General features: G+C 40.2%; 1 protein-coding gene across 2 annotated transcripts; it reads right to left on the minus strand.

The window, feature by feature from the left end:
- Positions 1-3905: 3905 nt before the first annotated feature.
- Positions 3906-79283, minus strand: IGF1 (insulin like growth factor 1). Of its 2 annotated transcripts, none has more exons than XM_081311226.1 (4): positions 78992-79270; positions 73586-73742; positions 25390-25571; positions 3906-10132 (listed from the first exon to the last, which is right to left on the minus strand). In XM_081311226.1, exons 1-4 carry the CDS (start codon positions 79052-79054, stop codon positions 10073-10075), a joined length of 462 nt encoding a protein of 153 aa, XP_081167352.1. In that variant the 5' UTR covers positions 79055-79270; the 3' UTR covers positions 3906-10072. The 2 variants fall into 2 exon arrangements, with proteins under 2 accessions (XP_081167352.1, XP_081167351.1); XM_081311225.1 differs by lacking the exon at positions 3906-10132 and adding an exon at positions 23730-23897 and having other exon boundaries at positions 78992-79283.
- Between the last annotated feature and the right edge of the window lie 64896 nt (positions 79284-144179).

The following is a 144179-nucleotide window of genomic DNA, read 5'->3' on the forward strand; positions in this document are numbered from 1 at the left end:
TATAGCTGCAGGGTCTAGTGATACCAAAAGAGACTTTTCTATATTAACAATCTAGAAGAGTCAATTTGGCCTATTGGAGAGGGTTGGGGTTGTTTGTATTTCCAAATGACTCTTAAAGTAGAGAGATCCAGAATAAATACAAAGAGAACTTTGGTACTTTGGTGCATTTTACATTATATAAGGGTGGCTGAAGTAGAAGTTCTGGGCCAAATAAGATAGGAAACAAATCCTGGCAAATATTTTTACCTTGTTTAAACTATTGTCTCTTTCAATTTCTCAGGGAACAACCCCTCCCACTTTTACCTTTTAGATATTTGGGTTGGGAAGAACAGTGTGGGGTAGAATGTTAGGTTCAGCCACAGCACTTAAATAGAGAAGTCGACATAACTAAGGTCTATGACCCCCTCCTCATTTCCATTTGAATGAGCTGGGGGCTAGGCAGGAGCCACTGAGTGAAATAAGTAGAGTTAGGAAATTATAGGACAATTACTCCATCTTTAATTCTCTTCCTCTCTAACTAAAAAGAGAAACCTTCTTGCCAGGCCACATTTCCTACCTTACTTAAAATCCAAGGTCAAATGTTACTTCTGATGTACGGCTGCAATTGTCTCAAGTGTAATTTACATCTGTTTCTGTTTTTAGTGATTGCTTTATTCTTTTCAAAGTCATCTAATCCCATCATAGGGTAAAGGAAAGAACATTTAGAAACCAGATGTTGTATTAACCATAACCATTATCCTTTATTGGATCCCAAAGAGGCTTAATCTCTATCCATAAACAGTTGAGGAAGAGGCCAGTTTTTAGTTCAGTTCTGTACTTAGGATTCCTCATGACTAAGGGAGCAAAAGCTCGGCCATCTATCTGTCATTGTGACCCAGGGAGCGTCAAAATTGATATCCTAGTGATTCAGCCCTGTCAGATCCAAAGCTCCACTTTTTATAATGAACATTTTGTGACAGACATTTTAATTTCCAAAGTGAGATTCATAGATTACATTGAAATACACAATTTTAACAACCCTGACAAATCAGAGCCGTGCTTGGATTGTAATATAAAGGAGAAATTAAAGGAAAAGAGTTTGTAATAAAAAAGCATGCATCACAAGATAGAAATGCTCAGACACAACTCTACTAGAAAACATAATGAAGTTGTCAGATGTTTACACCCTTGTGGGGAATCGCGAATGTGAAAACTGCCTGTGCAGACTGCTAGGTACAGACTGAAGAGTTTCAGATAGCACAATCAACATTGCCACTGTTGGTTCGGATTTTCTAAAATGGCGACAACATTTGGTAAAGTTCCAAACAAAAGACCTAAAACCTTCCCTCGGTCTATGTGGCAATCCAGTTTGTGTTAAAATCTTAGAAAAATACTTTGAGTTTTAAAATAAATTGGAGTTATATTCTACACTTAATGATTATAAATAGGGTTATCACCTACATGAAAATTCTAAAGGCCTGGCCTCTGCCTAATAAATGCCAGTAACACTTTCCCCAATCATTGTGACAACCCCAGGTATCCCTATGTGTTTTCAAAATGCCATCTAGGACCAGCACTGTTCCTACTGGGACCCTGTAATGTGGTCTAACAGGCTGTTTTGGAGGACAAGTTCATTGGAGCGTGGTCTCGTGAAGTTCCAAGCTTCAAGGGCACTTTTTTTTTCCTTTTCTTCCAGCAGCTCTGATTCAACCTTTCCCCTTGAGACTACACTGACTGTGATAAGTTGTCAAGGGAAAAAAGTAGATGGATTATTGCCGGAGCCCTTGATAAGATTCTTTATGATCGGCTTCAGTTTGACTCATGTGAAAAATGTTTATTTCTGAATTGTGTAAGAGCACAAGACATAACCTTCCTCCCCAAGGAGTCTGGAGATTGGTTTACCCTTGGATGTTACATACTCTGTGTGAAGCATTGTCAGGACTGATATTATAGTGTGGTTGAGTGGAGGAATGATAGCCAGCAATGTTTAAAGCCAGGGTAGATAACACTGGTCATGTACAGAAATGCTTATTTATCTTGATAATGCCATACTCAAATGTGATTTATCACTCAAAGATATAACTAGCTGTATTTCTGCCTGTAACATGTAAAACAAAATTTGAATGAGAATGTATTGATCTGTGCACTGAGCTGTTTTCAAGTCAGGATTGGGACGTGGATGGTGAAGAATAAAAACACAGGTTTTGTTGTCTTCAAGCTGGTTCTGACTGCCTGTTGCCTTCAGAAAGTAAATAATGTCTTTGGGCATTCATTACTAGTCTTTAAAATAGGGTTCATAGTCGTGTCTGATGCATAGAAATTTTTCTTTAAGGATGAATGAGACAATGTGGGTAGGTCACTAGGCACAGCAACTGACCCACAGTAAGTGCTCAGTGAATATTAACCATCATTGTATTTAGAATAGTGATAGACATTTAATGTAGATGTTCTGGCCCAAATAAGATGGGAGGCAAATCCTGGAAAATATTTTTACCTTGTTTAAACTATTGTCTCTTTCAATTTCTGATAATTATTCCTGATGCAGATCTGACAGGAAGAAAATAATATTTTTAACGGTGGCAGTCATTTGACCTAAATGACTTTGGAGGAAGATAACATTCTTTCTAAGAATGGAATTGTTCCTTTGTTTTGGAAAAAAACACTTTTTGGACATTCAGTAATAAAATGTGGGTCAGCTCTGCCTCCACCCCACCATGGGCAAAGCTGTCATAGAGGAAGTTTGCTCTGCAGAAGAACATAATAGAATTTTCTCGCAAGTTCTTTCTAAGGGAGGTGGTGAAATGTTGGATAGGAAATACTGTTGTTCTTGAGAGGGTTTGCAAAGCAGGGGAGAGTTCTTACTAAGGCAACAGGAGGGCCTGTGAGCAGCCAGAAATTCCTTGAAAAATGTGTAGTAATGGATGTTTGACATTGAATTAGATGCCTTTTCTGCTGTGTTGAGTTGCCTCCCACTTCCTTATCTACAAAACCTTTAGCAGGGGTGGAACTAGATTAACCTAGTGTGAATGCTGGGAGAAAGATACTCTCCTGAGCAGAGGGTGGAGAAGAGCTGGTAGAAGACTGTGGCCATGGGAGATAAAATGACAAAGCATGAGTTAGACATTTGGAGGAAAGAACCTGAGGAATATTGGTCCAGGGCAGATCCACAGAAATTTTGAGGAAGTGAGGGTGGGAATCATGGGGAGTGAAGTTATCAGGGTCATGTGGGAAATAGTAAAGAAAACTTCAGTATTATTTCTTTAAAACCAAGTACCAAGTTCATGAGCTATTTTCACATTGGAGTTATTTTCCAAATAGTTTATGGTGAGTTTATTAAAAGAAAAATTGATCAATCATGTGCTTTTAAACAAGAGGGAAATTTTAAACATTTACACTTCGTATCACTACGAATACTGTTGTGAGTTTGATATCCACAGTGTCTATTCAGTAAAGAGTTAGAAAGATCTATTGAAATAAAAGCTCAATACTGAGCAAGATCACATTCTTATATAGTCTCTTGGTTTGGGCATGTATTAAATGCCATCTCTTTATTGTGTACTCTATAAGATATGTTTAGGTATTTTGGCAAGAAAATTATTTGCCAAAAACTTTCTATCCTGGGTTATTACTCAATGCTGAGTCTTAGTGAGTAGGGCCAGTTTCTTCAACCTACTTTATTATTGATGCACATATTATATAATTCATCTTATCTTTCTCTTACTTTGTATACATCCTTTAAAGTATACTTTTTTTAAAAAAAATATAAGTTCTATAAGATATTTCCATTTTGTTGTATGATTGATTTTATTTTTCTGGGTAAGTTTTCATGTTTACTTGTTGTGATGATGTTAATTAATAAGAATGCTATATAATGGTAGACCTCTTAAGGAATGACACATTACACCAACATTATCCAAAAGAACAAATTAATCAAACATGATTAATTTTAATGTAATTACTAAAGAAAGATATACCATTTTATTATGACACTCTAGCCATACATTTTCAAAATATGCTTATTAAACAGTAAATGTAAGATAATGATTCAGTTAGTACATTTTTAGAAGTCATTAGGACTGATATTCTTCTGCCATAAATGAATTGAATAATAATTTCAAATGCAATCAGAATTAATTTAATAAAAGTATGCTTTTCACTAAAACAGATACAATGAATGACCAATCATTATTTTCTGGTTTCAAAGAAAACAGGGGAAAATTAATTCAGTGTCCGTAAGTTTATTTATCACATTTGGCCTATAAGTGTGATAAAAATACATGAAGCAAAATACATTATGTAATCCCAATTCTCATAGTTCATTAACTCTTTTAGCAAAAAGAGATCTGACATCTATTTGGGGCTTCTATGTGAACTGAATATAAGCTACATGATGTTTAAAGTTTTTGATATTTTGAATAGACATTTTAATGATACATAGACACAGAGAAGAGATGCGAGCAGACAGCTGGAGGTTTCAGAGTCCCTCTTGCACTGTGTTTAGCAGCAGGTACAAGATAAACATCTAAATAAAATCAGAGTAAGGGATCAACAGAGTGACTTTGCTATGAATCTGTGAGTGGGGTCGGTGGGTGGCTTGGAAGGGATTTTTAGAATTCTAATTTCATTTTTTCTACTTTACATTTTTAGTGCATTGTGGGCAAAAGAAAATGAGTAATGTTTGCTTGTAGGCCTGGGCAATTTGAACAAAGGAGTATTCTAAGGATTGTAAAAGGTCATTTTGAAGGTGAATCAGCATTGGATTTTTAAGTAGGAGAAACTCTATTTCCATCTTAGATCATATTTCAATTGGGCAGGAACACTCTGACTCTTGTGTTCTCTCTCTTTTTAATTTTTTTTAAGTTTCCCTTGAAAGTTTATATCAGTGACATTTGGAAAATAGGGAGAGAAGGACTGTGTTTAAGATCAATGTAATCATACATTAAGTGGGACCATGTGAAGTGTATGTTTTTTTTTAAAAGAGGTTCCTTTAATTCTAGGACTTCAGCTTGATCAGCTCTCTAAAAAATTCTGAGGCAGATTTAAAAAAAAAAAGGACGGAGAAGAATAAAGACAGTTTCAAAATCTCCTGGGCCTGTTTTATCTGTGAGAGTTTTCCTTAAAAAAAATTGTTCCACATAGGGCTTATTTATCTAAATCATTAACTTTATCCTGTACCATATGCACTTAAAGCTTTAGACAGTCTTTGTGTCTTCTTTTCTTTTTAAATAGAAATTACACACAAAAAGATATCTATGTATCAATTTCTAATACCTAACAGGAAAGTCTTATAGAATATTAAAATAGCAATAAGCAAATATGTACTATAAGATTAAGCACTAGCCTTGAAAACAAAACATAACAAAAACAAAAATAAAGAATCCAAAAAATTTTTTTTGTTTTCGCCCCCTCAGATCCTGGACTTTATGATCATTTCAGGGAAGGGGCTTCATGAAGACTGCTAATTCTTCTACTGTATTTTAAAGTACATGAGGCCCTATCATAGATCAGATTTACCTTTTGAAAACATCGATGGGAAATCCATGTGATTTGAATGGAAATGCTCTTTCTTATGAGGACAGCCAAACAGACTCAATTTAGGACCAGCTTTCAAGGTTAAAAATAGCAAAACATTTTAAATAGTTGGATTCGATAAGTCAAGCATATGTTTCTATCTAGCCTATGGTTTAAAGAGTATATGTGGTTTAATCTTATCATCCCCTCATTCCAATATGAAAAAAGAAGAAAAGGACCAAGTCATTTGGAACATTCGGGTATTCATAAGACAGTTTAAAGTTAAAAAAAAAAATCAGAAACTGAGAACAAAAACATCTTCACAGATTGTAACATCTCTTTCAACAATTTCTCATAAAGGCTTCTCTTTCTTAATCAGCAGATGACCTCCATCTCATAAGGAAGTCCTTTCCCACATTTCCCAATGAGATCAGTGATTGTGTTTTAGGAGAGCTCCTGCCTATTTGAGATCTTTGAAGAAGGGAGAGGATCTTCTACAGACCATACCCAAGAACACCCAAGGAAGATGTGGCAGAAGCTGTTTTTAGTAGTTGGCGAATCTATGCATTTTTTTTTCTCTTTGTTTTTATTTTCTCCACTTGCTGAATATCTGTTTTAGAGCAGAGCACACACACACACACACACACACAAAAAAAAAAAAAATCAAAAAGCAACTGAATACTCTTTCTAGTTCTGCCATTTACCTAGAAGATCTTTCTTTTTCTTTCCCTTTATACTCCATGCGCTTGATCAAAGTGTTTGGATTAGATGAAATATTGCTGATTTTGCTGAGTTTGAGAGCCAACGAAATGATGGAGCCTTGTAACTTTTAAAAATTTCCATCTTCTACCCCAGTACCCCCAAACTCACAATTTGGTGAACAACACTTTACTTGTGAGTGATACAAAGTTGAAAGGTGGTGTGACTAGATCTAATGCAATTTTATTAAGCCATCTATCTATAGAATTGTTGGTTTCATACTTTAAAAAAATATGTCTATGCTTTCTTTTTTTTTCTTTTTTTTCATTTTTTTAAGTCAAGTACTTTCTTAAAGAAACAATAGCACCACATTGGCATAGCTGGCCAAACAATAAATGGGAAAGCAAAATATGCTACATCTTCATTCTAAGCATTCTTGCAAGCCATAAACTAGTAACAGAAACCCTGGAGCCACAGAGCAGGAGATGTTTTCATCTATACAAACATCCATGTTCTAAGGGAGGGGAAAGGAAGGATTCATAGGGAGGCTTTGTTGGTTTTCATTATTTTTAAGTAAGATTTTCAAGGAAGTGATTTTTTTTCCACTCAGTATTCCATTGGTCTCTTAGGGTGAGCATGTGTACATGTGTGTGTGCAGTCTGGGTGATGAGATTTTCTTTTAAAATAGAAGAGTGAGTTTTGATGGAGAGATGCATTAGCCTGTCCAGTGAAATTGCCTCATCTTCAAATAGTCAAATAATTCTTTACACTATTTGGGGAAGAGAAACCAAAAATTGACAGAGGTGTGGAATACTGTCAATTACATTGGAAATAAACCTAACCATTGAAAGCTCATCCTACCAATTTTTGTCATTCTTTTTATAAACAACTGAAAATTGCCCCATTTCTAAGTACTAAAGCAATGTAACTCCATAGCAAAGTGGGTAAAATTTTGAGCTGTGAAGTTCTAGGTGCTTCTTTCCTGTCAATCCTGAGCCATTCTGTGGCAGTAATCAATTGAATTGCAGCAATAACATCTATTTGTCTTCAAGTGTTAATTAATTCATTTGAAAGTAATATGGTGGGCTAGCCTAATTAATTAATTTTTATTTGTTGATTTAGGATCCAGCTGGAGGGGATTATGTATTGGAAAATGTTTTTAAAAATGACGTGGTATCACATATTGAAGCTTTCCTTATTGGGATATTTTTGACTGCATGTAGAATTAAATGAATAAAATATGTCGTAGTCACCCTTAGAATTATCATATCCAACTATGTCAAGAAACCCATAAATCTGAGGAAGACTGCCTGTGAAGTTTTTCTGGGAGTCAGCAATTTTAAAAGGTATACAACTGGGAACAAGAAATAAAAATCAGAAGAGCCATCTTGGAGAGATGCTTAGGTCTAGCATCTCATTCCATAGAATCCATGTCTAGAAAAACAGGCAGAGAGCAAAACCAATTTATAGGTTTTTTTTTTTTTTTTTTTGACATCTCTCCATAGAGATCAGAGCCTTATTCAACATCCCCAAGGCGCTTGATTCAAATGACTCTGAGGACTGAGTGTTAAGATGCTAGTTGACTGAACAGGAACACTCCACTGAATAAGGCCTTCTTTTTGCATATTATCAGAGATTCAGGAAGTCTTTCTTTTTTTTTCCTGGCCTCTTAAACTTGAGGAGACCCAGTAAGAAATGTAGAAAGAAAGAAAGAAAAACCTAAAACCTAAAGATGTCATTTTTGTTTTTCATATATACTTTCCAAGAACATAAAAGATAAAAATTTACATGACATACTCAAACTGTGTGCTTTTCACCAAAAAATCTAAGGCAGATAAAAACATATGAATGCTGGATAGTTCATTGTTCTAAAAGGAAAATCCTGATCTATAGACAGGGAGCATTTTGGGGAGCTGTCCTCATTTTTGGATTTTCTTAATATCAATGTTCAGTTGAATGTGTAAGACATTCACAGAAAGTTCGGAATCACTCTTCTAAGCAGATAGGTTGAGGAGGAATTTTTTGTCTCTTAATTACCAACTCTAGTCAGCATATTTTCACAAAAATAAAATACGTGTGTATATATACAACTAAGGATAAGAATAAAGTCCATTAAAGAAAGTAACTATGTGATATTTTAGTGGATATTATTTCAATATTTAAAATCTCGGGCCATTTTTCTTATATTTTCTAAGAAGCAAGAAAAGTGTGTTTTTCCAAATGAGTAAAATATTATTTGTCACATTTAAAGAGGTGCTACTAGATAGAAGGCAACCACTTGGAAAAATTAGTTAAGAACTTAACAAACGGAGTGATTGATTGATTACCCTTTCATTGGTAGAAATCTTTTTGTTTTTCCACTGTTCTCTTTTCCTTTCTCTCTTTTCACTTGTATTCATAAAAACATTTGGTTAATAACCCTCTAGCCATGTTGTGAATGGGTTGTTTGTAGAATTCCATATATCCCAGCAATTCAAGGGCTCTGGTGTTGCGCCCTCCTACCAACCCAGGATAAAAATCTGAAGCTTCATCTTTTTGACCCTCATACCACCCCTTTGAGGTAGGTAGATGACATATTGCCCCCATTTTGCAGATGAGGAAACTGAGGCACAGAGAGGTGAAGCGACTTGCCCAAGGTCACACAGTGGTGAGTCTGTGGCAGAGCTGGATGTTTGTTTCTTTGGCAAGAAACAGAAACCAGGACTGTTAAAATTCCTAGCCTTTGCTTTTTCCATTCCAGGGCTTCCTCTCTGGACGTGCCAGTCGAATTTGCATTGGTGTTTTGTATGTTAAATTCCTCTGGAGGCATAATTGGGGGACTTTGCCCTCTTTCCTAAATGGATGGAATTTCCAGTTTCCCTCCCCTTGGTACCATCCTTGGCTCCAGGCTTTCCCTCCTGCTTTGCTTTCGCCTTTTACCGTTTTGACCAGACTCTTTCATATAACAAACTACAAAATAGCACCATTGTACTAAAAAACAAAGTTTTACATACTGTTTGATATATCCTGTATTATTGATATGCTAAATTTACATAGTGCTCTACATGGAAAAAATAAAAAGAGAGAATTTACTAATCAGGTTGCACACTAACTCATCATTCGAAGGAACCATTGAGAGTTTAAGAGACTTTCTGTTTCAAACATACACCTAAAAATGATTGGCCTCAAAGTTGCAACTGTTTGCGTTCTTATATATATATATATATATATATTTTTTTTTTGGTGGCATGAGGTGGAAAAATAAAGCTATTTGTTTAAAATAAATGCACCCAATTCATATTTGGTACAAATGCCACAGATTGAATCTTGTAGGTTAAACATCGGTGGGCTCTTTGACTTCTTGCTACTGCTTTTGAGGAGGCCAAATTAGACAAACGTAAATGACATGAAGGGGTGAGTGATGGGGATAGACAAAGAAGATTATTAGACATTGTAAAATAAACATTTTGTGTTGTGTAGAAAGAAGTGCAAATAAGAAAACAATTCATAAACCACTTAGACCAGGTTGCTGAATGGATGCTGCAGCAGCCAAGATTCAGAAAGGAACTGAGGGCAGCTGGGTCTGAACAACATCCATGCATCTGTGGCTCTTAAGAGGCAGGGACTAAGATATATATATTTTTCTCTATAGAACATGATTGATATAGGATCAACAGCAATCTATCAACCCCAGGACTGTTTTTGCAAGGTGCAAATCTTTTAACAATCACTGCAAAAGACAATGTTGGAATGTTTACTTGTATATTTCCTTGGGGGAAATGCCCATCTTTGAAATGCTATCAACCTTATTTTTTGGTAGGTGTTCCAATGTTTAACAGGTAACTCATGCAGAGCAAGGAATCCTGTGGTGACATGTCATTCTTGGCTCCTCAGGAGGCTCTTCCTACATTCTGTAGTTCTTGTTTCCTGCGCTCCCTCTACTTGCGTTCTTCAAATGAACTTCCTATGAATAAAGGAGAGACAGTGATGTTAGCTTAGTGAGGTTTTGTAGACTCATCTAATTTAATTGTTTTAAGTGCATCTATTTTAAAATTGTACATATTTATGGGGAACCTTGTGATAGATAATTCAATACATGGGTATCAGCAGTGATAATCAAAACAGGGTAATTAGTATTTCTAGCCCCTTAAAATTCTATCCTTTCTTCATGCTGGGAAACTGACACTCTCTTCTCATTCTTTACAAAATATATAATCAATTATTCTAAACTATACACAGGCTGCTCTGCTGCAATACACTAGTACTTATTTTTCCTATCTAACTGTACCCATCTGTTTTTAACACGAGGTCTCATTCTTTTGTACTTTGTATGCCATGAATCAAGCTACAGCAGAGCTTTAGGCATTGGTTTTTCTGAGAGAGGCATATAGATGGACAGGTCTTTAGTTAATTCCTTGGTTAAACCGCATTTAGGTTACTTCCATGTCTGGTGATGTGAAAATATATGTGTGTGTAATATATATATATATATATATATATATTACACACACATATATACATATATACACATACATATATTTTTATATATGTATATATAATCATATTATACATATATGATTATATATAATCATATAAAGTGTATTTCTACCCACCTGCCTATCTCACACATTAATAGGAAAGGGATCCTGAAAATCCCTGTGTCTGACCTGTAGCATCTTTTCTTAGAAAAAAACAAAATAAAACAAACACATCAATCAGATGGTGAGATCATCCTCTGCTGTTTTTATCACAGTTCTGTTTTAATTTTTGTGAAAAAGATGATATTTCTCTTTTTTTGTTCTTTTCCCTGCCCTCTAGAAAGAGGCAGAGTTTGGGAAGTAGAAATTCACAAGTTTGTCATTGATGTCATCTATAAAATCACAGACTTCCTGAGCTGAGCTCAATTCCTAATTAGTGTATTTTCTAGCCATGGGAACTTGTGCAAATGAGGTCTCTTTTGTCTCTGTTGCTTCATGAAACAGAATAATAACATTATCTACCTTATAGGATTAAAGATGAAAGGATTCATATATAATAAAACCACTTAATACTAGTCTGGCACATGATAAGCACTACATAAGTATTAGCTGTTACTATTTTCAGTTACTCTTTGTTTGCTCTTATTATTATGTCATCTGTATTGCAAAGTAACCATTCCAAGACCAAATATCCCGAGTTCTGTGCTTTGGAGATACCATTCACTTACTGACAAACAAGGCTATTGGCTAAGGAATTTGGAGTTTCATTTAGAATCGAAGCTCTATGAGGGCAAGGACACTGTGACAGCTGCAGAGTCTAAAACAGGGCCCAGGATATTGCAGGTGCTCAAAAAATATCTATAGGATGAATCACATGAGTACGAGGGATTCCTTCACAGTATGCATTTTCCTATAGTTCTTATTTTAGCCTTGAATCAATTTAAATATCACTGTATTTAGTCATATAAGGAGATGTGAACTAAAATGTTATTCACATGTACACACTTAAAGCACTTCTTTGCTTGGTTTTGCTTCTAGCCAGAGAATCTTCTATGGGGGGACATAATGGACAATTACAAAATGGAGTTCAAGAATTCTTATCCTCATCCCTAAAACATGTTTTCACCAAGACCCAAAACCAGTGGTTCTTATAACGATGGCCAGAATCTCCAAACTTTTTCTCTGGCTTAAGTTACGATCACCCACCCAAACACAACACTGTTAGGAACTAAGAGTCCTTAGTGCTGCTCAGAACTGAGACCTAGAGCAACGAGAGAAGTTTTAATGCTGAAATGGGAGAAAACCCACCTACCATTCCTTAGAAATAATGCCTGTTGGCCAAGACCCACAGGGATTTGGCAATTTTTCTTATATGTGTTCAGTTCTGTCTGGAACATTATAGAGTTTTACCACCAAGTCCTTCATGAAAGGCAGCTAGCATTTCGAGTTGAAGGTTGATATCCCTGAACTGACTGAATGAAAGGCAGATGGCATCACTGTATGAAAACATTTATTAAGGAGTCTAGCTTAGTGGCCACTGCAAAAGAAGCTGATTCGAACAAACTAGGCACTTGAATAGAATCCTCAAAATGCTTTCTATTTAAAATCCTGGCACTTTTTTTCTCAAATAGCACACACCTTTTACCAAATCTATTTAACATGCATTTATTGCTATGTATTGCAGCTATGAATATTGCTTTTTTAAAAATAGTAGTTAAGAAAATGAAAGAAAGACATATAGGCCCACAGAGTAAAAACACAAATGTTCCCAAACTCCTTGAAAAATTTCTGTGTTGACCCTGCTGATGGGATGTATCTCATGTAAGTCCCTAAATAACTATTTTTGAAGGCTACCACTTTTCCACCAAACTGTAAACCAAATTAACAGGAAGAGATATATTCTAATTTGAGTTTTACCTTTTTTTTCCTATTTAAGATGCATACCAGCTTAAAACAAATATTTTTAGGAATCTGACATGTCCAAACTAAAAAAATACTGAAGAATGATATGTTAACAATGCTCTGCAAGATGTTTCTCAGTTTTCCTTGCAAACTGAATTAATTACAGATTTATAGAAGACAACAGGTATATTCTGTATTCTGCTCTTCAAATTCATGAGCGCTATAGCAAAAACATTGAGGTTAGCTAGACACATCATATAGATCTTATCTTTTGTTTCCAACAGAGATTCTTTTCTTTGCTCCTAAAGCAGAAGGCTGAAAGTGTGAGGTTTGAGCAGAGGTATCCTCTGGACTTTTTCTTCTGGGCCTGTCTCAGCGTCACAAGCAGAGCTATGGGCTGAAACTTACCCAGCACTGCTCCAAGTAGCATGGTTCTCATGCACACACACGTACGGGGAAGGCCATTCAAACCAGCTGGGATGTTGTCTGGTTTGCATCTGGCTCTCTTCCCAGGCTCTCACATGTGACTTTTTTGTTGCAGACAATGACAGTGACTAAACAAAAGCACTCAGGGACTTGGTCTCAGATGCATCTGTTGCTTTGCTCATTGTCTTAATTTAATTATGCCGCCACCCTTGACAATGGGTGGCAAGTGTAGGCACGCAAGGAGCGGCCGTCCTTGTCCTGAGCTGGCACCACCTTCAATGCACTTCTCAAAGGGTTATGAAACTGTCCCACATTCAGCCAAGCAAAAACTTTTCACTTCAGCAGCCTGTCCAAGACAAACAAACCAGCTGAAGCTGTTTCTAGTATGCAACTAGACAGATTTTTGAAAGGAAAACAGTAGTGAGTAAATACTGTTTCCTATTGACACCAGGGAAGGTAAGATTGTTTTTAAAAATATCGGTCTTCCAGTTTACTGGGGTTAGCTAACCCTTTTGAAGGGAGGGTTAACCAACTCATCAGGGAATAAGCTGGGAAAGAAACTGATTTGCAATATACATTATTGCACATGGGTACCTCCACCCTGAGGTGACCATTCACTGTCTCCCATTACATTCTGGTTCTTATCCTAGCTCCAAGCTTTCCTCTGGAAAGTTATCCATTAACTATCATTGAAGGCTAATAACAATGAAAATAATAATCATCTTCACATTTGCAGAAGCTTTATAGTTTGCAGATAATCTCACTCAATCTTCTCAAACTACATGGTGAAGTCACGTTATTCACATCAGCCCCATTAATAAGCTGAGGATTTAGTGATGTGCTTGAAATCACATAGGAACAAGTTGATAAGCCCAGAACTTATACTAACAGTACCCATCACACGAGCATTTATTATGTGCTGGGGATTGTACTATGCAGGCTCATTGAAAATATTTTCTGTATCTAGATAGGGAATAGGGGTGGGAGGGAAAGGGAGGGAGAAGGGGAATAGCATGGATGGTGAAAGGAGACCCTCATCACTATACAAAATACATGTATGAAGATATGAATTTGTATAATGTGAATTTGTATAATCAGAGATATGATAAATTATGATATAATGGTGTATTAAGAATTTTAATACAAAAATAAATACATAATTTTTAAAAAAAGAAAATATTTTCTGATGTAATTCTTATAGTCCTTTAGGGGTGGGTATGAGTATTTTGACCATTTGACCTTTAAGGAGTCTGAAGCTTTGAAAGGATAAACATATAGAGAAGATGGGGCAGAGATTTGGATTTGTGCTGGTTCCTACTGATTCTGGAGCTTACCATGTTAGCCATTCTGCTGTACTATCTCCCCAAGACCGAAAACTGTACTTGGTGTCTCAAAGTCCAAAAGTCTTCCCAATAGCAATGGCCAATAATGCCCTGAGCTGCCCATGATCACAGCTTCTGTTAGGGGCTTTTTTAGAGAAGAAGTTACTGGCTGGTGGGTAGAAGACTAATCTAGGTGGCTGGGTGCCCTCTCTTTCTACTGATGTGAGATGGGCTTCTTTGTGTGATTATTTATAGAAATCTAGTAGCACAGTATTCAGTTAGTGAAAGTGAACTCTTGGATAGCATAACCATTTCTCTTCTCCCTAATCTGAAGGAGATTTGGCCTGAAAGACAGATTCTGAAAGAAGAATTATAATAGACTCTTTAGATTTCAAGGAGGAAGCAGTGTTCTTTTCAATGACTGTGTTTCCTTCCCCACCCACTCCAAACAAGTTAACTATTATATGAGAGAAAGTCTGGAAAAACCTGGCATCCTATAAAAAATACTGGGTAAATACTGTCCAGCATGGAACATTTATTGCCTGTTGCATATCATAAAGTATTAACTTAGCATTGACCTTTTCCCCAAAAGGGTAAAATAGAGGAAAAAGAGCAGTGGGTGATGGAGAGATGGCCCAGATCTTAGCTTGTCACTTGTTGGAAGGATGTGCTTTTTTCCTGGTTTGGCCTGGGAACGTGTGACATTGTGAAGGATGATTTAGATGTCTCAATGTCAAGTGTGATAGCTTTTTAACTTCACAAGTTCAAATTCCAGGAGAGCTAGGTCAGCCTTTCATCTCTGGGAGCCAACCTGAGTGAGTGTCATGAGATTTACTCAGGGCATCTGGATGTGACTTTAAAACTAAAGGACAAGGTGCAGAATTCAAGAGATCTGTATGTCTCAGGTAAGTGGCTGTTTCTTTAGCAAAAAGTGAGAGGTGTGTACTTACTGGACACAGTGTTAATTCTGCCTCACTTTATGCTGTTGCCTGGAAACTACTTCATTGCCTTTTATGTAATTATGCTAGAAATGGCCTAAAGCATAACTTTTTTCTCCACTATGACCTTCTTTGATCATAGTAGATTGACCCAGGGAGGAGCCTCCCATAAGCCAATGACTAGGTGTGGTGGGGATACCAAGGCACACCCATTCCTGGGAAACACATTCTTTTGCAGGCCAACTTTGGTTTATTATTTATTTATTTATTTGAGAGAGAGAGAGAGAGAGAGAGAGAGAGAGAGAGAGAGAGAGAATTTTTTTAATATTTATTTTTTAGTTTTTTCAGCGGACACAACATCTTTGTTTGTATGTGGTGCTGAGGATCGAACCCGGGCCGCACGCATGCCAGGCGAGCGTGCTACCGCTTGAGCCACATCCCCAGCCCAAAGACTAATATGGATTTATGTTTCTTCCTTTCAACCACATAATAGTATAGATATTTCTTCCCAAGTTCTTCTCCCTTTCTCCTTTGCGTGGGCTCAGACTTGCATTGCCGTTGATGGTTTGCCCAGTCTTCCAAAGCCCTTCCTATTTCCTTTCACACAATAAAATAAAATCCTTGCTCCTAATAAAATCCTTGCTCATTTGACCCCCATCTCATTTTCTGCTTCTTAGGGAACCTAGGCTTATATGCCTGATTTGGATCCCAGCTGTTGGACCCCACAGGGGTGCAACCTTTGATAATCACTGCCTTGTTCTTGCCTCATTTTCCTCTTCCATATATTGAAAGAGTGAAGCAAGAGCACCAACCCCATACAGGCATTCTGATTAAATGTAAAACCCTTGAATGTTTAACTGGCCCAGGGAGATAGGCATAGTTGTTTATGAGAGAACCGATACTTCAAGGGCACTTGATTAAGGTGGTTTTTGTGAAGAGTATCAATCTATTTTGACATGTGCACTGTCAGAATCTGCTCTAGGGCTACTTTTGTTAGAACACTGGTGTACTCTAGAGTAAGTTCTGTGTGTCTCGTCTCCCCGGTAGAAGGTAAGCTCCTTGAGGGTAGGAGGCATGTTTCCTTTACTTCTGTATCCTCCCCAGACCCAAGCATGGTGCTTTGAGCAAAGCATAAAGCTGGTTAAATTAATTGAAATGTCCTGTAGGATTTGAGGGAACACAGTTTAGGTCAACAGCAAGCACCGCATGGTGGCCTGTTTCCTGTTGGCTTCTGAGTAAGGGACAAATAGCACAGAGCCCTCTGCTGTCTTGGAGCTTACTAGGGGCAAGAGGGAGTGCAGTGCAGTGGCTGGTGGTCTGGTGTCTGACTTGGTTTTGCATTTAGATTTGGCCACTTTTTAAGAGTAGCTAAGGCCTTGACAAGACATTTACCTTTTCTAGATTTTCTTAGCCTGAGTCTGATCCTTCTCTCCCTTTCTTCCTTTCTTTCTGTAGTTCACATTTTCAAAATAAAATATACTTTTAATTCACTTTAAGGAGGAGTTTTGTATAATGTATTTATTAGTTTTTAATGTCCCAGAAAACTTATCCACATACTACCATTCCTAAAATTTGGGGGATTGTTAGAGAAAATTTCTATTATAGATCTTTTATTTGTTTTATAGAACTATAATCATACGATGATTCTTTAGCTTGAGTTTTCTTTTCTGAAAAGTAGGGATAATTTTAGTATTTAACCTGTAGGCTATAGTGATTAAATGAAGTGATTCCCTGTGGCTTTCACCACAGAATATATTCCTAATAAATATCAGCTCTTACTATCACCTCTTTTTTCTTTTAATAGTCAAAGCACTTTCCATGCTATAGCACTTTTCTGGCTGAGTACAGTGAAATATCAGGTACCTCCAGATTTCCAGAGCTCCCTGGAGGGCTGGGAGAGCAGACTTATAATTGTTCCCTCACTGACCCCAGTGACTGGTATGCACCCCCAGCAATTCCAGGAATTGGGGAGCTTATATTCATCTGATCATTATTCCAAGATTGTCTTGATTTATCAATTTTCTTAGTCTTCAAAGGATACCACCTGACTCTATCTCAAATAGTTCTTCCTGTGATGTGAAAAAGCACTACCAAAATGGCTTAAAAGTCTGGAAGAGAAAAGAAAAAGAAGAAAAAAAAAATGCTGAAGGGTACTTTTTCTCCCTGGCAAGAGGTATTTATGTTGTTTTTAATAGTCTTTTTTTTTATTATTATTTTTTAGTTTTTGGCGGACACAACATCTTTGTTGGTATGTGGTGCTGAGGATTGAACCCGGGCCGCACGCATGCCAGGCGAGCTCGCTACCGCTTGAGCCACATCCCCAGCTCCTGTTTTTAATAGTCTTGAAGGATGTTGTAAAATACTTCAGGATTCAGGGCTGCTTAGATTGCTGATTTTCTGGGCAGCTTGTTGAGTTAGCTGTTTGTGTTTGTGTTAAATTTTTAAATTAAAAAAAAAAGTTTAAGCATACTATCTTTCCCAGAGGGAGTTGATTTTGGAATTGCTAAAGGTTCAAGTGTTACGGCATTTAAAAAAGTGAAACGCCAGATTCTAGCAATTGTACTGATAATGCATTAAAGTTTCGGCACATTCTTACCTAAGAGCTGGATTTGATGATTCCTTTTCTTTTACACTTCTAAATGCCATTGTTTCATCTGACAACTGATTTAAGCTAGGGTTACTTCAAGTAGCATGTGTGATAGTTGACACGATGATGTGTGAGGCCCTGGGTTTTCACCTGTGGGGGTCAGTGTAATGCAGTTGTGATGAGTTTGCAGGGTTAGTAGGAAAGGGTGTTGCCTTCTTCCACTCATTCTTTGTATGTGTGACAAATCTGGGCAGAACATTCAAACTCTGTGTTCTGAATTTTCCTCCTCACTGAATTGAGAGAAATTTTGGAAGTTTGGAAGACTCTTCTGAACTTTTAGGATGTACAAAATAACACTATGACAAGTTGAAGTGATTTGCATCTGTTTGAGGTTGATGGTAGACTTCAGCACATAAAAGTAAACATGACGGATGCCAGCCAGTGCTTTTCCAAGACAGAAAATGGCACAAGAAAAGTTCATGTGTGCACAGTCTTAAAAAATCAGACTTGTTGCATTGTGCTAAAAGGTCCTCCTCCTCCACCCTGTTATCCTTTTCAAGAAAGGAGACAAGTATTATTTGTAGAGACAAACCAGAACATTCAAGAATGGCCAGCTCAACTAATGTTGACAAAAGAACAATAATGATGTTGTACATTTACTGGTTCTTTGCTACTTTTCTTCTCGTCTTGCAATGCCTCGTGAACAAGTCGAGCATGCCACACCATGACACAAATTTTGCGCATTCTCAAGTTTACAGTTGTCACAGGATTAGGGATCTTTCTCAGCCCTAGACTTGCCATGGTCTTGCTCCTAATTTTTTGGAATTTTTGTCTTGCCATAATTGTTATCTACAGCTGTGAAAATAGCCCATCATATTTTCACAGATGGCAGGGCTGGTTGGTCTTTGATTACTTAACCTCTTGGTGTTGGCCAGACAGAAAGCCCCATGCAAATGTTTATAGATTTTACACAGAGTTTTATAAAACTTTTGGCATATGAATCCTAGCTTGAAAGCCTGGGCCCATTTGGCCAGTGCAGGGTTGATGTAAAATTTCTTGGTCTCTCACTGGGAACGGTGGAGCAATTTTACCAAAGACAAGAGTTGCTATCATGCTCAGCCAGTCAGAAGTACTGCTCTCAACATCCCATCTTATGTCAATTCTGACCATGCCAGTTAGAGGAGTCAAGGTGGAGATTGTCTCCTTTAAATTTTTTTTTTCCAAAGTGAAAATAATACTTGCCTGAACAAGTCTAAATGTATGTTCCTTTATTGGACCTATTGAAAATGAAAGAATATGCCAGAGTGAATAGAGGAAGTTAGAGATTTATGGTTAAGGAAAGGGGAAATGGTGCAAGAAGCATGTGATGTTTTTTTTTGCCAATAATCCTAGTCTCCAACAAAAGGGAGGAAGGGTGCTCTGAACCTTGGTTCTCATGGTCTAGAAGTAGCTTCTCAACTTGCAAACTGATTCTATGGAAAAAGTAATTACAGATCCTGAATTACTACCAAGGACATTTAGAATTAAAATCATTTGGCTGTGCCTTTAGTATTATCTTTTTAAATAAGTTTCCTAATCAATGGTTCTTAAAACCATAACCATAACAGTTAATAATATAAAGACATGAATTTCCCAAAATGTTTTCTAGTTGTTGTTACTCATCTACCACTAGCCCATGGAAGCTGTAACTGAGCCCTTAAATGGTGAGAACTTTCCTTTGGACTCTGGAAATGTCAGGCACGGACTCATGAGTGTCTCTCATCATTTCCCTGATGTTCTTGATACCCAGTTCTGTCTTCTGTTTATATTTCTAAATTATCTCTTTTGTTTGCTGGGTAATAATGAGTTAGGACTAAAGGCATCCAAAAGTTCCACAAGAGCCCGCCCCCCCCCCCCGCCAAATATGGAGGCATCAGGGAAAAATTCTGATTTCGCTTAGAACATTAAGGATGGACAAACTGATTTTGGCCTTGCAGGTGGGGTGTTTAGTGGTCCCTGAAGAACTTTTGCTAACATGAGCTTCTCCGATTCGTCTTGCCTACATCAAAGAAATCAATAATGGGGCTTTCATCTTTGAGATGAGCATATAATTCTGTAGTGGATACTCCAAACTTAAAAAGGGGGGATTGTGCTTCATCTCAAACTGCTAATCTTTGTATTGCTACCCAAAGCTTCCACTTTAAATTTAGACTGTCAACTTTGTTATCAGATGAAAAATCATCTTCACCCTTTCTATTAAATATTGCAAAAGAGTGCTATTCCCCTTAAGTGGGCAAGAAAAGAGAATAGGCCTCATCTTCTCCCATGGATGCAAACAGACTTGTGAAACTGTAAGATATATGACCTCAGAAAGACTTGCTTCCCCTGTGGATGACAGCGAGGTGGTCAGGAGAGGCTGGAGAGGGTGGGGAGTTATTCTTTGGAAGCCATTTATTTGCCTCCTGTTCCATCCTTACATCCTAACAGTACCCACATTCAAAAAACATTTGAGGAGCTGTATGAGGTTTTGTTTGTTTTCAAGAGACGTTTGAAAGAAAATCAAATGCTTGTGAAAGGCACTGGATTGGCGGTCCTAGAAACGGAAGTGTCCCGGAAGCTGTGTGAGCCCGGAAATATCCCCCCTTTCTATTTAGTTTGGCACTTTCACTTAAAACTAGCAAGAGCTGGAGTTCATGCTACGAATACGTTTTCCCCAGGCACCACGAAAGGAAAACACATATTACACTTGATTTTAACTGGTTGAGAAAAATGGTGGCTTTTGAAAAGTTCATTATGTGGTCCTGAAATAAATGTTAATGGTTCTTCATGTAGGAGAGCCAAGCTACCATTTCAATTGAAATTCTTCAGAGTTTCAGGGGTTCTCCTAGTTGGAAGGGGCCTTAGGTCACTGGGTTCTCTCCATCTGTCACATGCTTGAGATTTCACTACCACATCACCAAAAAGTGTTGGCAAGCTTGGGCTTAAAGTTTTTGGTGATATGAAAATTGTTTCTACTTCAAGAGACTAACTTTTTTTTACATATGGCTCTAATTTTCAGAAGTACAATAATATTAGTTAATACTTTAATAGCACTTGTCATGTGCCATGTGCCATTTTAGTCACCAAAATACACATACACACACACACACACACACACTCACACACACACATACACATTTGTCTGTACCTACACACAAAATCTCAGTCCTCACAACTATATGAGGTAGATGCAATTATTAGCCCCATTTGACAGACTAGGAAACTAAGGCATAGGATTAATTACATGATTTGCCTAAGACTATGTAGCTAGTAAGTGAGCCAGGATTTGAACTCAGGCATCCTGACTGTACATTCTGTGCTCTTAATGAGTATATATATATGTATTCTCCTTCATGCCTAGTATGGAGATATTTTACATTGTAGATGCTCAAGAAAAATGTTTTCCGATACTTTTATTTTAGGATCATGAGTCCATACTTATTTCAATTCATTTTGCACACAATCATCAATTTCCCCTAAGAAAAACATTTAAAGTTGAAAATTGGAAATTTTAAGTGACTATTAATACTCTGTCTACTTTAAGAAAACATTGAGGAAGTTAATAAACATCTAACATTCACTATATTTAGCCTTTTTTAGGTCCTTGAACAATTCACCTTATGTTAGAGAAGAACATTCCAAATATATAGATTTGTGTCCTTTCCTGTTTTACTATGTACTTGCCTCACTATTCTACATAGAAATCATTTCATCTCAACAGTGAACTTGTTTTTATGGTCTGTCTTTCCACCATGATACAGTTATCTATATCACTTATTTGTCCATCTGTCCATCCATCCAGTGGGCTCTTTGGTATTGATAGTACCTATTACATGGCAATCATTATTTGGTAATTCCAAAGGATTGCTTAGGGTTGATAAAACCCATTCCAAAAGAAAGTTTATTTTAATGCATAGTCTAAGACTATGGGAACTTTAACTAGACAGCTCTCTTGCCTTTATAAAATTCTTCTTGAATATAGTTTATGATTATGTGTAGTAATAGTTTACCCAAACCTTTCCACAAGACATGCACTTTGAATTCTTCTGCTGAACTAATGGTTCCTTGAGAAGCTTCTGATTAGAACTTTTCCTTATGGATTGAGCCTTGGAAGTCTCCATACTGAATGAATGTTGGGTTTTCAGGAAGGGTGATCTGGAGTAGAAAGCAGAGCAGGGGCACCAAGAACCATGACTTCGTTAAACTAGGCTACTTGGATGGACTAGGTCATGTGTGGTTTTTAGTCATCTTCTTACCCCCGACTTCATCATTTACTTGGCTAAGTACTTCTCTTTTCTACCCTCTCTGAACGACTATAATTCACAATTTGGATGATCTTAAGACTTTTTGCTTTATCCTCTAGGAAGACTTTGTTCCTACCGATTAAATCCAGAAAAGTGAAGAAGATCTCTAAGACTTAAATTCTGTGAATCTACTTAGTTTTTCTTCACCCACGGGGAAATCCAGCATCTTTTCTGTTATTTACTATTTCCTTCTGGATGAAAAATATTAAATTAGTGGGAGACTTCATGTATTCATTTCTGTTCTCTTTTTCCTTTTGGAATTTTTTCTCAGTTGATTCATTGATTATGTACTTTTGTCGGCTGGCCAGAAGAAAGAAAAGCTTAGAATCTAAGTATGTCTTTACCCATTTCTAAATCTCACTGTCCTTGTATTTAAAATGAAGGGATTGAACAAAACAATTTCTGAAGCTTCTTCCATCTCTAACATAACATGGTCCTAATGTTTTTCATGGAGCAGAAACTCATGGAATTTTAATCTAAAAATCCAAGTCAAATCTAGATATGTGTGTGTAAAGGAGTTCACTATAAGGTAAAGAGAGTGTGTATGTGTTGGGGGTGGTTTTAGGAAAGATAATTAGAAGGTAGTAATTGGACATCAGAAGTTTTCATTATGGGTTGAATTATGTTCCCTTCTCTGAAATTTATATGTTGAAGTCTCAATTCCCAGTACCTCAGAAATGTTTCCTTATTTGGAGATAGGATCTTTACACACGTTATTAAGTTAAAATGAGGTCATTAAGTTGGGTCCTAATCCAATCTGACTATCATCTTTATACAAGGAAGCACTTGGACACAGACATATGTACCTAGGGAAGATGAGAAAGACTCAGGAAGGAGACCATCTACAAGTCAAAGTAGGGGCCTGATGCAGAACCTTTCTGAGAGCCTCTGAAAAACCTGATACCTGAAGTTTGAACTTCCAGTCTCTGAAACTATGAGAACAAAAATTTCTGTTGTTTTTAGCCACTCAGCCTGTGGCACTTTGTTATGGCAGCCTTAGCCAACTGATACATTTTAAAAATCAGATTCCAAAGTTAAAAAAAAAAAAAGTTCAGCGACCTCTCAAAGGTTACCTCATAAGCCTTTAGGTAAATACTGGGTGCCCTTTGGTCTGACCCCTGGACCTGACCAAGAAACACGGCCTCCAATAATATTGCAGGAAAAGAAATCTGGGAACTTCTGTGACACAATTCAGTCTTGCTGAGAATTTGGGGCTAATATTTAACTCTGAACATATATTGACATGGGCAATTCTTCTATTATAGATTAGTAGAAAATTTAAAATAAAAATACATATAAAAGCCTTTTTTATCTGACTTTTTTTTACTCATTTAAATTTTGGAAGGGGAAAGGAAAAGGGTGCATCTTGTTTGCCTCTTATAATTTTTGCTCTTCTTTTTTTTATCCATTCTTGCCACTTTCCTTGTCCTTTCTTGGCTTTCCATTTTTCTTTCCCATTTAACAGGTTATTCTCCTTCCATCGTGAGCATTATCTAGCGCTGTCAGGGCCACTGGTCTTCATATCCTCTACAGCATTTCCTCTCTTATCCTGGCCTCTGTCTGCTTAGTCCTCTCCTCCATTTTCCTTGTTTGATCAGTTTCTACCTCGTCTCCCTCCTCTGCTCTTTCTTCTTTGCTCTGATTTGCTGACTTGCTTCTGCCCCTTCCTTCTGTTCCCCTCCTGGGTGTGGCTTTGACCCACCTTTCCTTCGCCTCTGAGACTTCTTTTTCTTGTTGGTAGATGGGAGCTGATACTGTAAACATCACAAAAATAATTGCATTGAGAACAGGCTGTTCCTAGGGTGACCCTGAAGACAAAGTCTTTGAGTCAGCCCAGAATGCCCAGGCTCCATAGAAAGCAGGAAGCCAGCGTTGGCCCTGGAGAGGAGTCTACAACTGGGTCCCAAGACCCAACATTCCAGAACTTTGAGACTCATCTCTGACACCCACTTCCTCCCTGGCTAGAAATCAAGAGGCACTGAGTCACCTGGGAAGAGAAAGAATGAACATACCTCCCCCCTCTTCCAGCACACCTTCCCACCTCACTTATCTAGAAGTTTCTTCTGTGGCCCTCTCTCTCTGACTCACTGTTGGCTTCTGTGTTCTGTGTGCATCCTGTCTTCAACAGTCCCTATATATCACATGAGATGGCTCCTTGGGGGACATCTCTACTAAGACACCAAGGTCTTCCTTCCGCTTCAGCTGTGGCTTAAGACCAGGAAGCAGCAAAGGTGTCGGGATGAATGGTCTCCTAGCTGAGCTTTCTAAACAGTGTAGTGTTTTGGCTTCAAAAATTAAAACAACATGTAGGATTTTTTTTTTTTCAACAGAGTCCCCAAAGAGTCCTAAAATTTATCTTTTTTTTTTAACTCATCTTCCTCACTTTCTCCTCTTCTTTCATCTTCTCTTTAGTTCTCATGTTTTCTACTTACAGACTAAACCTTTACTTAGCCCTCATATTCATTTGTCACTCATCCATTCAACAAAAATCTGTTAAGTGATTTTATGTACTTCTGATGGCATAGCTGGTACCTCTAATGTTTATAGTTTAACTCTTAGAAAACAAAGATGCCTGCAAATTTTTATCATTAGAAATTTCTAGATGTTCTCACAAGTCAAACAGAAATTTCTATTTGTAATTTTTCCCCTCTAATTTGTATTTCCCACTGAATGTCAATTTCAAATAGATCCCAGTACAGAGCTTTTTTGTTTGTTTGTTTTTGCACCATTGCAGAATTCCAGGATTAACAAGTTCAGTTTTCAGTTATCAATTACGACAGTTTTGTCTGATTCTAAAGCCCATTTTTTTGGGGGGGTACCAAGGATTGAACTCAGGTCACTCAACCACTCCACATCCCCACCCCTATTTTGTATTTTATTTAGAGACAGGGTCTCATGGAGTTGCTTAGCGCCTCACCATTGCTGAGGCTAGCTTTGAACTTGCGATCCTCCTGTCTCAGCCTCCAGAGCCACTGGGATTACAGGTGTGTGCTACCCTGCCTGGCTCCAAAGCCCATATTTTTTTCCAGTGTTTTACACCATATTCCAGATCATCCAGAGCAGGGGAAGGTGAAATTTGCAATGCTGAGTGACTGAGGGATGGACATAGAATCCGTCCTGTTGGTGGGAATGGTTTTTTTTTTCCCCTTTTAACCAGGAGGCTGTAGGCAGAATTTCTGTTAGGCCCACCCGCGCAGAAGACAGAGATCACTTGAGGGTGACGGGATCCCACCCAGGTGGGCTTACCTTCTGAGTCTTGGGCATGTCAGTGTGGCGCTGGGCACGGACGGAGCGGGCCGACTTGGCAGGCTTGAGGGGTGCGCAGTACATCTCTAGTCTCCTTAGATCACAGCTCCGGAAGCAACACTCATCCACGATGCCTGTCTGAGGTGCCCTCCGACTGCTGGAGCCGTACCCCGTGGGCTTGTCTGTACAAATCACATGAAGAGTGGCTGGGGTTAGTGTGGAATCTGCTACTTTTAATCTCCCAACTCTCTATGCTATTTCTCTTCTCTCCACTTGGAGCCAATACTCATCCTCTAATATCTCACCTTCTCCTGGAAGCTTCCCCAGCAATTCCTGACCCCACGGATCCTCCTGGTTTCCTTGTGTCTCCTGGGGTCTACACTATATTTGTTGGCATGAACTCATTCACCACAAAACTTGGAGAGAAGTTGGGGAGAACTTCTTTCCATGTTTTCAGCAACTTGTCAAGAATCTTGTCTAATCTGAACACTTTCAATATATTGGTTTATTTGGGAGGCCACTAAAAATACTAACTAAAAGAAAATCATGCAGTAAGTTTCCTTAACCTCTTTTTAGCTTATTTATTTGTCCTTTTGACAGATAATATTAGTGCATGTTTATGGGATCCAATGTGATATTTCATTACATGAATATACTTTGTAATGATCAACTCAGGATATTTGGGTTATTCATTATCTCACATTTTTGAGCAAGGATACTCTTCAATAAATGGTTCTGGGAAAACTGGGTGTCCTTCATCTTTTTAACAAATCTGTATATTTTTTATATGCAGGACAGCTCCAAGGTTTGCTTTTTCCCTTAACTGCTTCCTTTGTAATATCAAATTGAAGATGAAAGGCGTTTAAAGTATGAAAAGGGCTCCTAATTTTACTGGTGTGAAAACTGAGACTCATTTGGGAACAACTGGCTCAAGGGGACGCATGCAGTAAGTGGTGGAGAAAGGATTCAAACTCCTATGTGCTTTCTGCAAAGCCCAAGTGCCCCATTAAGCCCAGGAGACCTGGCATGTGACTCTAGTCAAGTCATGTAAGCTCTTTAGGCCTCAGTTTCCCCATTTATATAATGAGGTTAATAATATCTTCTTTGTCAAAATAGAGGATCAAATAAAATATTAGAGGAAAGAATGTAAGGGTAGTGCCTAATGCAGCACCTGACACATAGTAGATGCTAAATAAACATTTGTTTGCTTCCTCTGAGCACCCTTTCTGGGTCTTATATGGTCTGTAAAGAAGCAGTGTTACTATTGACTGCACCCAGAAGCTTGGGAACTTAGAACCCATAGTAGCAGTGGGATAGGGCTCCTTCTAGCATCACCTGAGGGATCAGTATAATCATTTCTGTTTTTTTTTTTTTATAGAAATCTACTAGACTGAGACAGACTGAACTAAAAGTCCATCTTCCATGTGATTCTGATTGCTAAGAGGGAGCACTCAAATCAATTAGCCCTCTTTACTTGGCAAGTAGGTCTTGGCTTGGTTTGATTTTGTTTGGGGAACACTTCTTTTGGCTTTGGAATTAAAAGAGAGGGCAAAACAAGCTCACACAGAACTTAACATGCACCTGGAAAAATTATTTGTAAATTTATGTCCTATTAGATCTTTTGTTAAATCAAACCTTGCCTATACACCAGAACATAAAACAGACCCAGGTGAAGCTCCTCTGGCTCAGGTGAGGTTAGGGAGACTGGACTTTGGCCTTTTCTCATCTCCCTTGTCTCCTATGGGAGGTGAGGTGCCTGGGTTTCTCCATGGAGGTCCAGGCTTCATGGAAGACAATTTACAAACCATCAATCTACAAGAATACAATTACAAATATGAAAGAGATTCAAACTTAATCCCCGATCTGGGAAAGCTTGATATTTAAAAAAAAAAAGTCTTATGTTTGCATGATAAATGACACTATACTTAAGGATGGGGTTTTGAAAGTCTAGACCCTCATGTATATTTTGAACTTCCTCATTTGGGGATGTCAGGCCCACAGTAATGGCCAGCTACCAAACTAGTCTGGCTGCCTCTCTGCTGGAAGGGCCAACTGTTCATGGCATCCTCTAAGAACTCAAATGTTTTCCTGATGCTTGGCATGCGAGCCTGGTGGCTGCTTCCTCCCGAAAGGCAGGTTTATTGTCATTCTTAGGGCAGCTGGAGGTAGTCACTTAGTGAGGGTTCATTTGTGGACTCTCTGGGCGGGATCTGCTGCTGTGTCCCAGTGCAAACGCTGTGGGCTTCTCATGGTTGTGGGCTTTGGGAGGGACCAGGCAGCTGGCCCCAATTGGAGCCTTGGCTTTGCCTTCACTTGCCATGGGGGCAAAGGCTAGTATAGAAGTGGACTCTGCTCTGACTTGCCAGCCAGGTCCTGGCAAGCCGAGACTGGCTGATTCCCTGAGCAATGTAAACAATGTTTTCTGTGTGTTTTTTTTTTTTAAATAATCTTTTCCTGGGACAATAAATTAGAAGAAAGACCCAAATTGGCTGACATGGTTCTTTGTAATCCACAAAGCACTTCTACATACTTTTTGCTAAGTGGCTAGCCAGTCAAGAGTAGTGGTTTTTCTCTTGAGGTAGGGAAAAAAAGAAGGTGACATGGTCATTTTTGTGCTAATTGTCACTGTCATCCGCTACAGGTAATGATTGTTCTGTGTTGAGACAATCTATTTCTTAATAGGACCTAATTGGGATTCATTTGTTGATGATGAAATAGAAATTTGATATTTGGGGATGGGTTTGTAGGAATGGTTCCAGAAACTTCCAAATGTGTGGTCAACTCAGAAAAAAAAAACTGATTTGAAAACTCAGGCTTATACATTGAAAATGGAGAGGGATAGGTTTGGGGATGCCAGGACCTACACTGCATTCTCTTTTCATGCACACCTGATTTAATCCTTGCTCTGAAAACCTTACCTACTACAGGAGGAAGTCGCCAACCCTCACCTGGGATAGCAGAGCCACTCTGTGTCCTATAATCCCTTCTTGGCAACTGTCAACAGTCAAAGGTCTCTTTCTTCTTGGGAAACAGACAGTAATCACCACAGCCAAAAATGGCAGACATACCTGACACCAGGTTTGTTGCCTGTCTTAGGTGAGCTCAGGTTTGACATGACTCAGTTTATGAAGTAGCTGTGTTTTTTAGTTCTTAGACTGATGAATTTTAGAATAGAGAATATTAGGAATTTTCTGTAATGTTCCATAAAGAAAGTTGATTTTATGTCCATATCTGTTTTTTAAAATGTTATTGAAGTAGTGCTATACAGACTTGGATTTTCCCATAAAATATAACTACCACTTATCTCCACTACCAGAATCTTAGATGTTTTCCTTTGTCTATTCATAATGTCTACAATGGAATCATTGTACTCTATTCAGAATATATGAATATGACAAGTGTTTACCTATTGCCTTCTAAAGTTTAATTTATCCTTTGAAGTGCCCTATAGGCTTGATTTCTGGTTCTACATTAAGATGTTTAACAAACAATCATCATCTCTCACCAATTGGGAGACCACAACTGTGAGTCAAAGTTTTGTCCTTTATCTTCAAATCCTCATATGCTTTCTTTTTCTGAACCACAATAAAGATATGTGCTTCTCTGGACTAAAACAGGAAACCTGACTCAATGTGATTTATTAGAAAAGGCAATAAAATAATTTTCTCCAGTATAATTTTCGAGAAAAATAGGTACTTTTAATGACCTCAAAATTACAGCTTACTCTATTCATTTTGATGAATTTTTAAATGAAATGGAACAAAACTCTATATTATATACTTCTGCTGTGGTGGGTAGAATCAGAATTGGTATTTCTATAAATAGAAAACAAATTTTGGTTTAATAGAAGAAAAACATTTTTTAACAATTTAAATTCAAAAGAGTTAACAATGAGACAGACATCCCTGAAAGCAGTGAGCTACCCATTGCAGAAAGCAGTTAAATAAAGGCAACATGAACACCGGTCAGCGGTCCTAGGAGCTCACTGCTGAGTTGAGCGTAGTGGATAAGTACTCTGGTCTTTTCTGTTCTAAAGATTCCAAGAAAAGATGGTACAAAAAGCTCATCTAGGCTGAATATTCATTGTGGTTGGAAGCCACTCACATTGTCCTCAAGAGAGAAGTTCAAATATTGTTGAATATTGAAGTTGAAAATTTGTTTTCTATTCATCATTTGGGGTTCTCCAAGATGCTCAAAACATTTTTCATTGTCCTTACCCAATGCAACAAGAGAGATATGACTGGGCTTGTTCCTTCTACATTGAGAGACAATCCCAGAGTTTTCTTGTACCAGCATTATAAAGTGTCTAAATACTCACTCTGTTGTTACAGTGAAGAGGCATGTATAACAACACACAGATTTTTCTCACTGACAGTCTTAACATTGAAAATTCATATATTTATGTATTTATTTTGCCAGTAGTTGTGCTTCATCACTTTCATAGCATGTAGACCAAAGACTGCTTATCAGAGAAGTTGATCACCACCTAACCTAGACTTCGACTGTCTAGGAGTAGACATAATGTTTAGTCATAACACACTACTGTGTCTTGAAAGTTGGCCAACAGACAGAATTCCAATGGTTAAACAGCTGGCTTCTGTAATAACAGCACTTCCCTTTAAATAATGCATGGTCAGTGGAGTAATTCAATAATCTTCAGGGCAAACTTGCTAGTTACAAGGGTTTTGGGCAGAATTGTGGCATCATCAAAACCACATCAATCAGCTGAGTCTCACATTTTGTCATGGATGCAAGCCACTCGCTCTCCTCCATTGCTAAGGAGCAATGTGTGATGCTGAGATCTAAGGGGTTATCACTTCGAGAGCAAAGAATTCTCCACTGATAAAACTACCTCTACTGGGGCTGCACAAGTTTTTGTTTCTTACCAGTTTTGGGACGTGCAGTTGAGACCTTGTACTTGACTGATTTCCTTTGAGACTTCCCCTCTTGCTTACTGAGAAAGCTCTACTCTATTTTAAGTCATTGGAAAGAGGAAACATTGATTTGAAGAATCAGTATTTAAATAATGACAACTGCAAACATTTTCCAAATAGAGATATATCTAGTTTTGAAGACATGTACTTGTTACTCTTTGGGGTCCAAGGAATAAAATTACTCTCTAGAAATTTGCTAACAGGAGAAGTTTCCAAAATGCACCATTTTTTGAAAGCATGATAAAAGAGGTAAGACAATCCAAGTTGGATATTTTGAGGTTTTTTTTTTTAAAGAAAATTCTCAATTATGTGTCTAGTAAAAAATGGAATTATTAGCTAATAAACTTATCCTCATTTAATTTTGATTAACAGAGGATTGACTACACAACTTAAAATCACAGTTAAGTTCTATAGAAGCCAGAAAATTAGGTTTCTTATCCCAATTATTTATTTCAGACCTCCAGATATATTGGCAATTTGGAATAATTTACAAGGATTGGTTTCTTAGGACAATGATGTTCTGTAGGGCATGTTGTCTGATACAAATACATTCCATGGACATAATTTTATGTGGGATACTAGTAGAAAAGTTATGTAATATGGAACTAATTCTACATTTTAGCAGTGTGTGTGTGTGTGTGTGTGTGTGTGTGTGTGTGTGTGTTTCCAAAGATGATTGGACCCAGGGTCTTGTACAAGCTAATCATGTGCTTTACAACTAGCTACACCCCCAGTCCTGCATTTTAGCATTTTAATTTTCATCTGAAGAAAAATAGATCACTTTCCAGTATTTTGTACATTTGGTGGCTTTATATGGAAAACCAGACACCTTTCCTGAATTCCTAGTATAAATAAAATTATGGTATGACTATTATCTAGACCCCAAAAGTGATACCTTGAATGGTTGATATTTCCTAAACTTGTGGTATTCACATTTAATTTAAAACCTTTTGAGTCAATATTTTACCTTTTAAAACATTTCTGTGAAAATATTACTTTATTTGAGGCAAATATCGAGATACTGACAGTCATGTGCTTAGTAAAAATGTAGAAAGAAAGATTTATTACTGGTCATATTGCTATGCATTTAGAATAACATGGATATGTACCTGTATATACTCAAACACATATCAGGGTGAATTATTGTCAATATCAAAGCTTTAGAAACTAGGATTGGTTTTGAAGAATTTATGAATATATATCCTATCTTATACTTTGCTAATGAACCATATATATCTCTGATTTTGTTGTGGAAGGGTCTTTCCACGTAAGACTGACTTTTGGCATCTGTAAAAGTGAACCCTGAGAAAATGTTCTCTTTTCTGTGAACTCTGTGTCATAAACTTTTCTTGAAAACCTATCAAATTTAGGTATCGATTTCACTTTTGGCCTGTGTTAATTTTTAATTGGCCATGTTTGCTGGCCTCACTACCTCATAATGGGACGAGGTCATCTTTTCTAGGAATCGTGGCCTTATATGACCTACCACCCCCCACCACCACCACCCAGCAATTCTTTCTCAGCTACTAAATCCCCATAACCCAAAAGACCAAAGTCTTCCTGTTACCCAATAAAGTCAATGTTTATTTGTGGGTCTAAAAGGAATGAAACAGAGCACTATGGGGTTGCCCCTTTCTTGTGAGCCTCTTTTCTTTTGAAAGCCTGACACAAGGACAGGTGTGAAAGGGTGCTGCTCAGTTCAGCTTGGTTTCCAAGGCCAGGGAGCTAAAGTACAAGGCCTATGGGCAGAACAACTAGAGATTCAAAGCAGAAGCATTACTGTTTTAGGATTCTTTGGAGAAATGGGCCGACAGAGTGGGAAGCAACATGATGTATTACTTTAGCCTGATACAATGCCCTGGAGGATGAGCATCTTGCCAGGACAGCACAATTTACTAGCTTAGGTCTGATTCCAGGGCTTGGAGGAGATAGATGTAGCCAACAAAATTATACTTTGGCAAGAGAAATGCTTTGCTGCACAGAAACCCTGTCCTAAGGGAATGGTTTGGCTTATCAGCGTCTAAGGTGAAAGATAATCAAATGCCACGAGGTCATTTTTAGGTTTGAATTACTTCAATGGGTCCTGCTAAATAAGTTAGCTACCATCTTCTAGTTATGTAGTTTCTACTTTATAACATATTAAGGAATTTGAATAAGATCTGTCATACTGTTGATGGAGTCAAAATATGGAGTCATCAAAAGCACAGGTTTTGGAGTCAGACAGGTCTAGAATCTACCATTATTCACTGTTCACTTTGGTTTAGCAAGACACCAAATCTTCCAAAACCCAAATCCTTGTCTATGAAATGGACATAGCAAAAGTACCTCCTAGAACTGTTATGAAGATGAAGAATGTGTTTTGTACAATGTCTGGCATGCAATAAAACTACATAAATATGGGTTATTTGTATTATGGAGTTGAGTTGCTTAACATAGTTAGCTGGGCAGGTATCCCCTTCCTCTCTTATTCTTAAAAATGCACCTCCCCCCAAGTTTGGCTGAAACAGATGGCTATCTAGAAATCCAGGAGGAGTGTTCTCCATTAAAATAAATGGAAGGCTATCTAGACTTTATGTTGTGCAGACTATCCTGAACAATTTTAATCTAGAGTAGACACTGAGCGAGAATGGATCCTCCAAGTAGGTCCAACAAGGAAAAGTCATATGAGATGATCTTGACCCCCTGTTACTGTTGATTTCTCCTCAATAATTCAGTAGTTAAAATCATTGGTTTATCAGTGGCAATATTCATCATTCTTATTTTAAAAACAATGCTGCAAGGCATTGGGATGGGTGTGGGTGAAATACGTAGTCAGAAGCTCTTTCCCCTCTCTTTAACCAGCATCTGTATTTCTCTTGTCTCTCTCTCATTCATGGCTTACCTCTTTCTTTTCTTCTCTTTTTCCCTTTCCCCTCTTCTCCTGATATTGATAGCCATTCTTTTTACTTAACGATGAATGTCAGGTCAAAAGCTCATGTCTTGCAAAGTTCATGGTGGGCTAGGAATTAGAGGTTTGTTCCCTCCCAGAAATGACTATAAAAGAGGGCTTCATTTCCTGCCAACCCTGCTTTGGGAATAAGCAATCACCAAGTATACCGTGTCACCAGGCCCACTTAGTCACTACTCTATCTTGGACCCATGAGATGAAAATGACAGGAGAAAGGATGAGAAGAGGTGTTGAGGAATTGTATATATGAACTTTCTCTCTCTTCTTCTTCTTCTTCTTTTTGTGAGAAAGACTGTGACAAAAATTGCAAGCAAACTGGCGACTGTAGACATGCCAGCAGATTATCTCTTATACTTATGCTGTTATTGTTACTCTTTCAGAAAAGAGGTCTTGTGGGCAGAACGTAGGGCATTCATGAATAAAGGGTAACACCTCTCTCTCTGGTGACACAGAAAGATGAATCAGTCACAGGGGTATTAAAACACATTCTCTTCATTTTTAGTTTCCCCCTAGAGTCTCTCGTTTCTCTTATTTGTGCCACTTGGCACCTGTCCTGTGTTCTCAGGGGCCCTGCTCCCTGTCAGTCTCCTCACTCAGACCCCTGTTTTTTTTTTTTTTTTTTTTTTTTTTTTTTTTTTGCTTGGGGCACATCTGGACATTTTCCCAGGGGTGGGTGTGACAGGGTCAGGATGGCAGGTGAAGGGGCGATGGCTGCCAGGGAAGTCTGGCATGTCTGAAGGGAGTGTGTTGGGAGGTGGAGGCCCTGTCAAGGGAGTCACTGGGGCTGTGTCAGGAAGTGAACTGTTGGAAGACAGCCTCCACAGCAGCAGGGACAGCCCTTGGCAGCATGGCCGAAAAGGGAGCAGCCAGAGTCAGTGACAGACTGAAGACAGGGAGAGAGGGAGGGAGAAGGAGGGCAGGGGGAGATGGTTCAGGTGTTTCACGGTATAAATAACTGCCTGGTGAGCACTTGAGTGCCAGCTGGGTCATGTGTGATGCCCCTTTCATGCTGGTGGGTCAACGGTGTTCTTGGATTGAAAGGTCCTGGGAGTGTTTCTATAGCACCTAGCACCGTGCTGTATGCAGAGAAGGGATAGAAAGAAGGCAGGATGGGATATCAAAAAACATCACTGCATTCCAGCTCGGGATCCTTTGTGTGTCTCACAAGCCACCCGAACTGGCTAAGATTCAGTTTTCTCCTGTACATAACCGAGGTACTGAATAATCTCAAGCTTCTTTCTGGGTGGTTACACATTTTTAAAATCAATAATATATAAGTTATTTCCCTGTTATTATAACTATGCTATATTTCCCTAATCTCTCTGTCTTTATATCTATCTATTTATCTATCTATCTATCATCACAGCAGTTATTTTCCTTATTAACAGGAAAATATAGTAGTGAAGAGGGGTTAGTGTAAGAGTCTTTCTTGGAATCCCTTTTACAAGGCCTTTTTATCATTACACTTCACAAAACTGCATCTTCAAGAGGTGAATAAGTGACTCTTTCTACCCCAAGGCGGATTGTTAATATTATTGGCCAAAATGCTTACCTTTCTATTGCTCAATGTAGGCCAATGTTTTATCTCACTAATTTCTTTGGTGCCTGTCAATGATCTATGAATCCTCTGTGTGATATTTACTTCCGTTCAGGTGAACAGATGCAATTTCCCTGAAAATTCCCAACTACATGTTGTCTCATCTCTGATGATGTGAGTGGGCCACCAGACATTGGTATCCAACATGTGCCAAGGGAATAAAATCAGATGAGAAAGATTGTAAACATGGTTTTTCAAATGCCATTCCCCCTCCCCCACTTTTTTTGGCAAAATAAATGAATGCTGAGGTTACTAAAATTCTAAAATCTGTGCAAGAAATTCTCAAACAAGTTGTAATATTACTCATCAAATATCAGGCAAGTATGCAGACTGAGGTTGAATGGTTCATTTAGAGTGTGATTATTTTATTTCAGAACCTTTAGGATAAAATCTGGACTTATCAGACCATGACTTTTTTATTTTTTGTGGATTTTTGATGCTGTAATTTTTCTTTCTTTTTATGATAGTATTTGATTGCTTAAGTATGACCAAGAGACCTTAAGTGCTTTCCTCAAATTATTGGGTTTTAGAGTTTCCTACATCTTTTGATATTATAGCAAATTCATTGTTGAGTCTGTTAGTGTTTACCTTCTATGTTCCTCTTAACTTTATCCCCACTGCCCACATATTATTTTTCCGAATTGAAGAAGTGAACTATCTATGAATAAGGGGGGGAGGGGAGAGGGGAAGGGGGAGAGAGAGAGAGAGAGAGAGAGAGAGAGAGAGAGAGAGAGAGAGAGAAGTTACAGCTTGATACCAAGATAAGTCATGTTCTTGTCTTTATTTCATCTGGGACCAACATCATGCCTATATCCCAAACCTCATTAAATGCTTTTTAGCAAATACAATTATCCACCAAGAAAAACTTTGATTCTTTTAATTATTTTACTAAATTCAGCATAGAAAAATATTTTTGGCTTGTGATACTGGCTGGAAAAAAAAATCACACTCTTTTCTATTTGTAGTTTTTCTTACATACTTGAACACATTGTGAATGGCCACATCACTGCCCTGGGACCCACTCTGAGGCAATGGCCTCTTGGCCTTCTGGCCACTCACCCACTTCTGTGAATTTCCTTTCTGAGAACCAGAGACTGTTGTCCCACAAGCTGTTTTCTAATTTATCACAAAATCTTTCCCCAGTTGCAGAGTTAGTTGGCCTCATTGAGAAGGAGCAATGTGAGGCCTAACATGACACTCAGCTGGGAGGCTCTTTTGGTGCAGGGACACTGAGCCTGAATAACGGCTGTGGGCCATTTTATTTCCCCTGACACTTTCCTTCTGTGCGCTCTCTTTGGCTCAGTCTGGGTTTGGGAAAGTTTCATGGAGACATTGCTTATGCCAATAGGTGTCATCAGCTCTTCCCTGACTCTAACAGAAAACGAGGGCCCAGCGCAGGGGCTAAATGCTTTCTTCTGATATACAGTCTCACAGTAGAAAAGTGTCCATTCTCTTTCCCCAGCCTTGAAGCCAGCACCTTCTTCTTTGCCACCCTACTCAAAGCTGTTGTTCTTGGGAGAAAGGAGAATAATGAGTCCATTGACCTCTTGGTGGGCATGGTCTCCATAATCTGTTCTATGTCAACTACATACATATATTTTTAAGATGCATAAACCTTCAGGTTGCTGAGGAGAAATGAATCTCAAGGTCTTAGAATAGTTCCATGCAATGGCATTGGAAGCTTTTGACTCTGAGTGGTGGAGCTCTGACAGGAGACTGGAGAGCCCACCCTACATTCTCTTTCCTATACTGAAGCTCAAGTTATTGAAGGAAAAAAAAAAGATAGGAAAAGGAGATCTGTTGGTTTAGGAATATTTTAATCTACTTTTAAACACTTGCTAATTTACTTTCTTCCCAAGAAACTTCTCCTTCTTCTTTTCATCTTTTTTGCTTATGGTTCAAGAACATACTCTGGTAAAGGTCACTTGTGAAATCCTAGTCTTCTCCTATCTTCTTCTAAGAACCAGTGCTCCCACCATCTACTGAGATTTGCCTTTGGCAGCCATTTATTGCAGTTGGACTATGAACTGTCATAAATTCCCTGCGTTCCTCAGAACATCTGTGCCTTCTTTTGCCACATCTTTTTTCCTTGTACTCAACAGGCCACAAATCACCCTGGACTTCTCTTTCCAGTCTATTGCTATCTTAACACTTTCCTTTCAAACCAAATTCCTCTCTTGTCTTTGGCCATTGCTCCTGCCCCCCCCCCCCAAGCCTTCTCACATTCCCCATCTGGGTTAGTCATTGGTAACATCACCAACAGCGTCTCTCCAGCTTTCTACCTGACCTAGAGATTTGCATTTCTCCAAATGTCAGAGTACTATACTATGCAGGCTGTGCTACTTAGTTTGAAATTTAGCTAAGCTCCCTCACATGATTTAAACAGAGTAACATAGACAGTGTATACAATGCAAGCAGGAACACTTGAGAAGACTCAAATCTCAAGGAAGCTGATAACTAATGAGAGAGAAGGCATTATAAAACCCAAAGATATCACCAAGAGGAATTTGGGGACATTTTCATTAAGTACAAGTTTCTTTTTGACATTTTAGAAAATTCAGAGCCTTTGCAATAACACTACCACTAGCTCTCCTTGATTGAGTGCTTTCTGTTAAGCTACTATAGTAAATATTGCTTTCAATGTCTTATTTATACCCTTACAACATCTACATGCAGTCAGTGTTACTACCATATCCATTTTATGTTTTAAAAAGCTGAGACTTAGCAAGGTTACACAGTAACTTGACAGAAATTATACATTGGAGCATGAGCATCTTGACTGGGGACACCTTGAAATTGTGAGAATTCTGTGGTGATACAATATTCTGAGGTTGATAGCATTACTGAGATTCTGGAGGGTGCATAATGCAGTACATGGTGACCCTTTCAGTTTTAGATGGGGCAGTCAGCTCTGTCATGTAGTCAGATCATCTTTATTCCAATCCCCTTGAATCGTACAAAGTGGTAATAATTTAAAGACAATGAAAGAGGGAAATTTTACCCACAATTTTGATATCCCAACAAATCCCATTATCTTCATTTTTCTAATTTTTTTTTCATTCTCATCCAGATGTGCACATTATTTTAATATAGTCACAGCCTAAAATCAATGCAGTATTGTTTTCTACTTAACCTTACATCATAGGCATTTTCCATATTGCTAGTCTTCATAATTATAATTTTAAAAGTGCAGAATGTTTTATTAACTAGATTACTGTCATTTTGTGTCCTCGACCATTTTTCTATTTCTATAGACATTTGGGTTATTTCCAGTGTTTTCAGTATTTTAACTACAGTAGCAATAAGTATCTGTAGAAATAACATTCTCCTCAGTCATTTATAAGAATAAATTCTCAGGAATAAAATAATGGAGTCAAAGAATATTATTAAAAAATTCTATTTTGATGAAAGTTCACAGTTTTGCCTAAGAACCAGAAAGATTGATTGATTGATTTATCTTGGTGTTGAGAATTGAATCTAGGCAAGTGCTCTACCAGTGACCTACAATCCCCAGTCTAGGACTGGAAAGAATTTAATAAACAAAGAAGAGAATCAAATCCAGAGTAGAAAAGAGACAGCCAAGGTGGAGCATAAATAGGAATCTTACCTGCCTCCCATGAATTAGAACAAATGAACCCATTTCTGCTTTCAATTTCTAGTGCAGTTTCCTCTGAAGGAAACATGGGATGTAACCAAGACTTGGGCTTGGCATTCAAAGGTTTGCTAACTAGAGGAAAAAGCAAGGAAAAAGAAATTGATAACAAGAGACCCTCATTCTTAACTTGCACTATCACCAAGTACCTGTGAGTTTTTCTTCTCCAGGGAGGGTTCTAGAATCACAACTGCCCAGATGATACTACACCCCAAGGGAAGGAATGGGTGGGGGGAGATTTGCATTCTAAATAACAAAGGCTCTGAGATCCTTTCTGGTGTTTCCCAATGTTCTTTTGTGAAATAATATTCCTGCCTTCTCATCCAAGCCAAAATTTGGCCAAGCACATATGCCCTTCTTTCACCACAATATTCCTCTCCTGCTCATAATCCTTCAATTACAAATGTTTATTGAGCACTTACTCTATTCTGGATGGTGTTCTTAGTAGGTGGGATAAGAAGTCAACCCAACAGACACAAATGGGATAACAGGTCGGTATCCCCTTATGACCCTGGTTCCTGTGGCAACCTTAAAGGAAACTGTAGTGCAGAGATGCTCAACTGTTCACTGACAACTGCTCAGAGCCAACGTTGAAGTCTGAGTCTGGCCAGAGTAAATTCCCTCAGAACCTGGGGAGCGTTCTGCTCTGAGTACTTCATTCCCATTAACTTCTTCAGATGCGTAAAATGACTACTTTGTGTATTCAGAACTCACACTTCACTATATATTGACCTTTATTTTATTTTTTTTGCAAAGATCAGTCTATTTCCCCAGCTTGATTTTAAGCATCTTTAGAGCAGTAACTCCAACCGCATGCTGCCATGCCTGGAAGTATAGCCCTGAGCACGTGGGTACTTCCTAAATGCTTGTTAATGGGTGGATTGATGAAACTGTACCAGAAAAAAAAAAGTACACCACAAGAAGAGAAGCAATCTGTGCATAGAAAAGGGGAAACCTACCTATCATCAAGGGCCTGGGGTGTAGCACAGTGGTAGTGTACTTGTCTAGCATGTCTGAGGCCCTAGGATCGATTCCCAGCACCATAAAAAGAACAGGAAATCCTATCACAGGCCCAGGGTCTGTATCTCCATATCCTGTCTTGTTAAATGGAGTGAGAACAGTATTCACTTATATGGGTTATTGTGAGTTAAGGCACAAATAGCATGTGGGACATAGCAAGTATCTGACATCACCCTCCTTAGTATCACCACGACAACTTGGGTGCCAGGTTGTGTGGAGAAGTGGCTATGTCACGGGGTTCTGGAACCTGATTTTTCGGTTGACACATTGGCTCCGCCATTTCTACCTATGTGACCGTGGGTACACAACTGCGCCTCTCAGGTCTCATCCAAAAAGAGACAGAGACGTCACAAGGTGCTCATGATGAACACAAGATTAAACACTTAACAAATGTCACTTAACATTATTCAGCAAAGAGCCAGTGGTTGGCCATTATGTGCCTGGACACAGTTCTCAGAATGCCAAAGAGGACAAAGGGGACAGTCCACATCCCCTCCCACCCCCAGGAGCCTACAGTTCATAATGTACGTCAGCATTATCGATCCATACAGCCAGCACCACCGGTAATTCCAGAGTGCAAATCACTTTCACAGAAATTATCTCCTTTAGCCATTTCAACAACCTGATGAGGTAGATGGAATTATATCTATTGTCAAGAAGAGAAAACTGAGAGTTGAAGTGACTAATGTATGAATCTGAGGATCTTTTTGTTTCAAATGGTGAACCTTCTCTATTCACATTCCTGTCCCCCAAACCCCACGAGAGGATAAATTTCAAGATCACAAGTGTGTGGGTGTTCCTGGAGCAGCCCATGCCCAAGAGGACTAACACACCACAGGATGGGTGGATTATACAATGATGCATATCAGTGGTTCTTAAACTTGAGCCTGCATAGTATCACCTAGAGGACTTGTTAAAACACAGATCATGGCTTTGGAGGCTGAGGCAGGAGGACTGCAAGTTGGAGACCAGCCTCAGCAACTTAGTGAGGCCTTCTGAAAGGTAGTGAGACTATATCAAAAAAATAAAAAAGACTGGGGATGTGGCTCAGTGGTTAAGCACCCTTGAGTTCAACCAGTGGTACCAAAACAACAAAAGCAGAGATCAATAGAACCCACCCTCTGTTTCAATAGCTGATACCTGAGAATTTGCATTTACAAATGCAAGTTTTCAGAACTTTGAGATAAGGCCAATGACTCTGTGTGCAATTGACCCCCAACATGTGATTGAACAATCAAGCACTAGAGAAAAAGAAAAAGCCAATGAGGGCTTCAGTCCTGAGAGAGACCTAGAAAACTAGAAAGTCTTCAGAATAACTGAAATAATTGAAAATTGATAATTGCCCAATAAAAATATTAATATGTCAGTCTGGTAGCAGAATAACTTTAATTTCAAAAGAGAAAAAAATCATAATCCCTCAAAGTAAGAAACTGAACTGGAATTAAACAAACAACAACAACATATTGACCTATCTCCCTTCCCTTGTTGTTTTCTGTGTACAGTCTGTGTCCTTCTGAGTTCTAGTTAGTACCTGAAGACAAGAAGTCAGGTCTTCAGGAAATGAAGACTGGAAACACAGGGACAGTCTCTGATACCAACAGCCATTTCTTTTCAAAGTCCCACATTCAACTCATTTCTAAGCTTTCAGAATGGCCAGGTTGGTGTTCCAATCAATCTGCTCAATTGTACAGCTTAGCTCAGAAGACAGACTTCACAAGAACCCCAATTTTCCTTTTCTATGCCTTCACCTTTGTACACTCCTAGGGTCATGCAGAGAAGCCAAAAGGGGTGGGATTGGGTTTGAGCACACCTTCGGAACCACACTGTCCAAACATCCTTTCATGGATCATTCAGAACTCAAGGCCAAGGAGGGTGAAAAGGAAACATTGCCATTGGTGATTGCCCATAGATCCAAGGTAGCTACACAAACCAGGGGACATTCAATTTTGCAAAAAGAAAAAAAATATATAGCTTGGTATTTGCCAGCCAGGCTATATACATAATCACCTACGTTTTTCAAGGGAGGATCAAGCTCACTGCAGAAACAGGGTTAATGAATCCAAAGGGTCCATACAGAAGTCGCAGGAAGAGGGTGAATGAGGCTCTGTTTCTGAGCCCTCTCATGAGATTGTGTGTGAGGTTCTCATAGCTTTAAATCAAGCAGTGCCCCGCAGGCAGGAAATCCATATTGGAGGCAAAGGCAGAGGCCATGGCTGGCTGGATAATTATTACTTTCCTTCAAGTCCCTGTTTCCATTGCCCTTTTAAGAACTTGGGCTTTTAATGATTCTCTTTCTAGCTACTTCCTTCCCATTGCCTCCCTGGGTCCTTTCAACACATGTCTTCCTCTAGGATCTATTTCTGGAAAAGAAAAGAGGGAAAATGACTTCATTTATTCATTGCAAATTCAAAACTGAGTGTCCCCAGGGTTGGTTAGAACCTCTGTGTGGAGGAGTCTTCCCATCTTCCTTAGCTGTTTCTCAAATGGCAGCCATCTCAGGACCCTCTGGGGAGAATCAGCCACAGCACGGAAGTATGTATACAAATTCCTTGGATACTGAAGTGTTCCACCAAGGCTGAAGGAAGCTTAAGAGGTGGTAAGACACTTGCTCTGATCCCAAAGAGCCCATGGGTGAGTCAAAAACCTGGACCATGCTGGGTTAACATGATCCAAGAGCCCAGACTTATTCAAACTGCAGTGCTGGATAGGTCCCTAGAAATCTTTCCACCCATGGATACGTTTTGGGAAGAGGCTCGTGAATCCTTTTTTTTTTTCTTTTTTTTGATGTATAATTAAGTATGTTTGTGGATTTTCCTGGAAAGAGGAAATTCAGACAGACAGTCAATGGATTTTCAAAAGGCTCCATGATCTGAGAAAACTAGAGAAATATAGGCCCAGAAATATAGGCCCATAGGGAACTGAAGCAGTCTGTATCCCCTATCTCCCACCACACCCTTCTTTCTTCCACACCCTTCAGAGATATCCAGGAGTGGCTTGCAGTTGTGATTTGGAGTCACCTCCCCAGTGACACTTCCAGTGTCAAAAGACATTCAGGGATCCAAACAGTAGCCCATTCTGGAGAGTCTTAAAGTTCACCAGCCTGTTCAAAGCTGTGAGGAGTTCTATAGTGAAGAAATCTATGTGATAGCACCAAAGTCTACTCTCCCCTTGCTTAATCCACCGCTGGACTCCAGTTTTCCAGGAATATCTATTAACTTCCTTAAGGTGTAAGGCACCTCATCCTGAAATTCCTTCTGCTTATCACTTTTGTTTTTGATTAAGAGAGAATCCTTTGAGAATGTAAACAATTACATGAGCAACAGTGCATTGTCAATCATTAAAATCCCCTCAAAAGTTAACTCTGTGTCTGGGCAAAGAGAACACAGGAAGGTTGGTTTGCTAAAGGGGCTGGTTTAGAATAAAAGAACTCTGTTAAGCTGTCAGATCTTCAGGGACTCCTCCCCTGTCTACTCTATCTAAGGCAGCGGCCACCATCAAGTCTATCACCCACTTATATCCTTGTAGACATTTATCAAGATTTGACATGGTCCTGTTTACTTATTGGTGGACCTGTCCTTTGTCTTCCTCCTCCCCCTTCCTCCTCCTCCCTCTCTCTTGGTTTATGGAACCAAGAGTTTTTTAATTCCTTTTCACTGCAAGGGCTACAAGGCCCATAAGAGGTCTGCATGGAGTAAGTGCTTAATGAATACGTTTTGTATACATGTATGGATACAATAGTGAATGGCTGGAGACACTGTTCTGTTCATCCCTGAGTCCTCAGTGGCTATCACCGGTCTTCAAAAGTTTGCTGAATGAATAGATAGAGGGGGTGGTCGACGTTGGTTTTCATGTTCCCACCATGCCTGTGGTATTGGAAGAAATGACTGACAGTCAGGCCCTTTTGGGAATGAATGTAAATTGAAATTCCTTCCTCAATGATAAATAATAGAAAAGAATGCTTTTCAGATTCCACTGAGTCAGGAAAAGATCTTCAAAATGGTAGGAGGTAGGATTAGAATTTAAAGAGATCTTTAATAATTTAGACAGGGGGAGTCATTAAAAACACCAACCGAAATGGGCTTCATCTGGCAGAGACAAGGACTGAAGCGAAATAGCTGTGGGCCCCAGTGAGTGAGAGAGGACTACAACACATTGTGATATGAGGCGAGCGTACGTGGGGAATCAGGAGCAAAAGCCTGGAGAGTTGTCTTTCCACAAAACTTGGCATTGCTGAAGTTTTAATTAGAGTGGGGGCTCAGATTTCATCCTCCTATTTTAGGATTCATTTGGAGAGGGCTGGAAAGGTTCCAGTGAGGACTGAAAACATGATTAACTGTGTGGAAAATGAAGTTAAGATATAGCCCAGCAAATGAAGGCTAAGAGGTGACTTAATAACCACATCAGGTATAAGAAGGGTTAGGATTTCACTGAGGATTCTTTCCTCATCTCCACTGAGGACTAGACAAGGGTAAACAGGCTTGAGACACTTTGAAAGTTATTCCCACTTAAACACTGGGAAGAATTTCTTGATTGTAAGGGGGAAACGGGCTGACCCAGGGTGCTGTGGGAAATTGAGCATTTGCTACCCTGGAGATCTTTAAACGTAGGATGACAACCATCTGCCTTGGAAGGCTTAGGCAGAGACAGGGGACTAGACCTCAGGACCTCTTGGCTTTCCTTCCATCTTTGATTCTGTATGCGGAACCACGGCCACTAAGCACCCCTGTTCTACAGTAATCCTCCATTCCCGTCACAAGACAGACCCCACACTGTCCAAATCCAAATGGCTTCCCCCGGGAGGAGCTGGATTGTTCTCTTCTGAATGGGAAGGAAACTGATAGTGTTGCTTCAGCTGCGTCCGTTCTGCAGCCCCCACAGAGAGAGGCCAGCTTTTGTCCTCATGGGCCTCCCAAAATGCCGGGGATGGGCCCGCTTCTCCATGTTGTGTGGAACTAGAAGATGGGGATCCAGTTGGAGACAGCTGATTCCTCCAAGAATCGTGGAATGTCAGAACTGCAAGACATTGCGGTCTAGACCCGTCCCCTTCCTATTAGCCCTTGCTGTTGGAATGGGGAAACTGAGAACTGGGAAGATTAAATGACTCTCTTCAGGTCATTCTTTTTGCATGGGACTAAGATCTAGGCCTTTTGGCTCCTTTGTTATTCACCCTCTCTTTGCCACCTCTGCTTGCATTTCAGTTAGAGGGAACATTTTTAATGCAGGTGAAATGTCTAAAATCATATCATCAGAAGCTGGACTGCAGGAGGAACAATGAGCAAAGGAAAACAGAAATTCTGACAGACTTTCTGGCAGCCCTTTTATTCATCATGAGAGAGAAAGTGTAGGTCACCCACATCTCTAGCAGGTCGGTTTCCCCATATGTAAGCGAGGCATTTGGTTCACGAACATTTTAAGGCTTCTACCAACTGCAATATGTTATGATTCTGTGATTTGAAATCTTAGTTACAAAAATAATGGGTAGAAATTTAGCTGATGGTCTAAAGGAATGAGTTTTGGGGGGAGATTATCTGTAATGGAATTGGGTGGTGTCGGTCCTTTTTAAGAAAAAAGGGCAATTTTTATTCTACTTGTAAAAATGATTTATAAATGTAATATTTGCTGGGTAGAGGAATGGGGAGCCTACTTCAGCTAACAACTGTATTAAAAAACTTCCAATTCTATTCATACTCTATGTTGCCCTCTTTCTGGGCCTCGGATTAGTACCCTAGTGACCCATAAGAATTATCTTCTCAATGTGCCATAATGATTCAGTATCTCCAAAACCAAAGTCAATATCTTTACCATTGACCAAAGTCAATTCAATTAAAGTCAAATCCTTTTCTGGACTTGCCCATGTTTGCTTTATTGTCTTCATGCTTAGTCAGGCTCAAAATCCTACAATCATCTTTGGCTACTATCTGCTCCTTTTTCTTTTATTCAAGGAAGCATTAGATTGCTTCCAGATTTCTGTGATCACAGATCTCAGGGTCCCCTCCTACTACCCACTCCTACTGCTCTTGCAGAACTCCAATCAGTCATGATTCTCCTTCCAGCTTTTTTCTAACCTGTAGGTGAGCTACAGCAAAAAGGGGGAAGATGACAGAGGACAGCAATTTCAGGAGTCTAGAGTGATAAGTGGGAGTGGGAATACTGGGGAGGCAGACCGTGACGTGAACTAACTTGGGAGAAGCAGAGGCCCCGGTGCTGCAGAGCTCTTAGGCAGAGTACGGACTCCCCATGGAAGGTGGAAAGAAATCACATGATGATTTTAGTAGATATTGGAGGAAGTGTGACCCAAGAAGACTGGAAAACCTGGGGACATCTGGCTTGTACATGCATCATCGCATTTTACTCTTACAATTCTTTAATCCTGTGAGATGGAAACCATCCTTGTTCTCAGTACACTGTTGAAAATACTGAACTTTTGAAAAGTTTATTAATTTGTCTCCAGATCACCCAGACCTAATAAGTGGACAGGTCAGGACTCAGACTCAGGTCTTTCTGAGCACCAAGTTATTATATGACTTCGATTTTCACCTTGACTAGAAAATTCCTGCCTAGGCAGAAGCCAAAGAGAATTGCTTAATGCATCTTAGCACATTTTCTAGGAGTGCCTTAGCATGAAACAAAGTGAACTAAATCCCAGGACACCTCTTAACCCACTTACTTGATATGGCATAGTAGGCAGTGACAGAAGAGATACATTTTTCTTGACCTTTTTCCACAGTGACTTCCCACATTAGTTTGCTTGACCTGATCAACAGGGTGAACTGAAAAGAAATGCTCTTTGTAACCTATAAAACCCATTACCCCAATGCTCACCATTTGATGCTCCTTTTTGAGCTCTTCTGATCCTAATTGTTGTCTCTTATAGTGCTGAGAAGTTTAATAAATTACTTTTGTCTTGTTCAACACCATGCAGCAAAGAGGAAGGGAAGGGCAGATGAGGATACACATTCTCTTGAGCATCACTTATTTGCTCTAACACATCTGGTTAATGGATAGGGTGTGAAATTGCTCAAGGAAGCATGACTGCCAGGAACTTTGTTAATGTTTTCATGCCCAGGTTGATCTAAAGCCTGGAGCAGAGCCAATCTTATGCAAAGGCAGAATGATAATAGTAATAAATGTGGACTGAGCATCTCCTCTATGCATTTCACTGTGCTAGGCACCATACCAGTCATCTCAGGATCCTACAGAGATCTAAGAGGGAAGTGTTATGCTCATTTGTGATAGCACAGGACATGGTTCAGAGACCATGCCGTTTATTAGTGATGCTGGCAGGATTGGCATCTAGTTCTGGATGACACTAGATCAACCTTTGATTTTGCAGTGCCTTGATGCTGGACACCTAAGTGATACAACTTATAAGAGCTCAGGGATGTTTATTCTGGCAGGGACTCCTAGTCATTGCCCAATATCCGTTCTTTCTCTCTGTCTGTAATAATAGAAACTCTACTTTTCACCTGAATGTATATTTCCCAGCCTCCCTTGCAGCTCTGCATGGTCATGTGCTCAGGTTCTAGACAAGGCACTATAAGTGATATGGCACCTTCTGGGATCCTTCCTTGAAAGAGAAACAGAAGGCATCCCTTTTCTTTTCTTAACTCTGGAGCCTGGATGTAATGTTGAATCTCAAACAGCCATTTGGGGCCATGTAGATGAGGGCTACAATGCAAGGAGGGTGAAACAAAAAGCTAGAAGGAGCCGGATCCTTGAGGACTTTGTAAAACAACTGCTCTGCATAGCAGATAGTCCAGGAGCCCTGCACTATGTCTCTTGAGACTGTTACGTGGGAGAAATAAATTCCCATTGTATTGAAGCCATTGTAACCCTGGAAATCTTTGGCTCATGGAGTATTTTAATGCTATCCTCTTCCTCTTCCTCTTCTTTTTTCTTGGATTACCCCTTCTTGAATAAGTAATTTCCCCATTATGACTTTGTCCCATTGAACTAGGATGTATTTATACAGAGATTCTGGGAGAAAGGTAACAGATCACCCAGGGTATGTGAGTGGAGTGACAGAAGGCACAAAATAAGCCATCTGGGCAGGTCTCTGTGCTGCTGGGCAGGTTGGAGTGAGGGGCCAAGGTGGAAGAAGCAGAGCAGAGACACCACTTCCTTGATCTTGAAAGTAAGTAAGGAAGAAGCCCAATGTTTATTTTTTTCCCATTTAACAGTTGTGTCCAGGGCTGTTCTCTTCTAGGAAATTCACCACTGATCTGTGATTACACAGAGCAAAAGTTCAGGTTACATCAGTATTGGATTAACAAGGATGATGATACTTTGTGTCAGCAATACCAGACTGAAACAGGAGAGTTAGGGTCAAATAAAGCCATCTGCCAACACTGTCCACTCCATAGGCAAAAGAGGGGAGCACCTGCTATTCACTAATTTATTCACTCACAAATTCATAAATTCATCCCTTCATTCACTCCCAAATTCATTCAACAGACTCATTTACTTTCAGCTATGTGTCAGGCATGCTTTTTAGAAGATGAAATTTAAATCGAACAGACTAAGGAAATTTCAATCCATGTTGACAAAATCACTTATAATCTAGATGTCTTCTTGCAGAGCTAAGTTGCAAGTCAATTTAAAAGTAACTCACGTTGAAAAGCAAGCAAAGCTACTGGTTACCTGCCATATTTAAGGCATGGCCCTAACTTGGAAAATGAATGGGTAAGCCCAAGCTAGGGTCTTCATGGAGTTTCTGATCTAGCAGATCAGATCAATGAAATAACAATAGTCCAAAGCAGAACAAGGGTCAGTGTCTCTGCAGGTACAAACAAGGAAGGCTCAGAGGAGCAACTCCACTGAGTCTCCATCTCAGCAATGTGACACCCTATTGATAGTTTTCTGTTTGCAGAATGGGGAAGGCAGGAGAGTTATCTGTTGTCTGCCCCCTCTGGAGGAATTTTAGCACAGGTCTCTGTCATGTTGTGGAAGAAGGGAAAGCCATCTCTGCAGAGTGATTCTGAGTTAGAAGGTCTTTTCCAACCCTTTAATTCTTTGATTCTTCTACCTCTCTCCTGACACAAACTCTTGCCCTTTTAGTTATCTGCACCTAGTCATGTTGCATCCACTTGGAAGAAGTCAGGCACAAATGTGGGTAGGTAGAGAGGCCTCCAGGGAGACCCACTCATGGACTTTCCTTTTCCTCATCCAGTAGTGGACAGAGAGGGTGAGCGTCTAAGAAGGAAGTGCTCAGCCACATCAAACATAAGAGATAAAAACTGAGAAAGCATTTTATTCAAGGGACGGATTCTTCTAAATGGAGAAAATCTGTCCAGAGGATATCTGGTTTATAGGTGTAAGTTTTTACCTGGAACACACTCTTTTCTATTACTCTCCTATCACTTTTTTTTCTTTTCCTTTCTAAATTGTGTGCTTTCCTTGCCCAATTTACTCATCTGCCGCTCAAATTTAAAAGTCTCCTTACTTTTACACAACTGTCCTAGAAATTGCTCTATGACAAAGCGTAAGAAAAGTGCGTGATAGCTGAGTGAACTGTTTGGGATGTGACAGACCATATTGCCTTTTGGGACTCCTCTCTGAGTTTCTTTGGGAAGCCCCTCTTGCTTTGACAGCCCCAGTGGCTTTCTGTCAGCCACCATACAATGCTCCACTTAGAGGCAAATGGAATCTCAATGACTGGGACTAAATTAGACCTGATAAAAGGCTGCTTTTCTGGATTTCTCCATCTACTCTGCATCTTCCACTTGAAGGCTAGGGCTTGTACCATCTAATTTGGAGATGGTTTTTACTATATCTTGTGTTGACAAATACAGTTAGAGGATACATTTGCCTTTTCTTCTTTCCAAGTCATTTGGTACCCTTAAGTTCTCTTGGTATTTTAGATGTCATTTAATCAATATCTACATGCTATCTGCCAATACAATGTCCTTCCATCTATGCATCTAGTTTTGACATATTCTTTCCAGATCTAATAGGACTCCAATAATAACTTGGGTGGATTTTCAGAAGAAGGGTCTTGGATCAAACCTCTGTTAATTAAAGTCAGGATTTGAGATCTAGGGATACAGAGTCATGGGGGTTCCTCCTTGAAAGAGGCTTCAGAGAGTGTTGTTATAGCAAGTTAGTCTAACGGGACCAGAGGAGAGAAAGATTATTGGTGAGAAGATAAGAAATTGCCAAAACATTCTAATGATATATCAAGTGTACCAAAGATTATAGATGGGATTTAACTCTAAACTAGTTTTGTCTATGCCCAGAATTATTTTAGGCAGACCAGATGGCTTCTGGGTGGGAACTGAGTTCATCAATGAAAATTATGTTAAACCTTGGGACTTCTTCATGTACCTGGTCAAGATCTGGGATCACTGCTTTCCCTTTTACAGAGTAGCTCAGTATTTCTCCAACAAATAATATGATAACTACCATTGTCACCTATCCTTCTCTATTTTGTTTGTTTATACAGTATGGGTAATGAGCTTTGAGGAAATCAGCAATTCCAGAAGTTTGAGATCAAGGTGCCATGATAGAGGGCCACGGTTTCCTTTCTTTGACATTTCAGGAATATGGACCTTCCTAGGACAAGAGAATATAGCACACCTGAAATTTCCGGATGTGTATGGGAAAATGCAGAGGCCCAGTGAGCCTGACTCTGGGGGTAGACCAACAAGGCACCCAATTTTAGTTACCAAGGTCCTTTGGTTAACTAAGAAGAGGGGAAGATCAAGAAACCAACTGAACCCCACAGTGAGGCAATCTAACCACAAAAGGAACCCATAACCAGTTTCTAAAACAGTGGATAACAGTGGGTATGCAGAAGCATATGTTACAGAGGATGATAAGAAGAAAACGTGAAAAGAAGACGGGAGATTGAACAGATATTTTAACAGTTGGGAAGGAAAGAGAGCTAGGGGATGTACTATATAGTGCTCCTATCAGGTGATTCAGTGCACAGGGGTCTCTCTCTCTTCCTTGCTCTCCTTTGGTACTGGCATCTATACTTTATTGGCTAAATTATAAGCACCTAAGACAGAAACCCTGCCAGTTTAGCTCAGCGTCATATTCCCAGCAATGGCCACAGAGCCTGTCAGGTAGCAGATGTTCAGCAAATATCTGAGCACTTATCAATCACTTGTTAGCACTCAACTTGGCACTTATTTGACACCCAAACTGTGTTAGGTTTGTCTTGCCAATTAGATCATTGTTGGCCATTCCACATACTTATTCAACAGCATTCCAGAAGGTCCACTGCTGTCCTTACTGCTGTTATTGACACTCTGAGTTGGGACATAACTACTGAAAACCCATTCCGTCCCATCATCTTATACAGAGTGGAAAACTTGAGACTTAATGGGTTAAAAATGACAACATTATCTTCCTATGGGCTACTCTCACCTATGGGAGAAAGAACTATTCTGGGCCAGAAAAGTTTTGGGTGAAAGAGAGAAAGTTTGGATTAAAATCTGCCAGAGAAATTTGGTCCTTAGAGACATTTATGCAGCAAAGTAATTTAAGGACATAAGCCCTAAAAAGAAAACAGCACCTGCCTTGCTGAGCAGTCTAGTCTGGAAAATGCTGGGTTAGCAACACGTTGTATCCTGTGAAAACTTGTGACTTCAATGTGAAAAAAAAAAGAGGTTTAATTAAATTGGGTGTTTTTGAATCTCCCTAAGGGAGTTTGGGTTTGGGGGTTGAGACTCTGAGAACTTTATTAGGATGAAGGAAGCCTTCTCAGAAATCCTGAAACCCCATGGCCCTTGGTGAGATGTGTCATGCATGTGTGGCCACATATTTGTCTTTAGAAGCACTGTTGCCATTAGCGTCTTTTGCAGCCAAACTCGGCTAAACCCGGAATAGTGTGCGTGGTCTGTAGCCTGAGATTATCTACACTGTGCTTCTCCAAAGAGTTTTTTTATGGGTTGTAGGTTTTTAGGAGTGGGAGAGTTCCCTGTAGGGCTCCACATTTGTTAGGTTGGTCTTTTTTTGTTGTTGTTGTTTTTGTTTTGAATTTGGAAAGACCATCATAAAGACATATGGCGAAGGTAGAAGTAGGGGACATTTCTTCGGGTCTTAACCAGAGGCCTCTGGTATTCAATTCAATCCAAGTGATGCTAATTGAACACTTTCTACATGCAAAGAACCATCCTGGGCTTTGAAGATATAAAGAGAAGGATGATGTCAATTATGGCCTGGAGAAATTCATAAATGAGTAAGTAAGGCTGGGGAAATTATTGTATGACAAGTGAACAGTCACCTGGAGTCCAGAAAGATAAATTCTTTCTTATGGAGTAAGAGGCTTCACTAAAGAAAGAATAGAGGAGCTTAGCCTTAGAGGTTACCCAGCATTTATACAGCTAAGAAAGAGGAAATGGAAGAAAGAGTGAAGAATAAAATCATGCTATGGGGAGTATGCTGTAAAGGTGACCAGGTACCAAGGTGCTTTGGTTGATCACCTGAGTTAAATCCCTGGTTGTCACACTTAGAAGCTATGTGCTCTTCAGTTCATTGTGTAATTCTCTGTGCCTCTGTGGTGTCACTTGTAAAGAGAGGATAATGATAGTACCTATTTCACAGAGTTGTTTGAGGACTAATGACTTTGTAATACATGTAAGTGTTTAGAATGGTATAATGCATATAATAAGTGCTCAGCATATGCTAATTATTATTTTCCACTATAAATGTTGTGCCAATCTATTTATTTTGTTTTGGACTATCTTGCACTACACTTTGCTAGGATAATACCTAAACAGTTAGATGATATCTCATGTACCTATAGACTCCATACTTTCTTTCTGGGTGCTTGTTAATTGACTTCTTTTTTATGCCCAGAATCTCTCCACCTATCAAAATACTATCTATTCAAGGTCTACTTTAAACACTAGCTGTGACTTTCAGGCAAAGGCAAGCACCCTTGTTGCACTTCCCAGGTTTTGTGGCAAGTGGTTGCAGGATCCCTTTCTAAAACTTGCCATTTACCAAAACTACTTCTGACCCTCCAGAGTGATTCATGGAAATGGCAGGGCTTTCTCTTCCTCCTCCCTGGAGGCGAGGGCATGTAGCCGAGGGAAGGGCAGGCAGATTCATTTTTCTGCTATTCCTAGATTTCCCTGAAAGATGTCAGCAACACAGAGGGAACAAGGTAAACACTAACACCAGCTTGTGACCTGCATGTGCCAATGTTTGACTTAACCAAGTCTGAAGGCCATTGCCACTTCTGTGAACAAGCCAAGACTCGTTGATCTTCATGGAGCTCCTAAGAACATTCTAGGCCAGCCTATGTAAGAAGAGGAAAGAGCCTCATATTCTCAGTTTTGAAAAATGTTCATAGATGGAGCCAGAGGAGGGATCCAACACAGATGGACGATTCCTCATCAAGAGGTCAACTGAGTCAGAGGCCAACATCAGATGTGGAGTCAGGCTGTTGGATGAAGTCCAAAATATCTTGATGGGAATGCTGAGATGAGGGTGGAAGAGAAGTGCTTCCTCTTTGCTGTTTACCTATCAGTCTGGGAGTGAGTTTGTGTTCTCAGGCTCATGTCTCCATATCCCACTGTGTCGGAGTCCATTAATGCCATGCTTGGCAGAGACCCTCAGGGCTGACTGACCACACAAGGACTGGAGCTGCTTTGTCACTTCAGCCCCCTTCTGCCTGGAGAATCTTGACAGAGAGTGTGGGGGAAGGGAAGGAAAAGAAAGGAGGACAGGGCCCCAGCCACCCGCTGTGCCAGTCCTGGGATTTGATTAAAGAGGAAAATATTGGCTCTGACATTCTGGATTTGCAAGATCTAAATGTCTTTTGACTTTTTAAAAGAAAAACGAAAGGCTCAGGTTTCAAGGGAATGATCCTTTTTAGAACTCTTGACTCAAAACTTAAAGTCAGTCAGCTTCTCAGTCGTGGAATGCACAGCAAGTGCAGTTAGCAAAGTGGGAGCTAGGCTATTGAGCAACGCCACTTGGAAGAGAGAGGTCATACACAGAAACCTGTCCAACAGTTCTAAGTATTTTGTATCTTTAAAAAATATTCAATGTTTCTTTGTATGTTGGGATCCACCCTTTCCAAACCCCTGATTAGGGTTTTTTCCAGAAATCTCCCCTCTCAGGTCAGGCAAAGAATATCCAGTTGACAAGTTAAAATTATGTAAAAGTATCCCACAGTGAAATCAGTAGGGCATTTCAGGTGGGGGAGGAGTTTCCCATAGGGGTCCCTGCCCAGCACATCTGCCCTCTCTGCTCAGCCATCTTTTAACTATAGCACCTTCCTTAATGCTGAGTCTGAGGTAGCTGAAATCAAAAGCCTCCTTGGGACAAGATGGGTACACTTGGGCAAGATGTCCCATACCCTCATCCAAGCAGGGATGAAATGCATGTTCCATTGCATTCCATCCATCCTGCCTGGTATAGGACTGAGGCATCCTGCTGCTCCATCTTCAACCCCTCATCCCAGGGTAAACCTAGCAGAGAGCTTGGATGAGAAGCTGTAATTTCTCTCCCTGGGCCTGAGAAGAGATGAGTCATGAACATGAACAGAGGGCCAGGAGTTGGCTAAACAGAGTTCGGACCCTTCTGATATTGCCCCTGTCCAAATGAAAAGAAAATGGTTCCATATCTAACAAGCTCTCAGTAGCAACAGCTTATGTGATGTGGACTTTCTTCTATAATACTTCCCTTTGTCTCTTTGGTGATTATGCTCATTGCTAACATGTGTTTAATGAGTTAATTTGTCCATGGTCATTTGGTAAAGAATCTCTTTCATTGAAAAGAACTTCTCTAATAGAACAAGATGGCCAATTTGGGAGTATCTGAGGCAACAGGTTTGCCCCCTGTTGAGTTCCTAACACTAACATTTGATGTATTCAATTTTTCCCTTTAAAGAAAGGGGTGTGTATGCATGTGTGTTGTCTAATCTAGAAAGTAAGGAGAGACCCTGGGGACCCAGGAAAGAATGAACAAATATACTTCAAAGACTACACTGAATTTTAAACTCATACGAGAAGAAAGTCCTCATTTAGGGGAAATCAGAGAAAATACCTCAGGATGGAAAAGGTATCAAATCTAACTGTTAGCATGTAATAATATTTTGTCAGGATTTCTTCCCTCATTTCTGTTCAACTACAGAGTTTCAGCTAGCGTTAATCTTCTAATCAAAAGGGAACAAATCTATTTATAATTGACATAAATGATAGTCCTATTTATAGTTCTCTTTGGCGGTCCATGTTTCTCTGTGGGAGATCTTCCCTGAAACAAAAGCCTACTTTTTGAGGCAACTGTGTTCCAGGGGCAGCCTTGATCATTTCTGTTGCCCGAGAGATGTATTTAATTAACCTCTTATCCCTGCTCATGGGATGGTGGAATGTGAGATGTATTGACCAAGAATATAGTGACCCCCTACTTTTACCCTTGTCATTTGAGTTCGCAGAAATTATATATGACCCAAAAAAGGAATGGCAGTCCCTAAGCTCTTGTGGTAGATGCAAGAGTGCCATCTTGGCTAACCCACTTTCAGCTTTAGAATACTCCAGCCTAGCTCTCCTTCAGTTCTAACAACTCTCCACTCAAATTATTTCTAGAAACTGGTAGTGGGCCTTGGTTCTCTGACAATGTTATGATAATGCCACCAGTATTACCTCACTTCATACTTAGAAAAAAATCTCTTTTGGTAGCAGGTAGGGATGGCCACCCTCACTTTCTAAAGGACAGAAATAGACCCAGTTTATAACCAGCTAGTTCAAGGCTGTTTCCAGGTCTCCTCAACTTAGATGCAAAGTTCTTTGTGATACTCTGTGTTGTCTTTCTGGTAGCAAAATAATCTCTCTCCAATATACTCAGACACTCATAGTTGGATTTTTGCTTACTTTAGAAAAATCTGCATGGAGAGTACTTGTGCCGAGAACAGGGACCAACAATGCCCGTGTTCTCTGCATCTGATCCTCTCTGTATTGTGGGGTGTGGAGGTCAGGTGGGAGGTGAACCTCAAGACTCTAGGAAGAATTTGGATGCATCACTGAAAGCCTGGCCGGGCAACTTCACAGAATGAGGGAGTCTTTCATGAGCTTTCCATCAACTCAAAGTCAAAGCAGCTTGCCACATTATTTCTGGCCTGTCTCAGGCTACAGAAAACATCCACATCTCTGCCTTGCCAAGGACCCAGCAGACAGTCAGGGCATGAAGGTGACATATTCCACCTTAAATATCAATGGAAGACCTTATAAGACTCAATAAAAGAAGAGGAGATTGAAAATTGTTGGTATTCATTTGGAAATTCAATAAACATGTTTTAAAATCTATGTTCAGGAGACATAGAAAAGAAAAAGAATACCATTTCTACATATTATTATTTCTTTTAATACTATAGGCTTATGATGATCAGCCCTACATAGTAGTAAGGGTTGCTTTCTTAAGTAGATTGAAGGATTTTAGGACAGACTTGGGCAGTGTCTCCTCTGGCTTTCTTATTTCAGCTTTCATCTTGGCTTTTAGCACCATGCTAGGTACACAGTAGCTCATCAAACATTGCTGAATTTAAATACATTTAAAAGAGCGACTTTCTTCTTTTTGATCATTATTTTACAACAGATCATTCCAATTGAAACTCATTAAGTTGTATTCATTTCTGGAGCCGAAACAACCTTGTGACTTGTTGACAACCCTGATACCAGCGCCAACAAGGATGAGAGTCCCTTTCTAGGTACTCACAAACTTGAGAAATGGACGCTTTTGAATATAGCAGGAAGAGCTCTTTGCATTCCATTTTTTTTTTCTAGTGTATTTGTGATCTATTGGTATTGGCTCAATTCACTGTTCAGCTGGGGCCTCAGGAATAGATGGACTCCTGTAATTCAAACACAAGTTTGAGCAAACTCAAGGATTTGCTGATGTTCCTTGTGAGGCATGCACTAGCATTTTAATCTGGAGATCACAGTCAGCTTCCAACAAAAAGAATCATGTTCTGTTTACCTAAATTCCCTCAGTAGTTTCCTTTAGATACAGCATTTCTCACTCCCTTCTTGAAAATGCCTAAAAGTCCATGGGGGCCTTCCGACTCAGCCATGTCTGCATTTCAAATAAGTTATTGCCTTCTTATGAGCACACACAATTAATATAGGCTTGTGAGTCCAAAGAAAAATGGAAGCCTTAATTAATTCCATGCAGTCATCGACTTTCCTGTGTACAAAGGAGTGAGGGGGATTTTACAGAGAGTAATGAAATACAGTTTTCACCTTCGAGGATCTGATAGTTAACCAGATGGCATGAGGCATGAACAATCCACCAAAAACCACAAAATAGAGCAGATTATAAGTAAGAGTAATATTATTGCTGCCCTCTTCAGAGGAAAGAGAGTTTACATCTGGTAGAAGATTTTTACAAAGGAGGTGACATTTGAGAGAACAGAAGGGCAGTCCAGGAAAATAAAATATGTGGTAGTCAGTCATCGGGGTTACACGTTGGAATATGCAGGGGGCAGTTGTAAACTCAATGAGGTATTGATTCAGTGACTCTATGACTGACACGAGTCATTATAAGGAAGTGAAGTGGGCCAGAAGAAAATAATAGAGAATGGTGGGGGCTTTGGTAAAGCATCAGGCATGTGCCAATATGAAGGGAAGAGTCATTTAGTAAATATTGGCAAATAATTCACATTTTCATAAAAACACTGTATTTGCCAAACAAAATACTTGTGAAGACTGGATATGACTTACAGACTGCCAGTTTGCGAGCTCTGCTGTAGGGAAACATTAGGAAACACAATTGGAAAGTCAGATAGAGGTCTTCCATAAAATGCCTTGCTGTCAAATTAGGAAGTTTGGACTCAATTTATTTAGCCATGGATGGTCACTGGAAGTTGTTTAGAAAAGGAATAAAGTGATTAGGACTGTTTTTTAGAAAGATTAATCTCATGGGTGGGATGGCTGGTGTCAAGCAAGATTGGACACAGCGATCACTGAGGAGTCTGTTGCAATAGTTTTGGTGAGTGATGAGGAGGACCTAAATAGTGGTGGGACTGGAAGGAGGGACACATGTGTAATCTTCTAGCGAATTGGTAACAGCTGTTCTGGATCTTGGTGCAAAACAAACTATAATGCTACAGCTTGCTTTGTCTAAAGAGTTGGGTTTGATGGTCTCCACTGTCCTAAACACTCTGGGTGATTGCGTAAATCATCCATTGCATTGGCTGGGAACCTTGCCTTTCCTGCTTTGAAAGGTCACTGGAAAAAAAAAAGTCCACTTGCTCTTGAAGAAATATCTCTTTGTGATCTCTAAATTATTGAATGTTCAGCTTTTCAGATTTGGGATCTTCCTTCACCAGGAGGACTTATTGTCTTTTAAATTCTAGCTGAGCTGTAGCCTTGGTATGTCTGAGGGGAGTCATGAAATTCTATTAAGATGAGGTTTGTGTCTCATTCATATGAACCAGCTGTGGTTAGCCTAGTGCTGGGTAACAGTATAGAGTCAATAAATGCCACGTAGAAGTGAATAAGGAGAAGGGTAGACAGTTAATATTCAAAGAGATCTTGTATATATCTGAGGCAGAGAGGCATGGCTCAAAATATGCTAAAACTAGAAAGGTAGGTGCACCCCCCACCCACTTTGAAGCCTGCATACGCCCCACATGGAAGCCTCCAGTTTTTCTGGCTGGCATTCAGGAAGGTAAGCCCAGCCATGGTAGGTTGCCTCATTTTTTTTTTTTTTTCAAGAGAAACTGTTAATCTTTGCTTCTACTTAAAATAACTTGAGTTTTATAATTCTGAAATTCAGAAAAAAACACACACACATAGAATGAACAAAAAAATCATGACTGTGGGCTGGATTCAGGCAGGGTGGGGTAGGGCCTGCATCACTGTGTGCCATCTGCTCTAGAAACCAACTCCACCAGCAAAGGGGTTGTGCTTTATTCCCTCCTGTCCATACTGGGGTTTAGATTGTGGTGTCTTCCTCAAGTCTTTCATCATTTGTGTAGAGGGCTAGCAATGGTGGAGACTAATGTGACGGAGGGATGGAATATCTCCATCTCACTTAAGCTTGGGGTTGCACCATTGATATTTTTTTTTCAGATTTTTTTTTAATTATTTTATTGTTGGTTGTTCAAAACATTACATAGTTCTTAATATACCATATTTCACAGATTGATTCAAGTGGGTTATGAACTCCCATTTTTACCCCGTATACAGATTGCTGTGTCACATCAGTTACATTTCCATTGATTTACAAATTGCCTTTCTAGTGACTGATGTATTCTGCTGTCTATCCCATTCTCCACTGTCCCCTCACTCCTCCCCTCCCCTCCCCTCCTCTTCTCTCTCTCCATCCCCTCTACTATAAATCGTTTCTTTCACTTATATAATTTTTCTCCTACTCCTCCTTTCCTCTTATATGTAATTGTGTATAACCCTGAGGCTCACCTTCCAATTCCATGCAATTTCCCTTAACTCTCACTTTCCCTCCCGCCTATCATCCCTGTTTAATGTTATTCTTCTTCTCCAGCTCTTCGTCTCTACCCTGTCCTTGGTTACTCCCCTTATATCAAAGAAGACATTTGACATTTGTTTTTTAAGGATTGGCTAGCTTCACTTAGCATAATCTGCTCTAATGCCATCCATTTCCCTCCAAATTCTATGATTTTGTCATTTCTTATTGCAGAGTAATACTCCATTGTGTATAAATGCCACATTTTTTTAATCCATTCATCTATTGAAGGGCTTCTAGGTTGTGCACCATTGATATTTAAGTGGCCTGGTGCACTAAGTGAAACCTCTTTGAAGGCACGGTTTTGTCTTTTCTTGGGTACTTAGTTCAGAGCAGGTGCTCAGCTGATGATTCTACGGTTGCTATAATCTTATTGCCATACCTTTTGCTAAAGCACTGAGAAAAAGTGCTGAGAAGAGAATGCTTACAAAGAAGCAAACAATAAACTCCACACACAGTTGGATTTGTAAGGGAATTTTATAGATTCCCATGAAACCACATTAAATGTTCATTCTAGAAAAGGTCTTAGAGATTATTTTGTGTCAACATTCATTCAGCAGGGAGAGTGCCAAGGAGTCAGGGATATTATTGTGTCTAAATAATATGAACTAGGTTTAAACAAATCAAATATGTAATCTTGATTAAAGCCCAATACCACCTTATCTCGGATTTGAATATAATCAAGAGGTGGCAAGTACTTAAAGTTCGAGGAAAACATGTAAAAAATGCAAAAATGATATTGATGACTTATTTCTTTTTCCTGGAAAACTGGGGAAAGGGATCACATTTCAGAGGTGGGATGTCTTGTTACATCTTAGTATCATCATTCCAATGGCAACAAGTTTTGAGATCCAGAGGAGTGATCAATAAATATGCCAAGTTATTTAGTGATAGAATTTTGACTAAAGCCGTGATTTTCAAACTGTCCAATTCAAAGCCTTCCTTTTTTTTTTTTTCCTGGTGTCACTTCAAAGAATACAAGTTACAAACTGACTCAAGTTACCTACTCTGTTGTAGGATAAGGTCCTTGTGAAGAAGAAGCACATCCTGGTCCTCCATTAATGGACCCAGATGGGGGAACCTGTCACATTCTAAAACAGGTGTAGCAAAGGCTGGAAGCCAGATATCTCTCTTTGAAAAGCAGTTTCCAAATTTATCCTTCACCTCCCAATAGGTGACAGAAATATACTTTTCTCATCTTAAAATCATTTCTCCTAAATCCTAATAGGTGCCCTAAGGGTACTAATCAACTCTGACTCATAAGAAATTAATATTAGAACCTGGCTAAGCATGACAAAGGAAGCAATGTGATATGAGTAAAACACATTTGTCAACTCCCTGCATTTAGAAAACATATTTTATTTACACACACACACACACACACACACACACACACACACACACACACCACTCTCATTTGGCTATTATTGGAAAAAAAAACTATTGAAAAAGCAATTGGCAAGATCTTAAGTACTGGAGCTCAGTTCCTGGACACAGTGAGGTTTGGAAATTGTGGCTACAGCAATTAGGAGTTCCAATTTCTAGTTCACAGAAAGTCAGGCCATGGGGTTATCCTTGGAGCACTTCTATGCCTCCTCTGAAGAATGGCTCCACTGACTTAAAGGAATGGGGGCTTGATACAGATAAGTCACCTTATATATTGTTTATATATTGACCACAAGTGGGTATGACCCCATTATTGATTTTATCTTCAGTGGAAGGTGAACTCTGATTATTTTTTTTCTTTTCTCTCTTATCAGATGAGTGTCACCAATTATTCTTAGACTAGGGTTCAGATCCTAATGCATGTGCAGTCCCTGGGTATCTAGTTAAAATGGCAGGTTTGGTTGACTTGTCCTGGGATCTTGGAGCTCCTGATTCTGCATTTCTAATAAGCTCTCAGGTTGCTTTGAGAAGTATATTCCAATGGCAACAAGTTTCGAGATCCAGAGGAGTAATCAATAAATATGCCAAGTTATTTAGTGACAGAATTTTTGACTAAAGCCACGATTCTCAAACTTCACACACTAAGCAACATTGGCATGTGTCCTTAGAACATGTGTCTATCAAACCAAATCCACTGATTACAAGGAATTGTTCCCTGACACAAAACACTTTCTATAGACACCCATCAAATCTGGTTTCTTCTAAGAAGTAGACATCCCTGTTCTTTATGATTGTGGTTGTTTTTTACGTGGTGGTAGTGGTGGTAGAGGGGATCAAACTATTTATATTGAGACCAATAATACCCTGAGTGACTTTAAGACCCTAAGTGGCCAAATGACTGTCTCAGAATCAGTAAAAAACAAGTCCTTTAGCTTACACATCATGTAAACTCTGTACCCTTGACTGGCTTATCTGGGAAGGGAGATTTCCCTAAGTACATGCAAGGCACCAGTACTAATAATCTCCAGAAGTGTCAGCTGGATCTGTGGCTGACCCTTTTTACAAGTCTTATGATTCATCTGACTTAGGGCCCACAGATTGTCTATCTTAAGGGAAGTCTGAAATGATACCTATGGTATGAGCATGTCATTGAACTTCTCAGAATTGATCCTCAAGGGTCTGTTCCATACTGGGAGGCAAGAACAGGCAGAAAATAAGGGATCTTTGGGGAGCCAAAAACATCTCTACACCACAATTGAGAGAGTGAAATTATAAGGTGAACACAATGAACTGGCATGGCATTTACACCGAAACATCATCATGCCTCTAATAGGGAACATTTGCGGTGCACGACAAACTCACAGTGATGTGGTTGGATCCATAGGAAGGAACATGCTGAAAATGGTTTCAATTTGATCCTGTTTTTTCACTCAATAGCCATTGATTGAGGGTGTCCAGCCAAAAACAATTAGACAATGAGCCAACAATAGTCTTACCCTTTGACCATATTAGATATAGTTGCAGCTGAAATTTGTTATGTGTTTCAGGAATAACAAAGCATCCATATGGAACAAATATTTGGCAGTGTGGCAGCTGATGAAACCAGAAAAAATTAGACAAATTATCAATTGCTTGCTCCCAAATTACCCTAAAAAGAAATTAGATCCATTTTCAGTAGCTTTGCCTTCAAATTTCTTCATTCCATGAGTCACCACTACCTTCTGCCAAACTAAATATGTCTATGAACGGCTGGAAACTTTAATGGAAAGAAACATAAAACTCAAAATACGTAGGAAAATTTAAGCTTCTTCATGGAAGACCTTCATGGAAGACTAGCAAGTCGGGAATGTGTGGAAACAGAGAAAACTCATTGAGAATACCTTTTGTTTGGGGTATCTTCTAAGTTAGCCAGCAATACAAAATGCATTAACTAGACTTCAAATTAAAATTATCTATAAAAAGGAATTAGCTCTTTTTTTTTCTTTTTTAGCTCCCAGTCTATCAAACTACTAGGGTTTAGGAAGATTCATAATCCTGTAAGTCCAGTTGATCAGATTTGGGATAAAGAGACTTAATAATATTATCCAATGGGAGACAGGAACTGGGAAATTTTTTAATGAATAGTTAAGGGCTTGCATTTTCAAAGATTATTCTGATGCATTACACCAGTAGAATGTGCCCTAGCGGTTCATTCTGAGTGTTTGGACCACCTTTACAGGAGTTTATAAAGGTTAAGTTTAATATACCTAGCTGTGGGAAAGCTCTCTGAGTTGAATGAATTGTAGTCCTGGTTCCCCCAGCCAGTATTTATGACCAGCTTTATGACCTCATGCACATTGTGTTTTCTCTAGATCTCAGTTCCATGGATCAGATTGTTCTATGTGGTTCTTTCTAGATTTCCAGTTCTTCAATATGCTTTGGCAATAGAAACTATTTATGGTGTTCTCCAAGGGTTGATGCTCCAGCTGTGCCACCCCCTTGGGACATATTTTCCAGGGATGTCCCCTTTGTTGCATGTTTTGCCTTCCACAAATCCTTTTAAATAATTCAAATGGTATAAGAAAGAGAAATTGAGTAGAGGTTCTCATATGGAACCTATTAGTGAGGGTCCAGACTAGAATAAGTTCACTCTTGAGATGGGAGTTTTAAGTATGACAGCATTGAATGGATCCCCAAAAGGTTATTCCTCAAGTAGATTTGTAGATTTTTCTATTCCTTCAATCACCAATGCCATAAGTAATGATGATAGTAACAAATGGAAACTCCTGGGGTTTATTCTGGGGACTGAAAAAGGAAAATAGCTTTTGGTATGACTTTTTAAATATCAAATCAAGTATCAAGTGCTGCACACTGGGTGCTATAAAGGACAGGGGAAAAAAACCTGCTAAAATTTGTCTCTGCTTTTACTGAAGAGCTAAAAATAAAACATAATGAGAACTCACTGCAAAAGTAACCAGTATTTGACTGTGTAATTCAAACATGTCTTTACTACATCAAATCTTATCTCTGGGATTCCCTGGATGTGAGGTTCCTGAGAGGGAAGGACTACTTAGTCACTGGTCCATAGGGTGATGAAACTCACAATTTTGATTTGACAAAAGGCATGCTCAAACAAACAAAAAAATTTGATTCCCCCAAGTTGGATAGTGATAAGCAAGCAGTTTAGATGTGCAACTTGAGAGTGTAAAGATACTTCTCAGATTAGGAGAGTATTCCCTCTGCTGAACAGTTTTTGGAGGCTAAGCAGAAATCTCCAATAGCTGACTTGGGAGAATGGAAATCGTTTGCCTAAGTGTGATACCTCAGAGACTACCTAACCACCTCATTGGGGACAGATTCTCTAAGCAAGTTCTGTGTGGTAATGTGATAGACCCCATCTTTTTTCTGCTTCTTTCAATAAGAGGAAATAAAGAGCAATACTGAGTGAGCATTCTCAAAGTCATTAATTAACTCTTGGGCAGCCTAAATGCATAGTGGTATGTGACTACAAGGTACCTACATGCTTTTCTTTTTAATTAAAAAGTTTGAAAAATGCACTGCCATATTAACTTCTCTGGACTATAATTCTTGCATAAGGTTTTACAGAAGCTGAACCATTGAACTCATTTGTGGAACATGAGAAGGGAGTCATTAATAGTGATGTACTTGGATATCAATAGGGACATATTAGGATAGCCCTTTCAGTTTCCAAAATCCTTCTGGACTTGAATCTCAGAACAATGATGAGGTATAACACTTTTATCCCCATTTTATGACAAGGAATGTAAAGCTGGAGGATGTTAAGTGACTCCTCCAAGATCACAGAGCTATTTGGTAGGGAAACTGAGTCAGGCCTGAACATGGAACTGTTGACTGTTTCTAGGTAATAATTAAGTTCACGTGATGCTGTTCAAAGAGGAAAGAAAGAATGAAGGAAGAGAAAAAAGATGGCTACTACCTTCTCATAAGTTTACTTCTTATGAGACTAAGAAGGGAACAGCCACAAATATCGAGGTCAAAGATAAACAGCTTCTTTTTCGTTTTCTCCAGGTGGTCACAATCAAACTTCTAAGCACAAGGCTTTGCTAAAATAAATGAGTTCCATAGCTATAAGGCAGAAATGAAAGCCTGCAAATACTTTTTCAATAGCCTATAGAAAGAGCTTTTTATTTTTAGGGAGTAGTTTTCAAAACCCCAGTGACTCCTCTCATTGCTTACTCCGGGCAACTGGACACTAACTCAGGATTAATCAGTGACTCCTCCACAAGGGTAGCCTTGCTAAGTGGGGTGTTATTTTCACTTCTGGAGACTCGTCTAGTCCAGTAATTTTTTTGGGGGGGTGGGTACTGGGGATTGAACTCAGGGGCACTCCATCACTGAGCCACATCCCCAGCCCTATTTTCTATTTTATTTAGAGACAGGGTCTCACTGAATTACTTAGACCTCAATTTTGCTGAAGTTGGCATTCCTGCCTCAGCCTCCTGAGCTGCTGGGGTTACAGGCATGCGCCACCACGCCCAGCCCAGTACTTTTTAACTAGAGGTCATTTTGCCCACAGAGAAGACCCTGGGCAATGTCTAAAGATATTTTGGCTCATCACAATTTGGTATCTAGAAGCCCAGTTTGTTGCTCAGCATCCTATAATGCTTAGGACAATCCCCTCCTTCAATCATCAATGATCTGGCCCCAAACACGAATAACACTGAGGTTGAAACCCATGTTGCCAGCAGTGTGGTTGGAAAACTGAGTGAGGATTATAAGATTGGAGCAGGATTTAAAAATGTGTCACTTGGTGTCATAAAGGGGTTGGGCAGGGGACAGAGAGGAGAGAGAAGAGAAACCGACAGAGGCTTCACTGCAGTTAAATCCAGGATTCTAACTCCTGTGCTCCTTTCCCCAGTTTCACAGATAATCAGGAGTTGGCTGCCTGTGGGTTGGCTCAGCACAGACTTTCTAAATCACTCGCTTCTGATGAAAGACCCATTTCATCAGGGTAAATGGTACAGAGGTAGTGCCATCTTCCCAGAAACGCTCACAGAATTGCCTGACGATTTTCTGTCATAGACTGACAGATTTTCAGAGTTTCAAAAGGTTCCTCAAACAGCCTTTTTAATACCTCACAAAGGCCACAAATGAAAGAAGAAAATCAGAATTTATAGAGTATTTGCTTGGGATTTTGAAAAAAAAAAATCAGGTGTAAATTTCTTTTGGCCTGAGACCATCAGAGAAATCTCCAGAAAAAAAAAAAAAAAAAGAAAAGAAAAAGGTTGATCCAACAACTCGTCAGACTTTTTCAGATTTTCCAGGAACACAGCTTTGCTAAGTCATTCCAAGGCAGTTCTCCCAAAGTTGACATTGGAGAGAGTGACCAGAGAGTCAGAATAATATAATATACAATAATAGTCTAAATTATGACCTTAAGTGGACTTGAAATGCCCAAAGTACATTTGAAAAAGTTTTGTCTATCCTATATGTAGGAGATAAGTAGGGGATTACTTTTTGCAGCAAAGGAACCAAAGTGTTAATTAAGTCTCTGGTGAGTTAATTGGAATGAAAGATCCACTGACATCTGTGCTCATTTGCATGAACTTGATTGGAGGCTCTCCTGGTCTTGTTAATTTACCAGATCACTTTGACACACACATGGTTAATAACTACTGCACTGGGATCAGAAAACAGAATCTCCTTCTACTTCTGGCACTAATTAGCTATGTGACCTTGGACATGTCATTTCTCTCTGGGTCTAAGTGTTTGACAAAAATTATTTTTCGGGGACCTCCAAGCTTAACGGCAATCTTCAATTTTGCTTCCTTTCAACAATCAGGTAGTTTTAAGAAGGAATAGGAAGATGTATACTTAATCAATAATGAGGTTCTTGGGTGTCTCTTCAGGGGTTTCAGCATGACTTTTTTTTTTTTTTAATGGAAACTCTTATTTCTGCAGAATGCCTTAACATTTAAAGCAAGAGGTTTTAATTTAAAAGACTGTGTGGTCTCTGCTGGTTGCATAATTTCTCTTTGTATCTGTGTTTCTGCTGATCAAATATTACAAAGCCATTAATTACCTTAGGACAAATTCAGAGGGCCACGTGCAAAGGTTCTGGTGAATTACATGAAGCAACATGCCAGATATAAAGTAAGTGAAGGGTTTTTCTTGGTATTTAAGGTTCAGTGAAAAAGTAAGAGGGGCAGCTATGCCAAGAATGAAAGCCTAGAGCTTGCCAAGTGCTTCTTTAAGTGGCTTTAGCCAATGTGAGACTAAACAATGCATTAAATAGGCACACAGCTTACTGCAGTCAGGGAATTGCATGTCAAATAACAGCTCTTTGCTATGTTTTAAACATGATCTCACATATAGATAAAGACAAACAAAATGTTGTGTTGTCATCTCCTTAGTCTAACAGCTAATAAGGGGTTTGAACTTTCCAGGCAACCCAAAGTAATTCTTTAGGATGGAAGAGCTTGTTGATGTTTCATGAAGAGGTGTAGGATAGACCTTTGCCAGGGTAGCAGCTCAATGCAAAAATGACTTTTTGCCACCACCACTGTCAAAAACGTCTGGCTGCATAAAAGAGCAAAACCTTTGCAGCCTGTTATTGAGAACAATGAGAAATCTCCTTGAGAGAGATCTTGTGCCTATTTTTTCAGTGTGTCTGACTCTTTGTGGTGGGCTATGTAATCAAGGAAGATGATAGAGAGTGGAGGTCGTCTTTCATGGAGCCCCTGAGAGATGCTGGCATGTCTAGACAAGGCATTTGAGCCCACTGAATCCACACAATGAATGCCAAAACCCTCTTTTGGATCCCAAATGCGTACCCTACAAGTTCCAGAAGATATGACACATTCCAATACCAATGGTCTCAAACAACTTGTTGAGCTATACCACCCAGGTGGAGGTCTTGCCTCCAAACCTCCTGGCTATTCCCACAACTCTTATGCTGGTCAGGTTGGGAAGTCTCTTCCTGCCTGGCTCTCTGGCTCATGGTGCCTCCTAGTCACTACCACTTTCATAGTACCCCAAGAGAGATGCTTGGTCCAACTAAATAGCCCTCATTGAAAGTTCTTCAAGAAAAACCAACAAAACTAATAGCTGCAAGAAATGAAGCACTTGAGATTTACTGGCAGAGGAAGAAAAAAACTTGAGTTGGCTAGAGGAGAGGCTCCCTAGATCACACTGGTGACCACAGAGGAGTGGCAGTGTCCTGCCTGAGTGGGGACCTATGAAGTCTTTTAGACAGCAGGAGACTCTGATCAAAGAAGACTTTTCTTTTGCAACCCGAGAAATTCTTATTAATATTGTCTCCATTTTTTTCCCCCTGAAGGTAAAATGTAGGGTCATTACATGGATATCTCCTTCAAGGAAATGTTCAAAATCAACTGAGTCACCCCAGGATTCCTGCTTCTTATTTCTTGGAAGAGGACTGAGATTTTTAGAAACATCTCCCTCTGCTACTAGACTTTGGGCTTCTAAACAATGTAAACGACCATATGAATACACATCTTGGAGACAAGAAAACCTGGTTGTAGTTCTGGACCTATCCAGTAGGGTAAATCACCAAATCTGTACTTCACGTATCTTATATGCCCAGAGCAGCAATGATCTATGTTTTAAACATGATCTCACATATAGATCATGAGAGGACCCAGACAATTGGATTTTTCAAACAGTAAATGTACTAGACAAACATATGGTCATTCTTCTTGTTACTAGTATAGATCCTCCTTAAATAATTGTTACTAACAATTTTAATCAGCTTCCCCAAGGAGAGAGAATGAGTGCATAATTAATTGGGCTCTTCAGATATCTCAACCTTTGCAATGGATTCTGCAATGGATCCCAGAAGAGAATAAATTAGTGTAATAGCTAAGATGTGTGGGTTGCTATATGTCAGTTGGTATTTTAAATTAACATATTCTCATCCATTAATTCATTTAATCCTAATACCAACTCTGTAAGTTTGTCCCATTTTAGAGATGATGATATTGAGAAACATGGAGGTTAAGTAAATTTCTTAAAGTCACCTGCCAAGTAAGTTGCAGAGATGGGGTTCAAACACTGGACACCTGGCATAGAGGCCCCAATCTTGGTCTTGAACCCCTCACTCTCCTGTTTATAATTTTCCATCAGGTAGAAGATGGTCTTAAAGAGCATTAACATGTCATCAAGATGCAAATTATTTTTAAATTTTGTGCAGAAACCATTCTTTTCCTAGTTATATGGACTCATCTTCCTGAGTATATTTAAAGAGTAGTAACAAGCTTTTGGGGCCAATATAAAAACCCAGTGCTTTTCTTTGATAATATCTGTAGCCTATAAACATTGTGGTATTAATGAGTCCAGGACCATAAGGTCAAACTCCACATGTACCAACTATTTCAAAGAGAATAGCTTTTCCATGGCTAGTGGCTGTACCCCTAATTTTGACCAGTAGTCACACAAATGCATGCCTGGGAGTCTCAGGGGTATCAAGCAAAGGAATGCAAAAAGCACACTTCAAATCCAGTCTGCTTTAAAATAATGCTGAAAGTGGGTGAATGTACACCTGAATGCTCCAAATTGTACATTCTCTTCTTCCATTGGAAAAGTAGTATCCATAGACTGGGGAAAGGCTTTTGGTGGAAGTTCAGAAGCCTATAGATCCTTGTCTCCTCTAACTTAATAAAACACAGCTAAAAAGGAGCCCATTAATTTGTCCTCACAGCTAAGAAAATGAGAAAATGCAAAGATGAGAACCTTCAGGTCATGCTTCCTAACAAAGAAAAATGGCAGTGTGTTTTCATGAGGTATGTACTCTTTGGGGTAGATGATCTGATAGTACTTGGCCATGTCTGAATTTCTGTTTCATCTCTAAGAGGTTGAGGCCCAACTTAAAACAAAGAAGGTGACTCATTTTTCTCTAAGTGGGTGGTATCTCCTATCTTTGGGAACAAACAGAAACTATCTAAAGAAGATAATGCTCTTTGGTCACTACTTAAATCCAAGATTGTCCTTCCCTGAATAGCACCTTGCTAATTACAACCTAGAATACAAATCTGTTAATGTTAGTAGAAGTCATTTACCTCAACAAAATCCCCTTGTTTTATGGACAAGGACATTTCAGCCCAGGAAGTTTAAATGCCTGCCAAAGTCATAGAACTAATGAATGGCAGGTCTGGGAGAAGTTTTCTGAACACTATATATCAAAGGAAAGACGCTTGAGTTAATAATAATAACTGAAATCTAGGAAGGTTTATGCAATCAATAACAATGAAAGTTAATTGCAAAGTTTCACTTAAACTCTTTAAAAACAGTATGTTTTAACACATGAAGAATGTCTTTCGTTTATTCAGACCTGTTCTTAATAACTGTGCATTGGAAGTATGTTTTACAAAAGCCATAAATCTGGAATAGCTGAAAGGGTATCCAACTTTCTTTTCTAATTGATTTACTTCTCCTTTTTCCCAGACTGCCCGAGGTATAGCATATACAGTTTATTTAAGGGACTGTTTATAGACTCTTAAAACTAAAAAGGACCCCAGAAACTCTCTTTCTTTTGCTTGCTCTTAATTGAAACCATCCAAGATGGTTGGTTGCCCTTCCACTTTTAAAATATCTTCAAGAAGAAAAATTCCACCAGCTCCTAAACAGCATGCTAAAATGGCTCATCACTGTGGCTGTCAAAAATGACTTCTGTGGCAAGCTTAACTTCTCCCACTTCATTTCAGCTATTGCTGTGTTCTATGTAAAAGGAGGCTATAATGTGCCACCCATGGCGAGGGCTTCTTTAGTCTGCAAAGGTAATAGCCATCTCTGGCTCAGTGTGCTTTACCTCCATGATGCCGCCATTTTTTCCACACAGGACCCTGAGAGCAAAAGGCTGATTGACAGGCCCTCTTACTAAGATGTATAGGGAAGGATCAGTAATTAGTTCTTCATCGGCTCTTCCATTTCATAGAATGTCTGGGGGATGTTACCTTAATTATAGGTGGACTGATCCACTTAGGCTTGGGATAAATGTTCACAAAACAGGTTAAACTAGAAGGCTGCTTCTACTGTGCTCCTTTGGAACTTGGGCTTGAAGGGGAAAGTGAGCTCATTCATAATACTGGGTCAATTTATACAAAACAAGCATTACCAACATTTTTATTCAGAACAGTTCTAGTAGTATTTTTAAAACTTTTCTTGTTAAAGATTCTGTATTAATGAATAAGAGACAGATGGAGGCAATTTTCTTTTAAATTTCAAACTAAGATCAGAAACTCTCTTCCACCATTAAGAAAAATCCATACTTCTAAAATAGAGGTGAGGAAGCCTAAAATAAAAGGTACAGCCACAATGAAACTTTGAAAGTAGGGGTAAAGAACAATAAATAACAAGTGTCAACCCACAGGGGATAGAAGTATGGAAGAATGCTTTCCTCTAAAAAGTATTTCAAAGACTGTAAATGCTTAGAGCCGACTTCTCCACACACAGTAAATCTCAGGGAATGAAAAGGAAACTCAATAAAATTTGTTGACAACCATTAATTCCTGTAAAAATAATTGGCTCAGACACAAAACAGACCGTCAATGTAGCCCAGGGATGGCCAAAACGCAGCCTCTAAGTCCTTGTTAGGATATATACGTTATACACAATTGGGAGAAAGAAAAGCAGTTTATCAAATGACTGGGTAAACATTTGAGGTAAGAAGTATGGTTCAAAGTACTGGACAACCAAACCTAAGTTCTGATGGCTCTTAGGACTAAAATTCCAAAGAAATAATTGCATTAGATTCAGACTGAATCAATTGTATTCAGTCCCAACCTTTCAAGAATCAGATATAAGCAACTGCCTTATCAGTGAGGCATCGAACTAGACAATGGGATTCAAGGGTAAATAAACACTGTCTTTTGCAACAAGGAGCCCACTGAGAAGGCATTATTCATGATAAGGTAGAACCAGGTAAATTGATGGCAAAAATGAGACAAAATTCTCAGGAAAGGCATCAAAGATAAAGTCTCTTCTTCCAAGGTTCTTTTTCTCTTATGTTTCCTGATGATATGTATGTGCACATTTTTTAAAATCTTCCCACTAAACTGTGAGTCCCTCAAAGATGAGGCCAATTTCTCATTCATTTTCAGGCATTTGATTCATGCTTGGCATAGAATCTGACACACATCCCTTAGACAAAGAAGCTAACGAGAATACTTTTGTGCATAAGGAACTATGTCAGGCAGGTGATTAACCTAAATCAGGAATTCTATAAGGCAGAGCATATGAAATATATGCTCTTAATGACAGGATTTATAATAACACAATTTATAAAGCCACATTCTAGCCATACTTTAAACACACAGAGTTGCAATAAGTAGCTTTCTCTCTTTTAAGTGATTAAAACATAATTTTAAAACATACCCTAAAATACGGTCACTGTGTGACAGAATAAAAGAAAGCTTTCAGAGTTGAGGTTGGTTTTTTTCAACATAGTTGCCTTTAGGTGTCTGTGTGAACATACATAAGGATCACAGTTACTTAGGACTAAGCTATTCTTTGCATTTTCATCATCTGATGCAAACATTCATAGGTGAAGAAGGATCTATTTTCCACACGTCCACATAGACATTCCATAGTGAGCATCAGAACCTGGCATGTAACGGAGGGCACTCAGAGACTTGGCAATTACTTAGTGAACTGGATGAAAGGAAATTGCAAGCATGGATTATCAAGGAAAAAAAAATCCTCTTGGGCATAAAGAGAACTAATTATTTTCTTAAACAAATACAAATCAGTAGCAGCAAATTATTGAATAATTTCAACCCATTGTTGGGTCGCTATGTTGTCCGATGTTTACCTTCCATTGGATTTTCTAAAGTTATAACAAGCCTGCCATTGGAAAAGCACCTCCCAGTGAACTTATTCATTTGGCCTTGCAGCAGAAAATTGGATACAATTGCTTTATTGCCAGAAAAATAAATAAATTCACTCAATTCAAATACTGGTGGAAAGCACTTAATGGGAAATGGCCCAGACAGTAGAAAGCACTTCTGATTCTCTGTCATTTTTTGCCAAAGCCATGGTAAGTACAAGTGTCCCTATCAGCCTCCTTCTTCCCACCTCCTCTACCCAGCTCCAGATTGGAGTGCTACCCACCCCTTCCCCCAGTTTTACACACACACACACACACACACACACACACACACACACACCTGTCTAGAGAAAGGCCGACATTTGGGAAGGAGATGAGAAAGGCTTCAAGTGTGTGAGTCATCACAGGAGCTATTCAAAGCTTAGTGGGTAACTGAGGTAAGCTGTCTACACTTGGAGTGATATCAACCTTTGAGAATGACTCATGCTCTGTTTCCTGGAACTCTCTAAAATTCCAAATAATTATGCAGAGTGAGCATCTGGCTTTAAGTCTTTCCCTGTCTTGTAATATACAGTGAGATAGATGCATTGGGGGTAGATCTTTTAAATGATCAGTTCCCTTATGTACCATTGACTTTTGTGTTTATTATTTGCAGACATTGACTCAGCTGTCTACTTTTTAATGACTGTCAACTTTCTAATTGTCTGAGACCTACTTATAAGATAACTGATTCTGCATTCATCAAAGACCCTTTTCCAGATGGAGCTATCATTAGGAAGTACCAGGGAAGAGTTGTGCCAAGAAATAGCCATGACAGAAAAAAAAAATCAAGGTCACTTGGCATAGAGGGCAAACTGGTATGACATTTCAGTTTGCATTTAGAGGAAGCCTCCTGTGTATTTGCAAACCTGTCTTTGAGCAAAGGTCACCTTCTGCCTGTCCACAGTGATTTCATATTGCATGAGACATCTAGGATATGCCCCTATAGTTCTTTTCCTAAACCCACACGAATGGAGGGTCCTTACTATTTCCCTTCAAGTCTCCCAGCACTTTAAATAGTCATACATATCTTTTGTATATTTATATGTGTGCCCACAGGTCTTGAAAACAAGGGCCATTTTATCCTATTCTCTGGAAGAAATAGAAGAATGACAGTAGACCATAATAGATGAAGGAAGGCTCCATAGGAAATCATTAAAGACAAATTGTTAAGGCAGAAAGTTCCACCCTAACTCTGCAAAAATTGCCAAAACCCCGCTGAAACAGCCTGCTTACTTTAAGGTAAAAGGATCTTGGAGGCCTAGGAAGACTGCCAGCCACGGGCAGTCACTCAGTTATTCACACACTCGCTGTGGTTGTAAATCCACAGAGCCATATACTTCAGACTATGAGCAACAGGAGGAGAGGGAGAACTACTTACTGAAATAGAAGCCCCTGTCTCCACACACGAACTGAAGCGCGTCCACCAGCTCAGCACCACAGAGCGTCTCTGGTCCAGCTGTGGCCGAGCTGGTGAAGGTGAGCAAGCAGAGGGCCAGGTAGAAGAGGTGTGAAGAAGACATGGTGTGCATCTTTACCTGCCAAAGAAACAGAAGGCAGGTCAGGTTTTTCTCCCTGATCCTTGAAAGGGGAGTGGGGTCCAGGTAGAACACATTGACTCCCATTATTCCACTGTCCTCATTAATCAGAACCACTTTGCCCGGAAGTGCAAAAAAAAAAAAATGCGTGATGGACCCCTACAGGTCCTGACATCAGATGACCTGCACTTAGTCCCCTTGCTACTAGATCCTTGGAGAAATCCTTCTGAAGCCCTTGTCCATGGATTTCTATTGCAATTAAGATAAGAGATCTGCAAACATTTACTCTGTAGAAGAAGGATGCTATAGTGGGATTCCACACCACTTTGAGATCAGGTAAAACTTTTGCATTATCAAAGGTTAAATTGTGCTCAGTACGGATGTGTGGCCAAATATGTTTTATTAATTTAAATTCTCTGAAAGTTGGCCATCCATGAATTATTAACCAGAATGTGAAATGAACCAGAACATCATTCCTCAGCTACCGATTAAGAAGAATTTACTGTGGCCAAAAAAGGACGTGTAAAAATTCTACATACTGTTATATATTTTTATAGTTTCTTTGAAAGAGAGGGAGAGAGACAGAGGTGGAGGAGAATACAGATATTTCTTACCTGGGGAATATCAGCAGTTAACATAATCACAAGTGGAAGAAAAACAATGAACAGAAACAGGAAAAATATAAGGATGTAGAAGTGAGATTGACTCATGCCAAAATCAGGGTAGAAAGGTGTGATCCTTTCCCTCATTCATCATAAGGATCACAGGTGACATCCCTATAACTCAAGACAGTTCACAAAAGAATGAATTAATTTTGTTGAAGTTTTATGCAACATGGAGGTCACAGAAGCAAGACCCAAAGACTCAGGGAAAACTGTCTTTTATACTTTGGTTAAATGAAGTATGAATCGCTGGGTAGAAATATGTTTGTACAAAAGGTAGGACTTAGTGCTCACAACCAGAGATGGGGAAACCCAGCAAGGTTTGTCTGTCTTGATTCTACTTTGCCCCTAAGTGTACAATTCCTATGTCCTGGATATAGGGACAAGGGTCCTATGAATGTACTGACAGATAAGCTAAGTCACAAAGTTTCTTTTTGGACAGCTCCTCCCCATGGGGTGGGGGTGGGGAGGTTAGAACTTTATTTCCAGGTTTGGGGACTGGTTTGGGGGAAGAGTTTTTCTAGTTTCCATGGTCTGACTTGGGGGAGAATAAAGAACAGGTAAAAGAAGGTCAGAGGAAGGTCAGAGAGACTTTGCTTTTGAGACCTTTCAATTCCCTTTAGTTTACAATACTCAGCGTGCCAAGAACTGTATTCTGGGGTGTTGTTTTCTGAGCCCCAACACTAAGTAAATTCTACTCTCTCTGCATTCTAAAGCCCCTCACCCCAAATCTAATATCAAGGCAACATGGGTGGTGAGTCCATTCCACATACAGGACACGGGGCTTAAAATTTAAATAAATCTTTTTATTTAGTCACCGGAATTCTCTTGGAGGGATTATTGTGTCACTGTATCCATTTTACAGTAAAATCTAAGGAGGGCCCCCTGGTTTACTGACTTTTTCAGTGATAGACAGCTAAATGGCAGCCCTGGAAAAAAGCAGGATTCTTGTGACTCAAGTCTCTGTCCTCATTCTGCAAAGTAGAAAAGGGATAAGGTGACCATTGAGCCACATTTCCCACATTGTTATTTCTGTCACAAATACTCATGGTTTCTTCCAGAAAGGGTCCCAAAGTGAATAGCTCCACCTGTCCCAGATACCTCTACTGTCAGCTGCACTGGAAGGAGCCACCATAGAATGTTAAGTGAGGGACCCTTAACCCTTAAAAGGGTTGTGGGGTTATGCTGGAGATATATATATATATATATATATATATATATATATATATATATATATATATATATCTTTTTTAGACCTCACAGTAAGGGAAGGTCCATTCAGTTTGGGAGAAACGGACTCAGGTCATTTATTTTCTGACCACTCTCCTTGTCCTCCCTGAACTCTCAACCAGATGGTTCTGCACCACTGGCAATGTTTGCTCCATCATTCTAATTAAGATTTCCAATTTTGTAGCCAGACCTTCATCCGGCAAGTGGGGTGGGTGGAGGGTAGTGAGGCAAACCCCTGACTTTTGTTAACATAAGGTAAATATTTAGTTAATGCTTATAAAATAGCTGCAGATGAAAAACATCCTCTATTTTCAAATCATCATGATGAATGGACATGAAATAGAGCAGGAGGTAAAAACCCAACATTTGTTCCCTTTTCTCAGTGTGACCCCTGCAGAGAAAACTTCTGTCCCCACAGAGTTAAAGCCATTGGGAAGGCTGGAAGCAGATCACCATCCAGTCCTAACTTCAGTAATTCCAATGGCAACCTCAACAAATCTAACCTAACTGGACTTCATGGCTCTTTGTAAAAGAACAAACCGTAACTGATCTTACAAAATGTATCTCCATGCTCTGGTGATAGGCCAGTTCTAGAAAGTATTATTCTATAAACCTTTCTCTACCCTCCCTTCTTTGTTCAGTTTCTGACACTGTTTGAAGACCAAGCACCTGCAGCTATAAATGCCTTCAAGTTCTTTCAATTTTTTGTGAAATCCAGGGGGAAATGACTCACCTTATATCCTTAGTCAATTTGGCACTTCATTAGATGTCAAAACTGTATTTTTAATTGTTATTTCTGGTATCACACTTCTAAATCCAACAATACACGTAAATCTCTAGCAATCAAAAACTCAAGATTCTTTTAGGGCTGGGGTATAGCTCAGTGGTAGAGCACTTGCTCAGCATCCACCAGGCACTGGGTTTAATCCCCAGCACTGAAATTAAAAAAAAAAATAATAATAGTTTTTTTAATGTTGTTTTTTTTTTCATTTTTTCCCCTCCAAGTTGTATTCTCAGATAATATCAATACTTAATAGTTCTAGGATGAGGTAGAACCTTTAGTGCATTTTCCTTTAGTTCACAAAACAGTCCAGCACAGCACACCCACAGAGAATCAGAAAATTTATCACATTATGTTCCCAAAACAGAAAACAATAATGAACTTGCTGAGGAGTTGAAAGTTTTAAACAAGTGGCCCCATATGTTCATCATTCCCTTGGCCTTTTATTTTGCCAACCGTAAAGGCAACGAATAGAAAGGGAAGCCCATGAGAGAGAGCAAAGAGGGAATAACCCGAAACAGAAGAGAAAAAACCAAAAAATTTTCAAAAATTTCTTACTTGGAAGTCATTCACAACTCCACATTTTCAAAAACCTTTCTTTTTATCTTAAATAAATGGAAGATCAATGGATTCCAGATGTCTGGCCTCCCATGAAAATGCCCAGTAAAATGTGAGGGCCATAGTCATAAGAAAATACTCACTGTAGGTGTGATCGTTTTTTTTTGTATGTTCCAGGTCTTTTACAGCAGGTCAGGGTGGGTATTATGAGGCTGATGTGAATAGAAAACTGAAGACTTAAAAACATGTGCTGCGGGGTGGGTGGGGTTTGTGAAAGCATCTAGTTACATTTGGACACCCAGGCAGGTATGCTGTGAGCCTGGGTAAACTGCCTTTTGTCCATTCAAACAATGAACAAATCACACAGCTGGGATCCCAGTCAACCTACTCCCCATCAAGCCACCAATCGCCATTGCATGCCTCTTGTAGCTGCCCCAATTGTGACCTGAGCCCCAGTCTGCTCCTGCTCCCTTCCTCTTGGCTCTGTCACTGGGAAAGACCTTGAGACTCTTAAGTACCAGCAGCTCCTGAGTTCTGCCTCAGGGCAGGATGCCTTTATTCTCTTAATTACATTTGAAAGACCGGGAAGCTTTCTCTGGCCACTTCCTGCAGCAAGCACATGAAAGGGTTAACAAGGGCTAGCTCCCCTTCTGAAATGTTCAACGTGCACAGCAGGAAAAGTTCATTTGGAGACAATTTTCCAAACTTGTAAGTAATGCAGGGATCACATTCCACAGCCTCTTTGATCACCCTTTACGTAGGGACATCAAAAAACCCCCGGCTGCCAGACCACACAGTGTATATGTACACTGACTTCATTTCTTGTAAAAGAAAAACGTGGCCCCGGGTGTGCTGGCATCTCAGGGACAGCAGAATCAGGTGCCTGACAAGGGTATCTCCTTAACTCCCGAGCCACTTACTAGTCCTCCTGGTGGAGCGTTTGAAAGCAGTTAAAAAAAAAAAAAAAAAAAAAAAAAAAACCGGCTTCACTGAGTAGCTGGACCTTTTATGAATTGAGCCCTCTGGCAATTGCCTCTGAGGAGCCAGTGACAGCGGCTTGAAAGTGCTTGCAAATTGAAAAACGCAAGTCTTGGAGGATATAATTTTGCTGAGAATGGAAACTTGAATCAGGGCCAGTGATCAGAAACGAGAAGCCCAGAAGCGGAGAAGCCGGTGCACCCAACTACAGCAGCCAAATTCACCTAAAAAGACTTTACAACCCCGAGCATAAAAATCCGAGCTTTACAACACAAAACCCCGGGGTCCAAACTTCACCGGGGAAGTCCTCTTCAAAAGAAAAAAGTCAGACTAGCAGCTGCTAGAAAGTTTCTGCTTTCCATATCCAGTATGCGTTTGTTTAAATTATGTGACTATGAAAGGTAAGCAAGCACTGTCACGGAGTTCTTTTTCCAAAGAGCAAATTAAACTTCACTCTAACTTTGACTCTCTGGGCATAAATGCAGAGAGTTCCGGGTCTTTAGCTTTAAAGATCATATTTAAAAGCTTTAATATCTTCTAAAATATAGCCCTCCGTCTGTGGCATGCCTTGTAAAGTCCTGACAAATCTCCCCTTCTCTCCCTCTCTCTCTCTCTCCCATACACACAGACACACACACTCACACACACAGACACTCACACGGTCTTAAAAATAAAACATCTGCACCTGCAAAAGAAAGAAAAAATCCCAAAGTTCCTATGGATGCTCTATAGCCCTTAGCCATAGGCAGGATTTAAAAGAATCTTCCAAAATGACACCACCAAAGCCCTGCAGAAGTGGAGGATTTAGCATAAGTACCTTGCAATAGTTTCTACTCATACAGTTATCTGTGCAAATGCATCCATCTCCCGGAGCTATTTTCTCAGATCCCACAGAATTGCATATTCAGCAATTTATAAATATCTCCCAGTTCCCAAACAATGAAAATTCTAAAGTGAATAACAGTTCTAGGCAGAAGAAAAAAACGGCACACAATTTAAATAAAATTCCCCCATGACTTCAAAGAGTAAGAAATATTTACCTTCAAGAAATCACAAAAGCAGCACTTAAATAATTGAGTTGGAAGACTGCTGATTTTTCCCATTGCTTCTGAAGTACAAAGTCTGGAAATGAATTGGTGAGCAGGAATAATGAGGCAAAAAGAAATCCAGAGAGATGGGAGATGTTGAGAGCAATGTCACATTTCAATTTTGAGGGACTTTATTTCATCGCGCAGGCTCTATCTGCTCTGAATTTAGCAGTGACAGTGAGATTTAGCAAACAGAAGAGGGATTTAGAGAAAATCCTCACATTTATCTACAAAACACAGACACTGAGACAGGAAACAGCTGGGGGAACATTTGCCTTCTCTCTCTCTCCCTCTTCTGGCAAAGTTATCGAGTAAGGACTTTTTTGGGCATAGTGACAAATAACATCATACCTTTGCATTTTAAAACTAGAGCACAGAAGCATTTTTTTTCCCTTAAAAGAATGTGTGTTAGTGACAGGGTTAGCAGACATGAAAATACTTATGCTGCCATAGAAAATAAGAATTTGTTCTCTGATTAACTTTCTACCAGGCATGAAGACACACACGTCTGCTAATACACCTTACCAGAATTAAACGGTGATAGGGGAGCAATTTTATATTTTAAAGCAAATGCTTTTTTTTTTTTCAAAGAAAAAGAAGAAAGGAAGAAAAGACCATCTCTAGCAAATCCTACAATTTTAACCCTGCAATGACTGGGGTAAACTTAGGTTGGAAGACGGAGATCGAGTGACCCCTTGTCCTAGTTGCCAAGTGAGGGGAATGAGCTCATATCCTAAAACCTACAGAAGGGGCAGGCAGCTTTGGATTGGCTCCTTTCAGAACATTGTCTCCATGCTTTTTGCTAGCAAAAGAGGCAAAGACGGTGCTGAGCTGTAAAATCAACTGAAAAATAAAATCTTTTTCTTCACTCTTAGGCTAGGCTGGCTGCCTGTCACCTTCCCCACTCTCCAGGAGGGAGCACCTGAGGGACAAGCTATTTTCCTGTTGTTTATATTTTCTGCATAACTTGAACCTCTGCGTGTGTGGGGAGTGTGTGTTGGTGGGGGGGAGAGGGTGCCGTTTTCTTTCTCTAATTGTTGTGTATTCTAAATTTCTAAATAGCACCAGCTGGCTAGCAATACCCTCTCAAGGGTTATGATGTCATTCAAATCCCTCAACTGCGTGAGTGAGTGGCCGGCAGCAGGGTCCAAGCCAGCTGTTTTGCTATTTATAATGTATACTTGCCTTTGCCATGGAGAATCAACTTGTGATATTTTGTCAATACAATTTGTACCTATTTCTCTTTGGCTTCATGAGGCAGTGATAAGAAAATGGGTTATGAAATAAGGTTGCAAAAGCCCAGATCAGACATGGCACTTTCCCTGGATCTCTCTCCTGGCACGGTTTCCCAGGAAGGGCAGAAATTAGGTGGACCTTGACTCTCTGTCTGTCTGTCTCTCTCTCTCCTGATTCTTAGGGGACTTGACCATACCGACCCATCCACTGAAAAGAGAGGTCTGCTAGAAACTGTAGTCTGGCTTTTTACATTATCCTGTGGCTATAGAGGTGGATGCCCTCAGAGAAAACCTGGTTGGTTTTAAAAGGGAATTGGGCTTGGGGAAATCTGCCCTGCGGTTAATACCTCAATGTTTACCTTTCAAAAATAAAAGTTAGCTCCCTGAAGTTCTCCTGTTGCAATGGTACATGATACTCAGCTCATTTTATGAGCAACTATTATGTTCCCAACTGCCCACATCCCCAGAGAAACAAAGAGGAATAAGACAGAGAGGAAAATCTCTCTGTCATGTGGTGAATATGTGCTCTTTTAAAACCATGAACACTTCACAGTGAAAGGGAGCAGCAAATTTCCTGGGAAGATAGAGAAGTGAAACTTTTTTTGCAAATCCAGGTTGGGGAAGGAGGGATTGTGCTATGAGAATTTTTTTTTTTTGGGGGGGGGTACCAGGTTAGGAAATTTCAGCAGAGAAGATTTGACCTGAAGAACACACAAAGATGCATCCTCAAGAGGTGGCCCTGTAAACATCTGCAGCTGTGTGGTGATCCCTGCTCTTAAAGAATAATCCAAAGCTTCCTTTAACAAGCTCTCCTTGTGCACTTGATTTATGACTTAATTTACCAAACATTTTTCTTTTCTCTCCAGCTTTTGAGGATCATGCCCTTCATTAAAAAAAAAAAAAAAAGCCCATCCTCCTGTTATGGACTGTGATGATGTAGATTGCATAGGAGCAAAAAACCCTGATCTCACTTCTCTCCCAGGTGAGAAAGAAGCTCCCCACTTTCAAGTGTGACAGTCAGAATTAGGCTGCAGTCTCAGTGCTGTGTTCCTTGCTCCACCGTTGGGCACCTTCACAGGTAAGCCAGCACTTGATTGCCCCCTTCCCCGGTGCTGTTTTGGCATGCTTTAATTGTTCCAAGATGTCCTAGAAGCTCACTAAATTTCTCCAAGTTTGTGACCCCGTCTGATGTGCTTTCTTGGCACACACTCTGCACAGATTACCTTATCCTCAACCATTTCTGTCTGAAAGGCCACTTTGGGGACAGAATATATACCATTCCACCAGATGCTGCCCTCCTGCGATATCGACACGGGGAACTCTCTTGGTTTTATAACCCCAATTACCCTTAAAGGATAATTGAGTTTTAATTTATGTCCCAGTTTTTATGTCACAATCAAAGAAAACTGAAATTTCAGAGTCGTAATTGTCATCAGCTGTGCTTTGGAAACATTCCGATGTGAGCTATCAGTTTCCAATGGGGGAAGCAATTTCCTGAAGTGATTAACGTATATTTCAATTTGGAGAATAGTCTATATTTCTGGGGAGGTTGAGCCAGCAACAGAGCAGGGCAATCATTCCTAGAGAAATGTCCATTTTCTTTGCTAATTCCAGGACTCAATATGAAACGAAGGGGCAATAATGTGCCACATTATTACTTTTTAATGACTGAGTGCTATACCCATTTAGGAAAAAAGAAAGAAAGAAAGGAAGAAAGAAAGAAGGAAAGAAAGAAAGAAAGAAAGAAAGAAAGAAAGAAAGAAAGAAAGAAAGAAGGAAAGAAAGAAAGAAATGAATGCACCTATTACCCAAGTCCAAGGTGGTAGTAAATCTAATGCCCAGGCAAAGTTCAGGTCAGGAAATCCCACTGGAGAGAAATATCCAGGGTCAGTCTAAAATTACGGAATGATTATGCAGTCTCCTGTCTGGGAAAGAAATCTGACAGATATGGGAACTGTGTGCCAACCAAAATAGCTAACTGCAAGGATGTGCTCATCATGAGAACATCCACTCCTGGAAATTCAGAGATTCACAGTTTCACCTTTTGCATGTGTAATGCCTGTGGGATATAAATAACTCTCCCCTACAGCCTTCTACTTGAGTAGTATATTTGCATAAAAGCTGCAGCTTCAGAAGACTTCTGACACCTTTCTATAAAAAAAAAAAAAAAGTTGTTCATTTTCAGAAAGGGTAGGCTGTCTGAGGGTCACAGAAAGGGGTGACAAGACCTGTCCCTCTTCTTTCTGCTTAAGTCATGTTTCCCAATCTCCCCTTTGTTTCCCGGAGAGGAGCTCATCCTAAAGGTTGTTTCACATCCAGGTGGACTTGGGCATATTTACAATTTATTTCCTTATAGTTTTTTGCTGACTCCTAAGAAAAGCTCAGAATAGAGATTTGGAGGTAAAGATTCTTTAGCATCCAATAAAGGATGGGGTCTACGGTTCTAAAGCAACCCACCAGGCAAAGAACTTTGGGGGAACTCTTGGCACTTCTCTTGGATCTTGGTTTGTGGGGAGGGTTGTTCTGGGGGTGTATTCGCCAATGTTTGAGGTGAAGAGTTTGTTGATGCACACAGCAAAACTCACGGGTAATGCTGGACCCCCCCCCCCCCCCCAATTCAACATGGTACAAGCCACGTGGAGTCCTATCAGCTTCAAAAGATCTGCTTGGAAGGGTCCAGTTATTCCCCAGAAAGACCTTCTTCAGCTCAAAGGGGTCGCTCTAACTGCTTAAAGGAGCATTTTCCCCACAGCTAGGGAAAATTGGAATAGGGAGGAGAAATCTTCTCACTAAAGAAATCAATGTTTTCTTTTCAACATTAAACTTGGATCTTATTTCTTCTAAATGTCAAAAGGATAAATGCTGGAAGCAGAAACAAAATTGTTGTGGTTTTGTGAGCAAAGGAATTCTTCGTAATGGCAGAGGAGGAGTCACTGCATGGGGCTAAGGATGGGTTGGTGGAGTGAGGGAACTGGAGGGCTCACCACACTTGCCCCACGTTGCGTAGAAAGTGGGCAAACAGACACCAATTGCAAACCTCAGGGGTAGAACCCACGCAGCAGCTTTCCTTGGGAATAGAAAAATGTGCGCGCCCTCTAGTGGGCGTCTTGGAAACTGCCATTCTTCCCTGGATGGGAGGTCTGCAGGGGGTGGTGGTGGGAGGGATGGTCTAAAAGCTCTGGATTCAAATACGCCTCAAACTGTACTTATCTTTAGTTTTATTAAGTCTTTGGAAATGCAGAATATAGATTTAAAACTCACTGTCGTTTAAAAGGGGACGAGTGCTAAGAGAGAAAGGATGATTATTAACTTTATGAGAGCATGGGTATTTTCATGCCCATATTCCCCAAACCTAACTCCAGGTGAGGGCTCCAAACATTTTGCTGAATGAATGGAAGTCTCAAAAATAAATTGAGACTAGGGGCTGGGGTTGTGGCTCAGCGGTGGAGTGCTCGGCTCGCGTGTGCCAGACCCTGGGTTCGATCTTCAGCACCACATAAAAATAAATAAGTGAAATAAAGGTATTGTGTCCAACTACAACTAAAAATAAACATTAAAAAATAAATAAATGAGACTAAAGATAAATGTTTAAAAAAAAGGTGTAAACTCTCTGAGAGTAAAACGACCAACTTACCCATTTTCTAAATAAGAAAAAAATGAGACTGGGGAGCACGGTTGCTAGATAGAAGAATGACTTATTAAACCAAACCAATTCAGGTGCTTGAAAACCAAGCTCGAACCCAGACTCTGTTCCATGCACTTTTTATCATGTTACTTTTCAAAATGTGGATTAGAATGCCTCTGAACAAAGACCAGGGCATTAAAGAATTGCTCACCTTCACACGGTGGTTCCGGTTTTTAATTCTTTTTCTATCCTGTATTGATCAGGGAGAGAGTTTTGGTTTGGGACCAGTTTGGTTTCAGTGCTTCTCTTAACACTTGCTCAGCTCCCTTTCTAATTAAAAAAACAAAAGTGGATTTCAAGCCCTAAGTCTTTGCAGGTGGTAATTGCTATCCAGAATTCAATAATCCTGTTTTGTTTTTATGGTATTTCTTTTTAAGAATATACCCTCAATTTAGGGCAAGTGATACTGTATTTAAAATAGATATCTTGGGCTGGGGATGTGGCTCCAGCGGTAGCGCGCTCGCCTGGCCTGCGGGCGGCGGGGGTTCCATCCTCAGCACCACATACCAACAAAGATGTTGTGTCCGCTGAGAACTAAAAAATAAAAATATTAAAATTCTCTCTCTCCCTCCCTCCCTCTCTCTCTCTTTAAAAAAATAAAAAATAAAATAAAATAGATATCTTGAAGTTGAGTTTTATAACTTATGTATCTAAATCCTAAAAACATACATTTAAGAAAGAATATATTGAAAGTAAAGAAATAACATTACAGGTGACCAACGGTTATGAGAAACAATGTGTAAATGATGTTTAAAAGTCTCTGGTTTGGGACTTGTGTCCCATAACAAAATGTTATTATACTGGGAAAACAAATAAAGAACCACAGTTGCAAAACCTGGGGACAAAGAGGTTGTGTGTTAAAAAAAAATGCCACCATATAAATGTGTTAATTACAATTCTAGATAATTTGGATTCCTTCTAGGCTCACTCATTTTTCACCCCAGTCTTCCAAAGAGTCTGGAGATATTGAAAAAGGCTTCGCAGAAAGACTGGGGATGTGGGTCAGTGATAAAGCACTTGCCTAGCATGTGTGAGGCCTTGGATTCCATCCCCAGCACTGCAAAAAGCAAAGCAAAACAAACAAACAAACAAACAAACAAAAACAACCAACCAAAAACTAAAGGAAAGGGAAAAGACTTGGCAGAGAGTTTAGCATTTGAGTTAGGCCTTGAAGCATGTGTTCTCTTTTGAGATGTAAGACAGTAAAAGCTGTTCCAGGCAGAAGGAATAGCATGAGCAAAGTTGGAGTAACATAGTCATGTGCTCAGTGTCCTGCACGGTGGCTCGGTGGCTCCCCTTCTTCACTTCTGCCTATATCAGTAGCTTCCTTCACACAGTTGAAAGACTGAAAGTCTTAATTCTCTCAGGTTTCCCTGGTATGCAAAGATCTGTACATATCTGAACCTGTGATCACCCCTGAGAATAGAAGAGTGCCTCATACGTGCTATAACAGACTCAGGGTTCATTTTTACCCAGGTCCACTTGGGCAGTCCTCCAGAAGAACTGAGTTACCAATCGATTACCAGTGGTGGTTCTAGAGGCCCCACTCTGGAAGGTTTAATTGCACCGTTGATACTCTGGGACATAGATGTTAATAGAAAAGTGAACTGATCATAAAAGATTGCTGTAAGGGTTGAGGCAAAAAGTTATTTTATACCACTCTTTATGTGGGTCAATTAAAAAGTTTTGTAGTGCTCTTTGAGAGTGGGGTGCAGATTCTTTAGCCTCAGTCTTTTACTTGAAGGAGACTACTAGGGAGCTTTTGGGGTTGCTCCTTGTTGGAGTTCCCAGCATAGGCAGAAGTGTGAGTAGACAGCCTTGAGGGGAGGTCTTGGCATCTACACACCCTTGGAGAGGGCCCTTCATCCTCTGCTCAGCACAGACCCTTGAATGTGAAATGAACACCTTGAGACACTTGGATATAACTATAATACACTTTGTTCTGTTTCACAACATCTTGGCACAGTCCTTGTTTTTTTTTTTTTCTGAACTCAAAATACATTTTCAAACCATTTGTATTGGTCAGAATTCTCTAGAGAAGCAGAATCTGCAGGATGTATACCAAGAATATAGAAAGATTTATTCTAAGGAATTGGCTCACGTGGTGGTGGTAACTTTGCAAGTCCAAAATCTGCAAGATAGGCCTATGGAGGGTGATTTGCTTTACTCAAAGTCTGCTGACTTAAATGTTAATTGTTCCTTTAAAAAAATCACAGGAACATCTAGAATGATGTTAGTCAAATATCTGGGTACTGTGGCGTAGGTAAATTGACACATATGATTAACTATCAGACCAGTGGTTCTCAAATGGTGTACTCATGGGTCTTCCTTCACTAAAACTGAACAATCTTTTACCAATTACAAAAATAGAAAACTCAGAGTTAGTGGATCATGTTTTCCAATTCTAAGTTTTCTTCCCAGGCATGTTTTTAAACTTTGGGCTCCTGCACTTAGTGTTTTTTGAGCATTACTCTGAGGAAGATTCAGGGTGCTTGCCTTGGCTGTGACATTAGTATTCACAAAGACGCACTCACTGGGAAGTGTGTTTGTTTTGTGTTTTTCTACTACTAAGGGAAACAGATATACATAGAACACACACACACACACACACACACACACACCACTCAAACATACACATGCAAATACATACATAAACATTTGTGTTCATTCTCTTATAAGAGAATTTGCTGTTTAGACCAGTGGAGAGGAATATCAGGCCTACACTGGTATTCAGAGTAGGATGAGCTCCTATGTTTTGGCAAAATGGAGAGAGAGGTTTCCCATTTGCTTTAAAATTTTTTTAATTTATTCTTTTTAGTTACATTATGACAGTACAATGTATTTTAATATATCATATATACATGGAATATGATTTCCCATTTTTGTGGTTGTACATGATGTGGAGTTACACTGGTCATGTATTCACATATGAACATAGGAAAGTTATGTCTGATTCATTCTACTTTCCTTCCAATTCCCATCCTCCCTCCCTCTCCCCCATTCCCTGCTGTCCAATCCAGCGAACCTCTACTCCCTGCTGCCCGACACCTATTGTGAATCAGCATTGAACACCAGAGAGAACATTTGACTTATGGCTTTTTTGGGACTGGCTTATTTCACTTAGCTGATATTCTCCAGTTGTATGCAAAGGCCATAATTTTATTCTTCTTTATGGCTAAGTAATATTCCATTGTGTATATGTATCACCATTTCTTTATCCATTCAGCTATTGAAGGGCACCTAGTTTGGTTCCATAGCTTAGCTATTGTGAATTGAGCTGCTATAAATATTAATGTGGCTGCATCACTATGGTATGCTGATTTTAAGTCTTTGGGGTATATGCTGAGGAGTGGGATAACCAGGTCAAATGGTGGTTCCATTCCAAGTTTTCTGAGGAATCTCCATACTGCTTTCCAGAAGGTTGCAATTTGCAGTTCCACCAGCAATGTATGAGTGTACCTTTTCCCCCACATCCTCACCAACATTTATTGTTGCTTGTTTTCTTGATAATTGCCAGTCTCACTGGAGTGAGATGAAATCTCAGTGTAGTTTTAATTTGCATTTCTCTAATTGCTAGTGATGTTGCACATTTTTTCACATATTTGTTGACCGATCATATTTATTCTTCTGTGAAGTATCTGTTCATTTCCTTAGCAATTTATTGATTAACTTATTTTTTCTTTTGGTGGTAGGTTTTTTTTTTTGAGTTCTTTTTATATAGATAGTTAATGTTCTATCTGAGGCACAGGTGGCAAAGATTTTCTCCCATTCTGTAGGTTCTCTCTTCACAATATTGGTTGTTTCCTTTGCCATGAAAAAGCTTTTCAGTTTGATACCATCCCATTTATTGATTCTTGATTTTAATTCTTATTCTTTAGGAGTCTTGTTTAAGAATTTGGTTCCTAAGCTGACATGGTAGAGAATAGGGTTTCCTTTTTCTTCTAGTAGATGCAGGATCTCTGGTCTAATACCTAGATCCTTGATCCACCTTGAGTTGAGCTTTGTGCAGGTGAGAGATAGGGGTCAAATTTAATTTTGTTATATAAGTATTTCCAGTTTTCCCAGCACCATTTGTTGAAGAGGCTATCTTTTCTTCAATGTATGTTTATGACAACACCTTTGTCTAGTATGAGATACTGTGTTTATGTGGATGTGTCTGTGTCTTCTCTTCTGTACAATTGGTCTTCATGTCTGTTTTGGTGCCAATACCATGCTGTTTTTATTACTGTAGCTCTGTAGTATAATTTAAAGTCTGGTATTGTGATGTCTCCTGCTTCACTTTTCTTGCTAAGCATGGCTTTGGCTATTCTGGGCCTCTTATTTTTCCATGTGAATTTCATGACTGCTTTTTTGTTTCCATGAAGAACTTCATCAGAACCTTAATAGAATTTATATTAAATCTGTATAGCTCTTTTGGTAGTATGGCCACTTTGACAATATTATTTCTGCCTATCCAAGAACATGGGAGATCTTCTAACTTCTTCTTTGATTTCTTTCTTTAGAGTTCTGTAGTTTTCATTGTAGAGGTCTTTTACCTCTTTTGTTAGATTGATTCCCAAATATTTTATTTTCTTTGGGGCTGTGATAGGATAGTTTTCCTAATTTCTCTTTTAGTTGATTCATCACTGATATATAAGAAATGAATTAACTTATGGGTATTAATTTTATTTTAATTCATTTATGAGTTATAGAAGTTTTCTAGTGGAGTTTTTTGGTTCTTCTAAATATAGAATCATGTCATTGGAAAATAGGAATAGTTTGAGCTTTTCTTTTTCTACTCATATCCCTTTAATTTCTTTCTTCTAATTGCTCTGGCTAGAGTTTCCAGGACTATGTTGAATAGAAGTGGTGAAAGAGGGTATCTCTGTCTTGTTCCAGTTTTTAGAGGGAATTCTTTCAATTTTTCTCCATTTAGAATGATGTGGGCCTTGGGTTTAGCATATATAGCCTTTACAATGTTGAAGTGTATTCCTACTATCCCTAGTTTTTCTAGTGTTTTGAACATGAATGGTTGGTTGGTTTTGTCAAATGCGTTTTCTGCATCTTTTGAGATAATCATATACTTCTTGACTTTGAGTCTAGTGATGTGATGAATTACATTTATTGATTTTTATATGTTGAACCAACCTTGAATCCTGGGATGAATCCCATATGCTTTTGCCTACAGAGATTGACTATTTGCCTGGCTTTACATGAGGACATGACCTTTTGGGTAAAAGGATGACAAGTGCTTTTTAACATTCTTATTTCTGAACTTAGTAATTAGTTTTCATTAAGAGGATGTTACTTTTATAGCCAAAAAAGTCACACAGTTATTAAAAACATCATTGGAGCTGGGCTCAGTGGCCTATAATCCAAGTGGCTCGGGAGGCTGAGGCAGGAGGATCTCAAGTTCAAAGCCAGCCTCAGCAAAAGTGAGGCACTAAGCAACTCAGTGAGACCCTGTCTCTAAGTAAAATACAGAATAGGGCTGGGGATGTGGCTTAGTGCTCAAGTGCTCCTGAGTTCAATCCCCAGTACCAAAAAAAAAAAAAAAAAAAGAAAAAAGAAAAAGAAAAAGAAAAAAATCATTGGCATATGCTATCTATACTAACTGTTCTTAATGTTGACTGAAAATGTAGCATATACATGTACAATTCTGTGTGTGTGTGTGTGTGTGTATTTAGTTACTCACTTAATCCTTGTATTCTTCAAAGATTTGAAACCTCTTCAATTATCAGCTTGGTCTTGGCTTGCTTATTTGACTGGCACAGTCATTAGCTCAGCAAACCTCCTCCTCCTTCTTCTTTTCCATTTGCCTGCCATTGTTCCCTGTTGGATGGATGAGGTCCATGCAATCCTGGACTTCTAAGATGATTTCCCCCAGAGCAACCAGGCCAGTGTCTGGCTGCTGGAATCGTCCTCCTCACCTACCACGTTCACGTGTATCATGCTTCCTTGGGGACATGCAGCGTGTCCTCGGGAGTCCTTTCATATCTAAGGCTCCTCCCTGCCAATTAAAACAGCCCCCTCCTAAGTAGCCTCCTGCCCTGCTGATGCTCAGCATGGCTTTTCACAACTGTCCTGTTATTATTCCCAGCGTAGCCCTACCTCACAGCATAGTGCTTGGTTTTTAATAAGGACTCAACAAATACTTGTTGATTAATAATTGTAGTAATCAAACTACCATTATTAAGTGCCCATTATATTCAATTTTTATTTCATATTATTTTAAAGATCTAAATAATTCTCTTGTCCTTCGATGGAATAGATATTCAATTTCCATTTTCATGTCAAAGGACTTAGTTTGGTTCTTGGAAGAAACTAGATTCTCAAAAATATTTGTCGGATGAATGAAAACGGAGCTAGAAGATAAATGTTTTGGTTGATGTCACATGGTTAGTGAATTATAGATTGCAGATTCAGATTCAGGTGGGCACCATGTGTAATACTCCCTGGTTTAGACACGTCCCTGCAGACTTCCCACCACACTAAGCTGCCTCTGATAAAATAAAGCAAGCTGTCAGAGCAGCATGATAGAAAATAACTCTCCAGAAGCAAGAGGAGCGAGACAGAAGCTGAGGCAAGTCCTGACTCCAACAGGAAGCCATTTGTTCGGTGTACTTCCAGTAAGAACAGAGGACAGACCGTCAGGATCATAGTCTTCCCAGAGCTTTAGATGTGGGGAGCTGCAGTAAAGCTCCCAATGCCCAACGCTTCTCTGCTGATTCCTACTCTGATTTGTATAAGCTTTGTTCAGATGAAACATAGCCTTCGTATTTCCCACTTCATGACTGGGAGTGCTCTTCTTAGAATCGTAGGGCTGCAGGAAAAAAACACTCTTTGGTGTTTACAGTTCCTAAGGATAAAGAAGCAGCTACAGGTCATCCTTGGACCTAGGATAGGGAACCAATCCCTCTCAACTTGCCCAGGACTCTGCAGTTTGGGGGAGCTGGGAAAAACCATTACTTTTCTTCTGTGGTTCCCAAATGGGCTCATGGTAGATTTGAGACAGTTCCCGAAAAACTGTGGACCTTCCTGCAAGTTAAGGTAGGACCGGTTAACCAGACTGTCTGCTTAGTGACTTGGCCTCAACTTTCCACTCCCAGTTGTTCTTTGTGGACCACCCTCACCCAAATCCTGTCTTTATCCTCTTTCCCTGGCTAATGGGTACTTGCCGAACTGGTTCCCTTTAATCAACTGCTCTCTGTCTCCACATCCCTGATGGTGACTTCAGATTTGGATCTTGCCAGAGTTACAGCACTGCCAGTCCACTGGCAGACTCCCATCTTGGGTTCCCCTTAAGGTAATAATCCCAAATCCTGGACGGGGGAGCTCCTCCGCATGGTGCCAAGGTTGTTAAACACACTCCACTGCTCTGAACACAGAAGACATCCAGAGACAATTGTAGCAATTGCAAAGTTTGGAGAAGCCTGGGCCTTCTAAGTGAGGGCCTTTGTTTTTCCCAAGGGGTCATCTAGGCCAAGTCTCCCAACATCAGGCCTTTTCCAAACTCCTTCCAAATTTGTGAATTTTGCAGATAAAACAAATGTTTTGTAACCACACACAATTCATGAGGTGCTGCCTCCACCAACAGCATCAGTGGAGCAAGGAATTTGGGGTCCAAATCTAACCAACTCGTAGGACTCAGACACAAACCCAACAAAGCCCCAAACCCAAAGCTCCTGGGAATTGAAGGGAATCTTCAGAGTGAGAGGGAGGAACTGAGGACAGGTGCTTAGCATAGTCAGGAATAACTAAGCAATAGCATCACCAGCTTTCAGGACCAGTGGTAAGACACTGCATTTTTTTTTTTCCAGTTTGTAAATAACAGTTCTACACAGTCTTCACTGAGCCCTTTTGAAAAATTTCAGAGACACCCATGTCACAAGCATGCCAAACCCAGCCCTGGGCTCAGCCCACATCATGAGATTTTCTTCCTGAAGGGAAAGCCATTACTTAACTGAACGGCTGGAAGATGGGACTCATTAATCGGGGTGGTCCAGCCCCTCACTTAGAAGCTAGGGTCACCCAAAACTAGAGAAATCATTGTTCTTTTGGAACTACACACCTATGCTGCCTGAGGAGTAGGTTTATACTACTCCTCAGTAGGTTGCCAGGCTCGGCTCACACGGATGCCCCAAACTACAGTATCACTTTGAAGGGGTTTATTATTTGCATTTTTAAATATCATGTGGCAAAATCATGCCTTATACAAATCAGCCGAAGTGTGTGTTATAACTATATTAACACGTTTTTATAGTCCTGGAAGGGGTGCATTGGGTTGGGTCTATCAATAATCATGTAAAGAAGCCAAGTATATATTCCAGATGTTCATTATGTCCCAACAAGAGAGGCTTTCTGCTTGCCCAAGAAGTTTGATTTCCGTCATCATGACAGAGATGCACTTGAAATCTGATATGTTGGGAATTATAATGTTGAATCTCATACTTCCAGTTAAGTAAGTGTATGTGCGTAAAACAAAACAAACATTTTTAAAAGCAGTGGGAGAGGAAGAAAGAAAAAGACAGAAAGAAAGAAAATAGAAAGGCAGGCAGGCAGGCAATACCATAGAACATTTTCATCTGAGATTTTTCTTCCCCAGTTTGGCCTCACAACACCGTGTTCCTTTCTACTGTCAAAATGAGTTTTCACTGAAAAGTTTTAGGGGCATGGAAAGTAAATGCAGATGTGGATCCAATTGACTGTAGCACACTAACTGACCTGTGTAAAATCAGATCATTCCAGGGCCTGTCCTATCAGAAAAAAGATACTTTTTATTCCTTGTGTTGCTTCAATTCAGAATCTTCTCCAAAAGGAATTAACTCTAAACAACTTGTAATGAGTTCTAGACCATAGGAATCTGCTTCAAAGTGTTTTTTATTCTGGAGCATGATGTGTTTAGGTCACACCAATATTTTTATTAGAGATATTATGGAATCAGTACAACTCCCAAGCCCTTGGTAATTTATGTGAATGGAGCTTTGCAAACAAACACCTTCATATAGCTTGCATAACTTCGTCTGTCCTTCTTGCCAAATTGGACGACTTACAGTACTCCAAACGCATTTTGTCCTATTTCCATCTTTAGTTCCTGCTAAAGGATTTTCATCCCCACCTTGACCCCAACACTTGCAGCTGAAAATTCCAGCACATTTATCACCTGGCTGCCATCAATCTTCCTGCCACCTCTTCTGTACCTGCAACCCTGTACCAGTTAGCAGTGATGACTCATCCTTATGAACTCTGTGCCACTCTGCTCATGCCTTGACTTTTTGTACATGTGTCTGTAAATATGTGTACATTCATCAATCGCTTCATTCATAAATTAGTTATGGAGCATAACAGGCAGTAGAAATGTAATGAGTAAGACCACACACCATTCTCCCCTCATGAAATTTGCTGTCCAGTGTAGAAAGATGATCACTCATTAAATAATCACACTAATGAATGCATACTTAGAAGCTGAGTTATTTTATCCTGTAGGAAATTGCTTTTTTTTTTGTCATTTGTTTATGGCTTTAAGGAGTATTACAAAGGTATCTGATTAAAGTAGGGACTGAGATGGGAGAGGCAGAGGAGTCTTCCTTAGGAAATAGTGATATAGAGGCAAAAGGTTTGGTTATCTCTATTTCTTCTTTCTTTTTCAAAACCCATCTTTGACTCCCCTGGTCACTGCCTCCATGGATCTTACTGTCTGGAGAGTGTGTGTGTGTGCGTGTCTGTGGGTAGGGGTGGGGGTGGAAAAGAAGCACACAAAGAAATAAGTGATAGGATAATTTCAAAAAGAGCTAAGCACGTAGAAAAAAATAAAACAGGGTAATAGCATTTGGGATAGCCAAATAGACTCGCTTAGCAAGGATTAACTCAGAGATAAAGTGGAAATGACCCAGAGATGACCCCGTGTGAGAGAGAGAAACCCATTTCTGTCTCATTTCCCTGTCGTCTTTTAGCAGCCAACGTCGTATTTGTTGATCTCTTGTAGGGGAGAAAAAAAAATATCCTTTCTTCCCTTATTCTACGTTTATGGCTGAGACCCTTATAAAAGAACACATATTGACAAGAGAAAAGCACACTTTTTAAATTATTTTTTATTTTAGCATGGTACAGGAGCCTGCATAAGAAAGCAAAGTCCCAGGAACAGTGAGTGTGAAAGCTTTTGGGTTAGGTTTGGTAAGAGTAGATATTCATGGGGGACAAAAGGTGCCATGTAATGAATAGGGGAAACCGGGCAGGGCCTATGTGTTTAGACTTGTCATCTCTCTGCGAGTCGGGAAGGCATGTTTAACCTCAGGGTCTTCTTACTTGATTCAGAGGACAAGGGTGGAAGCTTCTGCTGTTTTTTCAGGTGCCAAGGTGCCATATTTTGGGGAAATGTCCCTAATGTCTTCCTGTCCAGCTGCATATTTCAAGTGATACAGCTCTCTGCTACCTGTATAATTCTATCCAGTACATGAGCTAGTTGATTATGGCATTGGAGGGCTCCTAGAAACACAAACAGAAAGTGGTTGCTGTGGATTTTAACTAAGCAACCCAAACTCAAGCCATTTTTTTTTTTTTAAATGCAGGTAGGAAGCAGGCTCAATTTGACAGACAGTTGATAATTTTGGTTGAAATAAGATTAGAAATACAAGAATCTAGAAGTTTTTCTTTAAAAACAATTGAACATGTAAGCATTACCTTTTATAGCCAGATGCAATGGTGCATGCCTGTAATCCCAGCAATTTGGGAGGTTGAGACAGGAGGATCACGAGTATTAGGTCAGTCTTGGCAATTTATGGAGGCCCTCAGTAACTTAGTGAGATTCTGCTCAAAATTAAAACTAAAGGGCTGGGGATATAGCTTAGTAAAATGCCCCCTGGATTAAATCCTTAGTGTTCTCTCAAAAAATCACCTTTTATAATAATCATATTTTAAAAGAAGTAATGCTAAAAACTAAGGTCTCAACTTGCTTCAAACCTATTACCTAGCACAATAAACTTAGAACCTCAAGCTGAATCAAATGTTCTCCTCATTAGAAATTATGGTTTCCATAAACTGAAAACACAGCGTGATATGGTTTGCATTTGAGATGTCCCCTAAAAGCTCACATGAGACAATGCAAGGTTTGGAGGAGAAATGATTGGGGCATACATAGCCTTAACCTAATCAGCACATTAATCCCTGATGGGATTAACTGAATGGTGACTGGAGGCAGGTGGGGTGTGACTAGAGGAAGTGATTCATTGGGGGCGTGGCTATGGGGAATATATTTATATATGGCAAATGGAGACCTTGAACTCTGCTTCCTGATCACATGTGAGCTGCTTCCCTCTGCCACACTCTTCCACCTTGTTGTCCAGTCTCACCTTCAGCCCTGAGGAATGGAGCCTGCTGTCTATGGATGGACACCTCTGAAACCGAGAGTCCCTGAGTAAACCTTTTGTCCTCCACAATTGTTCTGGCCTGGTCCTTTAGAACCAGCAGCGAGAAAACTGACTAAAACACAGAGGTAGGAAACAAAAAATACCCAAACGTTCTTGAGAAATGAGTGAGCAAATGAATTAAGAATAAATCTCAGTTGACTCATCTAAATGCTTTGGATAAAAATTATAGCACCTTTGCCATGAGCCAGGTGAGTTCCATTAGGCCTGCCAGGTCACAGTAGAGAAGCACACGGAAAGTATTCCCAAGTGGCCTCACCACTGTCCAGTATGTTTATTTGTATTTCCATGGTGGCCTTCCTAATCATGACCTCAGGATCTATGACGTTAAGAAGCTTTTTATCTTATGTAGGGGGCACTTTTAAATACAAAGAAATTAGAGCCAATGTACCCTTCAAGTATTCAATTGAATAATATGCGATCAATTTCTAAATTGCATGATTATTGCTAGGAGTTTATTGCTGGGATGGTCAAAGATGGACACTGCCTAAAAATCACCTCTATTTCATTCACCTAATCTCTTTCACAGATGGTTGCTTCAGATCTTCTCTCCTAATTCTCCAATCCCTCCTCCACTATTAGTTGAAAACTTGACTTCTGTTCTATCATAGAGACAGAAGCTGCCAGAAGAGGTCCTCTGTGAGCTCCCCCAGCACATTCATCTACCTGCCCACGTTTGACTCCACGTACACTATTTTGCCTCCTGTTCACAGGGACAAATGTCCAGTATTGGCCTCACGGAGACCAGCCTCCACCTGGACCCTCCTTGCCTCTTCAAGGCTGTCTCCAGGTGTTCTTCTCCTCCTCTGAATCCTTGCTGGGCTTGCTCTCCTGAGTCACCCCCACCATCACACAATGTGATGGCCCTTCTCCCATCCTGAGTCCACTGCTTCCTCTAACTGCCACCTCATCTTTCCTTCCCTTCACCACGAAGATTGTTTTGTTGAACTTTTTCAAATGACTGCTGTGAGGACAAGGGAATTAATTTATCAAGGCTTAGAGTGTCTACGTGTCCGATTCCAACAGGTAAGGAATAAAGCATTTTCCTTGTTTGGTGGGGAGGGACGTACCTGTTAAAAGTAGGTATAACAGAAAGAAATTTAGGATAAAATTTAGGATAACATACAAGTGTGGACTTGTATGTTCTAGTGTGGTTTCATCACCAGCAGCCTAGCAATTGGATTAACACCACTGGGCTTCAGGTATTTTTTATGTAGCTCTAATTTCTTTGAGTCTAGGATCATTTAGAAAATGAATCATTGGTGGATTACCTATTGCTATTTTTTTAAAACTATGGTAGTTTTAGTTTTTTAGCAGGAAAAAAATGCATCTTACAGAACTGAACGAAAATTGTGTTAGAAATAGGTGGATAGTAATTTGAGAACAATCCTGGAAAATCTGAAACTTTAATAGGCAAAGCTCAACTGGTAAATAGCCAAAACAGTGTTTGAAACAATCTGCAGACATCGAAAGGGAGAACATGAGGCACTTGATAAGTATATATCTTCAGCCTCAAAGACAGGTCATTCAATGTCATCTTTTCTCTTACTACTGGGTACTTGGAATCTTGGGTTGCTAATACAGAAAACTATGACCGTCTTCCATTTTTGCAGTCAGACCTGGTTATCTAACATCAAGAAGAAGCTGTGGAAATCTAATATTTAAAATAATTGCTACCCATATTTTTTGCTAGAAAGGGGCAGGAAGGATCAACAAAAGCACAGATCTGCTACCAGGGCTAAATGTACCATGTTTCAAGGCAAGGATCAAACGTACAGTATTGATAGACGTGTGGAATTTTAGAATTGGAAAGGACCTTAGTTAGATATAATCTCAGGTCCAAGTGCCTGTTTACTTAATACCTCATGGAAATGGGAGAAAGGGAGATCTGGGCCTGGATAATGTGCTGAATAATGGTGTACAGTCATCTCAAGTGGGCAACACAGCAAAGAGGCAGCAATGGGTATTTTTGCTACATATGGTCCCTAACATGGCACTTTATGCAATAAACAAAGTAAAACTTGGATGGCTTCTAGGGAACATTGGTGGGCACTGGCTTGGGAAAAGCCCTTCGAGGTTTTGTACTTCAGAAAAGAGAGGTAACATTAAAAGAAAGAAAATCTAAAACCAGATTGAGGCAGGGAATTGGTCAAGCTACAAGATGATCCAGTTACAGGGAGACAAGCATTGTATTGGAAAGAGAAAATGACTTTCCTCCAAAATAAGTGTCACAGAGGTTGAGATCAGACCTTGGTTTAAATCCCAGAAGCATCACAGAATGGTTCCATAATATATAGCTTTTCTATCTATCACCCCAAGTTGAGATAGACTGGGGTTGAAATTCTAGCAGCATCACACACTGTATGACCTTGGGCAAGCTCTTTCTTCTCTGGGAAGCTCCATCCCTATAAAATCAGAATATCAATACACAGCTCACAGATTAAGGATAAAAAAAAGTTCTCATAGAGTGGATATATTAATATGAAGTTATTTGTAATACTTAATACAAACCACTAACCTACAAAGTTCTCCGATTTGGAACCCATCACACTGGCGTCATCCATGCGTGGAGTTTCCTGATGGCCTATCCTTGGTGGAAGAGTTGGGTCCAGGTCAGGGTGACCTGTTTCAATTGAATTTTGGTGTTCTCAAGTTTATTTAAACCTCGAGAAATGAGATGATTAACATGAATGATTGCAAAGGCCTTAGGAAGTACCATCTGCTATAAAATTCACCATCTTTTTCACTAATCCAAAGTAGAGACCAAATCTAAATATTCAGCCTTAGTAGCTAACAAAAAGAATTTAATGTTCTGAAACTTAATTCAAATTTCAAATAGTCACATTGAGGGCTGCAGTTTGGGCTCATTGGTAGAGTGCTTGCCTTGCATGCGCGAGGCACTGGGTTTGATCCTCAGCACCACATAAAAGTAAATAAAATAAAGATATTGTGTCCATCTACAATTAAAAAACTTATTTAAAAAATAGTGACAGTGGCCTTTATGTCATGATTACTAGCTAATTTAGAGGGATATGGTATCAAATACCATGCTTGGGTTGTTCTTTGATGGCGGGACAGTTGCATCTGTAATCCTTGTTCTGTCATATTAACTTTAGGTGATTCACAGAGTGAAGTGGGGGTGAATGTGGGTCAGAGGAGGCAAGATATAGAGGCTCAAAGTCCCACCCTTCTGCTTCAAGAAAATGGCCTTCCTTTAAAATGTAAACAGTCCCTGAAAGAGTCACAACTCACTGGGAGCTCAATGTGAATCGCTTTGGGTTCCATGGAAGACACTGAGCTTCCCATATATTTTGGCAAGACTGTGTTGCCTTCCAATGTCCCACCTCATTACCAAATACAACTTCTGAGACTCATCTCACAAAGAAGGCTACAGTCAGATTGGTTACTCAGTTCCTTCTAAAAGACCATATGGACCAAGCTACATATTTTGGATCCTTCTTTACATCCCATCATGGAGACTCTGTCTACTGCCCTGCACATCTCAGCAATCTAGCTTACTCCTCAGTACCCCTCCCCTACCCTCTTTTTGGAATTCATAGCACATCAACAGCAGAATCACCAATTTCTTCATTTTCTTTTACTTCCCAAACCCATATGCCTATTGATTTTTTCCCAATCCTCTCTGTGAGGGCCGTTTACTTTTTTCTTCTGGTATTTAATACCAGTGAGGTCTGGAGATGATGAGCAGGTGTCCTCCTTATTTCCAGTGAAATGATTTCCTTTTGATCCCCTATTTCAGACGATTTTTGATTCCTTTTCTCTAAATCACTCTGCTCCAACTCCTCTGGAGCACAAGCTAACAGAATGTTCCACCTCCTGTCCCATTGATGCCATGATCCATTGTCGTCCTTGACATTCCCCTCATTAAAAATTTGTTGTCCGGACCATAGTCTCTTTCTTTGTAGCACTATTTTTGTTACATTCTTGAGTATGTTAGCATCCACGTGGGTGGTCCATCTGACAACCTGGCCTCTCCACTCCTTGACCTCCTTGCACCCAACCCTCTGTTGTCCCTTCCTGCCTTACTTATCAACCTCCATTCTCTTATCCTAGATGTTGTTAATTGCAGGACTTCCATTTCAAGTATCGCACCCATTCTTACCTTCTTCTGTTTTTCCATCTTATTTCTGGTAATTCAACCACAACTATTCCTCGTCCCCATTGCAGGCTTCCCTGACCCCATGCCTTCATGCCCCTTTACTCAGCTTAGAGTCAATCGCCCATCACTTATTCCATCCCCTGTGGATACACCTTGTCCAGGCCTCCCCTGATATAATTCTCAACTCCATGCCTACAACTGAGCAGCGAAAGCTGGAGAAACCACATAATAAAGCTGAATGGCTTCATTTTAGACTTTTGACCAGAGGTATCATCATTCAGTACTACTTGGAAGTCCAAGAGCTTTCCAGAAATATTGTGAATATCAGGAGACAGGACAAGATTGGAAACAAGAAGACTGGATAGGATTTAGATGAGATTCAGTGGCCTTAGGCATCTTAAGAAGGGGATGAATTCCAGAAATATTGAAGAGGTGGTATTGGCAAGCTTTAATGAATGAAACTTGGTAGGGGCAATCAGATAATCAACTTTGCTTATATCATGGACTATCAGTGGTAACTGGAAGACGTGGATAGATTAAGTCATTTCTAAATTTAAGATTTTAGCCAGAATACTTCTTTGGAAGAACCTTGTTAGGAAAATCATTTCTTCTCCAATAATTTAATTTCTTTCCATCCTGACCATCCTTCTCCAACAAGGTTGTTATCTCAGCCTTCTCAAAAATAGTCCTTTATTTTGTAAATTCCATTCTACTATATTTTATTATTAATTACCTCCAAGGTGTGGGAGTGGAGAGAAGATACCTCAACTAGATACTAAGATTTTTTTAAAAGAAAAAGCAAAACTGAGTAGGAAATTAAAAGTAAGGAATATACGAATTTTAGTTTAAGAGAAGTTAGTGAGAAGGAGTAACAGGGAAAAACTTTTTATTTAAAGATGGAAGCAATTTGACCATTTTGATTTCCATATAAAGTGATGGGGCCCAATGAGTGATAGGATATGATAGTTAAAGGTGTAGAGCTGAGCATTAGTCAGCTTTTCCTCACTGTGACCAATAAGTATGACAAAAAACTGAGAGGAAGAAGAATTTATTTTGACTCATGGTTTCAGAGGTTCAGTTCATGGTCAGCTGATTCCATGGTTCTGGGCCCCAATGTGAGGTCCAACATCACGGTGGAAGGGTGAGGCAGAGAAGGCTGTTCAGTTCATGACAACAAGAAAGCAGAGAAAGTTTGAGTGCAAGGATCCAGAGACAATATAATTCCCAAGAGCACACCCCAAGCAACCAACTTCTTCCATTCGTCCCCTTCCTGCCTTCAATTACCACCATTAATCCATTTAAATCATTATTCCATCAAATGGATTAATCCACTTACTAGGTTCCAGATCTCATTATATAATTATTTCACCTCTGAACATTCCTGCATTGTCTCATATACAAGGTTTTGGGTGACACCTCATATCCAAATCATAGTAATCTGGGAATGATAGTGAGTATCTATTGATTTTGCCTACCTAGAATGCATTAATCCTTCTGTTAGCACCATCCTGATATTCTTGGGGAATCAACCCCTGCTCTTGTATTTATGAGCTTATTTGCTTATGTTTGTTTTGTTTATTATGTATATGACCCTCTGGAATGCCAGTTCCATAGGGACTTGGGACTTTTATTTTGTTGTTCACTGCTGTATTTCAGAACTAAAACTATTACTTGGGACCTTCACGTACTGACTGTTTTTAAATAAATTAATATCATTTGGGGCAAGATTGACCTCACATCTATCTCCAGAGAGGGCAATGTGACTCAGTTTTTAACAAGTCAACATATTCTACTCTGCTGGCAACCACGGTTGGTTTAGAATGGGCATATAAACAGGAAGAGCCTGACAGTATGAGCATGGACTCTTGGGGCTTCAAGGAACAACATAAGGGAACCTAGGTTGAAAATAATGTCAACTCAAATAGAAACAAGGCTGAGAGAGAAAGGATAAGGCCATATCCTAATGTCCTTATTTAAGACCTTGGATTAAGATGAGCATATTACATCAGTGAATAGCTTCTATCTTTTTGTTTAATTTTTCTTGACTTTGCTTCAGTTGAATTGTATTTTCTTCCATCTACAACTACAGGGTGTGAATAGAGAAGTCCCATAAACAAAACAGATAGGGTAAAAATAGAACATGAGGAATAACCATATTTAATGGATGGGTGGATGAAGGACACACAAAAAAATATAGCTTGAAAGACAAATGAAAAGGCTGAAAAGTAGGTTACAGAGAATAAGTGAAGAAAGGGTTTCAAAAAGAAAGAGGGGAGGTTAGCAATAGGGAACTCAAAGTCAAATCATGCATCAGAGGGCTGGGATTGGGGCTCAGCGGTAGAGCACTCGCCTAGCGTGGGCAGGACCTGAGTTTGATTCTCAGCACCACATTAAAAATAAAGGCACTGTGTTGTGTCCATCTACAAAAAAGATTCTCTCTCTCTTTCTCTCTCTCTCTCTCAAAAAAAAAAAAAAAGTCATGCATCAGAGTCCCCTGGAGGGCCTGTTGAAATAGCCTACTGGGCCCCACTCCCAGCGGGTATTGGTTTGGGCCAATCAGTTAAGTGTCTAATAAGTTCTAATAGGCGTCTAATTAAGTGTCTAATAAGTGTCTAATAAGTGATATTATTTTTTTACATTTGCTAACCACTGATGGCTGAGACTTTGAGTAAGGTGAGATTTGAAAAGGGTTTATTGGACCTTCAAGCTTGGAAAAGTAGAAACGTATCTACATTGTGTGGAGTAGAAGAAGATGCAGGCAGTTAGTAATGATTGAGGGGAAGTAAGGTGGAGCAGTGAGAAGAGATGATTCCTTCAAATGAGAAATTGATTATCAAAAAAATGAGACGAAGAGGAAGTAAGCAAGAGAGAGAGTTAGAGGGGAAACCTTTTCATTTAAAGTTGGGATAAACCTGAGCATGTTGATTTGATGCTGTCAAAACATTGCGGTGAAGTTCTACAAAGCAGAAGATCCAGGAGGGAAGAGAGGTAAGTACTAGCATGATGAGTTGAGGATGAACCAGAGAAAATAAGTGAGGGCCATCTTTGGAGGGGCCAGGAATCAAGAGCAGGGGAGAAATGCACATGTGGAGAGATTTATGGTTGGAGGAGTCTCAGATTTGAATGGCTCTACTTTTTTTCCCCCCTTAAAATAGAAAATAGGCTCATGAGCTTGGAGCAAGGGAAAGAGAAGAACAGCAGGGAGTTTAAAGACACAGGAGAAACTTTGAAATAGCTTCCGAGAAGAAAGGACAAGCACAAGTTTTATTCAGAGCAAGGAGGGCTCAGCTGTGGTTGGAATCCAAACTTGACATACCCAGAAGTTCATGGCAGCTCTGGATTAGAGGCAGACCATGGGATTTGTTGAGGCTAGGGGTGACTGACTTTCTTTCTTATTTTTTTTCCTTTCCTTTTCGTTCTTTCTTTCAAAACAATAATACCTCCATTAACGAGTGCTCTGGGAATAAGCTCTTTACTATGAAAACAGGCAGTCTGAAAAACAAAAACATGTCTATAAATCATGAAAGCAGAGCCTTTGTAGCCTAGTGACAAAATTGCTTGGTACGCAGATTCTCTTTGTCTTGGATTAGACTCTGGTGTAGATCAACATGCAAAATCTCTGAAGATTATGTTTTTACCCAGGTCCCCTTGACTCACTTCAAAGGTCTGATATCTCTTGCTCTCTTCAGTCCCATCCCTTGGAGAACCTGGGAAGGATTGGATAATCAGTGTTGTTACTGATGGTTACAAATTGGCTGCTTCAGTTAAGATTATATATTTTAAGTGTTTTGCTCTGACTGGAATGGTGTTGTACTTTGCTTCCTTGAAAATAGTTTAGGTGTTGCAATGGTTTGTCCCCCAAAGGCTCATACTGGAAGCTTGGTTTCCCGTGTGATGGTATTGAGAAGTGGTGGAATCCTCAGAGGTGGGGCCTAGTGGGAAGTGATTAGATCATGGGAGGCACTGCACTTGGAAGAAGTTCATGCCTGTCTTGCTGAGGGTTAGGCAGCAAGGGGTTGGATTGCTTATTGGGAGAACAGGTTGTTCTAAAGTAAGTTTGGCTTTCTTGGCTCACTCTTCTGCTTCCTTTCTTGCTATTTAATCTCTCTCACACATGCTTTTGCCACGTTATGCCATCTGCTATGTTATGGCTCAGCTAGAAGGCACTTGTCAGAGGCCAACAGGATTAGACCACTTGATCTTGGACTTTCAGCCTCCCAAATCGTGAGCTAATGCCTCTTTTCTTTATAAAGTACTCAGCCTTAGTTATTTTGTTATAGCAATACAAAATAGACTAAGACAGATGTCAACTTAAAAGGTGGAGGGATTATGGGTAATGGAGAAAGTATATCTGAACAACAGTGGTTGTTCATAACCAGGAGTCAGAAAAATGTCTGACACAGAAGGAATTTATGGAATGAATGAACATATGAGTGAGTGAATGATGAACGAATAAATAAACAATATGGTAAATTGGGGTGGTGATGGAATTGGGATGGGATGGGGAATGGACATTGTTGCAGAAATTAAGTTATTATAACTTTTGTGAAGGGGACCTCTTCTCAGAGGTTGACCTTAAGACAAAAGTTTGAGGATAAGTTTGTCTTAGTTCACTTTGTTCTGCCATAACAGAATACCTAATTCATAAAAACCAGAAAGGTATTGCTCACAGTTCTGGAGGCTGAGAAATCCAAGATTATGGCTACAGTATCTGGTGAGGCCTTTTTACCCTTCACATTGGTAGATGATCAAAGGCAAGAAAGAGTGAATGTACTCCCCCATGCTCTTTTAACACATGTATAATCCTTTCAAGAGGGTGGAGCCCTATGACCTAAAACCTTCCTGTTAGCTCCTACCTTCCAACACTGTAGCAGCACATGAATTTGGGGAGACACATTCAGATCACAGGAGTGGTTTATTTAGGAGGTGATCTCAACTAAAATTGGTAAGGGAGTGGATAAGAGAGAGAGGGAAGGAAAGGGGGCCAATAAAAGGATGCATGAGTGAAGGGGTTTTCAGTGTGTCCCATTGAGGTTCAATCCCAATGGCACCTTCGAGAGACTGCACAAGAGTTTTCCTCTGCCAAAAGGCAAAGAAACTGGGATATTTATACATCATCATCTATTTGTCACTGGGTTAAGACTGCTCTTGCTATCTTTCAAAATTTTAAACTAATTTGACTTTCTATGCAATCATCCTTCACTCTGTAAATTCATGTGTTTTGTATGTGTGCACATGCACACAAAATGGAATTCATTGCAGAATTACTTCAGTCACAAAATATTGGATGCAATCTCACTGTTCACCAATAGGGAGTTGGCTAAAGGATCTATATGTATTAATACAGAAAGATCTCCAACATTTTATGTTGAAAGAGAAACAAGATACATAAAGGTATAAATAGAGTAGCATACTCCCATATGTGGCATATATATGTTATACATACTTATATATGATGGATACCATATATATTATATATATTATTTACATCATAACATGTAATGCATGCGTTATATATCATATATAATACTGATTTTATATATATATATATATATATATATATATATATATATATATATATATATATATATATAAAACTGAAAACAATAATTCCTCTGTCATAGAAATTGAGAATGGAAGGAAAGGCAAACAAGGTGGAAGAGAAACTTTTTAAACTAAAGTCTGTTGTGTGATCTACATTTTAAAAACATCTTAATTATATAACCTATTTTAAGAAACTAAGATTTTAAGTGAATTGGAGTTTTTGCATTTGTGTGCATATATTGGATTGTAGTTAATTAAATAAAATACAAATGTCTTCCTCTACCTCCATTCCTCACCCCCTTTCTAATCCAAGGGAATTAAATCCCAAATGGCTATAGCTGTTTTCTGGAGCTCTTAGATGCTCCAGTGCTGGGATCATTCCATTTCATGACAAATATGAAAGTGATTTACTCTAGGCTTCTATTGCATTGTTCAAAGGTCTCTGCCTTCCTGGTCTTGCTGACCCAAAGACATAGTAGCTCACAGATATCAAGACAAACACAAAGCAACAAATGAATTTGGGCTCAAGCTGGACTAGGAGTTCCTGATAATTGCTGCCAGTAGAAATGTTCTCATCCCTGAAGAAAATCCTTCAGGTGCTGAAGGCACTCTTGAGCAGGAGAGCCACTGCTGAGGATGTCAGCAGTTGGCTGGACATTGGCTTGTCACACAGGTTCTTAATAATCATAGGTCTTCATTTTAAGGACCTGAGGTGCTTTCTCTGGAGAGCAAGGGTAGAGGAACTAATTTGCCCTCTAAGCCATAGAATTGCTGCCATTTCTCCTACTTCCTCAACCTCTACATGAAGGATGGGATTCATCAGCTAATTGCTCAGCTTAATCAGAACAGACAGTCACGTTTAGCATAGAATGCCCAGATTAGAGGGCTTCATTTTTGGCAACCAGTAAAGGTAGTACAGACTCCCAATGTCTCTTTTTTGGTGCCACTGAAGAATAATGACAAAAATCATAATTTTTGTGTGGATTATTGCAATAGCAACCCCGAATGCTCTTCCTGTCTCAAGCCACTTTTTAGGTTATCTTCCAAGATGTGGTCCTAGTGATTTTTCTAAAGTGTGCATATAACTCTGACGACCCATTTCTTCAAAACTGTCAATGCTACTCTATTTTCCTATAAAGTAAAATGCATCCCACTAACTAAGGTATTCAAAGCCTTTCACAGTCTATCCCCCTATCAGCTTTTATAATCACATAATTTAGCATTTCCTATATTTTTGAACTTTCAGCAATGTTTACTGATCCCTACATGCAGCTCACATTGTCTTTTTTTTTTTTTTTATTTTCAAGCCCAGAGATGTAGACCCTCTGTTAGAATCTTTCCCTTTTATGGTGATTATTGCACTGAATTGTGTTTTTATGTCTCCTTTCCTATGTTCTTAATTGTATGACAAACTTTTAGAGATAAAGATAGTCTTGTCTTTATATTCACAACATGCAATGCAGTACACACTTAATAAGTGATTTTCAAAGATAAAATTCTCTCTACCCTTTTCCCGTTGGGTGCTGATGATTGAATGCTCCCAATTCCCCCACGTTGTGACCATCTCATTTCACTCTTAATCATAGTTAAGAATGGTGTTGCAGGTGTCTCCTCCAGGAGAAGACTCCTCAATGCAGATTAGTGTGCAGAGATTTTGGAGAAGGTTGCTCAGGATTAGCACCCGTGGAGGAATTGAAAGAAGCAGACTGGAAAAGGCCCTGGTGCAGTAGCAACAAGGCCTTAGCTGACACTGTACAAACCTCTGAGGCCAGGGCAGTCCTTTAGGGCTGGCCCAAATTGAGCTTTTATATCCTTGCATCAACTTGATATTGGAGGTAGACTGCCTTGGAAGGGGTCATGACTTGGGCCACGTGGCCCTTTTTAGCCAAGGGCATTACTCTAGAGGCCTATGAACTTAGACCTGCTGGTGGGCAACAGCTGCAGCATTTGAGGGAATAAGTCTTTCCATCCTTTCTGGGGATCTGGCAGGGCAGCATTCTACATCAACTGTAAATGGGAAGTTTGGAGATAGGAAGGCCTATACAAATGTGAGCTCTGCTGAGTGTTCCCCTATCTATTGCTATATGAAAAACCACCCCCGTAATTAATGGATTAAATAACAGCAGTCATTTATTTAGATAATAAACCTGTGATTTGGACAATATATGTGGGGACAACTCGTTTCTGCATCACATATTGTCAGCTAGGATGTATCATCTAAGGTTGGAAGGTGTACTTCCAGCTCACTTATGTGGTTTACAATTTCAACATGGACCTCTCTTCAGGAGGGCTTGGGTTTCCTCACAGCATGGTGGCTGGGTTCCATAAATGAGCACTCCAAGACAGGTAGGCAGAAGCTTTATCACCTTTTCTGATCTAGGCTTGGAAGTCACAGAACATTTTGATAGAGGGACGTTGCTATTATTTGAATGTTTGTCCTCTCCTGAACTCAAGTTGAAATTTGATTGTCATTTTAACAGTAACAAGAGGTAGGACTTTTAAGAGATGATTAGGCTAATAGAGTCCTGCCCTCAAGGATGGATTAATCCATTATCATGGAAATGGATTCGTTATAAATTATCCAGTCTCAGTTATTATGTTATAGCAGCATAAACCATGTTAAGACAGGTGTCAATATTGCATTGTAAGGACAGCATGTGGAAGTGAAGCTATTGCTATGGCTTTTGGGAAAACACAATGTTCCATAATCTGCCTTCTAGCCCAATAATTCATACCCGTCCTTACGCAAAATAATCAAAGTTCTTTCCTTAGAGTATCCAAACCTCATTCCATTATAATGTCAGATACAACCAATTAAGTATCATTCTGAAGACAACTAACTAAAGAGGCAAGTTACCTATTGCTGTCCCATCCAACATATAATGTAGAGCTGGCATAGAAGAACCCTATATATATTTCCATTCAAAGAGCTGCTATGGGACCATAATAATTTTGAATTCCACCTTGGCATTGCTGTTAGCTCCTCAATTAGGGCTCATTCTCCTCCTTAGCAATGTTTCCCCACACTTCTGGTTCTGCTCTCTGACTCTTGGGTCCATACTCTGAATTATCCTTCATTTTCTATTATTGAAGTCGAGTAATTTTATTAGTCTACAACCTTTTCTAAAGTACTATTTTCATTTTGTATGGATTTTATTCTTTGTACTCCAAATTGGTATGCTTTCATCAGAATAATTCTTTTAAAAGCCCCATTGATTTTCTATGAATCACACTGATGGATTTGTATTATGTAAAAGTCATACCCATAAACCTATTTGAGATAGGCTTTTCTTTATCTATGTCTCCCTGTGAGTGTTCTGAAGGACATTACCCTTAAGATTCTAGTGGTAAGCCCTCTCATTTAATTGAGAGGATTTGTGAAATGTCTCCCTTATATCCTTAGGAGTCAATGTATTTGAACACATCTCTGAGGCACTACCTTAAATATTTCTGAAATTTTAACAAAGGAATTTATAGTCACATCCTGTATTTGATCATCTTTGCCTTAAAACCATTTATATATTTGAAAATCTTGGAGAGGATTAGAATGAGAAACAGTTTTATTTTCCAATTAGGCAAATCCTGGCTCATTTGTACATAACAGTTTGTTCTTGATCTCATCTCTCTCCTCTCATATTTTATCGTAGGCAGTGAGAAGAAGCAAGATGGCTCTTCCAATATTCCTCTTGGAAGTCCCCATAGCTAAATCATCAAATTTTCTAGGTACATTTCCTTTTGGACATGCTACCCCAGGGACTGGATTGCCAAATTTTCTATCACTTATAACACAGGAACCTTTTCTTCTAGTTTTGACTAATAGTTGGTTCACTTCCCTTTCTAATAGCCTTCTTGAGTCCCTCCAAACTTTCACTAACCAACTCCTCAAGGCCTTTTAGTTTTCTGCCTACTATCTCAAAGCCAATGCCACATATTTTACATTTTTTATGGAAACATCCTATTCCCAATACCAAGATTTCTTCAAATTATCTACTTCTCTATAACAAAACACTCCTAAAATTATGCTTAAAGCAAAGCCCATCATTATTTGGTTCACGAGTCTTCAATCTGGGCAAGACACAGCAGGATATTTTATCTCTGCTCCACCCAATTGGGACAGCTTGTCTAGTGCTTACAAATGCAATTTGGTGCTGCATACCAGTTATTCTCCTGGGGATTCTCCCCACCAGGTGACCTGAGCTTCCTTACATCATGGTATCTATTACAATGTCAAGAATCATCAGAGAACCAGGTGGACACTGTACTACCTATATACTAGTCCAAAAGTCACCTAGAGCCAGCTGTGCCATACTCAAGTTTGTCAGAGTCAATGGGAAGAAACATGGACCTAAGCTTTTTATGAGACAAATCTCATTGTAAGAAGAGCAGGTGTATGAGAGATTTATTTGAAAAATATAAGTTAATTCAGGTATATTATTTAACATTTTGTGTCTCAGTATATTGTAAAAGTGTAGTATCTGGGAGAAGATGCACCACTGTAATACCTCTGACTAGCACAGGATGTAAGAAACCTATCTCCTTTCATCCTTAGTGTCAGGGTTCTAGTTTTTGATAGCTCAGGGTGAAATCTAGTCGATGGCTTGTTTGTGTCAATAAAGTTTTATTGGAACACAGCCGCACAAACTCATTTACATATTGTCTATGACTACTTTTACATTATAACAGCAGAGTCAAGTAGTTGTGACAGAGACCAGATGGCCTGGAAAGATTCACTATCTGTTCCTCTATAGGAAAAGTCTGCCAACTCCTGCTTTACATCCTACTCAGTCATAGAGTGCAACAGAAAATGCTTGTCTCCACTGAGACTTACAGATGGACCTTTCTGATTGCAGTCTTCTATGGATGAAGATGCTGAGGCTCACAGGGGATTAAGTGACTAGTAAAGACTTTCCTTTTCTTTTTTGTTTTTTAACTATTTACTGTGTGCTTTGCTCTGTGCTGCTAAAAGTTTTACAAATACTTTGGTTTTTATCCATAACAAACAAAACAGGCCCTATTTTGCTCACCAATATATGTTGAGGAAAGTGAGAACTCAGGTTCTAAGTAATTTGTCCAGTTTCTTAGAGGCAGAGCTGGAATTCCAAACCAGGTCTTCCTGAGTCCAGAGCCTGTGCTCAACCTGTACAGCAAACTTTCTCCGGGTGAGGTCTGCATTCCCCTTGCCTCAGAACACCCACCTGAGACCCACGGTAGCCCACATATGCTATGCTCAAGGCTTTCTACCCTGGATGTGGACTGGAACAGCCCAAACAGTCATGTGTCTATTAAAAAATGTATACTTGGAGATTGAGAAAGTCTGGAATGGGCCCCAGGTGTCTCTGATTTTTAACCAATTATTTTGGCGATTCTGTTATCATTTAGGGTTGAGAACCATGAGACCCCTTTCACTGGACTAGGTCTTCCTAACTCCCATCTTTTCATAATTTCCACTTATTCTATCTTACCATTTCATCTGCCAGAGTACCATGAGAAAGGCTGTTGTGTGTGCTGAGCCCCAGCCTGAGGAACTTTAATAGAATGGCCAAGAGGAAGGCACATCTGTTTCCTACTGGCCCGACTCTTCCTCTGGAGTACATGTAACCCAAAACTTTACCCTGGGTCTACAGAGGACTGGAGGGACTAGAATTCTGAGAAGAGTAAGAAAATTAGGGAGAGGAAATGTTGTCCCTTTCTGTGGGATCAGTCTCTGGTCCACCACTACAATTGTTGAATTTTTACCTTGATCCTTCTTCTGGCTTCAATATTAACATATTTTCAGAGGATTTGAAAATGGAATAGAAATGCAAGCAGCAACTCTAACCAGCCAAATTCAGAGAAACTATTTTTAAATCATCAATACACATATGAACTCATTTAAACCTCAGTGTTTTACATAGAGTGCTTTGGTTTTATTTATGGAAGTTGTGTTTCTACATATATTACAGAGGTTTGGTGAGTTGCCCGATCAGTGTGGCACAAGAGTAGCAAGAGAGGAGCTTTCTAATCAAGCTTCTCACATTCATAAAGGATTCAAAAGTTTTGATAAGAGCTAGACAGTAGCTTTTGAAATATGGAGAGTCTTTGGAGGTAGGAAGAGATCTCTTTCCTACAGTGCTCATTTAACCTGTTGCAAGACTTGACACTGTTTTGTAAAACTTGACAGTGCCTTGGGTTTTTGAAACTTTATTTTGTAATCCAGACGTTAGATGAGGTGGCTATCTCTCATAATTGCACATGTTACCTTAAGATGATTAACCTCTCTAGTTTGCTCAGAACTGAGAGGTTCCTGGAATGCAGGACTTTTGCAACTGAAACTGGGAAAGTCCTGGGCAAACTGGGATGAGTTGGTTAGCTTACTCAGCTTGGACAGAAAATTCGGTTGTTATTTCATGAGCCTCACAAAAACTGACCTACTCACCAACATTTCATAATCAACATCTCTCATCTCTTCCCTCTTTCAGGAATAAGCAGAATTCTCTCCTCTTGTGCAGGAAATTCTACCCACTCCCAGAAGACTTAGCACCAACCATTTCATGGCTCCAAGGCCTCAACTTCTACTCCAAATGGACTTATTTCAATATTCCTTGAAACAAACATTGTGTTCTTCAGGAGAATAGTTTTTGTCTTGACATGTTTTTTTTTTTTTTTTATACACCACCTTGTTCCAAGTGGACATGTTATACATCTGTAGTAATCTCTTCCCATTCCTCATATAACCCCCAATGCACTTATTACAGACTACAGTGATAAAAAGGGCATGATTAGCTCTGTGGCCCAAGACCACCCCCCTTGGATTCTCTGAGCTTGGACACCTTATCCAAAGAAAGGGAGGGGAGGAACAAATGGAATCATTTCTAAGATATCTTCCTGTCCTGACCTTTGTTTGTGTTATGCACTCATTTGAATGAAGCTGGTCACAAGCTTTTGCATGTAGCTTGGAAACATGTACCACTATAGAATAGGTACAGAGCCGCAGGGTTGATCCTTAGACCTAACAATGTAACAATGACTATCAGGGTCTCCATCATTCTCAGAAGTCCCTGCCTCTGCTCTGTTCTCCTGTTGTGGGTGCCTTTTAAATAATTCTTTACACATTAACTACTTAGAAGCATCAGAGATACCTTCATACCTTTGAAAACACTCTGAGAAATTTATACAGATTGCAGAAAATTGAGGAAACACTGTATAGAAAAACATAGAGGATGACAAAAATCAACCATAGTTCCTTGTGCAGATATTGTCACTGTTAAACCTTTGATATATCATTTAAAAATATGCACCATGCATATTTTTCACTCACAAATGGATTAAATGCCTTCATTTTATCATGAGATTTCTAGTGGCTGTATTGGATTCCATTTTATGAATAGCAATAATTTATTTAATCAGGTGTCTCTGGTTGGTTACTGAAGGAATTCCCTGATTCCAGGTTTGTTTGTTTTTTTTTTTTTTTTAATAAACAGTTAAGGAATTACTTCCTGTTAAATATTCTGCTTCTTATTCTTAGTGGCAAATTTCTAGGTTATAAGTTATATGTATTTGGGGGTTTTAATACAGATGGTCAAATTATTTTCTAAAAAGTGTTCTCAATCCTCTAAAAGGATGGGAGACTGGCTTCTCGTTGCTACCTTTGCCAACCATTTAGTGATGATCAATGATTACATCAGCCGAGTGCTCTGGGCAGTGGCAAAGTCTAGCATGGTAGCCAGACTCTGATATTACTGTTTGATTTTGCTATGTTTATAATACATCTGAAAATAGAACAGGAAAGAAAAACAGCAACATTGATAATTTTGGGTTAGAATCATCCAAAATTACTAAACATACATCAGGGATCTTAAAGTGGTATCTCTGGACCTAACCCTGGACTCTTCATGAAAGGGTCTGCTCCAACCTGAACCAACCTATTTCAACCAGAGGCCATGGCGCCACCAGGAAACTGGAGAATAAGTAAAGGGCTTATGAAAAAAGGAGGAGTGAGGGAAATCTGCCCGTAGTGAGCACAGTTGCCATATGGATTGACTTATTTCATCCAAGAGACATAGTGTGGGTATTTTTTATGCCCATTTTACCAATGAGGAAACAGAGCACTGGAAGAATCTGAAACATCCCCCATGGTCATACGGCTAATTAAGAACAGACGTGGGAACTGAACCATGGTTACTGGACTGGAGACCAGTGCTGTTGCTAACACAGAAGCCTCCCTGGGAAGGGAGGAGAAATCTGGGTTTAGACATCACATATAAAATCATACTAGGTTAACACACCATGCCCAGCACAGAGTGGGATAGGAGTGTATTTTTTTTTAAATGTATCTTCTTCAAATTTACTTGAGTCCATGAATTTTTTTTTATTGGGCACTATGCCAGGCAATTTATTTTCATTTAATACTCATGGATCAACTCCATGAGGGAGGTCTTCTTCTTCCTCTTCCTCCTCCTCCTCCTCCTCCTCCTCCTCCTCCTCCTCCTCCTCCTCCTCTTCTTCTTCTTCTTCTTTTTTTGACACTGGGGATTGAACCCAGGGGTGCTTTGCCACTGAGTTAAATCCCTAGTTCTTTTTATTTTTTATTTTGAGACAGGGTCTCACTAAGTTGCATAGGACATTGCCAAATTGCTGAGTCTGACCTTGAATTTGTGATTCTCCTCCTGCCTCAGCCTCCCGAGAGGCTGGGATTAGACATGTGTGCCACTGTGCCCAGCTTTTTCATTTTTATTATGAATATTTCAAACATATATAAAAAGAAAGAATGATAGGATGGATCCCCAGATACCTATCATCAGCTTCAGTGATTATAAATATCTGTGGCTTATTTTATTTCACTTATGTTTAACCAGTGTGTTACAATTATACAGAATGGTGGGTTTCCTTGTGATGTATTTATACATGCACCTAATATAATTGTTCAGTTTTGATCCCTAATACCTCTCCTTACTGTCCCCTCCTCCCTTCTCTAACCTCCTTCCTCTACCCAGGGGTATCCCCTCTGCCTTCATGATGCCCCCCCCTTCCACATATGAAGGAAAATATTTGATACTTGTCTTTCTGAGTCTGACTTATTTTGCTTAACATGATACTATCTAGTTCCAACCATTTTCCTGCAAATAACATAATTTTATTCTTTTTTATGGTTGAACAAAACTCCATGGTGTACACATACCACATTTTCTTTATAAAATCATTTGTGATGGACACCTAGGGTAATTCCTATGCAATAGTGAATTGTGTTGCTATAAATGTGGGTATACATGTTATCTCTAAAGTATTCTGACTTTAATTCTTTTGCATAAATATCCAGGAGTGGTATAGCTGGATTATATAGTAGCTAATTTTAATTTTCTGAAGAATAGCCATACTCATCTCCACAGTAGTTATATTAATTTGCATTCTCTCCAACAGTGTCTGAGTTCCTTGTCCCCCACATCTTTGCCAGCATTTATTGTTTTTTGTATTCTTGATGATTGTCTTTCTAACTGGAGTGAGATGAAATTTCAGTGTGGTTTTGATTTGCATTTCCCTGACAGCTACAGATGCCAAGTATTCTTTCCTATAATTGTTGGCCATCTATGCTACTTTTGAGAAATGTCTACTCAGTTCATTTGTCTATTTATTGAACTTCAAACAAAATTTTTAGTATATTTTAGATATTAATCTTCTGTCAGAAGAGTAGCTGGTAAAGATTTTATCCCATTCTGTTGTTCCTTCACACTGTTGTTTCCTTAACTGTGAAGAAGCTTCTTAATTTGATGCCATCCCATTTATCAATTCTGGTATTATTTCCTTAGCTGTAAGATTTTTGTTTAAGAAGCTATTGTCTGTTCCTATATGTTGAAGTGTTTCCCTTGTGCTTTCTCTTAGCAGTTGCAAAGCTTCTGGTCTTTTACATAGATCTTTGATATATTTTCAGTTGTTTTTTTTTTTTTTTAACAGGACGAGGATAGGGATCTAGCTTCATTTTTCTCCACAAGGCTAGCCAGTTTTCCCAGCACCATTTGTTAATGAAAATGTCTTTTCTCCAGCTTATGATTTTGTCAGTTCTGTCAAGAATCAGATGACTATGGCTGAGTTTATCTCTTTGTCTTATATTTTATTCCTTTGCTCTGTGTGTGTGTGTGTGTGTTTTATGTCAGTACCGTGCTGTTTTTGTTACTGTGGCTCTGAGGTATAATTTGAACTTGGGCACTGTTATGCCTCCAGCATCATTCTTCTTTTCTCAGGATTTCTTTGGCTATTTTAGGTCCTTTATTCTTCTGTAGGAATTTTAGATTGTTTTTCTAGTTCTGTGAAGCCTGTCATCAGTGTTTTGATGGGAGTTGCATTGGATCTGTAGATTGTTCTTGGTAATATGGCTGTATTGACAATATTAATTCTGCTATTCATGAACATGGGAAGTCTTTATATCTAATGTGCTATGTGATTCCTTTTTTCAACATTGTGTAATTTTCCTTATAGAGGTATTTCACCTTCTTGGCTAGATTTATTCATGGGTATTTCATTTTATTTGGAATCTATTGTGATAGATTCCCTTATTTCTTTATCAGTGAGCTTATTATTGGTGTATATAAAAGTTATTGATTTTTATATGCTGATTTATCTTACTACTTTGAACAATTTGTTTATCAGTCTTAGAAGTCTTCTGGTGGAGCCTTTAGGGTCTTCTAAGCATAGGATCACATCATCTATAAACAGTGATAATTTGACTTCTTTCTTTTTTGTTTAAATAAATAAAAGTAATAAATATCACTTTTATTTATTTCCCTCTTCTAAGTGCTCTGGCAGTGAGAGAAGCAGTGGGTGTGGATATCCTTGTTTTCTTCCTAATCTTGGAGGAAATGCTTTCAGCTTTTCCCTGTTCAATATGATATTGGATTTGGTTTTGTTGCACATAGCTTTTATTTGAATGCATTTTTGTCAAGGGAGTGAATGACTAGTATTCCTTCTTATCCTTGGTTCCAATTGTCTTGAGCAATAGGAAAGGGGCTGGCAAGGTTTTGTCCTCCTTTCTCTCCTCTGACTAAATTTCTCCTCCTCTGAGTGATTTAGTCTCAGTTTTCATCATTTTTGTTATTTGTACTTGTTTATGGGGCACAGTGTTGTCATTTAGTATGCATGTATGCAATGTGTAAGGATCAAATCAGGGTAATTAGCATTTTCCTCTCCTTGAATATTCTATATGTGGGGAACCTTCAAGCTCTGCTTAATTATTTTGAAATGCATAATGAATTGTTGTAGATGATAGTTGCCCCTTTGTGCTAAATAACATTAGAACTACTTTTCCCTCTCCGAGGTGTTTGTTTTGGTACCTATTATCCATCTGTCTTTATTCTACCTCCTCCTCCCCTTCCTGGCCTCTATGACCTCTATTCTACTCTCTACCTCTATGTGGCAACTCTTTCACTTCCACAAATGGGTGAGAACATGTGGCATTTGTCTGTCTATGACTGGCTTATTTCACTTAACATTATTATGTTCTGCAAATGACAGAATTTCAACCAGCCTTCACCACTGAATCTACCAGCATCTTGATCCTAGACTTCTACCCTCCTGAATTGTGAGAAGTAAACAGTAAACTTCTGTTGCTTATAAGCTTGTGTGTGTGTGTGTGTGTGTGTGTGTGTGTCTTGTTATAGCAACCTGAATGGACTAATATGTCAAGAGGCTTAATAGTAAACTAGGGTAAGGATCAGGGTGGGGGAGCAGATAGGCTGATGGCAGGATTCAGGTATTCTGAATTCATATGCTTTTAAGTTTGCCTCAATTTGTTGACCTAATAAATAGTTATTTAGCACTTTTTGTCTTCTATGCATTTTATTGAGACTAGCACAGTTTGCAAGATAAATTATCTGTCTTCATGGAGATTCTGTTCTGATGGGGAAGAGACATAAACAAGGGAACCAATAAAAACCAAGATGATTCTATATAGTAATAATATCATGAAGCAAATACCCAGGGTAAAGGGATGGAAAGTAAATGGAGGAAGCCCATTTCAAATGGTTGTCCCAGGGCACTTGATCAGAGGTCCAAAATGTGAAGGAGGAGCAGTCTAGGCAGAGGAACATGCAGGTACCAGGGCATGAGATTGGAAGTGGCTGGTATGTTCTGGGGCCTGGGAAATAAAAGGAGACCAGAGTGGTAGGAAAGAAGCTAAGAGGTGAGCCTGGAGAGGTAGGTAAGAGGGAGGATAGGCAGGGACTTAGAGCCCTCACCTAGGAGTTTGGCTTCATTCTAAGTGTAATGGAAGGATGTTGGAAGGTTTTCAGTGGTGAGATGACATGATCAGAATTGTCCTTTAAAAATTTTACCCAGCTGATCTCTGGGCCATAAAGACAGGTTGTGGAGCATCCAGATTATAGAATTTAAAGTTCTTTGAGAACCCTGTGCTATTCCTTGATTCCCTGTGAGACCCTCCTCCGAAAAAAAAAAAACTGTCAAAGGATCTCTACTCTTTATAAGTATCTAAAATTCATATTGTGCAGATAATGTGCAGAATGATTAAGTTCTAGAGATCTGCCATACCTCATAGTTTCTATTGTTCACAATATGGTATTGTGCAAGTTATAATGTGCTAAGAGGGTAGGTCTCATGTTAAATGTTTTTTAAAACAAACAAGCCCACCAAAAAATACAGCAAAATTGTTGGAGGTGATGAGTATGTTTAGTAGCTTGATTGTGATCCTGGTATCATAAGTGTATAAATATGTACAAATTTATCAAAATATACACATTAAACAAGTATAATTTTTTTGTATGTCAGTGATGCCTCCATAAAACATAAAAAGGAAAACAAAGAACCAATCCAAGTGTAGTTACATGAAAGAGCAATGAAACCTTATCTGGGAAGAGCCTCAGGTCTCCCAGGACTGGGAGCTCAGTAAATATTAGTTGACAAACAATTGATGTTGACTGAGTCATTAACTTCTCTGGACTTGACTCTTCCTTTGAACAGAGGGGAAGAGCTGGCCATAAACAGAGAAGCTGACCTGCACAGCTTCTGCCCATGTTGAAATTGTATCATGCAGGAATTGGATGGCTGAATCATGGTGAGCAATCTTAATGTTAGTAAAGTAGGACACACAGACATGGCAGCCTCCCGAATGGAAAGATATGGTGGATGTAGCATTCCCCAGGAGGTCTTCTTGCCCCCCCTCCCGAAAAAAAAATATTGGACAATGGTCTGGTCAAACCTTTAGCTCTACCCATTGTCTATGGAGAATAATGAAGATGGAAGAGCATAGCATGTTAGAGACCTTATAAGGCCTGAAAATGCAGGAGTCAGATCTAAATGTGGGCAATTCTATAGGACAAACAATTTGATTTCTTTAACTCAAAGGAAGTGCCAGGTTTGGGGTGAGGAGGCACAATTAGATTAAAGAAAACTTGAGAGGCATTTAAACTAAAAGTAATGGCAGCCCTTGTTTGAATCCTCATTCCAACCAACTAAATGTAAAAAGGACACTTATGAGACATCAAAGAGAAATGAACCCAAACTGGGATGATATTAAGGGATTATCATTAATTTTGTTCAGAGTGAGAATGGTACTGTTTAAGTCAGCATTTTCATTGCTGTGACCAAAAGACCTGACAAAAACAATTTTAGAGTTTTTGAAAAGTTTATTTGGCATTGAGTCCTATGAGTTTCAGAAGATTCAGTTCATAGATGGCTGACTCCATCTTGGACTAAGGTAAGGTAAAACATCATGGCAGAGGAAAGCAGCTCAGGACATGGACATCAGGAGGCAGAGAGAGAGAGAGAGGTCTGCTCACCAGGGACAAAATATAAACCCCCAAGGCATGACCCACCTCCTCAATCCACACCCTACCTGCCTATGGTTATGACCCAGTTATTCCATTCAAGTGGATTGACACAATGATTAGGTTAAACTCTCATAACCCAATTATTTCACCTCTAAACTTTCTCACATTTTCACTCATGAGCTTTTGGGGGAGACCTCATATCTAAACCATAACAGGTACTATGGTTTTCCTACAGAAAAAAAAAATTGTTGGCCCTTTCATGCTGACTGGGGTACCTCCACAACATTATGTTAAGTGAAAGGAGCAGACAGAAATAGACAAATACCATGTGATTCCTCTTATATGACGTCCCTGGAATAGTCAAATTCATAGAATCAGAAAATAGAACAGTGGTTTGCGAGGGCTCAGCAAGGGTCAATAAGGTGTTGGTGTTTAATAGATGCAGAGTTTTAGTTTGGGGAGAAGAAAAATGTCCTAGAGATGGATGGTGGTGAGGATGGTTGTATAATAGTGTGAGTATACTTAGGGCCCCTGATCTGTGCACTTAAAAAATGGTCTCAATGATAAATTTCATGTTATAGTCATCTTACCACAATCTTTAAAAATTCTGCAGATGCTAGAGATAAATGCCAGAGTCTTTACAGGTGATTGACAGGATGCCTGAGATTGGCTTTAAAATAATCTAGTGAGAACAAACAAAAAAGCATGTAGGACAGAGAGGAAACAAGACTAGGAAAACGCATATGGTTGTGGAAGCTGGGTGTGGGGTCATGGAGGTATCATGCTCTTATTTGGTTTAGGGTTAAACACTCTACAGTATGAACTTCAAAATATTTCTACCAAGTTTTAGTACATGGAGTTTAGTGTTTTGAGATGCTGTGCATTTATGCTCTTTTCTAGAGGACTCTGGGAAACAAATCGGGAACAAAACCCTGCAGTGCCCTAGTAACGTGAGTTGTCAGGGTGCAAAACTGAGCATAAAATAAGACCAAGCTCAAGGGGGTTGTCATTCAGACTGCCTTCTAGGGAGCACCTCCTCATACGTTATACAGGGATCCTTGACTTCCCTTGTCAGATGGTTGGGAAGAATAAGTGAAATTCGTATGCACCAGTGTTCAGGAGCTACTTGCACATGAACTACCTGATACATAGTAGGTGCTCACAAAATGCTGCTTGAAATGAAACTGGAACAAATTACTCAGTATGCTCTGTTTCAGCCATTAGATAAAGTCTTTCATAGAAAAGAATTTATATGCAGTCTTTTCTTCCTCCCACCCAGGGGATCCAACTACCAGAGGCCGTAAACCTCTCTGGAGTCTTTGCCTGAGCAGGCACACTTATGCCCAGGAGAGTATCCTGGTGGCTGTTAGCAGGAGCCTGGAAAGATAAGAACAGTTTCAAAAAATGTTTTGGGGGCATCACAAAAACCCTATTGTAACAAAATGCTATTTGGAATAACATTAAAGAAAAGAGAATTATGCCCATTTATCAAAGGAAAAATGAAAGCCCCTTGGACATGAGTTTTATTTTGAAGCTGAAGCCTTTAATCAAATTGACAATAAAAGATATGGCCCTTCTCTGAACCGAGGAATAAGAAGCAGCCATTTGCAATCTCAGTCTGTGGCTGCTGGTATTTAACTCATCCCCTACCCCTGTGTGTTGAGGACAGATGGATTTTCTTAAACAGCAGGGAGAAATGGAGTCCTGATGCTGATTAGTTAACTGAATGTGGAGTGTAAAGAACTCCATGAATCTTCCATCCTTCACCTCTGTGCCTTGAGAGAATAGTCACAGGGCAGTCATCGAAAACAGACTGACAAAGAACAAGTTCTCTGAATAAATGAATAAATGATCTTAAACCTTAAGTGAAGGGAGGGAAGCAGGGTATCTTTTTTTCTCTAAAGCCAATCAGAGTGAGTAATAAAAGGACCACAGCCACATTTAAAAAATAAAAATATGAATTTTTGTTAAATTTGAATTTTGGATGAATGTTAGGAAGTATTGCTATACCTATATAGCAAAAACTATACAATTTATATTTTAAATGTCAGTGAAACAGGGACTCCTAAATTTTATATTCAAATTCTACAAATGAAAGAAGTCCTTCTGCTCAGACGTACAGAATCTAAATATCTTTTATCCAAGATGTGTGGGAGGTGCAGAGTCAATTAATGTTCAACAATATGGGTCAGAAATAGTATTATTGGCAGCCAATATCAAGAAGTTAATGTATCAGTTAGTAATTGCTGTATAACAAGTCACCATAAAATTCTATAGTTTAAAATAACAATCCTTTATTAGAGCTAAAGGCCGTGCAGATTCAGTGTGGTTTGTTCATATAGATAGGACTTGAATGAGCACCTCTGTCTTGAACTGTTGTATTTCAGCTGAGGGTTGTGGCTGACTCCCTTCTTCTTTTTCCTGACCCAGTGGGGTAATTGATGTACGGTCCTTTTCATTGGTGGTAACAAAGGCACAGGAGTGCAAGTGAAAATGAGCAAGGCCACTGAAGGACAACACTTGGAACCCATATGCCATTGGCCAGGGAAGCTACATGGCCAAACCCAAAGTCAAGAGATAGAGAAGATTCCGTGTCTGAAGAGGCCACAGCAAGAATGTGAATGCTGGGGGAATGAAAAGTTGGGGCTAACAACTCACTCCACCTAAGGCTGGCTCAGGGAAACTGAGGTCTAGGAGAGTGAAAGTAAGTCCCTTGGACCTTCAGAACCCCAAAGAACTCAGACATAAAGAGAAAAGGATGCAGGAGGTCAGTTACTGCGGAGCAGGGCTATGAGGTTCAAAAGGGCTTAGATGCAAGGGTTATCTGATTCCTAATTTGGGCCCTTGACTCCAATATTTCCATGTTTGCCTGAAAAAGTTTTCATGGACTAAGAGGTGAGCTGGAGCCTATAGAGGTGGGAATTTAATGGTCTTATGTATGAAAGTTAGAGGACAGAAGGTGAAAGGGTAAAGTTTCTAAGCTGGAAAGTTTGAATTAAAATGTAAAAGATTAGGTACTATTAAGTTCCTCTGTTACACCCAGATTCCTGAGATAGTTAAGACAACGCCCTACTGGCCATTCAGCCTAGGGCCCTGTGCAGTTGTCACAGGGCCCGAACCAATCAGTTTGAATGTGTACCCAGTTTAGAAGTGACCAATCACCCCTGCCCAGCCTGTTCCCGCCAATGAATGGACTAATCATGTATCAGAGTTGTTGTTCAATTTTCCCACACCTCATGATGATTTGTTCTGATGTATGCAAAGCCCCCCACCCTCTCCAAAAAGTGTACTTAAGCTCTGCTTGACCTCTGCTCTGGGCTCCGGGCTGCTCTCCCTTCTTGAGTGAGCATGGAGTCCCAGCGCGCTGGAATGGATCCAATAAATCCCCCTTGCAATTGCATGAAGCTAGTCTCGTGGTCTCTTTCTCCGACGTTTCGCCTGACCCTTACAAAGGATGGCAGACAGATTTCACTCTGTAACTCACATCTACTCCTTGCCATCTCATCTACCCTTCCTTACTCATTTGGTTGATGAGGCAAGATTCAAAGGCCATGATAAACTGCCACAGTCTGGCTGGGCACAAAATAACCGAGCCACCACAAAAGCCTTGTAGATTCAAACAGCAACTCTTTATTCCCGAACTCTCACCGACACTCTACACGCACGTTCTGGGAAAAATACACTCCCTCCACCAGGCTCTGCGTACCAATTCTCTCAGAACCCTGAGAGAACTCCATGGGAACTCAAGGAGCAGGCGCCTGAGGCAGCAGGATACACCCTATTCCCAGCAGGATCCACCCTAAACCTGGAGCCACCCTAATCCAGCAGGATCCACCCTAAACCTAGAGCCACCCTAATCCCTGAGCAGGGTCACCTTTCAACCAAAAATGCCATGTGTCATTCTTACTTGGCTATGGCTCTCAGCATCTCCCCCCCTTCTGATTAATTAAACAACAAGCAATGTGGCTTAGGGACCGTGCCTGTTAGGTTGTCCAATTCAACATATGGTCCTTACCCGTCATTGGATGAGCTGACCTCTAGGCGTCAGCCTCCTATCTTAGGTTGGTACCACTGCAATTGGATCATACCCATCACTGACTACCGGTCCAGCATACAGCCATACTTGTGGATAGGCCTATGCACCAGTGTGGGGGGGTGAGGTTCTTTGCCTTACCTCTGTTGGCCCCCAAATTTGGCCTTTGCACCAGTGGGGGGGGTGAGGTTCTTTGCCTCACCTCTGTTGGCCCCCAAATTTTAGGTCATCACTAGCAGAAGGGAGGAGGATACAGAAATGCCACGACACCAAGCCAATTGATGGCTCTTTTGGAAAAATTGTATCCCCGGTGACACCATCAGCAAAGATATGCCAGCACTACCACAATCCGCTGCACCAACAGATAGTTCACAATGCATACAAGTGATACATAGTCCAGGCAAGTTCTGCAAGCAGTTCAAAGCGGAGGAATCTATCAATATGTCCATTTCCTCCCAAAGTAAATCGACTCCTTGATTGAGGATTACTTGTTGAATTATTATTCATTGATGCATCAGTTTATACAGTTTACTGTGATAGCTATCATAGAAGCTGTAGTTTGGTTTTATCTTTGTCTTCACCAGCACTGGGATGAAGATAGGAATTCTGGCAATGATGCTAAAAAGAAATTATGTAACATTCCAACAGGTACTAAGAAAACAATTTTCTGAACAATTGACATTATCCTGAACAGAATTATTAAATATAATGAAAAGGAAAGGTGAAAGTAAACAAACAGATCTGTTAACCTCCTTATTTGTACACATATTAAAACAATCCTCAACAGCTGTTTACCCAATTTAAATTAAACCATTAAAATCATGTGAATAAAAAATGCCATGCATCATTCTTACTTGGCTATGGCTCTCAGCAATAAACAGTAATTCATTTTCATTTATTAGTATAGTCATGACATTTTCCATTCAAGGAAGAGTAACTCAAAGTAGCTCAACATAGAAAGAGAAATTATTAAAACATAACCTGACAGGCTAAGTAGTCTGTCTTCAGGTAGGGCTGGACCCAGGTGCTCAAATGATGTCATTAGGAATTTGTTTCTCCATGCTTAGGCTCCGTGTTCCTCTGTGATGTCATCATTCTTAGATGAGCTGATGCTTTATAATGCATAATGCTCCAGATTTATGTCCTATCAACATGACAGCCTAGACGGAAAGATTACATCTCTTTCTCTTTAGCGCAGTGAAAATCTTAGAATGGCATTTTAGGCTTAATGTGGGTGGAATGTTCACTCTGAACCAGTCACTATGACGAGGTTATTAATTTGCCAGACCCTGGTGTTCTGACACTGGATGGTGTAAGTTTGATCAGTCCTACCTACACCACTTGGGCTGAGAGCAGAGGAGGGATGGGAAAATTGTGAAAAACTGATGAAAATGGTATGTAGGTGCTAGGCATATTATATAATTTACATATCTATCCTGTTTATTGCCTGTCTCCCAAGCTCTGTTTACTGCTCCACCAAATGTCAATGTCACAAGGGTGCGTGTCTTTATCATTCACGTAAGAACTCCTGTGCTCACAGTAGTGTTGAGGGCATAGTGCATGGTCAGTTACATGTGTGGCATGAACCTGCTATGGTTCCTGAGAGATGATAACATCAGGTCCATGTGGTAGGAGAGGAGGAACTTCCCAGATTTGCAATTCATATGACGGTCCTACTCTCCAAGTCCCCGATTACATATCCATGACCTAAACATCATGTTTTCCCCCTTGAACCTGGAAAAGACCCTCCAGGCAGACACTATTCGATATGCAGAAGGTTTCCTGAGATTAGAAAGAGAGGCTCTAGTTTTTACACATGGGATGGAACTTGAGATGTCATCCTGGGTGTGGTGCCTTCAGAGAGTGACAGGTGCCTAGTCTGGATGCTGGTGGTCTTAGCTGGAAGAGGTGATGGTGGAGCTAGAGGGCTTCAAGGTGGAGGTAACAGACATTGAAAGAGAGACATAGCAGTGTCTAAAGCAGGATCAGATCTTTGTATTTTATACCTAATCTTGGAAGAGGAGGCTTTAGTTACCTGGTTCAAAATCATGGACTGCCTATGGGCTATCCATGGACTCCTCAGTCATACTTGGAGCTCACTTCCCTGGTACCTGAGCTTCTGTATGAGATGAACAGCATTGACTTGACCCAAGAAATAGCCAAAACCTATTGCCTAATTTCCATTTTTTGTTTTTTTCTGGGAATAAATACTCGTGACTCTCTCTGTGGAGAGAAGGGAGGAGGACTGGGATGAGAGAGGATGAGAGGGTGTGCCATTCGCAGACAGAATCCACATTTGGAAGAGTGAATGCATTTGGAAGGACCTGCTTGGGAGGTTATTTATTAGGGTCTTTTGAGAGAACTGCTCTTTAACTTCGCCAACGACAGAAAAAGCGAAGTCAGATGGTGAAAGTGGGATAAAGGGCAGGACCCCACGTGGACACTGGGGCCTGTCTTTACTTGGAAAGCTCCAGAAAGCAGATCCTTGGGAATGTCTGTCCTTGCCAGTGGCCTCGTATGTTTATTGAACTGTCCAGCCGAAGAAGGTTCACCCTGACATTGGAACAAGAAGGCGGAGCTTGTGGATTTATGGTGACAACAAAGATGGGAGGAAGGAACAGCTGCCGACGGGCTGCAAGAAAGGCTATTCAGGAAACCTCGGCTTTTCAGGGTTTTTGGTCTTTCATTTTGTCTTTCCCACATCACAAGATGCTGGTAGCTGATCCCCTCCCATGATCTTGCCCAAGACGACTGTGGAATGGAAATGAACAACAGGCAGCTCCTGCCCTCTGGGAAGGGGCCAAGAGGCCTGGAGAGGCCTGGAGAGGCTGGAAGGAGACAGGGACCAGGCCGAGGATGGTGTGTGTCAAGGGACTTGTGCCTTGAAGGGGGAGGAGGGAAAAGATGGCTTCAAAAGGAGAAAGTGCTCCTTGGTACATTCAAAGAGAATGTTTGCCAAAAACCCTCCAGAAACTTCGAGCAATTGTGCTTCTTGCAGAATTTGGAGGGATGACTAGAAAAGAGAGGAACAGATGTTTCTGCCTTTGGTTGATCACTCGCCACACTGTTGGGTTAGGTTATCTCTCATATCTATTATTCTTTAATTGAAAATTTTAGCAAAGACTGACTTAATTAAAACAAAATAAATCATGCGGGCCTCATTCTTTCTACCTTTATTCTCTGTGATCCAGGAAACAGGGCTTCATTTGCCAGCTGTGTGGACTTTGGCAAATTATTTAACCTCTCTTGGCCTCTTACCTCATCTGGAAAATACGGTTTATAATAGTACCCACATCAAGGGGGTGTTGTGAGGATTCAACAAGATAAGGTTCGGGAAATGCTAAGCTCTGGTTATCGCAAGCACTGGATAATCCTAGCTGTCATTGGTATGGTTCCAATGCTGTCCTAACACACAACTCAGCAGTGTACCCTGCTTTGTCCTAGAATCAGTACCTAACAGTCATGGCAAATGACAGCAGCCGTTGTCTCTGGTCCCGTGGCTGGGGCTGTGTTGGGCAGTGAGACACAGTGATGTCTGGTGGAGAGATGATTCCAGAATGTCCAGTGTGCATCAGCAGAGGGGAAGGAGCAGCTGTTTGGGAGTGTAAGCCTAGGAAAAGGCAGAAGGAAAGGTTGATGGGGGTCACAAATACACCTGTCATCAGCTTGGTAAAATAAATGATCCGTCTTCCATCCTGTCCTATATGTCTCTTATCTCAGAGAATTGAAAAGAATAGAAAATGTGGAGTTGACCAAGTGGGAGAAGACATATTCTTTAATAAGTTTAAAATGTAGTCTGCCCTTCTGCCTCCTACCAACATCCTCTAGATACATTTACCTTTCCACTAAAGGTGTCTGGGATGAGCATGATCTTAGCAACATCTAGATTCATGAGCTCATGGATGACAGGGACTGAGAGAAATCATATAAATTGATTTTATAGTATCTCAACTAAGATTAAATATGATTTAAGCTAACTTTCAGAACCAGGAAATTTGTTTCATGTGGTAAGTCTGCCTTTAGGTGGACTTCAGGTGTGGTTGATCTAGCAGCCCAACGAGGTTTTCTCTGCCATTCTTGGTATTTGAGTTGTATTCTTGGACTGTTTTCTAAGATGCTGGTCAGCAGCAGGTGGGGCAACATTTTTGTGTCCAACCAGTGGAGTCATGCTGGGAGAGAGAGAGAGAGAGAGAGAGAGAGGGGGGGGGGATTCAGGGAAGAGCCTTTCCCTCAATTATGGAATGAGAAGTCCATCTTTGTAGTCCAGTTGATCCCATCTAGGACATGTGATCACCCCTAGATGAATGATAGGACCTTCCAGCAGGACCTACCTCTGAAGGTCCTACCATCTCTACACTTCCACCCTGGGGACAAACCTGCAAGATAAGAATCCTTGAGGGACACACTCAGACCACATCCAACTATACCAATGGGGCAGGATCTTATAGGTCACGTGAAGGATTTTGGGTTTTAATCCTAAAAACATCAAGAAGCCACTCAAAAGTTTTAAGTAAAAGGCATTTTGAGCCAAGCTCTTGAGAAAGAATAGAAATAGAGCAGAAGGGGAAACCACAGGACTAGATTACAGTTTAGCAGGTGAAAACCGAGGCACTTTCAGCAAGGGTGCTGAAAAGAAGAAAGATAGAGAACCATCTAGGAGCTATTTAGGAGCTAAACTAGTTAGAGCCTGGTGCTAAAGTCAATATGGAGAGACGGTGAGGAAAACAAGATATTAAGGATGATGCTTGGGTTTCTTATTTGCTTACTTCAGGAATGTTGGAGAAGGAAAAGATTGTAGGAGGAAGATTATATTGATGTGTTGAGTTTGTGGTATGGATGGGACATTCCCTCATATGGGTGGGAAATGGCAGGTGGGGAGTTCAGGATACAATTACAGGGGAGGATACTGGAGAGGAGAAAGTACTGTAGTTGGAGCCACGGGCCTGATAAGAACTCACCTTGAGGGATACTGACACTCCACAGTGAGATACAGAGCTGTGAATCTTAGAAAGAGCTGCCAGGGAGGAGAAGGGATTCTAGGAGAGAGTTGTAGTCCTTAAACCATGGCAGAGGAGAGTATTCGGATAGGGAGGGCTTGATCTGCAGTGTTGCGTGCTGTTGAGAAGAGATGGAAGGACCAAAAGATAGCCCTTTGGATTTAGTGACATGGAGACCATGGGTGAGCCCAGCAAGAACTATTTTAGAAGTTGTGAGAGTTGGAGTCAAAAGCCAGTTTGCAGAAACTGGATTCATGCATGGGGGAAATTGTGGGACCCACAGTAGATTCTTTTAAAGAACTTTGGCTGTGGAAAAAACAGAAGGGAGGAAATAGCTAGAAGGAGAAGTGAGGACCAGGGGGAGATTTTCTGTAGGATGAGGTTGTTGAACATGTTTAAACAGTTTATGGTGGTGGTAGTCGGGTGGGTCGTTGGGTGGGGGTCTAGAAAAGACAGGAGGCAGAGTGGAAATGGATAATGTAAGGATGCAGGCCAGATCCACATGCCTCAAAAAAGCCCAGGAGTACCTCTGCTGATGGAGCCAGAGAGGAGGAGGAAAGAGGAGACACAGAGGTCAGTGGATTCAAAGCGTTGGTGGCAGGAAGATAGTAACATTCCTATCTGAACTTGTGTACAGTTCCTGAAAAATAGGAAGCCCTGTTTCTGTAGGAAAGGAGAGGGAGAAATGTCTCTAGCCAATTATGTTTGGAAGATTCTGTGTTAGGCTTAAGCAATTATCTTCACCATAGGACTCCTCAGAGCCTTTAGTTGTCAAGAGTTCATTGTGAGTGGCAAAGAGAGGGCTGTAGGAGTCAGCATTTCCCTCTGGAGCACAGGGCTCTCTGTGCTCGGCATCTCACCTAACCCGTATTTTCACATTACATCTTCTGGGAAATATTGTGCTGCAAGAGCTCCTTCATTAGAAGAATCTGAAACCCAAAGATGGAAAGGGAATTGTAGAAGATCACTTGGCTGGACTAGGAGCCGTGGAGGGCTGGGTTTCTGGGCATAGTCTCTCGATCCTGTTTGTGTTGTGTGACCTGAGCCCTAGATAGAGCCTGGACCATTCAGTTCTACTTCAAACTATGGGATTAGACAGAGAGACATCCATTAGCCCTTGGTGTATGACAGGGAATCCAAGATGGGACACAAATCTGACTCTGAATTCATTCTCTCTGAAGTCTATAATGGAATCTGCTGTGTGTCCTTGAGCAAGTTACTTAATTTCTCTGTGTCTAAGTTTCCTCATCTATATAAAAGGAGTAATTGTGACATATCTAACCACAAAGAATTGTCACGATAATTAAATAGAAAAATACCTATTAAATATTTGGAATAGGTGACCCAAGGAGATGGCCAGATTCTGTTAACTCTTACAGGTTGAGTATCTCTTACTCGAAATGCTTGGGAACAGAAATATTTCAGAATTTGGAATACTTGTATATTCATCATGAGACATCTTGAGAATGGGACCTGAATCTCAACATAAAATTCATTTCATATATATGATATACGCATGACCTGAAGGTAATTTTACACAATATTTTTAGTGTGCCTGGGCTTTGATTATGACCATTACATGAGGTCGGGTGAGAAATTTCAACTTAAGAAATCACATGAAAGCTCAAGCAGTTTTTGGCATTTGGAGCATTTTGGATTTTGGATTTTTAGATTAGGCACACTCAACCTGTACTGGGAGCAGAGGGGCAGGTGTGTTCCAACCCATAAACAGGTCAGCAGAAAAAGGAACAAAAAAATGCACTCATGTGTCAAGTGAGGTAGAGAAGAATAATGGAAAAAGAATCATCTTTCCAGAGGCCTGGCTCTGCCTTTGGGATTTGTGAGACACCCCTGTGTCTTCACAATGAATCTCCCTGTCAGTTTAACCTGGCTCAGTGACTTGCAAACAGACCTAACGACTATAGTGGCCAGGACAGGATTTGAACCTGAGTCCCCTGGCCTCTAGTCTAGCGTGCTGATTATTCCCACATGCAGATGGTTTAGAACCTAGAAGTAACTCATCCAAAAACATCTCCTCCCAGAGGAAGAAAGTAGATCTTTGCAGCCAGCAGCAGATTGTGTCTGGGATTAAATTTAGTGCCCCTGGTTTTTCAGAACCTGACTTTGACCTTCCATCTGTTGCAGCCACTGGCCCTCTGGAGCTGTTAAAAGTGTTGCAGAGATTGAAGGCACCCAGGGTGGCTAGAGAGTATTTTAGTACCTCCCTCTAAGATGCTCAGCTCCGTGGTTAGACTATGACATCATTGAGGAATTGATGCAGTAGATAATTTTGGCCTATTGCTGTGTCTCATCTTGTCATGAGCATCCATAACTCCAGAGTATACTTCTCCCTGCCTGGGATTTTGGCCCTTTGTTTGCTGCCTAGGGAGGGTCTGATCTTGTGGAGCTCAGACTTCAGTGGGCTAGACAAACACCCAAGGGACCTTGGGAAGCTGCTGCCCCAGCCCCTGGGCATTCTGACTCTGTGGGTCTGGAAAGCACTGAGAAGTCTGTGTACTTGATGAGCCACCCCGGATGAGCCTGATGTAAGAAACTGAGGCTCTGCTCATTAAAACCACTGTTTTATCCAGACCATCTGGAAAGAATCCTAGAATGGAGGAATGTATGAAATGGGGTTTTTGAAAGCAATTTTGATGTTGAAAGTCAGCTATGTAGGGGCTATTTTTTTAACTTGAGCCTCTGTTTCCTAGTCTATTAAATGGGGCTAATAATGAAACAGCATCTCACCCGAGGTTGCTGTACATCTCAAATGAGCTAAATGAAAACAAAGATAGTTTGTAAGCCATAAAGCCAGTAGCAGTAGTTACTTTTCATGAAAATATGAGTGTTGGTGCTGGAAAGAGATCTTAGTGGTTATGTAATATGACACTTAAATTTTCAGCAAGTGAGGGCTGGAGTAGGAACCACATCTTATTTTCCCCATTTCCCTTGACCTAGCTCAGTGCCCAGTATATAGCAAAAGGCTTCATTTCTATTGATAAGGACCCAGTATTTTTAAGCTTTTGAATGCAAATGAGTCATCATCCAAGATGCTGATTGGCTGACACCAGTTCTATTTGGTTGGATACTAAATAATGAAAAGGAAAAACTGGTTATTAATGCAGAGAGCCTAGGAAGGCGGCAGTGAATAGCAGCACAAAAATAACTTCAATAATTATAAGCCTTACTAGCCTGCCATGACGTACTTCATGAGTCAAAAATGAAGTGTGTGTGACATGAGATGAATCATTCTGTGAATAAGAGAAGGAATCTTACTTATTTAAATGTGTTTGTCAGCAGTAAGGCTGTATCCTGAATGATGTATGCTCTTAAACAAAAGCGATGAATAACTTTGTTGATCTAACATAAGAGATGTGATTTTCTTGTTAAGAAAAATCATGGAAATTCAGAATAAAGTTCGTTCTGGCCCCATCTTCATAAAAGATTACAACACATTTAAGTAAGTTTTCATGTATCAGTACCCTTGCTTTTTGGGAATGTATGACTAGCATTTTAGTTTTTAGAATCGGATGGGTGGAAATAAGAACATATGTTCCCTTTATCTCCCTCCAAAGTAATCTTTCAATATTGTATTCTTACAAGCTGCTTATCTCACATACAAAAATGGTTGTATTCTCATACTCACATTAGTTGTGATGATTCCATGATTTCTTTGGGATAGGGGAGGGTATGTTTCTTTGGTGCATTGGTATCTTGCTTCCAGAACAAGATTTACATAGAAATATTAGCTTTACCATCTCCACTGATCTGTTGTGATGTATTTAAGGTTTTGGATTTCAATAATGGATTCCTTTTTTCAGTTCTGAGTTTGAAACCATTGAGAGGCCCACACTGAAAGCAGGAATAAGAGAATTCCAGGTTTCTCTTACATGACTGATCCAATGTTAAGGGTGTGATTTTAGATTGTGGTTTAAGTAGACTGTGCTTCCTTTGTGAATCAGATGGCCAAGACTCTAGTTACCACCCAATATTCTTGTTATTGTTGTTGTTGTTGTTTACTTTGCAAAAGATTCCCCGTGGGTTTCAGAGGAGCACATGATCATCCATGTCCTATGTCCCAGCCTCCTTTGTAGCTAAGTATATCCATATTACTAAGTGCTGGCAACAGGATTTAAGTGGTATGTGTAACTACTAAAAAGTTAAAGTGACGTCTACCTTTATCTCTTTCCTTCTTTCTGTGAACTGGAAGATAGATGTGATAGTTGGAACTCAGGAAGCTATATTAAACCATGAAGTTCTATCTATATGTTCACTGTGATAGAAAAATGAGACAAGAGGATATGGTTTTCTGATGGCCATAAAATATTGTACTAGTCCCAAACTGTTTACCTCAGGATGTCAGGGAAATAAGAAAAGAATAAACTTCTCTATACTTAATCCCTGTTATTTGGGGGTATTCTGTTATTTGCAGTCAAACTTAATCTTAAGCATACTGGAATTTATAGGTCGCTTTCCACAGGGAGACCCAGATCTAATGGCAGAGAGAAAGCTTGATGTGTCTTGTGCAGACAGTGCATAAGTAAGAATGACTCCAAAGTGGCTGAGACATCAATATCCTGTTCTTTCTTCCAAAAACCAACCAGGTTAGTCATTGTGTTATCCAGGGAGAAATAACTGGAGGTACCATGAGAAGGTAGGACTAGGGATGTTAGGTAGGAGAGGCCCTTCACAGGAAATGTGAGACTTAGGGGAAAAAGTTCTTTTGAACCCAACATGAATGCCTCAAAGATTGCAAATGTTGTAGGGCAGTGGGAGAGGGCCTGGGAGGAGGAGATGGAAGAAGTTTACACTAGGTTGCTAAGACAGCACCTTATATTTGCAAAATGGGGTGTCAAAGAGAGGGCAGGAGTAGTCATTTGGGCTGTATTAAGAATTTTGGCTGGATTAAGACTTAAAGTTCTAAGTGTTGGAGCTGAAAAGCACCTTAGAGAGCATCTAAAGGCCTCTTGGTCTATTGGAGATGATATAACAAAACATCATAGACTGGGTACCTTCTGTTCACAATGGAAACTTATTTCTTAGAAGTCCAGGATCAAGGTCCTGGCAGATTCAAGGTCCTGGCAATTCCCCAGACAGTAGAGTAGACTTTAGTGGTTACAGGGTTTTGTGTCTGGTGAGGGTCTATTTCCTGATTCAGGGATGATACCTTCCCATTGTGGCCTCATATGATAGAGGGGTGAGCTTGCTCTTTGGGGTCTCTGGTAAAAGTATGAATCCAATTCACAAAGTGTCTTCCCTTAAGAGCTGATTCCTTTCCAGAGGCCTCATCTTTTACCATATCACTTGGGAGGTTAGGATGCAACACATCAGGTGGGTACAAAAAGTCAGATCACAGATGGTTCAGTATTCTTCACTTTACTGATGAGAGCCAGAGTAGCTAATAGACTTTTTCAAAAGTTGGTGACAGGTTTTCTATGGGTTCCATAAAACCAGCCAGCATCAGAGCTCCGGTCTTTCAAAGGTCCGGATATTTCTTCTGGGACTTTGGTAATTGGGAGGGGAAGAGAGGATCAATAATAGTCAAAGAGGAAGATGTGAAAAAGGCTTGAAAATAGGGTTATAAGATGTGTTCCCCAGACAGTAAAGTAGACTTTAGTTGGTTACAGGTTTTGTGTTGCTAGGCGCTAGGGAGGTGGGCTCATTTTTAGGTTTCTAAATGCCAGATGGAAGGCCTGTGAGTTTATGTTTTGGCCAAGCAAGAGCCACTGAGGCTGGGCATGGTGGTGCGAGCCTGTCATCACAGTCACTTGGGAGGTTGAGGCAGGAGGATTTCGAGTTCAAAGCCAACCTCAGCAGATTAGTGAGGTACTTAGCAACTCAGAGAGACCCTGTCTCTAAATAAAATATAAAAAAGGACTGGGGATGTGGCTCAGTGGTTAAGCAACCTTGGGCTCAATCTCTGGTACCAAACAAACAAACCAACAAGAACCACTGAGGACTTCAGAGCCATTTATTACCTTGTGACCCTTGACTAGGGCAACATGCAGAGGACGTGCAATGGGACTTGAGCCCCCTCAGGGGCAGTTTGACTAAACTAAGAGGGGAGATGGGCTAAAGCACTCTCCAGTGACCCACCAAAAGCTCAAGCACCTTAGCACACTTGGACTCTACTTCGACTCTCACCCCCACCAGGACTCCCTTGTTGGCTTGAGGTTCCAGCTATCTCCCACTTCTGCACCTTTTGTGCATGTTATTATCTTCCTGGGATTAGCCTCCCCACATTCTTTGCTTGACTAATTCTACATCTTCAGTTTCCCTCAAAGGTTTCATCTCTTCCAGGAATACATCCTCGGCACTGGTGTCCATCAAGTTAGGCCAGGTTGTGCTGTGGTGACCAAGACGTCCCTATCTTAGCTGTTGAAAACAAGGTTTGTCTCTCCTGCATATGACATGTCAATTGCAAGTCAGCCAAAGGAATAAGATCATCACAGTGGCTGGGTCCTCCAGAAGGATGGAGGCGTCATTTCAAAACCTGCTCAATGTGGTGGAGTGAAGGGAAAGGGAGCATGGGTCACCATGCACTCTCTCTTAAAATTTCTGCCCAGAAGTCACATATGTCACTCTGGTCATGTTTTGTTGATCCAAGAAGTCACCTAGCTAAGTCTACTTTCAGAATATAGGTACATAGAATCTTCTCCAAGGAAAAGGAAAGAACCACAGTTGTCACTGTGCCCCACACCTCCCCTTTCCATTTTTAATCCCTACAAATCTAAGTTAAGGTCCCAAACACATTTCTATTTTCCTAACTCCTTCTCCTCTTCCTTCTTTTTACTACTAACTAGGTGCCAGGTCCTGGGTGAAGCCTTTTCTATCCTCACTCTCTTTCAATCCTTGTAGGAACCCTGTAGAGTCAGTTATTATTTTCGACATGTTTAATTCTTACAACATACTTGGTAGGAGAGACTAGGATTATCCCTATTTTATAGATGTGAAACTGGGTCACAAGAAGACTGAAAGACTTGCCCAAGGTCACAAAGCTAAAAACAGAAGCAGGATCTGACCCCAAGCAATCTATCTTCTTAATCAATACCATAACTATAACATGAATCCTTGCTAGGAGCCAACCTGTGTTCTAAATGAGTTATGTGTATTAACTCATTTGCCCCTGCAGTGATTACTTTTTAATGTAAGAATTATTCATAATATCATTTGAAAAATAGAATGCTAAGGCACAGAGAGGGTAAATAATTCGTCTAAATCACACAGAGGTCAGTGGCAGAGGTGGGGTTTAATCCTGGGGGTCAGGCTCTGGGGCCAGTGCTCTCTGCTACTGTGCTGAATGGTCACGGCACTTGCTCATTTATGACCTGCTGTGTCCAGACCCATCTGCAATGGGACCTGATGGGTTTGAGTCTGAATTTGACACAAACAGCTGATCTATCCCATGAAATGAGCTTTTTATACTTCAGTGACTAGTTAAGTGTATGTATCTGTGATTGCTACGTAACTTTCAAATTATAAATTCCAGTGTTGTGTCCCATCTCTTCTCACTAGGACTTTGGATATGGCTGTGAACATTGTGTCTGTGCTGATTCTGATAAGTTGCAGTTCTGTGTCCCATGAGATCTCACGTCCCACATCAACCCATGCAGAGTGATTTGTTCATTCATCTGCTCGTGCACTCATTGATCCCTTTGGTGAATATCTCTCAAACCCTGTTAAGAGACAGGCTTTACTATAGAAACTGAGGACACAGAATTGAGCAAATTAAGGGAGAGGGTCAGGTGCTACACAAATAAGTGAGTGGTAAGCACTAGGAATAAAAATGAAGGGTGGATGGGAGATAGGGATTGATTGCCGGGCACAGGGAGCAGCTTCTTTGGACTGGGAAGCTAGAGAAGAGCTTGCCAAAGTAGAATAGCAGGAATGAAGATGTGAGCCATGTGGAGATCTGTGAGGAATGTTCTAGATCCAAGAGACTAGCAAGTGCAAAGGCCCTGATGTGGGAGCATGGGTGTTAGGTTTAAGGAGAGGCAAGGAGGCCAGTGTGGCTGGAGCAGAGCAAGTCAGAGAATACTGGGACACAGGGAGAGTACAGGGCAAGGGAGGGGGCAACACTTAAGGCCATCATGAGGCCTTTGGATCTTATTTTGAGAGAAGAGGTTGACTCTGGAGGGCACTGAGCAGGGAATCGCTGTTCACCAGCCATGCTCTGACTGCCATGTGGTGAACAGAAAAACTGAAGGCCCACCAAGAGGGGTGGTTGAATAAATTACAGCACAGAGAAACCACGGATTGAGCCATTATGAAGATTAACTTAGAGCGTGCCAGCTGATTTGGAGGGAATTCCAGGAGGAAATGTTGAGTGAGAAAGCCAAGATGCAGAAAAGTATGGACAACATCCCATTTTTACAAGGGCTTCCACAGCTTCCATATGCACATCAGTTTGCCTTTATGGAAGTGATTATGTAACTGTGGGGAAAACTGTGGAGAGATCCACACGGTCTACAGAGGCCGTGAGGGGTGTGAGGTGTGCATGGGTGAGGGAGAGACTAAGGAAGAAACAAAGTCAAAAAATAACCGGTCTTCCAAAATTCAGTGTGTCTCTATTGATCCCCTTTAAGTATTTATGGAACAGAAATGCGTGTGTGCATAGGCATTTATAGATTCACATTGTTTAAGCATTTATTGTATTATATCTTACATATATGTGAGAAGACACTTTACTATAAATGTAGCATCAATCCTATGACACAGGTAGGACTTTCCTCACCTACCTATCTATCGATTTAATTTTGCAGTTCTGAGGATCAAACCTAGGGCTTCTTGCATGCTAGGCAATTGCTTTGCCAGTGAACTCCAGTTCCTTCCTGTCAACCACTTTAAAAAAAATTTTTTTTTGTAGTTGTAGATGGACAGATTGCCTTTATTTTATTTGTTTATTTTTTATGTGGTGCTGAAGATCAAACTCAGTGTCTCATACATGCTGGACAAACACTTTGCCATTGAGCTATAACTCCAGCCCCTGTCACCCACTTTTATCTGGGGAAAACTGAGGCTCACTGAGCTCAGCAGCTACACAGGAGAAGCTCCCATGTCTGACTCCACAGACTCCTTTCTTCTTCTTCCCCACATTATTCCTGCACCTATTTCCCTTCTCCTACAGGGGAATAACTTTCTTTAGTGAAAATGAAAGTAGCTGTCACCTGAGAGCTTTTCCATGATGAGATAAATTTTTTTTGAAATCTTTAAACCCTGGGGAAGCACTTGAATACTTAACTCAGATCTGCAGGGGTATGGTGTTCACCAAAGGGGGTGTTTATCAGACCATCATTGGTAAGATGGCGACTCCTGCCCGTGGCAGACAAAAGCAAGGTGAACTGGAAATTCTTCTCACTGGAAAGATGAATTGCCCATGTGAGAGGAAAACCAAAACAAAGAAAGCCCTATTATAAAACAAAGAAAATGACGTGTGTTGAAAAAGATCCAGAGAAATTGGGACCCTTGCACATTGCTGGTAGGATATAAAGAGATAGAACCATTGTAGGAAAGAGTATGTTGTTCTTTAACATAGAATTACCATATGGCCCATGGCTGGGATTGTGACTCACTGGTAGAGCACTTTCCTAGCCTGTGAAGGGTTTAATCCTCAGCACCACATAAAAATAAATAAATGAAGGTATTGTGTCCAACTACAACTAAAAACTGAATATTTAAAAAAAGAATTACCATATGGCCCAAGAATTCCATTTCTGGATGTATGTATCTACCTCAAGTGAATTGATAGCAAGGACTTGAAAAGATAATGGCACACCCATGTACATAGCAACATAGCCAAAAGACGGAAACACCCCACATATTCATTGATAGTGAACGGATGAATAGAATGTAGTGTATACATATTATCCAGCCTTAAAGAGGAAAGAGAATCTGATATGTGTGACAGCGTGGGTGGACCTTGAAGACATTATGCTGAGTGAGATAAGTCAGATACACCTAAGGAAAAATATTGTGTGATTCCAATTATGGGAGGTCAGAGAGAAGTTAAATTCCCAGAGACAGGAGTTAGAATAGTATTTGTCATGGTCCCAAAAGAGGGAAAAGGGGAATCGGTGTTTAGTGGGTACAGAGTTTCATTTGGAGAAGATAGAAGAGTGCTGGAGGTGGATGGTGACAACGGCCGAACAGCAATGTGAATGCACTTAAGGTCACCGGACTGTTCATTGAAAATGGTTAAGATGGTGAATTTTATACTATGTATATTTCACCAAAATTTTATGAAAGAAAAAAAAATGAAAGGAAAGAAAGTTCCATGAAACTGAAAATCCACTTTTCCCAGGGGCCAGTTCCTACGAAGACTGTGTCAGGAAAACTCACCAAAGCCTGGTGAGTCCCCCTTCTTGGAACCCTTTAGAAAATGCGATTGGATGCTTTTGTGCTCTGCATTTCACAGCATCAGCTCTCTCTCAGTGACCCTGGAGGGGTGCCGCCACCCGTCTGGCTCTCCCACACATGACGTTACAACCGATTAATTGCATCCAGATCCACAGGCTCCTAGGGGAGGAGAGATGATGGTGGCCATCAATCACACAGACAAGCATGGAGACAGACTCGGTGGGAAGCATCACCTTCAGAGGGAACCTGGTGGAGTCGGGAAAATGCTAGAAGCATACTCTGGCAGAAAAGAAGAGGGTGGAACTCTGATGGGAACGGAGGCAATAATCATTGGATTTTCCAAAGATCATCCAGGACTCCATTTCAGTGTCAGTGGTATTTAACCTTCTTTTAAATTTCTGCCTTTCTCTATGGAGGCTATCTTAGATAAACACTTCTCCCCAAGGAGGGCAGAAATTGGAAGATCAGGGTGCTTCCAAAAGCACCTCTGTGGCTGGCTGCCAGCCAGCTCGGAGATCACAATCTCCCATTAGGAGAAGATCCTCTAAAAGCCCAGCATTGTTTAGCATTCCAAGTGCCTCCTTAGGCACAGGGACACCCTGTTTCTCATTCTCTTTGCTTGTAACCATGAATCTAGAAAAGAGAAAATGTGTTACATCAGGCGTAGATGAGCACTGAGCAGACAAGTGTCAGCACAGGCTGGACTTTTCAAACTGGGCATCACCTGGCAAGGCATACAGGGTCTCTAGGGAAAAGCCACACTTAATCAGACAGCCAGCAGAAGACAAAAGTTTGTGTTGAAGATCTGGGACATTTCAGTTGATGGGAGGAAGAAGAATAAGTAGCAAATCCATGACTCAGTTCTAGTATTGCTAGGGAACATGTGGCTTCCAAAAACACCACTTTAAGTTGTGGGGACAAGGGAAGGAGGGGGGATGAAGTGCTTCCATGTACAATCAGGTGTCTGTGGCTATAGGTGTTCTGTACCTTAACCATAAACTTTCTCCCCAGCCTGGAGTATAAGTATGAATTCTAGTGCTTTTTATTTTCCTCCCAATTTCCTTTCTTATATTCCTGACCTGCAAAAATGAATGAGCCCCCCCCCCCTCTCTGTCTCTGTCTTGTTCCTTATCTCTCTCTTTTAGATATGGAGAGAGACCAATTCCTCAGTTATGAATCAGACTGCCTGGGTTCAAGTCCCACATCCCTGGGCTGAGGGTTGGCCAAGGGGCAGCTCTTTGGGGGTGGGGAGTTTGGTTGTAGCCAAGGGGCCCCTTGTGATGCTGGACAGAGGCGGGCCGCCCCACACTCCATTGTCTGGGATCCGATTGAAGTCTGACAGCAGTTGCTGTCTCTGGTTGGCTTTGTTAATTCATCCCACATGTTTCCTCTGCTGGCTGGTGAGACAAACTCCAGTGTCAGGTCGTGCCTGAGATCAAGTCAGAGCGACTTCCCCCTGACATCTCTGTGATCCTGGCAGATGCATGTCCAGGGCAGGGCAGCATGACCACCCGTCCACGAAGTCTGCGTGTGTCAGAGGGAAGCACGGCTTGGGATGAGAGATTTGGTGAGGGCAGGTAGAGGAGCACGAACCTCTGGAGGGGCGCTCTGGGTGCTGAGCCCACCAATAGGCAGAAGCAGCTGGCTGGGGAAGAGCAGGCTTCACTCCCGGGAGCTATTTTGACCTTGTAGTATGGGTTTTCTTGTAAGATCTATCAAGTTATAAGACACACTCTCTACTCTTCTTGCAATATCTTGTACAAAGAGCAACGTCCTCCCTTTCCTTTTACCAAGGAGGAAACATGAGGCAGAGCAATGAGGGGGCTTGCTGAAAGTCACTTGCTGAAAGTGGCAAAGTCTGAACTTGAACTCGGGTGGAGCAGCCTGTGCACTTTCTTCCCCTTGAGGAAGTATAGTTGATTTTGCAAATCCTCAAGAGAAGGGAATAGTAGGAAAGGGCAGCACAATGTAGGGAGATGCCTGCTGACACCTGGTCCTTGGTCCATCCCCTTTCTCATCTGGAAAACCAAGAGCTTATCTGGTCTTCAGGTCCTCTGAACACTATCTCATCCTTTCTCTTCCTTCACTTTTACATTCTCTCCAATGTAAAGCCATTTCTGTTTTGTATTTCCTTAGCAAATGCCAATTCTCCAAGTGCATTTGTCTCCTTCCCAACATCAGGTCCTGGCAGGGCTGCCCCCCTGGCAGGGTGAACCAAGCATAGAGCTGGAGGATACAGAATGGGGGTGGCGGGGTAGCACCTCTACCCAGGCTTTTGTCTTTGCCTGAATTCCTGATTATGCACCAACTCCCACACAACCTACAAAGCCCAATGTATCCGTCACCACTACTGAGGAGCCTTTCTAGTGCAGCCACCTGGTCTCAGATTCATCCCAGCTGCTACTGTAGTTAAGACCTGCTTTAGATGCATGATGTTTTGGGCTCGTTGCTTGTTCACATACCTGTCATCTCTACAGGCATGTGTGTGGTGCTCCTGAATACAGACACCACAGCTGCATCATCTTTGATTCAAGAGTGCCTAGCATAGTACAGTAGTTGGTGTAGAGCAGAAACTCAAGGAAGGTTTATGGAGGGAGGGAAGGAAGGAAGGAAGGAAGGAAGGAAGGAAGGAAGGAAGGAAGGAAGGAAGGAAGGAAGGAACCCAGGAACCCAAGCTGTTTGGCTCTTTTCTGTAGTTACAGAACACTCCAAAGTGCCTGGGCCAGTTGGCAAAGCTGTACCACTCTCTGATGAGGTCTTGCTTGGTCTCACACTCTACTCACCTATCTCCTAAGCCTCCTCTGTCTCTTTCTCTCTCTGGCCCAGCTATCCCTTTGAGCAATGTAATCAATTTTAACAGACCTCATTTCCCTTCCCTTTAAAACTTGGAGAGGTAGAATGAAGCCCCCTTTCATTCCTCTTCAGTAAAACTCAGTGGTAACTTTTCAATCCTTTCTGCCCATTTCTGTATCTATGACCATTGCTCTCTTTGTTTCTTCTTCTGGAAAGCTTTACTTCTCACTGATATCAATGTGAATGCAGAGAACACCAGGCAATAATAAGGTTTTTCAAAGCTGATTTCTTAAAGCTTATTGAAATGTTCCCCAATTACTTACTTTTCAAAAGTAGAAACTGGGCCAAAACTACAAGGGAAATTGAGTTCATGGGGTTAGAAATAGTGTTGGTGGCAAGCACACATGGCCCTTCTGTGAGGTCAGGTTTACACGCTTAGACAGAGAGAAGCATTTGACTCCATCTGTCCAGTGCTGGGCAGAGGCATTGTGTGGTTCTTAATGACAGATTCAGCAGTCATTAAGTCAATAATTTTTTTTTGAGTATCTGCTATGTTAAGTTCTGCCGCTGTGATCATCAGACATGGCCACTGGTTTCAGGGAATTTTCATTATGTGGAGAGAGAAATCAGCAACAAAATAAGCAAAGAAACAAAAAGTTGGAAGCTGAAACAGAAAATCACTCATGTGGGTGACTTAGCTCAGATAAGATAGATGGGGAAGGCTTTTCTGATCTGAGACCAGAAAGTAAAGAGCAAGAGAGTTTAAGACCACAAGAAGAGTATGTGCAAGGACCTGCAGGATAAGAGAGAATAGGATCATGACCTTGAGGGCCAGGGTAAAGCAACTGAGTTTCAGCTAAAGTTCAGTGGGAGACCACTGAGCATCCTCATCCAAGGAACAACATGGCCCACTTTTATGCTAGGGAGCTTTGTGGCCTGTGGAAGAGCAATGGTAGAAGGAAGAAACTGATTAAAAGGCTGGGAATGTGTCCCGGATGGAGATGGTGACCCAGAGAAAGAGAACTGGGTGCATTTGGATATACTGGGGAAACAGAAAGGAGATGAGTTGCTGATCAGGTGGAGGTAGTGATGAGAGTGAGGGAAGAATGAAGGATGGTGGCCAACTTTCTGATTCCTGTACCCTGGGAAGTCATCTACCATCAGGGCTGGAGAGGGGAACAATTAAGAGGTGAGGTGCAGGACAATGCAGATCCTCTATTTGTCAGCTTTCCAAACACCTCTGATCCAAGCAATAAGAGCTGGCCCATCACAGTAGGCAATAAAATTATTAGTTGTTTCCAGCGTTTGGCAAATGGGTTATCTCATTTGGTCTTCAGGACTTTGGCCACGTCATTGAGGCCACAGTGAAGGGCTGGAGATGTAGCTCCATGATAGAGTGCTTGCCTAGCATGAGCGAGACCCTGGGTACAGCAAGGGCATGCCAGGTGGCTATGGAGCTGTGTCTGAGGGCAGAGACAACTTTCTGTTGGTGAGTGATTGAAGACTCTGAAGAGATGGTGACATTTAAACTGAAGCTTGAAATTTGGGTAGAGGTTTCCCAAGTGAAAGGAGAGGGAAATTCATAGCTAGCAGTAGGGATAGACTACAATGAGTATAGAATTGTGAAAGATTTATCATGTTTCTAGAGGAAGGGATAGTTCAATATTGCTGAAGGTAGGTTTTGGAGGATGTGGCATGAGTAAGGTTGGCATGACCTTATGTAACATGCTGAGAGGTTGCATCTTTACCTTTTATTAGGGAATCAAGAAAAAAAAGAAGCATGGAATGTGCCATAATCATAATTGTGTGTTATTATGACAATTCTGGCTGTGGATGGTGAGTGGAGTGGAAAAGGAAGTTGAGACAGAATAGGGGGTCCAGAAAGGAGGTGAAGTCATAATTCAGAGAAGTGCCACCAAGAACCTAGAAACACTGATGATAATAAGTAGAGCTCACAGCTTCATGGCACTTCCCTATTGTCAGTGCTTTTCGCACACTGACAGATTCCATCTCCACGACACTCCGAACAAGGTCAGTTTCACTCACTCCCCTAATTTACACATTGGAAAACTGTGACAGAGAGAAGTTCATTTGCTGGAGTCAAACACTACTTAATAAATGGTAGAGCAGAGATTTGAATTCAGATAGTCTGTCTGGCAGATAAGAAAAATGAACAGTGGCCCAAGAGAGGAGATGATTCTGGACTGGAGTAGAACAGGCCCTACCTGGGACTCAGTGGGTGTGTGTGTGGGGGGTGGTCAAGGAGAGAGAAATCACAGAGCCCCTGAGGTGGCGACTTGGGCACCAGTACAGGCAATACTGGAGACAGTGTCGGTCCATCTTTTGTCTGTGCTGTATACAAAAGGCAGCACTTAGGAAGAGTCCTCCAGGCCACTTGTGTGGCATGAAGAGCCCCTTGTAATCCCGTTTGATCTGGGTAGACAGGGGTTTCCCAGCCAGAGTTGGCATGCATGTGTGTAATGGGAAGACTTCACTGGAATGTCACAGGGATTACCATCCTGCCCTTCCGACCTCCCGGGGATATTATGACCAACAAATGAGATAATGAGACACAGCCTGGCGGAAAGAAAGCTTGAGCTGAAGCTCCACATCTCTGGATTCAAGTGCATTCTAGCTAATGTCACTGAGCCTCCATTTCCCCACTGGAAGTAAACTGGAAGTCATTCCTCTCCTGGTGAAGGTCATTGTTAGGTGGATGCACTTGGGAGGTGTTTGGGCACTGTGCAAACCGAGGGGGAGAAGCTGTATTCATAACTACATGTTGGGAAATGGGCTCCGCGGGGAGTGTATGCCATCCAGGCAAATCATTTCCATTGATAAACATGTGTACGATTGTCAAACAAAAGCAACAGAGTAGTCCAAGTTTCCAAATAATGCTCTTGAAACCACTGAAATTTAAGCCTTGAAAAGGGATAGGATGTGCTAAGACAGTGCTTAGTCTTAAATCTCTCTGGGGCATCCCCAGCCAGGAATCCATTTATTTCACAAGCATTTTTAAAACACTGGCCTGAAAACTGAAATGAACAATTCAGAAACATTCCCTGACCTCATTTAGGTTGCATTCAAGGGAGGGAAGTTAATCAAGAAACCAATAATCAAACAAGTAAGCTTGTGTTATGTACCGTGAGGAACACAAGCAGGGACTGAGGGGAGAGTGACAGTTGGTTTACATGAGTGGTCACAGACAGATGGAGGAAGCTATG

Source organism: Spermophilus citellus (genome assembly GCF_964194105.1).
Source record: "Spermophilus citellus genome assembly, chromosome: 10".
Lineage (NCBI taxonomy): Eukaryota > Metazoa > Chordata > Mammalia > Rodentia > Sciuridae > Spermophilus > Spermophilus citellus.

Excerpts from the sequence above, each read along its gene's own strand:
- IGF1 (XM_081311225.1), bottom strand. The coding sequence starts at position 79,054 with ATGGGAAAAATCAGCAGTCTTCCAACTCAATTATTTAAGTGCTGCTTT. Across the intron at positions 25,572-73,585 it reads AGACAGGGGCTTCTATTTCA|ACAAGCCCACGGGGTACGGC; the intron begins GTAAGTAGTTCT and ends TGATTTGTACAG. Across the intron at positions 23,898-25,389 it reads ACATGCCCAAGACTCAGAAG|TATCAGCTCCCATCTACCAA; the intron begins GTAAGCCCACCT and ends TGATGTTTACAG.